The sequence below is a fragment of the Cupressus sempervirens genome, chromosome 7 (genome assembly GCF_028749045.1).
Source record: "Cupressus sempervirens isolate cs-2001-9-10 chromosome 7, ASM2874904v1, whole genome shotgun sequence".
Classification (NCBI taxonomy): Eukaryota; Viridiplantae; Streptophyta; class Pinopsida; order Cupressales; family Cupressaceae; genus Cupressus; species Cupressus sempervirens.
This window is the reverse complement of record NC_143124.1, coordinates 421,571,878-421,716,056: the sequence shown is the minus strand read 5'-3', so window position 1 is coordinate 421,716,056 and position 144,179 is coordinate 421,571,878.

Genomic DNA, 144,179 nt, shown 5'->3' with positions numbered 1-144,179 from the left:
ATACCCAACATGGTCTTTTTGTTTAGTCTTCTCAGGGGTAGGATGCAACTGAACAATATCTTCCTTCGTTTCTTTTTCATCTGTTTATAGCACAATAGGAGAAGATGTTAGCTCTCTTAAAATAACATTTCTTCTATATAGCACCTTACTAGTCACAATGTCCCACAGCTTGTATCCTTTCATACCAACTCTGTATGTGATGAAAATACATTTGACAGCTTTGCTTTCCAACTTAGATCTTTTCTCCTTTGGAACATGTGCACAAGCTTCATAACCAAAAATAAAAAAATGTCTAATTGAAGGTTTCTTACTAGACCATACCTCCATGGGTGTCTTACCAACAAGAGCTAATGTAGGAGATTTGTAAACTAGATAGCAAGCAGTGGCCATAGCTTCAACCCAAAACTTTTGTTCAAGGCCAACTCCACTAAGCATACTCCTAGCCTTCTGCATCAGTGTCTTGTTCATTCTTTCTACAACTCCATTTTGATGTGGGTTATAAGGAGTTGTCTTATGCATCTTGATACCTCATTCTTTACAAAATTGTTCAAATTCTACTAAGTAAAACTCAACACCATTGTTAGTTCTCACACACTTAATCTTCATACTAGTTTGATTCTCTACAAGGACTTTAAATTTCTTGAACCGACTAAAGACTTGTGTCTTACTTTTCAGGAAATAAATCTATGTCCTTCTACTGTAATCATCTATGAAAGATATAAAAAGCATATACTTGAAGATTGAAGGAATTTTTATAGGACCAAATACATCAGAATGACTAAGATCCAAAACATTAAAAGATTTGAGAGAACTAGACTAAAATTGAACACAATTTTGTTTACCATAAACACAATGTTCGTAGAAGTCAAACTCAAGATTGCAATCATTTAACCCCTCATTAAAGTTCTTGTTTTTCAAGGTTTTGAGACCCTTCTCACCAATGTAACCAAATCTCATATGCCACAACATTGTATTTTCTATAGGAAGTTTTCCTTCCAATGTGTTTGCACCCTTAGGTACACATGTTGCACTACCATCAGAACCAATAACCATAGTCTTCTTTACTACTCATTCAAATGGTGGGGATGAAGTGATAGTTGCCCTCTTCTTTGAAATAAAAGAACTATTGCTCTGAGAAATGCATGCATCAAGCTGAAATAGAGTACCTCTCCTAGTACCCTTAGCAAGCACCATAGCTCCTCTCATCGTCTTCCACCCATCTTTAGAAAAAACAACTTGCACACCTACATCATTCAACATACTTATAGATAATAAGTTTTGTGCCAAACTAGGGATGTACATTACCCTATTGATCTTTTTACTCATCCATCATGAAATTTGATAGTGACCCATCCTTGTGCAACTACCTTTAGGTGACAATTATCACCCAAGTACACCTTTCCACCATCAAAAACTTCATACTTTGAGAACCAACTTTGATGAGAGGTCATGTGGAATGAAGCACTCGAATCTATCAACCACACATCATTAGATGCATGCAATGCCAAGGCTATAATAAAAGCATCACCATCTTCTTGAGATATTTTTGAACCTAAATCTAAGGCCTTCTTTTTCTTCTTTTTTGAACATGGGACCCATGACCATCTTTGCCAATTTTTTGGGGTTTTTTGGCAGGTTGCTATGTCGCTAGTTGGAAAACCTAGGATTTTTTGGCTAGCGAGGTAGCAACTAGCCAAATTTTGTTGACTTTTCTGACACATCTAATCACACTAACGTCAACTCTTTGGTCTGTGTGTTAGTTTAAAATTTTACTTGTTTCTGGCTGACCATGGGCCCACCACACATGGACATTGCCTTTACAAGGCTATAGTCTTGAAGACAACATGCCTACTGATTCTTGTTGTATTTAAGAAGGTAAAATGTTTCCCATGGCGTCAATGTGGGATATTGGTCTTTCACTACTCTTACCTCATTAACTACCTCTGTGGCTCCATGCTTGGATGTGGCTTTCTTCTTTGCATTAAAAAACTTTCTCTTGAATTAGCGACTTCTCCTTCAACTACCGTGAGCCTTCACTGGCTGGCTCCCACAAAAAATGTGAGGCTATGTTAATGCATAGGGTCTTTCAATTTCCAAACCTTTGACTACATCAAACTCCTTCAAACCACAGCTCCTGCCCCTTTCTAATTTTCATGCCTTGCCAAACATGGGTTGTCTTTACTTCTGTGTTGGGTCTCCCTTTAATTTCCATAGAGTGCCTTCAAAATAGGGCATCTTCTTTTTTAATGGCATGTTTGATGCTTTGGATTGGCGTGAACTTTTTTAGCTTTGCCTTGCGTTGCTCTTTAATCTTTTGTGCTCCCTCATTCTTGTCTGTGGTTTTGACTTCTAGTTCAAAGGTGTGGACTTTTCTATTAAAATTGACTCCCCTATTCCTTTATTTCCTTCATGCGTGGGTTCCCTCTTTATCATATACCAAGGCTGCTCACTTATTACATGGAGAGTTCATTGTCAAAGTGTTGGCATCTCTATTCCTTTCAACTATGTGTCTTAGATGCTATGAATTCTTTTAAAGAAGAGATCCCTTATGCTGAAATACATTTGATTTGCTTCAAACCATGTATGCCTTCTTCTTTGCATAGGAGTCTCCTTCTATATGCTAAGTGTGAGTGTCTTTTAAAACAAATTCAAATTCTTAACAAGTGACCTTGCACGTATTGATGTTGCCTTCGGTACATGGTGTTGCCTCTACTTGGTCACTCCTTTTTCTATCATGAGTTGCTTCATCCTCTACATTTGCAACTACTTGATTGCAATCAGATTTTCTTTACAATAAACAGAGCATCCATCAATTCCTTTTCATTGTACTCAAACTGATCACCTGAACCTTTCTCAAAAGCAAGAGATTGTGCTCTCTATTTCTTGAAATTTGGCCTATGTAGATTCCTTACGCACACAAGATATTTCTACAATTCTCAATATGGTCATAAATCTGATGAATTTAGCCGGGCCCAAAAGTGGGTCCAACTAAAAAAAAAATTGTTTCTAGACAATTGAAAAGAAAAATTGATTAATTGATCATTTCACATTGATTAAAATCAAACTTGACCAATGAATCAACATTTGAAACTAAGTTTATCCTTTTTTGCAGCCTATCACTTTTGCTCCAGGAGGTCCTTTGATTGGCCTTAAAAACTTATGCAAACCTCTAATTGCGCTCTGAAAATCGGCACTCTAATTCTCTATTCTGCATACTTCTACCCCATTAAATCTCATCTCATGATGAATTCAGGGTTAAAAGATATTCGATGTCAAAGTTACCTTCTCAAAATTACCTACAAGAAAACATGTCAGAAAGCAGTAAACTGGATTTGGAATTGGCCTTGAAAATTAGGCAAATGGACACTGGGAAAACAAAAATAGGGGCATTGATTCTCTGTCATGAGGACATTATAGATCTATGATTTGGGCTCATGATGAATAATAGTGCACAAATGGAAAGCGTTCAAAGTAGGCTACCTTGATTTGTTGACTGGAAACAATGGTAGGAAATCGACTTTTACAAATGGAATGGACCTGGAAAAGTGTGCATATGGATTCATCATGACTTAAAAACTGACACACTTGGAGAATTTTTAGTGGACAACACAGTGGTACAATCCATTTGATCTGACCTATAATAGATTTTAAGATATAACATCATGAACAGAGGTACCAAACAATCTGCATTTGTTGACACTAGTAAAAAGATAGAAATTGCATTTGGAATTGCATTTGAAAACTAATCAAATGGATTCATGATAAGCTAAAAATTGAAACATAACAAGTCTCTGACATCTACAATGCAACACAAAAGGAATGTCATCATTTGGGTCAATTGGTCAAAAGCTATAACTCGTCAAACAGGGCTTCCCAGAATTATGTGTAATGTCCATTAACATGAAAAGAGTAAACTACCAACTTTGAGAGATTCAAAACCTAGTCAAATGGACTCGAAATGACTCAAAATCTAAAACTTGGGTTCTTAGGTATAGACACTAGACACTCCCAAAGCAGAAAATCATGAAATATTTTTGGGTGCAAGATATTTAGATGCAAACAAGGCCTCCTATTATTGTTTGACACTTAGGTGAAAATACAAATCTGACAAATGCTCAAAATGAGACTTCACAAAATGGCTCAGAATGATAGTTTATCTTCATGGAACACTTAGATGCACTGAATGGAAGGTGTTAGAAATATTAAACACCTATTAGGCCTCATAGGTATAGCTGAGTACATGTTCACTTCAAAGCATTTATAGGGCTCAATTTTCTCAATGGCACTCAAAATTGACCATGCAATTTTAAGTCCCAACAGTGGCTTTGTCTGGGGATGCATGTCCCTTGTGGCCATGGCAAGGATTCATATCTCTAGGAGAAGTAGACCATACACCTGGCTTCAAAAACTCTCTCGAATAGCTTTATTGAAAACAAGGAAACTACTTCTATTATTTACAAACAATAATCTTGGGCCACCAAACTTAGGAAAAACTTTTACCTTTGTCATATACTTGATTTTCATTTACATCTTCATGAGGTAAACTGTGATTCTCATTCTCCTTTGTTTTACTAGTCAGATCATCATATTGAAACAAATTACTTGGCAAAATGAAACAACTTCCTTCATTCTCATAATGCATACATACATCAGCATTAACATCTACTTTATGATCACTATGAGAAAAAAATCAACATGCTCATAATTACACAAACTGAACTAAGAATTAAAATCCAACAATGATTCGTGCATGCTAATCGAAAACACAAAAACTTCATATTCTACACCATTCATCAAGTTGGATGTACCAAAAACTTGCAACTCACCTTGTGTCTCTGATTGTGAAGAATATGTGAAATCTGATTGTTTCCTACTTGCAGTCATGTCATTCACTAAATTAGATTTATCTTTCACTAAAATATCTTCACATTCATCAAAAAAATGATTAGTTACCAAGCATGAAAACTCATTCTGAAAGTGATGATCTAAAGAATGCTAATTACAATCAATTTCTTCATCTAACTGAATGTCAGAATAACCTTGAACTTATCTTTACAAGACTTATTAGTACATTAAAAAAATCCATATTCAAATTGACAACATTCACCGTTTTCCTTTTCATCACATGAAACATCAAAATATATTGCAGCATAACCAATATGAGAAGAATCTGAGATAGTATTAAACTTCCCTTCACTAACATCCTCCACATCCAGTAAATTGTCATGTTCAAATACATTTGAGGTACTGTCATCTACACCTCCAAAATTTGATAAGGATTGTTCAGATAACACATCTCTTTTTAGATCAAACTTTGGGGAAGTAACTTGACTAAATGAAGAAACATTATGACAAAAAATATGAAGATCCTTAGAAACACTTGCTTTTCAAAATCACGAGCCAACAAAAAAAAGTTTTAATTAGGGCTCAAGAAGACTACCTCACAAATCTTCTCCCAGCTATGATTGTCATCTGAATAACATGAATAACTTACAACAACAAGATCATTAGTATAACAATTTGGAAAATCAAAATTGTTACAACATTCATTCTTATCATAGCAATCACTACCTTTACTGATGTTACATAATTTCTCAACTTCATATTTATTGTGACCAAGTTTATTTTCACTTTCATACCCATCTTCTTTATGCTGATTGTAATTACCTGATTCACTTCCATTTGAATCCTTCTTTTCACATTTGAAAGACAGATCATCTTTATATATAGATTCATTATATTCATTGCTATCTTGGCTTTTAGCAAACTCGTTATCATTAGAAGATATGTCATGAAATCTATAATCACCATTTTCCATATCTTCAATGAATCTTTCAATTTGCAAAATTCTTTGTAATCTTATAGGTGCTGGCCAATTGACTAAATCAGGCACTAGAATATCAAGGAAAACACTAGGAAAGGAAGATTCCTTAGGTCTATAATGAAAAGGCATCTTTCTGATTACTGATGTAAGCCTTAAATAACATTGTTTAGCACTTGAACCTTGGGTACTTCCTACCTCAATTCTTATAAGATTGACAATCCTTTTGTAGATCATTGTATTCAACATAGCAATGTTATTATTCACAGTTTCTAAAAACTTAGAATCTGGCAAACTAATCTCAGATCTGAGATCTAACTCCATTATAGAACAAAATTTTTACCTCTTCCCTCTAGTGTTAAAAATCACTGAATAGAGGCACTGATTCTAACATTTGACTTCCATGAAAAGAAAACATGAAAAGAAAAATACCTCAAGTGCTAATGCTAAACTTTGATCTATTGATTTGGCATAGGTGCAAGATTGAAATTCCTTCACACCACTAATCAAACTTTGTAGAGTCACCACCTCCTTTCAAGAGGATAAAGAGATCACTACTATGATTCACTTTTTACACTTCAATTTCTTATAACAGAAAATTTCAAATAACACTTCAAAACTTATCAAGAATTTAAAACTTTCTTTCCAAGATCTATCAATAGTTTCAGATATTCCCATACAACTGAAAATCCTTCAAAATTTTGCAATGAAATCAACTAGGAACAAACTAGTACAGAGATTTGAGAGTCGCCACTCACACTTTGTGAGAAATAAAACATAATTTATCATTTGAAAAATCTGAACCAGACCTTCAATGTATGAGAAACTTGTAGATCGTTACTATCTTGAAAAGAAACTGCACTTTATAAATCAATTCTTGACTCTGAAATTTCTCAACAACACTTGCAAATTGAATTGATTCAAGATAGACCTATAACAATCATAGAACACAATTTCCATTTAGTTTTACAACTTACTATTGTACATGAATAAAGCTTCACTGGGGACAATAAAACATCAACAGAGAAATGGTAAACACCTCACACAACCCTGCTGTTGTAGCATATCCTTCCTTCTAGATTGAATCTTCTTCAAATTCTCAAGGTTTGTCTACCATTTAGATTCAATACAATCCCTAGTAGAGTCACCATTTTGTTGGTGACTTAGATGGGCAAAACCCAACTGAGAGTAGGACTGAAATTTTCAATGAACACCAAAGACTCTTGTCCTTTTAACAAAATGGATTGCCATCTTATCTCCCTAGCAGAGTCACCATTTTGTTGGTGTTTGAAAACACTGGAGGGTTTTCAATTACCTCGATGAGAATGTGATGCATCTAGGGGCAGCTAACTCCTATCTTCAACACATCATTTTAGACACTAGGCCAAGTCTTGACCCTTCTTCTACTTCAGGCTTTGCAAGACCTAGGCAGGTAGACATCAGATTCAATTGATATCATACCAATACAAAACATATGCCTGAATCTATTTACTGCAGATGAAAACCCCTTATATCTCCTAATAACTCATGAAATGACACAGATCTATAGTAGCTAAATGAAAATCTATGAATCTCATAAGTTGAGTGAGGGTTAATCCTTTTTAGCCCACTACAAAACATGAAAAATTGAACTAATTTGACTAAATAATTTTGAATTCAACAAAACCCCTAATATGCAGCAGCATGAACAAGTGATCTTGTAAACAATTAGTGCCTTATCTATTGGGAAATTCCATGAATTAATCACATACATATAGATATCTAAGACATATTTGTATCGTTAGATATACGATCTATCCATTCACCTTGTAACTAGACATCCATGTTCAATCTGAATCTCATTCTTACATGATATCCTTCTCAATAAACTTGCAACCCTATTGTTTCCCTGAAGCATTTACATAACTCCTTGAGTCATAAGCAATAATAAAACAACATACAGCCTTAAGGGACTGCAACTATGACCTAAGTTCTTTGTTCAAAGATCATAAAACATTGAAAATTCACTAAGACTGGAGATGAGAATTAGAATGAAACTAATGAAATTCTTGCTCCTTTGTATTTATTTCCTTGAAACAATATAATCAAATACATGCAATCAAAACATGAAGACACCTAACAGATCTAAACTATCTATATTATCCTTCCTAATGTTGTTCATACAAGAGAATTATGTTGAAGAAAATGGTTTCACAGTAAAACACTGGAACCCTGCTAGTATTATCCAGAGCAAACTACCAACCCCTACAATGAAAGAAAGAAAGAAAGATATAGCAAGAAGTGAATTCCTAGATCTAATCGATGACTGACATGTGTCCACTTGGAATTCAATCTTCTGCAACTAGATAACCTCTTTCTTCCTTCTCCCATTTTTATCTGATTTGGTTTCATCATTTTTCTGTTACTAATTTGCAAATATCTTTGTTGAAATGATGAAAACTTGTTAAGTCATCAAAATATCTGAAAGTTCATGAAATACTTGGTAAAATTCAAGTTTTACTGAGTGAATGTGAGCAAAATGAACTCCAACTGCATTCTTACCAAGTTTTATTGATCCTCTAACTCGATTTTAAATTTTTACCAATTCCATTGAGAAGGCCCCAAATTTTACGTTTCTAGTTATAAATCAAACCAGTGAGCACCTATGCTAAAATGAATTCCATAATCAAAAAATTTGTCTTCTCATGATTCTAGCGATATATAACATCACTACATTTTCCTTATAGAAACCCATTAAATCTTAATTTGAAAAATGCCCCCCTCTGCTAAAAAACTCAGTTGAGTCTACAACATCTTTGATTTTAAATTTTGAAAAATTTTAAAATCTCTAATGTTAAAACTTTAGATAGAACCTCTCTTTGATTTAAAAATCATGCACGTACATACCCTTTGAAAACAAAAATAAAATGAAAATTTAAAATCACTTTATTTATTTGTTTAACCCCATGAATTTGGGTCAAAGCTCCATTGATTGGCTTGGTGACATGTGTCATGATCTGATTGGTCTTTTGTTCTACCACCTCACTATGCCATGTCACTACATTATTGGTCCTTCTCACTACCATGTCAGTACGCCACATCATGGTCACTATGTCGCTATGCTAACTAGCGTGCAACTTCGCTTTAGCGACATAGAAAAATTCATCAAATCTGCCACATGGTACAATCTAGTGCATCAAGAGATCCAAACTACCATAGAGCCACTTGTCCTCCACTAGTTCACTGTCAAACTACCACATCACATAGACATGGGACCCACAACCATCTTTGCCAAATTTTTTATGTTTTTCAGCAGGTCGATATGTCGCTAGCTGAAAAACCTATGATTTTTCAACTAGCAAAGTAGCGACTAGCCAAAAAAATTTTACTTTTTTGATGCATCTAATCATGCTAACATCACCTCTTTGGTCTGTGTGTTAGTTTAAAATTTTACTTGTTTCTAGCTAACCATAGGCCAACCACGCATGGGCACTACCTTTACAAGGCCACAGTCTTGAAGACAACATGCCTATTGAGTCTTATTGTATTTAAAAAGGTAAAATGTTTCCCACGGCGTCAATGTGGGATATTGGTCTTTCACTGCTCCTGCCTTATTGACTGCCTCTGTAGCTCCATGCTTGGATGTGGCATTCTTCTTTGCATTAAAAAACTTTCTCTTGAATTAGTGACTTCTCCTTCAACTGTTGTGAGCCTTCACTGGCTGGCTCCCACAAAAAATGTGAGGCTATGTTAATGTGCAGGGTCTTTCAATTTCCAAACCTTCGACTACAAAAAACTCCTTCAAACCATAGCTCCTGCCCCTTTCTAACTACCATGCCCTGCCAAACATGGGTTGTCTTTACTTCTACATTGGGTCTCCCTTTAACTGTCGTAGATTGCCTTCAAAATAGGGTGTCTTCTTTTTTCATGGTGTGTTTGATACTTTGGATTTGTGCGGGCCTTTTTAGCTTTTCCCTATGTTACTCTTTCATCTATTGTGCTCCCTCATTCTTGTTTGTGGTTTTGACTTCTAGTTCAAAGGTGTGGACTTTTCTATTAAAATTGAGTCCCCTATTCCTTTATTTCCTTCATGTGTGGGTTCCTTCTTTATCATATACCAAGGTTGCTCACTTATTACGTGGAGAGTTCACTGTCAAAGTGTTGGCATCTATGTTGCTTTCAACTATGTGTCTTAGATTATATGAATTCTTTTAAAGAAGAGCTCCCGTGTGCTGAAATACATTTGATCTGCTTCAAACCATGTATGCCTTCTTCTTTGCGTAGGAGTCTCCTTCTATATTCTAAGTGTGAGTGTCTTTTAAAATAGCTTCAAATTCTTAACAAGCGACCTTGCACATATTGATGTTGCCTTTGGTGCTTGGTGTTGCCTCTACTTGGTCACTCCTTTTACTATCATGAGTTGCTTCATCCTCGACATTAGCAACTACTTGATTGCAATCAAATTTTCTTTACAACCAGTAGAGCATCCATCAATTCCTTTTTATTGTACTCAAACTAATCACTTGAACCTTTCTCAAAAGCAAGAGATTGTGCTCTTTGTTTCTTGAAATTTGGCCTGTGTAGATTCTTTATGCACACAAGATATTTCTACAATCCTCAATATGGTCATAAATCTAATGAATATAGCTAGGCCTGAAAGTGGGTCTGGCTAAAAAATATTTTGTTTTAGGAAAACTGAAAAGCAAAACTAATTAATTGATCATTTCATACTGATTGAAATCAAACTCAACCAATGAATCAACATTTGAAACTCATTTTATCCTTTTTTGCAACCTGTCACTTTTGCGCCAGGAGGTCCTTTGACTGGCCTTAAAAATTGACCCAAACCTCTAATCAGGCTCTAAAAATTGGCATATTGACTCTCTATTCCACATACTTGTACCCTGTTGAATCTCATCTCATGAAAAATTCAAGGTCAAAAGATATTCGCTGCCAAAGTTGCCTTCTCAAAATTACCTATAAGAAAACATGTCAGAAAGCAATAAAATGGGTTTGGAATTCACCTTGAAAACTAGGCAAATGGACACTTGGGAAAGCAAAAACTGGGGTGTTGATTCTTTGTCATGGGGATATTATGGATCTATGATTTGGGCTCATGATGAATAACAGGGTGCAAATGGAAAGTGTTCAAAGTAGGCTACCTGGATTTGCTGACTGGAAACAATGGTAGGAAATCAACTTTTACAAATGGAATGGACTTGGAAAAGTGTGCATATGGATTCATCATGACTTACAAACTAACACACTTGGATTATTTTCAGTGGACAACACAGTGGTTTAATCCATTTGATCTAACCTATAATGGATTTTAAGATATAACATCATGAACAAGGGTACCAAACAATCTGTATTTGTTGACACCAGTAAAAAGATAGAAATTGCGTTTGGAATTGCATTTGAAAACTAATCAAATGGATTTATCATAAGCTAAAACTTGAAACATAACAATTCTCTGACAGCTACAATGCAACACAAAAGGAATTTCATCATTTGGGTCAACTAGTCAAAAGTTATAACTCGTCGAACAGGGCTTCCCAGAATTATGTGCAATGTGCATCAACATGAAAACATTAAACTACCAACTTTGAGAGATTCAAAACCTAGTCAAACGGACTCAAAATGACTCAAAATCTTAAACATAGGTTCTTAGGTAGAGAAACTAGACACTCCCAAAGTGGAAAATCATGAAATATTTTTGGGTGCAAGATATTCAGATGCAAACAAGGCCTCCTATCACTATTTTACACTTTGGTGAAAATGCAGATCTGACAAATGCTCAAAATGAGACTTCACGAAATGGCTCAGAATGATAGTTGATCTTCATGGAACACTTAGACGCACTAAATAGAAGGTTTTAGAAACATTAAGCACCTCTTAGGCCTCATAGGTATAGCTGAGTACATGTGCACTTAAAAGCGTTTATAGGACTCAATTTTCTTAATGGCACTCAAAATTGACCATGCAATTTTTAGTCCCAATAGATTTTCCATAGGATTTGAATCTACCCTTTCCAAACTTCTTGTCATTTTGCTTCCCTCTATCATTGGATCTCCCCTGAGTAGGAAGATCTTCCTTAGCCAAATCTGATGACTTTCTCCTTATCTCCTCAAATAATAGTGAAGACACCACATCATCCATTCTAAAAGTGACTAAATTACTTCCAAGAGCCATCACAAGATGGTCCTGTGAATCTAACAAGGAACATAACATGGTCATACATCGATCCTCCTCCTCTATCTTGACACCAAATGATGTCAACTATGCAATAAGTAAATTAAAAGCATTTACATGATCTACAAAAGATCCTCCTTCCTCTATTCTTAGAGAATACAACTTCTTCCTTAGGAATAATTTGTTCAAAAAAGATTTTTCCTAATACACACACCCAAGCCATGTCCACAAACTGTTTATGATCTTCTCATCAAGAACATTTAGGAAAACTGAATCAACTAGATAGAGTCTAATGAGACCCTTAGCTTTCCAAGCCTTGAAATCTTAATCTTCTTGAGATATTGTTGTTAGTCTCATGTGATCACATCAAGTGAATTCACCTCCCATAGATCATGATCTTCAAGCAAATCTTCCATCTTGAGTTTCCACAACTCAAAATTACTGCCATTAAATTTCTCCACCTCCATTTTTTCGTATGATGAACTTGCCATGTCAATCTACAAATAATATTTAGAATGCTCTACACAAAACTCCCACTCAACTTGAGATTAGCTCAAAAAACCCTACCCAAAAACTAGAATTTAAAGTTGATCAATATTTGATACCACTTGTAAGGAAACTCAGGTGCAAAAATAGCTTCCTACACTAATCCCTTAAAGAAAGTATTGTGCAAATTCCTATTAAATCCTTATAATTATAGATTCAATATTATGTAAATAATAATATTATGGTCAACCATGAATACAAAAATAGATAGATAAAGAAAATACATAAACACAAAGATATGTCACTGGGGAAAAACCTTTCGATAAAACAACCCCACCCCTCCAAAACCTACACAATGTATTATCTTCAACTCAAATGTTACAACACACTTGCAATGCAAGCTCTTTTTAGACATAGAAGATTTATCCAGTACCTACCAAGAATACACTATTCACATACCCTTTTATCTAAAACCCTAAAATTTCTTATATAATGCGCTTTCCATTTTTAGGGAAATCTTCCAAAAATAGCTCTTACGTGTCACAAGAATCTATGATAACCATTTTAGTCATGATCTCCTTAAACATAATTAAATCTTCCAAAGATAGCTCTTATGCATCATAAGAATCTATCATAACCATTTCAGTCATGATTTCCTTACACACAATTCAAGATGCCAACACATGCAAGTAGAGTTACACATCAACATGCCAACTAGACATTTACACTCACACTTAATTACATTATTTACAAAAAATAAATTTACAAAAAAAATAATAAGAATATGAATTATCCAAGGTTGAGACACCTTATTCCTAAAAAACAAGGAATAAAATGCAATTAGTCTAGTGAAAGATTAAGATCAGATCAGAAGTTAGTGAAAGGTTCTACTATCTCTTAACATAGCAAGTGACCTATTCAAACCAATGAGAGAGAAGAGAATTTTTATCAAATCAAAATAGAGGATCGGTTAGCCTAAAGAAGACTCAAAATCAGCTTACTAAGCATACTAAGAGTCAATTACTAAATCAATTCTAACTAACTTGAATTAGGGTAAATCTCCTAATAGAGTTTTCTTAACATATCTTTCTAAATATCCTAACACATTTGTTACTTTATTGTAAGTGTGAAATCCTCTAACAAGGTGTGACCTAGCAGTCTCAAATGCTTTTAACAAGGAAGAGCCTTCATAGGGTAGATCATATATTATGATCAAACATTATAACCCTAATAGGTTAATTGTATTACTATGGTAGTGAAGATTTGTGGGTGTCATTCCCACCCCAATTTTACCTTCACCTTGAAGATTTTTTGGGTAAAAAATATTGTGTTGTATTTATTTTCATGCAAGTGATAGATCAAATTTACATGTTGTAGCAAGTTTATTATTACAATTTTTACATGTATAAGACAATTGATGAATGTGAATAAATTCTTGAAAAGTAAAATTGCTTAAGATTCTTTTTCACCCACCCCTGCCCCCGCCCCCCCCCCCCCCCCCCCCCCCTAGTATCTCATTATCATGTTTATACTTCCATCAATCAACAATTGGTATCAAAGCATTGATTCTCTGAGAGCATCTTAATTACTTAGAGATTAGATCTTGGAGATGGAGGCTTTTAAATTGAACAAGGTCATTGACAATTAGGTGATTGATATCCAACTCATACTGCAAAAACTTGAGAAAGCAAGAAAAGATTTCAATAAATCCTTATAGAGAATAAAGGAATTTGTTATCTATGAGGCCTCGCCCTGACCCATCTTAGCATAGTTGATACATTATTATTTTGATACCCATGACTCGATATGTCAAGACACTATCGGATACACTGAACATTATTATGATATTTTATATTGTGTGATGTTTTACTTTCAGATGTTTAATTATGTTATTTAATGTTTTATGAACATGCAAACTGATGTAGTGTAGAAAGTGAATGCAAAATTAACACTTTGATTATGCAATTTTAGAGCTTAAGTATATGAGCAGATGAGAGATAAATAGTTAATTAATTGAAACAGTTTTTTCTGAGTTATGTGATTTATCCTGAGAAGTTTATATATATGCATGTGATTTTTTTGAGCTACTGATGTGTGCAATGAGTGTGCAGGATATTTTATCTAGAAAATCTAAAGGAGAAATGGAATTGAACCCTATGTACCAATTGTGGAAACTAGGGTTGAGTCTAACAAAAGACACAAACCTCATTGTTCATATTTTATTTGTGTTGTGGATTGAATGAATGTATCATTCTATAATTAGTAAGTGTTAATGTTTTGTAATAGTGATTTTTCAATGTCGTTTGACACTCATGAATTGTACATGCATTCTAACATGTTAGTTAGGGTTAACCAAGTACCCTATAGATCTAAGTTAGACTAGGTTAGTGACATTTTTGCTAATCAGTTAGTAATCAAGATTAAGTATCCTAATTAAGATTAGTAATTACTCTACTTTTTTGAAGGTTGTTAGAAATTCCTAAGATTTTTAAGCTTTTATTAGGTCCCTAATTAGTCCTAAAGGCCAAAAATTATGAAATATAAGTACCTAAGGGGCATGGGTATGGGTTGGGGGCATTTTCCACCCCCTAACCCCTTTTGTTGACTTTTATGGTCACCCAAAAACTCTATTTTTGCTTTATTGCAAAAATTGAATGTTTTCGTCATGAGTTGGATAACTTTAACTCCACCTTGAGGTTAGCCTTATGTCTAGTTGAGTTAGAAGCCTCTAGAAATTTAGGCAAGTGGGGGAGTTATTACTTTTTTGAAGGTGTTTGAGTTTAGGATCTTATTTAGAGGCAATTTTGAGAGTGTTTGAGTGTTCACCCAACCTCTAGTTTTAGAGTACAATTCAGGATTGAAGGAGAAGGAGAGGAAAGAAAGATTATCTCAAATTTGTTCAATTTCCATAACCCTATTTGGAAGGTAGGAATACTTCACCTCATTTTGTTCATGTTGTGTTTCATGTTTCAGTTTTATTGCATATGTATGTTGGTGTGTGTGTTGAGTATGTTTGAGAGGGATTGAAATAGGTTCTTTCTTAAATATTTTTACTTTGTAGTTTTCTTTGAATTTTGAATAGATTGTATGGGTTGTATTGGCATTACTCACATTTGGATAGGGCAGAAGTGGCCATGTATGGGAGGAGGTCTTTAGTTGGACTCTGATAGTGTAGAGTCTCTTCTTAGGATGAGAAGAGGGAGAGAGGGTAGGGTGTTATGGGCCCCTTCTCATTGGCACATACCACATTTTGAGTTTTGGAATGTAAGAATGGAAGAACAAAAGTTCTTGAGTTTTATCCCCAAAAGGGCATCTGTTATAGTGATGTGGTCAATGTCTCCTATTGGAAAAATCCACCTTCTCCCTAGTTTGGTTCAATCTCAAACCTATTGTGCAAACTGGGATAGGAGTGAATGACTTATTTTGTCTTCATGTTATGATTGGTTGTCTCCTGATCATATTTTGTTCTCTCCATGATCACCGTGATGTATTGCAGACTTCATAATGGATCCCTTGCTAAGGAGCCAAGGAGGAAATTCAAAATTGTTAATGGATTTCAAATATGTTGGGAGTTTTTCCCTTGGGATAATAATCCTATGTAAAATGTTATTTTTAAACTTATTGTTGAAATAGCAATGATGTCGAGTTTTCTTCTTGGTTCTTTCCCAACAGAGCCTTTGAATCAGGTAGTTTAATAAAAAAAGAGTAGTATTCTTTCATATGAGTTTTTCCTTGAAATTTAGTTATATGTATGTGTGTATAAAAAATGAGATAAAATGATGTTTCACTCTTCCTATGGTAATCTTATTTTTTTGAAATTTTACTCATTTGATTAAGGTTTATTAGATAAAAATGATGATATATAATTTTGCATTTTAAAATCAAAATATATTAAAGATGACTTATTGTTTGATTTGTATCTCATTTAGTTATTTTCATGAGTATTAGGAAGTTAAAATATTCAACTCGAATACTCATGTATTACATTTAATCCTAAAATAAACTTGAGGAAAAAAATATAGACCAAAAAGAAAAAATATATTCCTCTTGACAAATTATAGAAGTTAGAAAAATTCCAACACTTAGAAAAAAATTTGCCCCTAAGAGGAAAAACTCTCTGGAGTTTGTATGGGGAAAAATAATAATCCCCTTGTGATGACAAGGAATATTCCTTGATTTATACTCTTTTTAAATATAACATCAAAAATTAAATTAATTAAAGAAGAAAATATATTTATATAATTTCAAAATATCCTAAATATCTATGCCCTAACTACTTAACTTTATAACATAACTATTGTTCTCTATCGTAACTTACCAAAAAAAACTTCAAACCATAAATACATACCCACTCTCCCTTGCTAGGCATTGGTAAAGGCTCAAAAGATTTGCATTAAATTACCCCACATGCTCAAGTTGACATGACAATTGTGTTGAACAATGGGATTGAGGGAACTTTGGAGTGGACAGGTTGTTTAAAGTTTCAAACTCATTCTCCCCTTACCTTTTTGCTTACACCTTCATCTGGGTGTACCTTTTTCCTAAGAAACCTTCATGTCTACATTTTGTGCAGCCCTTGGTATGTGTGGGGAGCCCTTGGAGAGTACTTATGTCAGTTTGACCTGACATATGAGAATGCAATAAAGTTTGGATTAAACATATAATGCAGTTTGTCTAGTAAAACAATCCCTTATTCATCCTTCCTAGCACCCAGTGAATTTTTTCAATTTTTGGGAAGAGTGGGGTGGCTTGAGGAAACACATGGCCTAGGGAGTAGGGTAGGACATGTGGCCAAGTGGCTAGGGTGGGTAGGTGGGGTTAGGTAGTTAAGGGAGATAGTTAGATGTTAGTTTAGTTTAGGTTAGTAAGAAATTTAAATGAAGTTTTAAAGTTTAATTAGTTTATGATTATGTATTTAATATTTCAAATATTAGTTAATAAGTATTTATAGATAATTAGTTTTAGTTAAGATACTTTGTTAGGATATATTGTTAATAGAAATTATTTTATTATTAATTAAGGGTAGTTAGTATTTTGTTAAATTAGATTTTTGTATTTTTTTTAATTAAATAATATTATTAGAGCTAGATGCTTAATTTGTTATAACAATTAAATTAGTGTTATTTTATTTTTATTAAATTATTTTTAGATTAGTAAAAGATTTTGAGTTAGAAATAGTTTGTAGTAAATGTTAGATTAGTATGCAATGTTATTATGTTTTTTTTCTTGTCGTATTTAATTTAAGTTATATTGTTATTATTAGGAATGTTTTATTTCTAATAGATTATAGATTTAAATAAAAAATTTACTAGAATAAATTTTAAATAAAGTTTAATTATTAATGTGATGTTATATTAACTAGTGAGTTCTTTTTATTTCAAATGTTTCCAAATAATTAGATTTGTAATTATTCAAATTGTTATCCGAATGAAATAAATATTTTAAAAGGTAAATAAAAGTGATAATGAGTTAAATCTTGTAATTAATTGAAATTGGATTGTTTAATTCAATTATTCAATTTAATAATGATAGTTTAATTAAATGATTCTTTTCTACATGTTGTTTTTAAAACAGAGATGTAGTTCTTAGGGTTTTGATATGGGAACATTTATTCTATATTGCAACATCCCTATGCTTTAACTTGTGAAAACCCTTTATCAAACTTAGTGGTGTTATTAATTGAGTAAATTTTAAAAAAAAATTACGTGTATTTTTGCCCCGTATTTTGGGCATGACATTATCTAGGATAAGAAATTTTCCTATGAATAAGTTGAGACTGAAGGATTATTTGAATCAATCAATCCAAATGAAAAAGCATCTACGTAGCTACTTGAAAAGGAAAAAAGTCCTAAATGAATAAATAAGAGGTTTGAAAAGAGAGAATGAAATCCAATCAGTAAGATTATGGGAAGTGACTAAACAAAAGAAGAAAGTTGAATAAGATAGGACTATAGATAAAGAAGACACAAGTATAATGACTACAAGACTTGAAGAAAGGATATGAAATGTGAATAAACTCACAAACTCTCAACTAGACACGATGAATCAACTAATGCTTGCAAATCAAGAATTGAATCAAAGGATGTGGAAATTACAAATCTCAAATCACAGAAGGACTTACTAAAGAATGAAGTAAAAACTTAGGAAGAGTCTATGGAGAGATTCAATTAACCAAAAGAATTAATGAAATACTTTGAAGAACTTATGAAGTCATCAAGCACCACATATGGCCTAGGACATTCATACTCCAAGCAAGGAGAATCATCGAGGAATGGAGAGTTGAGAAAGCAAAGTCAAGAGACAAACCAACATGCTACCATTGTGGAAAAGTTGGTCATACTAAAAATATTTGTCAAATAAAACATGGTATGAAAAATCATAAATCTAATTTTATTAGTTACTACTTTTACAACAAGAAATAGGGACATCAAATACATGAGTGTAGGTCAAGAATGAATAATGCATCTACTACAACAATATTTGAAGGATATTTCTATAATTGTCAAAAGTATGGATATAGAGCATATAAATGTAGATCTTAGAAAAAAATTCATTGGACAAGTTAGAGGAATAATTATGCACCTAACAATGCATGTTCCAAATATCACAAATCTAGACATATAAACAAGAATTGTAGGACTCAAGTACATTCAACAAATCAAGAAAAAGAAAAAGGTATAGGTAAAGTAGACATTGAACAAATAAAGAAGGAGATGAATCAATATTGGAAAGATAAAGAAGAAGATGGAAGTAGTGAAGAAAATCAAGTTGAGGTCACCCAATCCAATGGAGAAGGTGATCATATCATCTCAAACTAAGAAAGAAAGATATGTATGTGTTGGAGGTATATATAATAGGCTAAGTTATTAAGAAGGGAGGGGTGAATCAGTAACTTAGAAAACCTAATCCTTATTTACCAATTAATCCTTCATTTTTATTCTCATCTAATTGAATGCATGAGAAACTAAAAACATTAAACATTCATAACACTTTGACACACAATTTGGTGACCCAAAAACCTTCCAAATAGAGAGTAAAACTGAGGTGGGGATGATACCCACAAGCTTTAGTACTTTAGTATAAAGTTGGCCTATTAAGGTTTACAATGATCACTTTTGATGATCCACCCTATTAGGAGCTATAAGAACTGCTAGGTCCACCTTGCAAAAGGATTAATAAACATACAATAAAGTATGCACTCAGTAAAGAGATTTACAAAAGACTATAAAGTCTACCTTGTGAAAGGATTTAACTGATCCACCTGTTAGGATAAAATAGTAGTTGATCTTTAATCTACAATTTGGTTTGCTGAATGAGATTCCTTTGAGTGTAATTATCATCTTACTATGATAGATAAATCTTTGTTGCTCCTTATACTACTTGTAGCCTTGTATTTCACACTTCTACTCTTCTCTGTTTGTTTCATTACTTCCATACTATATTTTGGATGTGATACAATACGTTACATATTATACCAATCCAATTTAAAAATCAACAAAGTTGGCTACATTACAAGTTTACACAAAATACACAAAGTTGTCCCAAATTGTAGGAACTCGGGTTCTGAAGACTAGCTCAGTGAGGTTCTAATACTTGATATCTATAGTCAATGCTAGGCATTGTCATGCATTCAGTAGACCTAGAAGCTCATTCCACATTGATCACTTCTAGGTAGCTTGAATTTAGTCTACGCTAGTGACTTAGTGAATATTGTGAAACTTTGCATATAAACTGAATCACTTGATTCATACTGCATGGCTTAGTAAATGCTATCACTATGAACTCAGTATAAACTGAATCACTTGGTTAACACTAAATGGCTCAATCAATAGATTCACATTGTTGTAACTGTGAACTCAGTAAGTATTACATAATTCAGTTTGCATTGAGGAACTTGGTAAACCTTATGAAGCTTGGTTTACACTATTGATCACCATTATGGTAGAAACTACTCAGTGCAAACTGAGTACTATCCTTTGGATTCAGTAGCAACTGTAGAACTTGGTATAGACTGAAATGCTTGGTTAATTGTACAATATGCTTGGTAGATACTTATAATTTGAATAAGTGTATATCACTAATAACAAACATAACTGCAATGTCAATAATATCCCCCTATGGCATTAGTGACAAAAACACTTATTAGTCAAAATTGAATATCAAGAACACTATTTATTCATTACCTTGTGTCTCCAACTTGGTAGAGTTCTCTATTTATTTTTCAAAATTGTTTTTGTAGAAGATGTATCTTTGAGTATCTATACATATAAATCTCCCCCATACATATATAAAATATAATTTACATCTTTTCTCATCTAATATATACATTTTCTCCCCCTATATGTATACTTCCTTTATAATTAACATCTTCTCTGCAATATACATCTTTTCTACAATATACATCTTCTCGCCCTTTTTGACATTAATGCCAAAGATGTATACTATATACTATACAACAATTCCACAATGTGACAACAAATTTGAATGTACCTTTCAAATTAGTGCCATTGCTTTGTCCTGATTTTCTTGCAACACATTGCATGTATGCAATGCAACCTGAACTTTTGTAGAAAGTTCTATCATGTAATCTATAATAGAGAAGTTGTTATCATGGATGAGTGTTTTGGAATGTGTAATATGTTTTTGCAATACATCCATGATTGGAAGAATCATGCCCTAAATATCTACCAATGTAGCTCTTATTCTAGCTTCTTCTCTTAGTAATTATGCTTGCATATTAGTTAGGAAACTGATCTTTGAATAGTGGGTAGAGCTATAGCTCAAGTCAAGTTGCAATTTTTGTGCCCTTGCCTACAAATATTCATTAATCTTTGACAATTTGTCTCTTTTTTCCTTGGCAAAAGTTGATGTATCATAGAGTTTACCAAATAAAGAAGTTACATTGTCACACGAGGTCTCCAACGAGCCTAGAATAGTGGATAGATCTACCTTAAAAATAGCAATATTTTGAGAAATAAGTTCCAAAAGTTTATTCTCAAATTTCTTCTCAGCTCTTTGCAAAAAAATTTCCTATCCATTCAAATCTTCATTGAATTTATGGATTGCCTCTTCTAACTGAATCAAAATTGGCTGAGAAGTGTCAACCTCTATATTTAGTACCTCTATTAAAATATTATTTGCATCCTCAATTATTTGAAACTCTTTATTCCTTTCTACTCTAAGCCTTTATTTCTTAGCTTTCTTATGAAGAAGTTCTCCAAATGTATGCATTTGATTAGGGTTAAGGTTGGAGATGTCCCAATTTGAGATAACAAACTCCTCATCAAGATCAATTTCTTCTTTCTCTTTACCTTTACTCAAAAAAATTGTACTTGGTTGAGGCTTGGTCTCAACTATCCTTTTACTTATTGTTTGCATGCTAGGAATGGAAACAATGGTAGAGATAGTAGGACTAGCTGAAAAAATAGATACTACACTTATTGTTAAAATACCAATTGAACTACCTGGTGTAACCAAAATTGATGTAGAGGGAAGTGTTGACTACTTGGTAGATGAAGTGCTTGACACTCCTGTCAATGAAGCACTAAGTTGAATAGGTGCAAAAATTGATTGAGTGTTTATACTTACAATGTTCGACACAATCAATTCTGTAGTAGCTTTCTCTAGGCTTGATGTTTTCAATGTTTCACTTGGAGGATGAGGAAGTGAGGCTATGACCACTGCTACAATTTTCTTGGAGTTGGTCTCCTCTATGTTTTGAACACTAGGTAAATCTTCCTCAGTAGCTTCATGTTCCTCTTCCTCTTCCTCATCGTCAACATTTTCATAATGTTTCACTTCTCCATTATCAATTTCCTCATTTTTTCATGTTCATCATCATCTTCATCCTTGTCACTGGCATGAACTAAGAAATAACTTTTCTTGTGAAGATTTAAAATGTTTTTCTAGGTGTTGGTGGCATTCCTTACCACATGTTCAATGTCATTTATCAATACAAGACAAGTGTTGAGTCTTAAGGTAAGCTTTTCTTCATTCTTCTTTAATGATTCTTTTGCTTCCTTATAATTCAAACTTGACATGAGTTGCCTTAGGGTCTACACATATATTTCTTTAGTATTTTTCATAGCATTCTCCCATCTTGGCTTAATATTCTCCATTAGAGCACTTAGAATCTATTGAACAAGATAGTTTGGGGAATATTTCCACTTACCCATTTTAGACATTATCATGTCTTATATTTGCTTTTGTTCCTTTGTAGTCCTAGTCTAATACCTTAGTCATTTAAAATTTGTTATGTTAGCTCCTGAATCCATTTCCATAAACCTTTCCTAAAAGGTGGGTGGAGGTCTTCTAAATATTGCATCTCCTCCTTCTTTTTCAAGTTTCTTTCTATATGATCTCCTTGTGAATACAATAGTAGATGGTTTGGTAGGCTTTGTTATTATCACCTTACCTTTCTTCTTTATTGGATCTTTTTCCTCTCATTTTTATTCACCTTCTACTTTGCCTTCCTTAATGTTTTCTCCTTTTCCTTCAATCAATAGAAGAGTGGAGCTCATTTTCAATTTTTCATTTCTCTTCTTCCCTTTGTTGATTGCTTGAGGGAGTTTTATCTCAAGTTCTATCCTAGCCTTTGCTTCATCATAGGTGTCAAAATATGTAGCTTTAGGTTCAACAAGCTCATTAATCAATGCTTCAAGAATGTCCTTTTTTTCATCAATGTTAACCCCATAACCTAGAGGATTAACCCATGCAATTCTTAGTCTAAGTACCTAAATATATATTTTCTCACTATCAACCATTAAATAAACATCATCTTTGTAATCATCAACAAGTTTCTTGGGTATCCTAAATCTATTATTCATTTTATCTTTGAATGCATCAAAGTAATTTTCCATAATACTCACATAGTTTTCTCCCATTTCAGTTATATATTCATTAATCTAATAAAGAACAAGTACATCCTTCCTCCATACAATTGTACCTTTAGATGGGAAGAAATTTTGCACATAGAAAAATAAAAAAGTCAAGAGTGAACTGAACTTACAAGGATTGTTCTTTGAATTTCATATACTCTCCATGTTTTTATTGAACTGGTTCAACATCAACTCGACAGGGTCAAGTGACATGTTATTCTTGACCACTTTGTATGCAATATCCACTACTTCGCATGATACACTATTAAGTCTACTTGATCTGTATATCTTATGTGAATTACATGAATTCTAAACATTAGTTTCATATTTGTAACATAGCTAATCTTCATTACCCTTCCATCCCACTCGGCAAGAGTTTTCTTTTCAAGTTTGACCTGACTTAGGGTTTTGGTCATTTTAGCTTTTGCCAACATAGCAAGACCAATGATCCTATGGATCATCTTCTTAGTTATCAAAATAGTTTTTTCTAACCATAATTGACCATTATACACATAATTGAGAATTAATCTTATCCATTTAATCTAGAAATCTCATGGCATATGTGGAATGTGAGCTAAACCTTTTGCTTCAAGGTGTTGATGCTCAGGTTTTAATATATCATTCACACACAACATTTCTAGGGTTTCATCCATTTCAAATTTTCTAATATCTTGAATTTCACAATGAAAATGTGAATGAATGTCATTGATCAATAGTACCTTTGGTGGTATTTGTGACTGAGCTCCACTTAGATCTAAGGCTTTCCCAACAGCAGGACACAACTTAGAGTCTGGTACCTTCCATTCCATGCCTCAAACTAATATATCATATCCTTTCTTTGATTTTTTGTTGGTGGATACCATTTCACTCAATAAGGTTTTGAGAAAACACAAGAATCTCCAGTAATGATTCTCTCAAATTACTCAAATGTTTAGAAATCACTTTGGACATGTCATGCCTAACTTTTACTTCAATTTTACTGCTTATTAGGACTTTGTGATTATAATTTCTTTCAGATGTTATGTTCTTTTTATCTACTAAACTTGGTGTTAATGTCCTTGGAACATGTGTTTATGTCAAAAAATTCAGCTTGTCTCAGGATTATTATGTTTGGATTTTCTAATTTTTACGATATTGTGGTGTATGTCTAATAATTTTATTAGGAATAATATTTGAAGTTTTACTTCAAATTGTTATGGTAAAACTTATTTGCAAGCATTGCAAGGTTATTCATTTGCCTAAGTCAAATCCATGTTATGCTAAAAGAATTTTATTTGCTTGGATATATTGTTTATAAAATAGTTTGATTTGAATTAATCAGCTTAAGGAAATATATTCAACTGTCAGTTTTTGTTTCATTTATGCATAGATGTTAAAATATTTTCTTATTTAATATATATATATATATATATATATATATATATATATATATATATATATCTACACTTATATAGTTTTCCCTTTTATTGTAGAGCATTCATTCATCTGAATTGTTCATGGGGATTATAATTTTGGGTTTAAAATTACTTTTGACCTATGCGATAAGTAGGGTTTTTCATCTTAGTATGTTTGTAATTTTATATCAATAGATTACCTTGCATATATATTCTTTTGTTTAATTTGGGTTAAATACTTAATGGCATTAGTATGTATGTTAGTTGTGTTTGGAAAGGGTTTAACACTCATTGTTGTTATAACTCATGAGGCAATAGTTTAATTCTTATGTTATATTTAGAATGAGATTATATTTTCCTAAAACCCTAATGGGTTTCGAATGCAAAATAAACTTGGGGATAGTACATTGTACTTGCCAAAACATGGCGGTGGTAGTGGAACTGTCATATACACGACTCAATGCAAAGTTCAAGTTTATTAAATGCCATTTTTAATGAGGCCTTAATGGCACTAAAGTGCTTAGTCACCATACCTTAGCAAGTTTGGCTTTGTGGAAGCAATGCCGATAACTTGGCCTTATTGTTCTGCATTTGCATAACACTTGTGTTTGGTTGTTGAAGGGTCAGCAATATGCAAGGTTTTGGTTGGAAGGAGATACTGTCTTATGGGGATGAACAAGGTTATATTGCTCACAGCAAGAATTACTATTGTTTTTTTTTTTTTGCTATACTTCTTTGTCTCTGTTGCGTGCTTGTTGGTCCATGTTCATTTGGGAAGTGTGGTTTGGAGTTTTGCATTTGGGGCTTCGACATCGAGCTATAGTGCAGAGCTTGTGTTGAGCATTCTTCATTTCATGTATATCACGTAGGGGCATTCTCTGTCCCTACTCTCTCTTACTATTGTTTTCTTGGTTAGTAATAAAAATGTTAGTTGATGTTTAAATACTATACCGCATTTTGACCCCCGAGTCTAGAAGTGGATGGGGCTTAATACGGGTTGTTGAGTGTTGTCGATTCCCATGCTCAAGTGTGGATTTGTAGTTTTTGTTTGGAAATTTAGAATATATTTGGGTTTGGTTGATGTTTTAAAATGAGATTTAGAATACTGTGCTTAGTTTGGGAATGTAGATTATATTTGAGCATGTTGTTTGTAATTTAGGTTTTGCTATATATTTTGGCATTGTGTAATAGTGTTTAAATTATGGCTAATAAGCTGAGCTCTATATAGATTTACCTCTGTGAGTATGGTTGTTAGATTTTTTGTATGAAGACGGCTTTCTTTTTAGGGCTCAGTTATTATATGATGTATGTTCATAAGCTTAGGTTTGGTTATTTTAGTCAAACAGTATGTGTACTATCATCTATGCTAGGGTAGACTGTGCTATCAATTGGTTATCCATAGGCAAGATCTTCAGTAGTTATTGTATCACAAACTAAGGCTCAGCTATTATATAGACTGACGGCTTTAGTAAATTTGGGAAATTTTAGGCTCGACATTTTGGTAATTAGTTAGTATGAGTTTGCGAATTCATGTATTTTGTATGAATAGTCATATGTTAAAAGATTTGTGATGTTATTTAATGTTGTTGTAGCTTAAACAGGGAATATTTCTATAACGAGGAAACACATTGTGGGTAGAACTGAAATCACAGTGACTTAGATGTATAGTTAAACACGAATGACAACATTGTAATTGATCCTCTGCTCAAACATATATTGAATTTGTTTATGGAGAAAAACTGTCTGTGGTGTTAAATTTTGTCATGGAGTATTTCATTACATTTTATGATGTTCGAAATGAAATAGAATTCTACAGATGCAATCTGTTATTTATTTGGATTTTGAAAAGTTTGCAGTTTATGATTAAATTGGAATGTTGATTTCAAATAATGAAATGGTAATGATATTTGTCAATGGCATTTATTTTAAAACAAGAATATAATTTTTACTTAGATCTATTTATTTTGCAATTTCAAAGGTTAATAAAGGTTGTTATAACAGCAGGGTAAAATAGTATAGTACTAAGATCAGTAAATATCATTGAATTAATGTGTCAGTTTAATTGTATTTACGAGTTCTTATTATTATAGTATTTGTTTCTATTGTTATAGTAATCTAAATTTACCTTGGAAATAGGTAGAAAAAGATGTGTTCAAATAGATTAAAGGATGTAGTATCATGTTGAATACTGATTTATATCTGTTGCATGTACATTCTTAGAATATCTGTTTGATGTGTATTTTAAGGATAGCTGTGATGAACATATATCGGGGTGGCTGAATTTGGTTTATCCTATTCAGTTAATTAATTCAGTGATAACTTTAAAATGAATTCGGTGGGTTAATTTCATATAAAAGATAATTGGCCTTACCTATGACTTTAACCTATAAGGTTAAGTACGGAGAACAAGGCAAGTCTCTATTCTGTCATTGACAAGTATAATAGAGTATTCTGTTATGTGTTGACTATGAGCATACCATACATGGATGCAGAATCTTAGTGCCATAAAAATGACACCTTAGTATATATATGATTTATTTATGGGTTATTATTAGTGCGAGTTTAATTTTGCATTGTTAAGTAAATGTTTACTTCTTGCATATTAATTTTGAAATTGCACAATTTTCAGTGTATTAGATATCTACATTATGGTTATGTATATGTTTATTCTAACATGTATGCAAGTGGATTATGCTTTTCAACTCAGTGTGTACTGAGCCCCCTTTTTGTGTTGTGTTGCATTTCTGTGTGTTTTTCAGGTGCTTCAAGTTGATTAACAAGTAGTTAACGATGTCTGTTGAAGTTCCATCTAGAATCAAAATTCATTATTTATAGGGTCCATATGTTGGACATTAGTGATTAAGAAATATCTTGTACTTGGGTGAACCCAAAAAGTGGGTTACACCTTTTTTTCTAAACTAACCATGAACTATGAATTTTCAAGAAAACTTTCACTTTCAGATGCAAATTGTCATTTAACGGTTAGGAATTTGAAGATGAACTAAACTAGAGCCTTTTAGGATTTTCTATGTAGAATCTAAATATATATTATTAAAAAAAAATTGACTTGATTTGATTGAATTGTTTTTTCTCCCATGAAAGCTAGTATGTTATCAAAAACCTGGTTTTTAAAAAGTGACATTGTTTTTTACACACATAATTTTTTTTCTACAATAGATATCAATGTGATTCTTTCAAATTTAGTTTGTTAACATCCATACCAAAACCATAGAGGTGATCTAATGTTTTTATCCTTAGTATTTCATATTTTATTAGCATTTAAAGTTTACCTAACATGAATTTGGACATACATGGCTTTTGACACATGTAACTTATTATATATTTACCTGATTTCAAAATTTCTTTTTTTGATTGATAGAGGACTTGAATACAAAGACTGTAGTTATTTTTCAAATTTTTTTTTTCTCTTAGTTACTATTTTTCCATGAGCATTCAATATAGAGATTTATTTTTTAGAACGAACCTCTATTCAATTCACATGCAAAAACATATACCTAAAAAATTCAAAATGTATGAAATTCATAGTCATTAGAAAGCCTGTTCAGAGTACTTCTATCATGAAAAATGACATGATTTCAGTGCTCCATCTAGACCTAGTAATTGAGCCTAGAAGCCATGAAAACAATTGAAACTATTATAAAATTTGCAAAAGACATCTAGTTTTCTAGTTTCGATAGAAACTATATGGGTACTTTCTATCGAAATTTTTTAGGCAAAAAAATCATCCTTTATGATTTTGGAGGAATTTCTTCCTCCAAAAAAGTGTAACCCACTATTGTGGGTTCACCCACTTCATTATTGTACTAAAATTGATATGTATTCACATTATAATGAATATGTACTTGGATGATATCATCTTTCATTTTGAGGTTTTCAGATTGAGAGTGGTTCAATCTATGTATTTGTACTTGTATTAAGTTGGAATAATAATAATAATAATTGTTGCATTCGTTGTTCTTGTTCTTTGTTTCTAATCTTTTAGTTTATGCTTAGTGTAGCATTACATTTGGTATCAGAGCCTAGTTAAAATAACTAGGACTCTTGGGTTATAGGGTTTAACCCGTTATCGATGTGTATTAACATTTTTTTGTTTTTAGGTAGCTATCATGCCTCCTATCACTAGAGGAACTTGAGGATGCGACATTCCTAAGGATAACCTTGCTGGTATAGGTAGAGGCAGAGGCAGGGGTGGGGGCCATGGTAGAGGTCCTAGGCACAAGAATGATGCTGGGGTTGGTCAATTTGATTAGAATGCTGGGGTTGGAGACAACTAGGATAACTAGGTAGACCAGGCTTTGGTACTTCAGAGGATACTAGAATGTCTCGATAATATTGAGGCTAACAACCAGATTCCTGGTGGGGTAGCGAATGATAGGAGACCTCTTGTGCAGGGTATTAATCTTCCTGTAGAGGATGATCCAGTGGCAAGAGCTCAGCTCAAGGATCTTTCCAAGATGAAAGGGCTATTATTTTTTGGTACAAAATAGGGTACAGTGGTAGAAGCTTGGCTACTGAATATTGAGTGATGCTTTGTCTTACACTGTTACTTGAGTAACGTAAAGGTAAGATGGACAGTTATGAATTTGAGGGGTTTTAGTTCCTTGTGGTGGGAACAAGAATTGGAGAAACTGGGCATTGATATCTCTCTTGTTACTTGGGAGCTCATTATAGAGCGATTCATGGAGAGGTTTATGTCTGAATATTAGTGTCAGGCCCGTGCAGAGGAGTTCTTTTAGATTATGCAATCTCGCTCTATAGTGGAAGCTTATGAACATAGGTTCTATGAGCTTAAAAAAAAATTTGGGCGGGCTAAAAATGATAAGGCCATGATACAACACTTCATCAGAGGGCTTATGCCCAAGATTGGGGAGGAAGTGAGAACTTTTTGACTTTGGACTATGCAGGAAGCTTCAGAGTGAGCAAAGCTGATTGAGATGAAGTTTGGTTATCATGGGGCTTCATATAAAACTAGCATGAATCCACCTACCCCGAATGTCAGTATGAATCAAAAGCCTCCATTGAGTAGTTCAAAGTCAGGATTTTCAGGTGGAAAATTCAAGAAGATGAAGTTTGATAAGTACTCCAAGGGTTCTAAATAGCCTAAGCCATCTCAACCACCTCAAAGTGTGCAGAGTAATAAACCATCTCCTAATTCTTCTGGTTAGAACATGGGATTCAGGAAATCAATTGAGTGTTTTCATTGTGGATAGTTAAGTCATTACCAGTCTCAGTGCCCTAACTAGGACAAGCCAAAGGTTGGACCTAAGCCAGCTAGGTCTAAAGTGATAGTTGGTGATTTTTCCAAGAACCATCGTGTTTTTTCTACCCTAGATCAAAAGCAGGCCGAACACCAGAACATGATTACTGAAGCTTAGGGTAATACTCAAGGTATGAAAGTATCTATTATATTTGACTCTGGAGCTACAAACTCATTTATTTCTTTTGATTTAGTTGCAAATAGTGGAATTCTTGTGGTTAGGGCAAGGAACGGATGAGAAGTGGAGTTAGCATTAGGTTCTAAGGTGAACATTGATATTGTTTCTCCTAACTGTAAGATTCATATGAAATCTTTCATTACTTCAGCGAACCTTAGGGTTATACCTTTAGGATCGTATGACATAGTTTTGGGGATGGATTGGTTATAATAGCATCAAGCTATTTTGAATTCCAAGGATAATACAATATATTATGTTGATGATTTTGGATCAACTAGGGTTATTGTTGGAATTAAGAGACCTATCTCTTTGTGGACAATCTCTGCCAATCAATTGGTAAGGTGTGCTCAAAAAGGCTATAGTTTGTTTGCCATTTCGGTAAATGACTTAGAAGATTTTGTAGTTATAGGTTCTTCTCTCAATCATCTAGTCTTGCAAAGGTTTTTAGATTTTTTTGTTGAGGAGATGCCTGGAATACCTCCGAGAAGAGAAATTGATTTAGTGCTGGGAATGATACTATTTTCCAAGACTCCATATCGAATAACAGCTCAAGAGCTGGTTGAACTTAAATTTTAGTTGGAAGAGCTTTTGGAGAAAGGTTTGATTCATCCTAGTGTATCATCTTGGGGTGCTCCAATAATCTTTGTCAAGAAGAAAGATGGCTCCTTAAGACTTTGTATCGATTATAAATAGTTAAACAAGGTCACTATTAAGAACAGGTATCCTTTTCCTAGAATTGATGACTTATTTGACCAAGTCAAGGGTGCTCGAGTCTTTTCAAAGATTGATCTAAAATTTGGGTATCATCAGCTTAGAATCCAAGAAGCTAATATTCATAAGATAGCTTTTTACACCAGATATGGGCACTACGAATTCACAATGGTACCTTTTGGGTTAACAAATGCACCTTCTATCTTCATGAGCTTAATGAATGGTGTGTTTAGAACTTACCTAGACAAGTTCATAGTGGTTTTTTTGGATGATATTTTGGTGTATTCTAACACTCTTGAGGAGCACGAGTAGCATTTAGAACAGGTTCTAGAATTCCTTCGTAGGAACAGACTGTATGCCAATCCTAAGAAGTGTGAATTCTTCAAATTGGAGATTTGCTACTTAGAGCATATCATTTCAGGGGATGGAATTTTTGTAGATCCATCCAAAATTTGGGCTATTATTGATTGGCCAGCACCTATGAATGTGTTCAAAGTTCAAAGTTTCATGGGCTTAGCTAGCTATTACCATAGGTTTGTGTCAAACTTTTCTAGAATAGTGCATCCTATCACATCTCTTCAGAGAAAAGGGAAGAAATTTGTGTGGACAGATGAGTGTGAGGTAGCATTTCAAAAACTCAAGGAATGTTTGACCAGTGCACCAATTCTAGCAGTCCTTGATTCAACTAAGGAGTTTATGGTTTGCAATGATGCATCTTTGGATGGCATAGGGGTAGTGTTGATGCAGGATGGATGTGTTATAGCTTATGAGTCCAGAAAGCTTAAGAGTCATGAGATGAATTACCCTACTCATGATCTTGAACTTGCTGGGATTATGCATGCTTTGATCAAGTGGTGGCATTTTCTTCTGGGTCAACAATTTCAGTTACATTCTAATCATTGAAGCCTTCAATATCTTTTCACACAACCAGACCTCAATGCCAAACAGTGAAGATGGATGGAGTTCCTGTGTGAATATGACATTGAGATTAAGTATGTGCAAGGGAAGGAGAACGTGGTTGCTGATGCTCTTAGCAGAAGGTGACATGAATTATCTTCTTTAATCCTAACAGCGAATCTTAAGGATAAGATTTCACAGAACCTTTCCACAAATCATTGGTTCCAGGATGTTAAGGCTGTTATTGATAGTGGCAGCATCTTGGAAGGGCATTTTGAGGGATATTCAATGAATTCTGGTGGTTTACTGCTGTAGACACCTAAAAACCTTTAGAAAATAAAGTATTTTTACTTTCTAAAAAATTCCTGATGACATCATCATTTATTAATTAATTATTTATTGAATTAATTTATTTATTTTTATGCCATTAAATCCCTTTATCTTAATTTAAAATATTTAATTAAGGAATCCCTCCCAAAAATGTTTAAATCTTATTTAAACATTATTTCCTTATTTATTAATTATTTAATTAATAAATTGACCAAAAAACCCAAAATAAATAAAAAAATTATTTTTTGCCCAAAACTTGGCCAATTTCCTTAAGACCACTAACCTCTTCCAAAATCTTCTAATCCTTCTTTAATTTTGATTAAAGGCTAATCCCATCATTTCCTACCCCTAATCCCAACTCAAAATATTTAATTAAGATTAAATATTAATCCTCATGTTTATTAAAATAGTTTTAATAAATATCTCCTCAACCCAAACCCTTGAAATAAATAAAACTTTATTTATTTCCTAAAAATCTAATTTATCCTCATCCTAAGAAGTTCTAGACTCTTCTAAAAAGTCTTCATCCTCATCCTAGGAAATTCTAGACTATTCTAGAAAGTCTTTATCCTCATCCAAAGTCTAGACTCTTCTAGAAGATGTCTTTAAACCTAATCCTAATCCCCTCCTAACCTTGTCACATTCCCTAAACATGGGTTAAAACTTACTAAGCCAAGCCAAAGTTAACAAATATCTCCTCCTTCACCCACCCTCATTAAATGCCATCCACTTGCCTATCCCTAAGCTAATCCTAAACCATCCTAATCCATCCTCTAATCATTTGCACAAGCCTAAGCAAGCTTAAAACCCTCCTAATCAAGCCCAAGTCGAAATTTCTCTCATCTCCCTCAAAATATCTCAACCATAAAACTTTATGAAGTCCACTAGGCCATAAATGACTCTTCCAAGCCCTTTTATTGCTCTTACAAGCCATTATGAGGGTCTTTAAGAAGATTTTATCCCTTGAGCCTCCTTTGTTGACTCATCCTTCCCCTTTCCTCCATCCTCTCACCCTATGACATGTGTCACTCCCTGATTGGCTATAAGGAAGCACAATCCATGTGCTCTCTTCTCATGCAATCTGAGCCCTCCATTAGCTTTTTCCCATCCTTTCATCTTAGCCCTCAATCCCTCAAGCCTCTTGCCTATAAATTGGATCCTTCCCCTTTGCAAAATAACACAATCCATGAAGTAAAGTCATAATGCCATTTTGAGAAGCCATTTTACATCAAAACTATACACTCACACCCAAATTCCAACTCCATCTGAAGCCCTTTTTGAAGCATAAAGCTTGAGCATACATCCTATCTATTTAGACAAAGCTACTCAACAAGAGAGCTTCTCATTGAGAGAGCCCATTAATGGCTCATATTCTCAATTGAGAGCTCATCTTAGTCTATCTTGAAGTTTAAAAATTTTGTTTAGTTTGTAGAAGCTTTATTTAAATTTGGTTTCTATTAGCATACTAACATTGTTCATATACAACTGTTGTATAGGTGGGGGGTGTACGTCCCTGAGTTGGGTGATTTAAGAAATTTGATTATGGTTGAGGCACACAAATCACCATATTCAGCTCATCTGGGTGTCAAGAAAATGCACACTGACCTTAAGCAACATTATTATTGGCCTGGAATGAAGAGAGACATAGCAGATTTTGTGGCTAGATGCTTGGAATGTCAGTGAGTTAAGGTTGAACATCAACACCCTAGAGGTTTATTGCAGCCACATAGTATTCCAAAATGGAAATGGGACACCATTTCGATATATTTTATTACTGGATTGTCTATTTCAGCTCGTAGGCATGATGCTATTATGGTGGTAGTGGATCATTTTTCTAAGGTTGCCCACTTTATTCCAATTAGATCGTCCTATAATGCAGCAACGGTTGCCAAGATATATATGGAACAAATAGTTAAGTTACACAAAATTCCTAAAAAGATTATTTCTGATAGGGATCCTGTGTTTACGTCTTCTCTTTGGAAATCCATGCAGAAAGAATTAGGTACTCAGCTAAATTTCAGTTCAGCCTATCACTCAGAGACAGACGGACAAACTGAACATGTCAACCAGATTCTGGAAGACACGCTTAGGATGTATGTAATGGATAGAAAAAATAAATGGGAGGAGTATCTACATTTGGTAGAATTTTCTTATAACAATGGATATCACAGTTCCATAGGTATGGCACCATTTTAGGCATTGTATGGTAGACCTTGTAGAACACCGCTTAGTTGGGATTATTTGGAGGACAGGACTCTTTTAAGACCTAATATGTTGCAAGATTTGGAGCAGCAAGTTATGAGGATCAGAGAGCACCTTATTACTGCTCAAGATAGATAGAAGAAATATGCTGATAAGCATAGAATTGACCATCAATTATTGGTGGGTGATAAAGTATTTCTCCGGTAAGGCCGCGTAGGAGTCCAATTCATTATGGAAAGGGATCCAAGTTAGCAGCATGATTTGTAGGTCCGTTTGAAATTCTAGAACGGACTGGACCTATTGCCTACAAACTTGCCTTGCCACTGAGTCTTTCATGCATTCATAATGTATTTCAAGTTTCATTTTTGCATAAGTATATACTTGATATTGTTCGCATACTTGATTGGAAAAATTTGCAAATTTTGGATGGTCGGATCATGCTGGAACCAGTGCAGATCATGCAAAGTAGAACTATGAGTCTAAGAGGAAGAGAAATAAGTCAGGTAAAGGTCCTATGGGACCCTAATGATGAAACATCTGCTACCTGGGAGGACACTGATATCATGAGAGCAGCTCATCCACACTTGTTTGTTGACTTCTAGGAGAAAGTCAAATCCTAGTGGGGGAGGATGTCATGCCTGACTTTTACTTCGATTTTACTACTTATTAGGACTTTGTGATTATAAGTTCTTTCAGATGTTATGTTCTTTTTATCTATTGAACTTGGTGTTAATGTCCTTGGGACATGTGTTTATGTCAGAACATTCAACTTGTCTTAGGATTACAATGTTTGGATTTTTTGATTTTTACGATATTGTGGTGTATGTCTAATAATTTTATTAGGAATAATATTTGAAGTTTTACTTCAAATTTTTATGGTGAAACTTATTTGCAACCATTGCAAGGGTATTCATTTGCCTAAGTCAAATCCATGTTATTCTGAAAGAATTTTTTTTGCTTGGATATATTATTTATAAAATAGTTTGATTTGAATTAATTAGCTTATGGAAATATATTCAACTGTTAGTTTCTGTTTCATTTATGCATGGATGTTAAAATATTTTCTTGTTTAAATATATATATATAGTTTTCCCTTTTATTGCAGAGCATTCATTCATCTGAATTGTTCATGAGGATTATAATTTTGGGTTTAAAATTACTTTTGACCTATGCGATAAGTGGGGTTTTTCATCTTAGTATGTTTGTAATTTTATATTGGTAGATTACCTTGCATATATATTCTTTTGTTTAATTTGGGTTAAATGCTTAATGGCATTAGTATGTATGTTAGTTGTGTTTGGAAAGGGTTTAACACCCGCAGCTATTATAACTCATGAGGCAATGGTTTAATTCTTATGTTATATTTGGAATGAGATTATATTTTCCTAAAACCCTAATGGGTTTTGAATGCAAAATAAACTTGGGGATAGTGCATTGTACTCGCCCAACCATGGCAATGGTAGTGGAACTACCGTATACATGACTCATTATAGAGTTCAAGTTTATTGAATGCCATTTTTAATGAGGCCTTAATGGCATTGAAGTGCTTGGTCACCATACCTTAGCAAGTTTGGCTCTATGGAATCAATGCCAATAACTTTGCCTTATTGTTCTGCATTTGCATAACACTTGTGTTTGGTTACTGAAGGGTCGGCAATATGTAGGGTTTTGGTTGGAAGGAGATACTATCTTATGGGGATGAATAGGTTTATATTTCTCATAGCAAGAATTACTATTGTTTTTTTTTTTTCTATACTTCTTTGTCTCTGTTGCGTGCTTGTTGGTATGTGTTCATTTGGGAAGTGTGGTTTGGAGTTTTGCATTTGGGGCTTCGACATCGAGTTGTAGTGCAAAGCTTGTGTTGAGCATTCTTCATTTCATGTATATCACGTAGAGGCATTCTCTATCCTTACTCTCTCTTACTGTTGATTTCTTGGTTAGTAATAAAAATGTTATTTGATGTTTAAATACTATACTACATTTCGACCCCCGAGTCTGGAAGTGGGCAGGGCTCGATATAGGTTGTTGAGTGTTGTCGATTCCCATGCTCAAGTGTGGATTTGTAGCTTTTGTTTGGAAATTTAGAATATATTTGGGTTTGGTTGATGTTTTAAAATGAGATTTAGAATACTGTACTCAGTTTGGGAATGTAGATTATATTTGAGCATGTTGTTTGTAATTCGGGTTTTGTTGTATATTTTGGCATTGTGTAATAGTGTTTAAATTATGGCTAATAAGCCAAGCTCTGTATGGTTTTACACTTGTGAGTATGGTTGTTAGATTTTATGTATGAAGATGGCTTTCATTTTAGGGCTCAGTTATTATATGATGTACGTTCATAAGCTTAGGTTTGGTTATTTTAGTCAAATAGTATGTGTACTATCATCTATGCTAGGGTAGACTATGGTATCGATTGGTTATCTATAGGCAAGATCTTTAGTAGTTATTGTATCACAAACTAAGGCTCCACTATTATATAGACTATCAGCTTTAGCAGATTTGGGAAATTTTAGGCTCGAAATTTTGGTAATTAGTTAGTATAAGTTTGTGAATTCATGGATTTTGTATGAATAGTCATATGTTAAAAGATTTGTGATGTTATATAATGTTGTTGTAGCTTAAATAGGGAATATTTCTATAACAAGGAAACATATTGTGGATAGAACTGAAATCACAGTGACTTAGATGTATAGTTAAACATGAATGACAACATTGTAATTGATCCTCTGCTCAAACATATATTGAATTTGTTTCTGGGGAAAAACTATCTGTGGTGTTAAATTTTGTCATGGAGTATTTCATTATATTTTATGATGTTCGAAATGAAATAGAATTCTACAGATGTAATCTGTTATTTATTTGGATTCTAAAATGTTTGCAATTTATGATTAAATTGGAATGTTGATTTCAAATAATGAAACGGTAATGATATTTGTTGATTGCATTTATTTTAAAACAAGAATATTATTTGTACTTAGATCTATTTATTTTTCTATTTTGAAGGTTAATAAAGGTTGTTATAACAGCAGGGTTAAATAGTAAAGTACTAAGATCAGTAAATATCATTGAATTAATGTGTCAGTTTAATTGTATTTATGAGTTCTTATTATTATAGTATTTTTTTCTATTGTTATAGTAATCTAAATTTACCTTGAAATAGGTAGAAAAAGATGTCTTCAAATAGATTAAAGGATGTAGTATCATGTTGAATATTGATTTATATTTGTTGCATGTACATTCTTAGAATATTTGTTTGATGTGTATTTTAAGGATAGCTGTGATGAACATATATCGAGGTGGCTGAATTTGGTTTATCCTATTCAGTTAATTAATTCAGTGATAACTTTAAAATGAATTCGGTGGGTTAATTTCATATAAAAGATAATTGGCCTTACTTATGACTTTAACCTATAAGGTTAAGTACAAAAAACAAGGCAAATCTCTATTCTGTCATTGACAAGTATAATAGAGTATTTTGTTATGTGTTGACTATGAGCATACCATACATGGATGCAAAATCTTAGTACCATAACGATGACACCTTAGTATATATATGATTTATTTATAGGTTATTCTTAGTGCAAGTTTAATTTTGCATTGTTAAGTAAATGTTTACTTCTTGCATATTAATTTTGGAACTGCACAATGTTCAGTGTACCAAATATCTGCATTATGGTTATGTATATGTTTATTCTAACATGTATGCAGGTGGATTGCACTTTTCAACTCAGTGTGTACTGAGCCCCCTTTTTGTGTTGTGTTGCATTTCTGTGTGTTTTTTAGGCGCTTCAAGTTGATTAACAAGTAGCTAAGGATGTTTGTTGAAGTTCCATCTGAATCAAAATTTGTTATTTGTAGGGTCCATATGTTGGACATTATTGATTAAGAAAGATGTTGTACTTCATTATTTTACTGAAATTGATATGTATTCGCATTATAATGAATATGTACTTGGATGATATCATCTTTCATTTTGAGGTTTTCAGATTGAGAGTGGTTCAATCTATGTATTTGTACTTGTATTAAGTTGGAATAATAATAAAAAAATTGTTGCATTTGTTGTTCTTGTTCTTTGTTTCTAATCTTTCGGTTTATGCTTAGTGTAGCATTATAGCACAAATAGATCTATAACATTTGGAATGAAAAATAACTTGGATTTCACCCTTTTATCAAAATTTCACCTTTTTATTGCCATAAATGTCTAGTACAATTATTCACTCAAGTGAAAGACTATCATCCATTTTTCTTGTATTGAATGCTCAGAAGAGTCATCCATGACTTGGTTTCCATACAAAAATTAGTTGCTCCTGACCTTGCTTGGAAGGGTCTTGCAATCTAACTTCACTCGATAAGGACTGATACCTAACCTTATTCAGTAATGACTGGCATCTTTGAATACTCAGTGATCCTTTTGCATCTTGAATTTTGGTATGGACCTTTGATTCTGATGACTGGAACTAATATGAGATTTATTCTTCAGAATCCTAGTTCTAGTTCTCCTTGAGAGATCAAGTGGAAGTACTTGAGTCACGCAGTTCTTGAGTGACATGTTTATCATTTCTTAGACTTGCGTTTTATAAGGATTTTGGAATCCACTGTTATCTTATCTACTTTATGATTCTATCATCTTTTTCCTTCCTTTCATCTTCAATTCTTCCAGTATTCATACAGTTCTTAGCAAGATGACCAAGTTTTGTACAGATAAAGCATCTTTTGGTGGTGTCTCTTGTTCTCATGTGATGTTTTACACAATTCATTATAATGTGTCCAAATTCTCCACAATAATGATATCTACACCAAGTGTTATAGCCCCAACCAAATATAGCTTTTACAATTTGTTCTACTGGGTTTAGTATCTTAGTTTTGCATTCTGAGGATTTGTGCCCATGTTTCTTGCATTTGTGACATTTTTCTTCAATTTTAGGTTTCTCTTTGCATTCATTACCTCTATGACCATGTTGATTGCAATTGTAGCATTTTCTATTGAATTTAGCTTTCCCATTACTCCAACATTTTTTTGATGTATGTCCAATTCTACAATAGTGACTGCAAGTAGGTCTTTGATTCTTTTGAGCTCCTTGCTTGGATGATTCATCTTCTTTTGTATATCCAATTCTTGCTTTACCTTGTTGCCTAAAATGACTTTTCTCATTCAATTGATTTATGTCTACTTGATATTTCATTATCCTCTCATTAATTTGTTTTTTCAGTATTTAGATCATTCAACAATCTTTCATTTTATGATCTTATATTCATGATTTCTTCAATTGCATTGGTGAGCTAATTAAGGAAGTCTACTTGCTGAAGGGGTAAATTTTGTATTTAATTATTCTTTCCTTCTATTTCTTATTTTATTTTGTTTTTCTCTTCTATGACTTCACAGTCTTACTAACTGAATTTCTTTCTCTCTTCTTCGTGTAGACACCTAAATCTAATTATATCACTAGGTAATCTTATTTATTCATCTCCTAGGACATTATTGATAAAATATTTATTATTTAATTAATTAATAATCATCCCTTGGTTTATTTATTTATTTAATTAAATATAGTCCAATTGATAAAATCAAATGATAACCCAAAATCAATTTATCAATTAAATCCCTATTCCTCTATTAAATTAAATAAATCCTCAAATTTATTTAATTTGATACCATATCCCTTATTTATTAAATAAACTATTTAATAAATCATCCAAGCCACTAAGGCATTCTTGAACCCTTTCATTACCCCTAATCCAACCCATTCACCCATACTAACCTCACTTAGCCACCTAACTAACCCATCCCATAAAAGCTAAGCCACTTGCCCTCTAACCCCCTTTCTAAACTAAGTCTAATCCCCCTCATAAACATGTGCACAACTTTAAGTAAGAGTTAAGACTTCCTAACCCAAGACAAAGTCAACATGTCTCCCTTATCCTCTTCCATCCCTATCCAAGAGCATTAATGGCTCTTACATGCCATTAATGCCTCTTGCATCCCTCTTTATGTCTCTTACATCTCTGTTACACACTCTTCCTCCCTCATTACTCCCTTTGACCAACCCTTATCCTATCCTCTCACACTCATCCTCCTTGTGACAAGTGTCACTCCCCTATTGGCTCCAAACAAGCACAATCCATGTGCTCCCTCATATTTCTTCCATCCTTGCATCCTAACCCTCCATTTCACTACCCCTTGGCCTATAAATTAAACCCTTCCCTCTCACAATCCATTAATCCACTTTTATGCAAACTTATAATGCTATTTTGAGAGCCTAAAAACTACCAAAATACCATCATAATGCTAAAATCCATCCATACTCCCATTGTTAAAACCCTCATCCATATAAACACTTATAAACCCACCCACCCGCACCTATTGGAAGCTTGAACACACCATGAGCATACATCCTTATCTATCAAGGACATAGCTTTGTCATCATAGGTTATACCCAAGGAGCTTACCATTCTTCGTTTTCCTTCCTTCTTAGTGATAACCTCATCCTATCATAAGTGTTAGCTTATTTAGTTTTGTGAATTATTTTGTTAGTATTAGTAGTCAATATTAAACTACTAGATTAGGTGATACACTTAGTTTTCTTACTTCTTCTTGAAGTGAATCATTATTTTCTAATAGTTCTTTGATCACTTCATTGGCTTAATCTAAATTACTTGTTGAATGGATGTCTTCAATTCTTTCTTCAACATAGAGATGGTCTTTCATTTGGATTTCAAGATCTTTTCTTCTTTTCAAAGATTGAGAGAGTTTCTCCTTTTCTTTCTTGAGTTATACAAAAGTCATTTCCAAATCTAGCTTCGCATTGTCAATAACCTTGTCAAGTTTGAATACCTCCATAGCCTTTGATCTTTTTTCAAGCTATTAAACTTTTCTTAGAGAACCACAAAGCTCTGATAGAAATTTTTAGAAATATATATAATAGGCTAAGTTATTGAGAGGGGAGGGGTGACTCAATAACTAAGAAAAATTAACCCTTATTTACCAATTAACCCTTCGTGTATATTTGAATCTAATTGCATGCTTGAGAAACTAAAAACATTAAATATTCATAACACTTTGACGCACAATTTTGTGACCCAAAAACCTTCCGAATAGAAAGTAAAACTAGGGTGGAGATGATACCCACAAGCTTTAATTATACAGTATAAAGTTGACCTATTAAGGCTTACAATAATCACTTCTGATGATCTTCCCTATTAAGAGCTATAAGGACTACTAGATCCACCTCAAAAGGATTAACTAACATACAATAAAGTATGCATTTAATATAGAGATTTACAAAAGACTATTAAGTATACCTTGTGAAAAGATTTAACTGATCTCCACCTATTTGATGAAAGATTCATTGATCTCTGATCTACAACTTGGTTTGTTGAATGAGATTCCTTTGAGTGTAATAATCACCTTATTTTGATAGATAAATATTTATTGCTTCTTATAATACTTGTAGCCTTTTATTTCACACTTCTACTCTTCTCTATTGTTTCATTACTTCCATACTATATTTTGGATGTGATAAAATACATTACATATGTACCAATCCAATTTAGAACTCAACAAAGTTGGCTACATTACAAGTTTACACAAAATACACAAAGTAAGACCAAACTATAGGAACTTGGGTTATAAAGACTAGCTTGGTGAGATTTTGATACTCAACATCTACACTCAATGCTCAACATTGTCATGCATTCAGTAGACATAGAAGCTCTGTCCATATTGATCACTTCCAAGTAGTCTGAACTCGGTTGGCACTAGTGACTCGGTGAATACTGTGAAACTCAGTTAATAAACTAAATCACTTTATTCATATTGCATGGCTCAATAAATGCTATCACTATGAGCTCAAAAAAAACTAAATCACTTAGTTTGCACTGAGTGGCTTGGTCAACACTGGATTCACATTGTTGTAACTACAAACTTGGTAGAGACTAAAATTGGTTAACTATACAATATGCTTAGTAGATACTTACAATCTAAATAAGTGTGTGTCACTTGTTGGAGTTCTTTCTTGTAAAGAATATATTAGATAGATTTAAACCTAATACCAAGAAACAAAGACTAGGGACAAGCCTAAGGATGAGCTATATCCTATATTTAGCAAGGCTAAATCTTAGTTCTAGACCAATTAACAGAGTCAACGAGACTCACTTCACTTTAGGCTCTGCTAAGCCAAGGCAGGAAAACCTAAGGGATACATCTCAATGTCTTGATTTTCTTCTCTAAAATATTGTCCCCTACAATAGAAATGGTAAATATTCTTCTATGATTTGTTGATAAACTTCCTTGGTTAAGTAGCTAATTGTAACCAAAAGAAAGTAATCAGCAAACGAGCCATGATCGACACTATTACCTCTTCAACATAAAGAAAAAGGGTAAAATGATATTGATTGTTACATAAATGTCCTACAGTTATATGAATATTCCAATATGCCTTCAAACCTCTAGATGGGTCAGTGTCCTATCCATTGAGCTATAAAGTGAATAGTTAGCAATTTAAACCCTTTTAATCAACTTATGATTAAGAAAGTTAATATCAAACTCTTAGTTTCATTTTGATTCTCATCCTTCTCATAAACCCTAAACCTTGTGAATTATAGAAAGAAATTACCTAATTTTTTAAATCAGTAGCAATTAGTCAAAGATATACAATCATTTAAATTGAATTTAACTAAAAAGATAATTTGTCTACTTAGTCTCAAGGCTATGGATATATGAAAAATAGACAAAACTTTAAGGATAATGATGATTGAGGATAAATCCTCCTATTTCGTTTCAATATTTTTGATAAAACTCAAACTATAACACATAGAGAGACAACCATCTTTCAAAATGTACTCCTTTTGTATTCAAATATGCACAATTTTGGAAATCATTCAAGTAACTACAACACACTTTGGATGGACTAAAAAATAATAATATTGTATATCAAAAATTCTAGAGACAACCGACCTCTACTTATCATCTTGGGAATCCATAAATAGGATTGCAACAAGCTACAAATGAGAGGAGGACACATGTCAAAATTTGAAAGGAACACTTAAACTATAGGAAGGTGAACACAATAAATACAAAAGATTAATCTTCCACAGCAATCGATCAAAAAGTAAGTAGCTGAGGAAGAAGAAAAACATTAATATTGAAACCTTTGATCTTTTCTTTCCTCTATACTTTTGCTGTAAATATATAGAATATCTTAGCTACTTCTAGTCAGCAGGTCCTTTATTTCACCCACTGCTTCCCAAACATAAATTTCTCTCTTGGTGGGCCAATCAATGTCCTTTACCCCTAGTAAATCTTAAGTGGCCTTGGTCCACCTAGCATCCATTATTGCCTTAGACTTAGTAATGAATTTATTTAAATTTATCTCGGCCTTAAAGAGAGAATAAAACAAAAAATGGAAAGGGGAATTTGAAGTATCTTCAAAAATTTTTGATGTAGACTCTCGAGTCAAAATGTCATCAAAAGAAGTTGACCACTCCTGCCAGTCTCTTACTACATTAGTAGTAGCCATAATTGATGGTATGCAAGGTTCCATTCCATCTAAAAATGTCCTCAACTTTCCTTGTATAATGTATAACTTACCAGAAAAGAATCCACTCAGTTCTTTTACCATTTCTAGGCTTTCCTTAACTGTAAAAATTTTATCTGGTAAGTTTGGCTTCTTAGCCATCAGCATTATCAATCTATCCAAAAAGTGCATGTAAGGTCCCCAAAGGTTTAAAGTTGGAGTTAACCATGAAAGTTCTTCATTTCAAACTTTCTCAGCACTCTACAAAGAAACAAAAGAGCTATGAGCTTGTTGAGATAGGTTCTTTAGAGTATCAATCCTGTGGCTCATCATGGATCTAACGATCCCAATCCTTACATCTCCTCCCTACTAAACTGACTAAATGTTGGTGGTCATCCTCCTAAGCTATGAAGATTGCTCCTCTTCTGTGTCCTTAGTCTATACCAAAGCTTCAGTAGTATCCTTGGCTAGCACCGAAGTCCCTTGTCCCTCTTCTCCCTAAACTAGAGCCATTCTTTGTTCTGTTTGTACTAACTATTCTTTAAGGGATGCAACTTCATCCTCAAGTGCCCTAACCCTAGCTTCTAGTTCAACAATTCTTTCTCTATATACATGACTAGTTTTGATCTCATTTTCATAGAGCTTCTAACATCAATGTAGTCATCTATAGCCTGGGATAATTTATCCTCTATCTCTTCCACCTTGGCCTCATTCATGAATGAGAAATGTTTCAGTGCCTTGGAGATTTCTTCGCTAGAGCTACCCTGTAGAGTCCAAATTATCATGTTTCCCTACTCTGTGCTCTGCACATCCATCAATTTTGGTTTATTAGGAGTAGGGGCCATGCTCCAAACTGCCAAGGACTTGGTATCAATATTAAAACTAGTTCCCCTATTGAAACCACCAGCACCAATTGCCTCATAAGAGATGGCACTCTCTTGTCTTCTGATTTGATCAAGCATAAATTTTTTCTCCAAGTCCCAACTAGGTACTAGCAACATACCACTCCTTTGAACAAGATCTCTAGCCTCCTCCAAGGTCATTACCTCACTTTTATGGTCATAGGAGTGTAGCTTTTCAATCAACTCCATCCTCTGTTCATCTGATTCATCAGGTTTCATTTGGAGGATAAGTTCACTCTGTTTTATCTTATATAAGAAACTTTTAAATTCATTGGATTTGATGAATTCATCTTCTTCCAATAATTGTTGAGCCTGGATGATCCTATCATCCAATCTTGCTACTCCTAACTCCAGGTCTATTAGACTGCCTTCTGCTACATTAGCCCTAGTCTGGAGATAATTTTGCCTCATGTCAGCAAAATACTGACTGCTCCCTGGCAAAATTTGCAATGTTCTTTGTCTAACCTAAGGTGAGATCTACACAATCTTCTTTCTTTTATACCCCTTTGCCATCCAAGATGCTTGGGGTGCATCCTCTTCTTCTACCTCAAGGGCCACATCAAGTTTAGGGCTATCTGGGCACACCCTTTCTTCCTCTCCAATTGGACCTTCTTGTATCTTAGCCATTATTTCAGCATGGTCTATGGCCATCTTCCTAATTCTATGAGGGTAAGGGATATCCATATAAAAACTTGGGAATTGGGGGTCAATTCTTTCCAATTCTCTCTCTACCATCAGTACATCATCCAACTTTGCAAGTTTATCAGTTGCCTCCCCCTCTACTACTATATTTGGAATAATGTCTTCATGTGGTAATTCTTTGGAATTGGGCAGCACATAGTTTCTCATTTCTTTTAAAGTGGCCCTCATCCATCCCTTGGGGTCATACATTCTGTAAGGGCTAGTGCATAAGTTAAAATGATGCAGAAAGGCATAGATAGGCTCTAGGGATTCTTTATCAATGGTGAAATCAATTTTAAAGCATCTACATAAAAAGATTCCCCTATGTACCTCAGGGCCTAGGTATTCTCTATTAACCATGAACAACTACCAAATAAATTCAATTATTCCCAATCTAGGAGGGATGAACTTTGGTAAAATGTGGGATAGCTGAGGACAACCATACACTCTCATCAAAGAAAAAGTAGGAAACAAAAATATATCCCCCCAATTATGATCTAGCTTCTTCCTATTAGGCAACAGGGATGGTCTTAAGAGATATTTCAAAATTTTAGGGGCCCTAAAGTACCTCGGGTATAACATCTTCATTATAATAGCACTAAAATTATTGAAAAATGGCATAGAGTCAGAAAAGTGGTAAGAGCTATCCCATACCTATGTCCATAGTTGTACTAGCAAGGCTCCTTCTAGATCAAAGGTTTGATCAATAAAGTCAGAGTTGATGTATCCCACATTCCTGTAGAGGATCAAATGCATCAGCAGAGAGTAATCTGGGAAAGTGAATTCCCTCATTTCTCTAGACCTTGCCTTGACAATATTCTCCTTCATGATATCTAATATATGACTAACATAGTCATATTCATAGGCATGGAAAGCATCTTGTACATCTCTAGCAATTTTATATTCAGCTCCCTAGACTTCATCAAACCCATCCTTTCCAATAACCTTATGGACACCATATATGGTCTTGAAAAAATAATTTTTGAACTTGTCCATGGGCATCTTCTCCTATATTTTCTTTGCAAAATCACCCACCCTTTTCAATTGTCTAGGAATATGCTGTAGCAATGAATTTCTAGTGAAAGCATTGGGATTTTCTTCAAATATTCTTTGTAGGTCCTTCAAATCTAGAGGCTGACCCATTGCCCCAATCAACCCAAAAGCCTCAATGAAAGATTCTCTATCTAATAGTCCCATCCTTCCCATGGAAATATTTGGTGGCAGGATTATAACATCTAAACAAATATTTCATCAAATCTACATCCATGAATACCTTTGGGAAAATTGGCTTAGCAAGGTTCTTCTTCCAGGGATTGCAAATAGGAATCTTCTTCTCTCGATTGCAGTAGAAAAAGCAGAAAAGATCAACACCATTGGTACCAGGGCACCTAGCATCTCTATATTTGGCATATGGATCAAATAAAGCATGATCATCAGCAAAGTTGGCATTTGTGAATCTAGGGAACAATTTTACCCATTCCTTAGGAAATCAACTAGGTTTCTTCTATCTAGTTTTACCTCCCTTCGAGGTCGATGTCTCTGATACTACTATTTCCTTAGCTAAAATTTCTTCCACTTCCTGGTCTGACATTTTGAATTTGCAATTGTAAACCTTGTAACTATAGAAAACTATCCCTTATAAACCTCTGAAACAATGATATAGCTCACATAAAGAACATAAGATGAACTCAGAATCTAACTATGTAGACGATGAATAGTGAATGAGAATGGAAAAACTTATAAGTTGACAGGCTTAAATGGATGTTTAAATCACATTGATTTCAACATGCTTGAGAATGATCATAATCCTTTCTATCGGCCTTAGAAGGTTCCAAATTGATTTCCAACTATGCACTTTTTGTACTACATTCAAAACTGATTGGCTAAGAAGCTCAAACCTCTTTTCTTGTCATTATTTCCTTTGAAGAGATTAGATTCTATGATATTATGACAAGGTAATTGAAAAGACCTTCCGTAATATTGCAACATTATATTAATGGCTCTTCGATCCCACGATATCCTTTTAAAACTTTATATCAAGAAATTGGCAAGAGTGACAAAATCTTTCACAATCCTATGATAAACCTTCTATCACAGCATCAGCAACTTACTCATTGTGTTCTACGATCCCACGAAAAACATTTTTGGGGCATCGTACATCATCTTCATAAATCCTAAGATCACACAATCATAGTTGAGCTTACTACCTCATAGCATCACAACCCTTCATGTTTCCTTCTACGATGTTACGGTTAAGTTGAAAACATTGCATTGTTACATCATGGTTTCACAAATTTATCCATGCGATGCTACGAAAAACCCCAATCGTAGCATCAGGAAACCCTTCCTTAGATTTTTGAGATCTTACGATGAAAGAACTTATTGTAAGATTGGAGATTGTTATCCATTGGCCATCTCACTACCCTTGGTCCCACAAATGTTAACTATGAACACACCTAGCACATGCATGCTAGCTTGATTTCAATAAGAAACTAACATCTATCATGTCAGCAAGTGACATGTTTGCCTTCATGAATTCCACAATCCTACAACAACAGGGTGTCACACCATTATAACATACCTTTATCCATCATATGATCACATGACAAGGCCTTTATCATAATGTCCTAACCCTTTTAATTTCATTCCTCGATCATGTGACACACATCGTAAAATCGTCAGGCCCCATCCATCTACTTTATGACCTGACTAAAAAAGCTTTATCATAGGATCGTGACCCTCTTTGTGTTCTGCTTTCGATGCATGAGCAAACACTGATCATAAAATCATAAAAGACCCTTTCATAGGAAAAACACAACGCGACATGATCTTATGATATAAAGGTCACCATAGGATCAAGAAAGAAAGGAAACTTTCCTATGACGACATGATACAAGGACTATTGTGAGATTGCAAAAGATTACAACACATGCTCACGATATTACACCAATCCCTTTGTTGTAAGATCAAAAAAGATTAAAGAATAAGGTATTTTAAAATATGAAACCCACTCATACATATGGCCTAGGGTTAGGGAAAGATAATGATTATGAAAATCACTAGGGTTTACCAAAAATTCAAAAATGATCCCAACCCTACCAAAACAAATTTTGAAAATTCCACCATAAAATGAAAATGTTTCCCATTCTCAAAAAGGAGCTATCATCACTAAAAAAAAACATGACTATAATTTGAACAATATGGAACTATATATTTAATTGATATATCATACATCAGTTCCCTACATGAAATGTGTCAAAGTTCATATTTGCATATATGAAGATGCATAAGAACACATTTATGAAGGATTGTCAAACATCAGTAAAAAAATTCTATGTTGACTAAGTATTGCAACAAGGACCAAGCATTCTAGAAGTGAAATGATAGAGACTACATAATATGGAAGAGACTAAGATGAAAAGTTAAGACTTGGCTTAAAGACACCAATATTGGCTGAGACAACTAGCTTCCACCTAGTTGAGTACATAGAATTAATGGAGAACCTAAATTGATCAAAAGAAGGTATATATCAAATTTTGAAGACATTATATCACACCTTGCACACAAATTTCAAGAGAACAAAGAAATTTGGCAATTTGAGTGACTAGAAAAAATTTTCAAGAGAAATTTGGATGAGAAGCATGAACAAGTGAAGATCTAAACTATGTTGATAGATTTAGAGAAGATAAAAAAGAGACTTCAAACCCTAACAAAGGATATGGTAGCTTTATCTACTACTAGAATGAGCCAAGAGGTTAGTAAAATCCAACTACTCAAGAGTAATGATTGTCCTCCACTAAAGTTTCATATTATTCTAGAAATTTCAATGAAAGGAGATTCAATGGGTGTGCTATCTGTATGCATGAATATGCGGCCTTTGCTAACACAGACACTTCAACACGGTCTTTATTTGCGGATTCATCCCTGAATGAACATTGGATTGTTAATCCAAAAATTAGCTGGAAAGGTGACATGTTGCCTTCTATCTAAAGGGAATTGCTTGTTAGATATCCTCAAATTTGAGGTGTTTAAGAACCAAACCCTCTAAGAACAAAGGATTTGAAAGAAAATGTGACTAATCTATATGAGAATGCAGATTAATCTAGAATGGAGTATGTATGTTTAATCTAAGAAAATGTAAAAGAAAGCTATGCTAAAATGTATGCATATTATGCTAAATGAGATTAAACTAGAAAATGAATATCTTATGAGAGTAAGGAGCTCAAATGAATGCACAATCTAGCAATAATTCGATGCAAATTCTCATTCAACCTCTCCAAAATGAAGAGATGAGGGTCTTTTAAATAGACTTTCCTGGAATCCATCAATGGTTGAGATCAATTTCAATCAACGGTCAGGATTAAAGGTGAAGTTCAGTCATAAAGGAAGATTCCCAAATTAAAGGGAGTTAACTGATTTAATTTGAGTAGAATAAGGAGTTAATTGATTTAATTCCTTTTTTATCAACAGTGAACTGGGAATTTCCCTTTTTTGAATTGAAGAGAGATTTTGGTGAGATATTTAATTTAATAAAATGAGATATGCTCTCATAATTACCTTTTCTATTTAATTAAATAATTATATTTAATTAGTTAGAGACATTTTTCTTATTTAATTAAATAACTTCATTTAATTAATTAGGAATGGCTTCCCATTTAATTAAATAATTTCATTTAATTAATTAAAATAGGCGCATTTATTAAATTAAATAAATTTAATTCCATAGTACATTAGTCTTAGGAGATAATTTAATTTAATAAAGTATAAATAGTTTTAAATTAAATTATAATTAAATCAAGTAGGTTTAATGCGACTAATATGAGTACGTACTATAGGAATTAAATAAGAAATGTGATGAATGCAGATTAAGGTCTTCTACATTTGACAATTAAGTTAAGTAGTGAGTTAGATCAAGAATTTTCCTAATGGAATAGGACTTTAGGATTGATCAAAAATATACCAGAATTGGTTGAGATGGCAATGAGCCAATTTTGGGGTATTACATTTTGCCCCTCTTTGAATGAATGTGTGAGCAGCATGTTCAATTCAAAGATAATCAGAAAGCATGATGTGAACATGAGATTGGTTCCAAAGTTGATTACACAGAGACCAATTGATAATCTTTTAAGGATTATCTCTAGAACAGAGCTTAATCCCAAGGAATCCAAGTAGAGCACTTAGATACCTAAGATCGATAGCATTTAAAAGACTATCTCCAGAATAGAGCATAATCTTTAAGGATCCAAACAGAATGTCTAGATACCTGAAATTGACAAGAATTTAAAAGGTTTCTTCAGAATGAAGTTTAACCTTTAAATATCTAGATAGAACACCTAGATACCCGAGAGTAATAGCATTTAGAAGGCTATCTCCAAAATAGAGTGTAATCTTTAAGGATCCAGATAGAACACCTAGATACCTGAGATTGAAAGCATTTAGAAGATTATCTCCAGAACGGAGCTTAACCTTCAAGGATCTAAGTAGAACACCTAGATACCCGAGAGTAATAGCATTTAGAAGACTATCTCCAAAATAGAGTGTAATCTTCAAGGAACCAGATAGAACACCTAGATACCTGAGATTGATAAAAGATAACAAGGTCCAATCATAAGTCATAGAATCATCCCTAGAATGAGGCTTGATCCTCAAGAGAAGGGGTTTAGACTATCCCAATACCTGTCCATTGAACTCTGAGAAGAGTTTTTATAAGGTTGATCAATTGATGAAAAGATAAGATAGGTAGAAAAGATGCTAGATAGAAGGGAACAAGATGCCTTGAGTGATGAGATGCCCCAAGTGATAATGACATAAGATGAGAACCAGATGCCCCAAGCAATAAGTATTCAATGATGAAATCATCCTGCCCCCTCGAGAGTGAAATCGAAAGATGACACACCAAAAATATGATGTGAAGCAGTATATCAAATTTGAGATTCAACAAAATGTAGAAGAGATCATAACGATCTAAAGAAAAGATGAAAAGATCAGAATGATCAAAAGAAATATGAAGAGATCAGAACGATCTGAGGAAATATAATGAGGTTAGAATGATCTGAAGAAATATGAAGAGATCATAACAATTTGAGGAGATATAAAGAGATCATAATGATTTGAAGAAATATGAAGAGATTAGAACGATCTAAGGAAATATGAAGAGATCAAAATTATCTGAGGAAATTTGGAAGTTGAACTAAAGTGATTTTGAGGTCCAAAAGTCCAAGTTTGAGTTGAAAAGATTCCAAGAATTGCAAAGTATAAAAAGAATTTGGATTGCACAAAAAATTTAAAATGCATTCTTGAGCCACTTAAGTGTGTTAGATTTCAAATTTGTTCCCAAAAATGGGTTCTAAGCAGCCAAAGTATCCAAGAGGGTGATTAATCAATCATTTGTGCAGTTCATGAAAGAACATGATTCTTTGAAGAGATCATCAATCCCTCATCAGAGAAGGTGAAAGTAAATTTTCAATTGAATCGCATGCTTATGCAAGTGAAGTATGCAATGCAAGAGTATGTTAAATGCAACCCTAGGTTTGGTTACCAACCCTCGATATTTAATCATCATCGGATATAGCACAAAGCTTGTAGGTCACACAATTCCCACTGACATTGCACTCATGGAAATATGAATATAACATACATTATTGGTTTGTTGAGATTGAATGTACGCATTCAAGGCACAAGAAGCTAGAATGATTAGAATATTTGTCCCTTTTAATGTAGCAAGTTAACATAAGCATCAAAGCATAGATGCTAGGATGACCTGAATGTTGCTTTCATAACAGGCACACCAAACACACAAGAGATCCATCTTATGCTAAGTACTCAGTATTTATATTGTCTACAATGACCCTTATGTTCGTAACCTGAGACAAAAGTGTTCTAGATATACTCACAGTGACCCGTATGTTCACTTAATAAGGCAAGTATTAGTATCTACTATAGCATGAAGAGTTCACTCCAACAAACAAGGAGAAGAACCAATGTCATTGACATATCTATATAAAAGGATTTGAGGTACACACAGCCATCCAATACAAGATGGAGACTCTTATAGTGGACACCCCTTTTATAGGAACATATCAACTTGTTGGAGCTAAACCACAAACAAAAAGCCAAGAAAATATCATGGCCCCAGTCATTACTTCTCTAGTCAAAGATGACATCATCGAGTTGCTCAAGGAGATATGATGAAGCAAAAACAAAGAAAACAAAGAAAAAGCTCAGCATATCCAAACAAGTATATCATGTTTGAGTTCAATGTTTTGGGATTGATGTCAAGTGTCAATGTCCAGAATATATTTGAAATAAATCTCTTCAGTAGGGTGACAACAGTAGGTAGATGCAATCAAAACAACTGGTGACTGAGGTCAAAGAGGAATCTTCATGATGAAAAACCTAAGAAGGATTGAGCAACAATAGGTAGACATAGCCAAGACGACTAGTGATTGACACAAGAGAGATCTTTCATAAAGGAATCTGGAGACATAGCTTGAGCAATAGTAGGCAAACACAGCTGAAACAACTGGTGATCATTGTGAAAAATATTCTATGAGGAGAATCTCAAAAAAGTGACACTGGCGACTGTAGGCAGACACAGTGAGGACCGCTAGTGACTATCACAAAGGAGATTCTATGAGGAGAATCTCAAAAAGAGTGACACTAGTGACAGTAGGCAGACATAGTGAGGACCACTGGTGACTGTCATGAAGGAGAATCTCATAAATAGTGACACTAAAGGGGTAATTCCCTTGAGCTATGACAAGACTCAATCCATGGATACATGAGTAGAAAGTAGGAAAGCAGGAAAGCAAAAGCGACTGTACAGAAAGCCTAAAAGTACACTGCAAGATGAGGCATTGGGAACAAGAGGTGCCTGTTTACCAAATTTTCACCTTCTTGGCAAGATTTTTCTTTTTTTTTTTTGCTACCACGATGCTTTTTTCCATGTTTTCATCAATGGCACTTTTCTATTTTTCAATTTTTTTGCATTTTTCTCTTTTTGATTTTTTTGTATTTTTGAGATTTTTCACTTTTTTTTGTGATACCAAGGTGCCTATTGCTAGATTTCCACCAGGGTAACAATTTTTTTAGGAATTTTTTTTATTTTTAGATTTTTTTCAAGACATATAGATATGTACAAAGAGCTTGCTGAGATTAAATCAACCATAAAACTGCTTCAGGTGAAGAGTGTTGACAGGCTCTTTAAGCACTTCTCCTTCAGTTTTGGAAAGCTTATAAGTGCCAGATCCATATACTGCAATAATGATGTAAGGACCTAGCCAACTTGGTTCAAACTTTCCCTTTTGCATTCATTGTTGTTGATTCTTAGGGTTCTCTCTTAGGTTGAGGTCACCCAGTTGGAAGTCACGTGGCCTAATTCTCAAGGTAAGAATCTCGACCTCTATTAGAAGCACAGCATCTGCCCCATACACCAATGCAAAAGGAGTCATGCCTATTGGAGTTCTAATGCTTTTCCTATATGCCCACAGGGCTGGGTTAATCTGGAGATGCCAATCTCTCCCTAACTTACTGACTGTGTGATGAATAATTTTGAGGATCACCTTATTGGATGCCTCAGCTTGGCCATTACCCTGGGGGTAATAAATGCAAGACTAATGTTGTGTGATCTTGAATTTCTTGCACAGTTCCTTGAGGTATTTATTCTTGAACTGTCCTCCATTGTTAGTAATGATTGAGGATGGTACACCATATCTACTAATGATGTAGTTTGTGATGAAAAGCACTACAGTTTTTCCATTAGCAACTGTGAGAGGGACTGTCTCTACCCATTTCATGAAATAATCTATAGCTGTGATAGTGAACTTATGTCCATTGGAAGAGGTTGGGTGTATCTGCCCCACCAAGTCAAAGAACCATTGTTGAAATGGCCATGTTGTAGTAGAGGGAATCAGATCTCTGGCTGGAGCATGAATGAGATTCTCATGTAGCCAACACTGCTTGCAGGAACTAGCATACTTAACAGCTTCTTGCTCCATTTTAGGCCACTAGTAACCAACACGAAGGAGTTTGCAAGCTAGTGTCAGGCCATTATAATGAGATCTGAAAAGTCCTTCGTGAACATCAATTAATGTGCATTTGGATTCGTTGGGTTCTAAACACCTAAGGAGTGTTCCATCGAGATCTCTCCTATATAGATCATCAACAATAAGAACATAATGTAAAGCATTATGAATTAGGTAACGTTTCTCATTCTGAGTCAGACCTTCTGGAATGGTTTGATTATGAAGGTAGGAATAGATGTGATGGTAGCAGGATGATTCTTGTCCTATAATAGAATAGATCATCTTGGAATCAAGTGTGTCATAGGCTAGGTAGTGTAACGCTTCCACCAAGAACTCATGTCGAAGATTATTTTTTGGCATTTGTAGTAGGGAGGCCAGAGTGGCCATGGCATCAGTCACTTTATTATCTGCACGTGGAACTTGTTGGAAGGTGATGTGTGCAAAATACTTCATCAAGTCATCAACCATGCATTTGTAAGGAATTAGTTTCTCATCCTTTTTTTGATACACATTATTTACTTGGTTGATAACAAGCTGAGAGTCACTGAAGATATCCAACTGATCTACTCTCCATTCAGCTACAATTTTCATACCATTGATCAAAGCTTCATATTCAGTAATGTTATTTATACAAGAAAATAGAATCTTGTATGCTTTGGGCAATGAGTATCTCTGTGGTGTAATGAAGAGTAATCTAGCACCTGATCCTTGTTGTGTGAAGGACCCATCGAAGAACATAACCCATGTATGGTGTGTGAGTGTCAGAATTGACTCATCTGGGAAATCAATTTTCATTGGTAGAAGACTTTGTATGGGTGCCTCAGCTAGCTGGTCTGCAATTTCTTGTCCCTTTATAGCTTTGTGTTCCACATATTAGATGTCAAACTCACTTAGTATCATGACCCATTTAGCCAATCTTCCCACAAGAGCTTCCTTACTAAGCAAGTACTTTAGTGGATCTATTTTAGCCACAAGCTGTATAGTGTGAGCAAGCATGTAGTGTCTCAACTTCTAAGAAGCAAAGACAATTGCCAAGAAAGCTTTCTCAATAATGTTTTAGTTCTTCTCATAAGAGACCAATGTTTGGCTCAAGTAATAAATAGCTCTTTCTTTGTTGTCATTGTCTTCTTGAGCCAACAAGATTCTCAAAGATGTTTCAGTGCCTGAACTGTATAAAAGCAAAGGCTTCCCATGCATAGGAGGCATCAAGATTGGTGGATTGACAAGATATTGTTTTATCTATGTTAAGCTTTGCTAATAATCTTGGCTCTAATTGAATTTCACACCCTTATGTAAGGTCTTTGTGAAGGGTTGTGTTCTATCCACCAATTATGAAATAAACCTGCGAATAGATTGAAGCCTTCCCTATAGTTCTCTCATCTGATTGATGTTCCGAGGTGGCGGCATGTCCATTATTGCTTGCACTTTTTCTGGATCTACTTCAATTCCCTTTGCAAAAACAATATATCCCAACAATTTCCTCGATGTAACACCAAATGCACATTTCTTAGGATTGAGCCAAAGACTAAATTTTTCCATATGATCTAGGATGGGACCCAAATCTTGTAGATGAGTATTATGTTTAGCACTTTTGACCAAGGTATCATCAACGTAGTCCTCCATGGTTCTATGCATCATGTCATGGAAAATTGTAGTAACAGCCTGTTGATATGTAGCACCAGCATTCTTTAAACCAAATGGCATCACATTCCAAAAAAAGGTTCCCCATGCACATGTGAAAGCCATTTTCTCCTGGTCTTCTGGTGTAATTTTTATCTGATTGTATCCAGAAAAACCATCCATAAGTGAGTACATCTCATATCCAGCTATCATGTCTATGATCATATCAATATTAGGGAGCAAAAAGTCATCTTTAGGACATGCCAAGTTAAGATCATGAAAGTCTATACAAACTCTGATAGATTTATCATGCTTGGAAATAGGAATAATATTGGATATCCATTTAGCATAATCAATTGCATAGATGAAACCAGCCTTTAGAAGTTTCTCCAATTCGGCTTTGACAACCAATGCAACGTAACGGTGCATTTTTTGAAGCTTTTGTTTAACCGGTTTGATGCCTACTGCTATGGACAAGTGATGCATGATAAGATCAGGATCCAATCCTGGCATGTAAGAATATGTCCAGGAAAAATTTATTTTCTTTTCCTTGAAAAAGGAAATGAATTGTTCCTTCTCTTCATGTGACAATGACTGTGCCAGATGCATCACATTAGGATGTTGTTTTGAGCCAAAGTTAATTGGCTGCATCATCTCTATTAACACTGATGATCTCTCCTAAAAGTGACTGGGAAGGACATCAAATATCTTATCTACAGGCACCTCAGAGAGGTTTTCACCCTTGGATATGTCTTTTTTTTTTTAATTTTTTGAGATCCGACACTACCACAATGTGGTTTTCACCATCGAACCTCTTGCACTTTTTCTTTTTAATTATGTGACTAAGATATTTGATGTCAGCCTCAGTCATTTTGATACTCTGCTCATTGGTGGAAGACATTACAGGTTCAATAGCATTTAGGTAACAGGTGAGAGTATAGTCATTCAGGAATGTGGGGACTTCGTTAGATGCATTGGGGTTCCAATCTATAAGCTCGAGATGTGCGAGTGAGAGAGTAGTGGCTGGTTCAATTGCGTTCACAGTATAGTCATTAAGTGCATGGACCAGCAATTTGAGACCTATGGTGACTTCATCCATAGGTGTATTCAAATGCCTCGAAATACTAGCATTAGGAATTGACAACTCTAGGACACTAGTTGGATCAGACCCCCGTGACCTAACCCTAGACATTTCACCCACTTTGATTCAATTTTCATAGACATGTACTTGGTCAATGTCTTTATCAGTAGTCATATCTAAAAGATTGTCAAACTCATATTCATGAGAATCAGTACTACATGGTGAGAGACTATAGAACTCCCCAATAATGATAGGGACATACTCTCCTTCAGCCTTTGGATTCTTACACAAATACTCAATATGGTATGACTAACTAGATTCTCCCTTTTCTGAATGATATTTGAGTTGCTCAGTATTGTCCTTAGAAGAATCACTAGAATCATCCATAGTGCTAACACGTGGCACAAAGTCATCTGGCTCAGCAAAGAATTTAGCAAGACTATAAGGAATAGAATGAGGGTAAGAATCCTCATCATCCAATTCTTCCTCTTGAGTATCTGACTCAGCTTGTGACTCATTTTCAGATGAACTTTCAAGTTTGGGGATGAATTGATAGTATCAATTAGGCCATTTTTATTGCACCCAATAGGGTCAGTTCCCTTGTAACCAAAATGCTTCATAAGCTTAAGACCAGGTCCATATTTCTTAGGAGTAATTTCTCAAGCTTGTTCTATTAGGTCCACTGGAGCCTCTTCTTTGTAAAGCCATGTAGCAATGGCTTTGTTTTCACTTTCATCTTCTAAGGGAACTATAGCCTTGACAAATGAGCCATTAAACTTGGTCTGAGGTGTCAGCACGAATGGCTTCTATGCTTTTGAGGGCCTCCCATAATGTCGAGGGGACTCTGGAAGAGATTTTAATGATAGCACTATTTCCATGTGGTACTCTCCCATACCAGTTTCTTTCAATTTAAATGATTGCTCAATTTTTTCTAGCTTATTGTTGTGACAATCAGTAGACTCATGGTTAGCAGGGACAAAAGAATCAGCAGCTTTGAGCATATTACAGATGTAGCTAGTAGTGGCAAGAATAGTAACTTCAGAGCCATGAAATGGGAATTTTATAATTGGTGGTATGTGGATGGAATAGCACACATCTCATGTATCTATGGCCATCCCAATAGAATGTTGTAGGCTAAGGGAATGTCAAGCACCTGACAGGTGACATCCCTTTTGACAGGACTGATGTGAATTGGTAAAATCACAAGACCTAATGACTTTCATTCCACTTCATCATATGCTTTAATAGTGACCATTCGTTGAGGATCAATAGAGTCCTCAGAATAATCCAATTGTCTAAGTAGAGCAGTAGAGACAACATTTAGGCCAGCGCCATTGTTAATGAGTACCCAAAAAATACGTATCTGGTGGATCATAACCTCAATGTGTAGAGGCTGATTGTGTGGGTGATTCAGCGAGTTATCATCCTCCTCGAAGAAGGTCATAAGATAAGGTGAGGTCAAGTGACCTACCATGGACTAAAATTGCTCAAGATCAAGATCTTAAGGAACATTTGCCTCAATGAGGGCTTTGTCTAGAATTTTCCTATGAGCAGGCAAGATTTTAAGCAGCTCAAAGATGGAAATCTAAGCATTAGTTCATTTCAACTAATCAAGAACACTATGACTAGTTGTAGTCAAGTTTGTTGTGTGTTTTGCACTTTTACTAGATGGACTAGCAAGGGCTTTGTCTGTGTTGTTCAAGATTTGAAGTAGGAGGTGCAGAGCCTTTGCGCACCAACTTCGCATGAGAGTGAGTAACAATGTTAGCACAGTGTTACGAAGATGAATTATCCATCTTATTGGAAGTAGGGCCTCTCAAGATAAATGGTGTCTTGGATTTGTCATTATCTTGCTTGCCCTTTATGGTAATAACATCGCAGTATTCAAAATCTATAGGTTCAACCATGTGAACGACATTGTCATCATTGGAATATGTATAGTTGACCTTAGTGTAAGGTTCTAGTTTCAAAGTATCTCCTTTTTCATAAGCTGGGAAAGGCTCTTTGAACGCCTTGTGCTCCGAGGTTTATTTATGTCCATCTACCACAAGATCACTAGCATTAATCATGTCCTAGACTTTATGAAGCAAGTTTATATAGTTGTTGTTTTTGTGTCCCTTATTTTGGTGATACTCACAAAATGAGGTCTTATTCCACCATGGTGGATGTGGTTGTGGATCAGAGGGATGAGGGTTATCCATTGGTGAGATAAGCTTGTGTTGTAGCAATGTTTTTTAAACCACATCCAAAGGTTCTCCCAAAGGTGTATACTCTCACTTGGGTCGTGTTGTCCACGAGTTTCTCAATTTGTTCCCAAATGCCTTATTGTCAGGGGGAGGCTTCTCAGCATTTTTGGCTGCTTTGAGGTAGTCTGTGAGATTAAATGCCATTTTAGCAGGTTTGGGTGTGACATTGTCAACAACCCCATCATGTACAATTTCTTGGTTCTTGTTGACATGTTTGGTTTTATCCCTGTTGGAAGTGGAACCTTGTTTTGTGTCTCTTTGAAGAGTGAGCTCACCTTTCTTGACCATAAATTCTTCGATACAGATAGCCTGTGTAATCATGTCTTCAAAGGTACGTGGACCTTGTAGTTGGACTCTATACCTAAAATCAGGTAAGAGGTTATTAGTGAAAATGTCAAGCTTCTCCATTTCTAGAATTTTACGAGAATACATAGTGTATAGTTGTCTCCACCATTGGAGGAAACTAAGAAAAGGCTCACCAACCTTCTATTTAAGGTTGCATAGATCTTGAATATTGACAAGGTGTTGAATGTTATGAGAATATTGTTGAACAAATGAATTGGCAATTTTGTCAAACGTCTTGATACCAGGAGGTAAATGTGAGAACCACTCCAAATCCTGACCACCTAGGCTTCTAGGGAATAAATACATGAGGTATGTTTGATTGTGTATAAACTCCATAGACAAAGCACCAAATTCCTACAAGTGATCTTGGGGATCAGTAGTACCAAAGTACTTGTCATATTTGGGTAGTTCTACGCCTCATGGGAAAGGTAGCATATTTATGCTTTTGTCAAATAGAAATGAACAAAGAGCGTCCAATGTGTATGTCTTTGTGGGTTTCTCTTTCTCATGCATCATCTGAGCCAATTGGTCTTGCATAATTTTCAATTGTTTTTGGAGTTTGGAAGTCTCAGTTTCTTTTTCAATTTTGACAATGGTTTCTACATTGAAATGAGAAGGTAACTTTTCTCCCTCTTGGGCAAGTTTGAGAAAGTATTTTTCTTTCTCTTTGTTGATTAGGATTCCCATGACCTTCTAAAATTTTCTGTCTCTCCAACATTTTGCTATGTGTTCAGGGAGGATTTCCACCTCTTCCTATTCCTCATCAGTGTCATAGTCTTTCTATTTCTCTTTGTCATCCCTAGGTGGTTCTTGATATCGACTATGATTACCATGTTCAAGTTCACGATTAGTCATTATAGGAACATGTTCAGTTTTAGTGTTTTGTGTTTCAAAAGGGTCTCTGGAGAAAGGATCATACATCATGTTTGGGAATGCAGGACCTCTACCTATCTCAGTATCCTCTTGGTAAAAAGGATTCCTAATTTGTTTCAAATTGGAAAATAGTTGTTGAACTCGAGATGACCTGGCAGGTGAGGGAGATCATGAAGATGCCTCACTAGCCAAACTGGATATAGATTGTTTAATGAAAGGTAAGAGACCTATGCCATGATTATGACCCCTAGCACAACCACGTCTAAGGTTATCAAGATAAAACACATTGCCACTTTTGGTTGTGACAGTCATAGACAAGGACAAGAAGCTAGAACCTGGATAAAGACTACACTAAGACTTAGTCTCAAAAAGGACAAGATAATAGTAAGAATGTTGTTCACTAAGGCACAAATGGTCTGATTTAGAGGCTAGAACAGCCAGAGATTATGACCAATGTGACACAAAGTATGACAAGCCTTAAGACAAAGACCAAAAAAATTACTTATGAGATGAGACTAGTCAAGGTGTAAGACAGAAGTCTTCAGCTAAGCGAAGTGTCACTGTTTAAGGACTATTTGCAAATAGAGAGTGATAAACAAATGTAGAAAAGGATAGCATGTAGGTCGCAGATAGCTAAAACAGACCCAAATTGGCAATGCTAACACTAGATCTCATGCAAAAAACCTTTACGGGTCACGCGAAGAAGTTTTACAGGCCACGCAAAGAAGTTTTCCATCTCACATGAAGGTCAGTGATAGTAGTTTAATTTTGCGTGAAGAAGCTCACAAGGCTGCATGAAGACTCATAACAAAAATTTAATTTTGCGTGAGAACAAAATGATTTCGTGTGAGGACCAGATGATTTCGCGCGAGACCAAAATGATTTCGCGTGAGAAGGCAGACCAGTTTTACAACAACAACTGATTTTGAAAAATTTTGATCATTTCAATAACCAGGTAGATAAATAGGCACATAGAATAGCAAGCAGGTGATTTCAAGCACATCTAAAAATAATGAGTAAGGGAAAAAGAAACCTTGGGCATGAACAATCAAGTGACTTAGTTTGTGCTAATCCCTAGGAGAGCTATTTGTGTATGTTTTCAAAGAGTTTTGTAATCATTGCACACATTCCTAGAAAATGAAAAGTTTGGCCTCTCTAAGATTTTTAGTAATGTTTTGACTCTACAATTTTTATGACTCACGGGGGTGACCTCCAATCCCTGCGCACCGAGGTTTTAACACAGTTTGAGAACTTAATCTTCAAGAGCTACTGGCAAGATCTAACAACCCACAATGAACCACACCTGTGGATATTTCTTCCACAAGGACATTTATAGAGCAGTTGTCACTACCACATCAAAAATGGCTATTACTGCTCGAGGTTTTGTCAACACAATTTTCCTTGTAGAGGGATTGTCTGTTATTGTTAACCCTCTCTAAAGGTGACTGACTCACAATAGTGTACCACAAGGGAACTTAGCTTCCAGATTCAAGGTTTTGGCACCTTTTCACTTTTAGCCCAATCAAAGCAAATAGATTAATCTGACATGCTAAACTAAGAGTATCTCTTAAAGATCTATGATATCAACTCCTAGTGATCTATCAACCTCTCCGGAGAAATGATGTCTCAATCAACAAGTTGAAGATTCATCTATCTGCGAGATGCTCAAAGTATCCTCCCCACCTACAAGGAATCCATCGTAGAGAGGAGTTTCACTAGGAACCCACTCTCTCAAGATTCACGAATAGTGTTCATGGGGGTCTAATTACTATGTGTGTATAGATGTTAATTCTTGAAAGTAAATCTATCCAAAAGAAATCAAAGAGCACAAGGTGGTACACTTAACACTTTAACTAATGCGAGGTGAGTCCAAAGATGTGGAACACTTAACCCCTCACACAAGCCAAAATGAGTCCACAACTCAAAAACTAGTGAGTTCTAGAAAGCACAAAAGGGCTGCCTTGTGGAGCATTTAATGCTTCTTTCCTGTAGGCCCCTCCCCTTTAATGTGGTGATCTTGCAACCAAAGGGTGAAACAAGGGGCCAGTGGATTTAGCGAGTCCAATAACCAAAGATAGCTCATTAGATCTATCACTAATAACTAAGCCTGCTAGATGAAACTAATAGAGATCACAACCTAGTATCAAATTATGCATGTGTTGTAAAATGAGAACATGGAAGGAAATACACACAAGCTTGACACAAGAGATGTTCATTTAGCTCCAAATGAAGGGTTATCAGTCAAAGAGAATTACCTAGTAATCCTTGCAACGCGCTTAGTAGATGTTTTACCTATTTTTAGCAACCTTATCACGCTTTTCCAATTGTCTCGTAAATCACTGTTATGCTATTCCAAAAAATTAGAAAACACAGAAAAACTAGAAACCATGAGCAGTTAGCAAAAAAACTAGAAAACACAAAAATTAATGCAAAAATAGCCTCTATCAGTAGAGTCTTGCGCAAAATTCTTGACAGCTTGCGCAAAGAAGTTTTACAACCTACAAGAAATTATATTCAGCCCGCGCAAAGAAACAGGTGTCGCGCAAAGTTTTGCGCACTCAGGTGATTTCTCGCATGATATAGAAAGAATCTTCACATGAAGATTCTAGATCCTTGTGTGAAAATGAATAGTCTCATGCGAAGATTCTTGAATCTTTACAGAACAGTACAGATAGAGAACAAAAAAATGATTTTAAAAATCTAGAAAGAGGCCAAAAAAATTGATTTTCTCGGCCCCACGGTAGGTGCCAGAAATGTATGCATGAATATGCGGCCTCTGCTAACACATACACTTCAACATAGTCTTTATTTGCAGATTCACCCCAAAATGAACTTCGGATTGTTCATCCGAAAATCAGCCAGCAAGGTGACCTATTGCCTTTTATCTAAAGGGAATTGCTTGTTAGATATCCTCAGATTTGAGGTGTTTAAGAAACTAGACCCTCTAAGAATGAAGGATTTGAAAGAAAATGCAACTAATCTATATGAGAATGTAGATTAATCTAGAATGGAGTATGCATGTTTAATCTAAGAACATGTAAAAGAAAGCTATGCTAAAATGTATGCATATTATGCTAAATGAGATTAAACTAGAAAATGAATATCTTATGAAAGTAAGGAGCTCTAATGAATGCACAATCCAGCAGTAATTCGATGCAAATTCTCATTCAACCTCTCCAAAATGAAGAGATGAGGGTCTCTTAAATGGACTTTCCTGGAATCCATCAATGGTTGAGATCGATTTCAATCAATGGTCAAGATTAAAGGTGAAGTTCAATCATAAAGGAAGATTCCCAAATTAAAGGGAGTTAACTGATTTAATTTGAGTAGAATAAGGAGTTAACTAATTTAATTTGAGTAGAATAAGGAGTTAACTAATTTAATTCCTTTTTTATCAACAGTGAACTGAGAATTTCCCTTTTTTGAATTGAATAGAGATTTTGGTGAGATATTTAATTTAATAAAATGAGATATGCTCTCATAATTACATTTTCTATTTAATTAGTTAGAGACACTTTTCTTATTTAATTAAATAACTTCATTTAATTATTTAAGATTTGTAAAATATGATACACTGTGATAGAAATAAAGTTGAGGAGGCTCTGATAGATATGATTGAAAATCAGAAGCTATCTCCAAGTGAGATTGAGAAGAAGATACCCAAGGACATATATGATAGATTGGAAAGAAGATGGCTACAAGTAGAGGAAGAAGAGAAAAAGATAAGGACTAAAACCTTAGTCAAAGTTATGCCTGATCTATCCTAGGATCAACAAGAAACATTTTTGGCAAAGTAAAGGAACAAATTTGTTCCTCAATATAGAATATTTTTTATTTTATAGAATAAAATGGAAGTCAGAGCATAGTGGGATGGATTTCTTTGGAAAAGAATTTTTGGGCTATTAACCAAGGAAGTAGGGACAGAGAAAGTAACTAAGACTATGATCATAGAAGATTATCATACTAGTGGAGAAAGTTTAGGTGTGTTGAGTCTACAAGGAAGAATGTCACCAATATATGGTGATACCCCTAGCACTCCAGAGGCCAAGAAATCAAGGCTCACAAATATAGAGGTAGAAACTAAGGCAAAAGATAGAATTTTATATGGTCTAACTATTTTAGTGCCTCACATTGAGGAAAATAAAGAGATAAGTAGAATTGAATTGAGTGCAACCATTGTTGTCTCAAGCACTCAAGTATCAACATGACTAAGTGGTGAAAATCCCTCACCAACTCCTAAAGTAGTTCAAAGTAGTAGCACACCTTCACTGAGTAGAAAAGAAAAAGAAATAAAGGACACTTCATCAGATGTTGAAGGCAGTCTAGATGAAATAAGTAAGATGCCACAATTAGATTTGGAAAATCTCACCTTCAAACAAACAATTTTGTTACAAGAGATTTTAGCTAAAAAGAAATGACAAGAAGAGATAAGAAGAATGTATAAACAAAAGAAGTTACTTTATGATGTGAAAAAAAATGTGTCAATGCTTTTGATATTCAAAATTTTGATAAAAAACTCTAATTATTACCTAGCTTGTAAATATTTTTGAACAAGTAAATGTTGGTAATATAGACTCCAATGAAAAATTGATGAATTAGTCAACCAAAAGATTCAAGAATAAGGTTGTGGATGAAGTTTCCATAACAATTTCTAAGAAGAAAGTTCAATTATGAGAACATGTATAGGTTATGATAGAACTTATATAAAAATTAAAGTATTTGTACAATATATTTTTAGATGTGCCAAGATTCACAAATGACATTTAGGAACAAGTACACCAAATTCAAGCTAAGATGAAGAGATCTAACGATATTATTTCATAGTCAGCAAGATCTATCATTGATCATTAAAATAAATTATTGAATGCTCAAGGAATAGTGGTCGAGCTTAACATAGCTAACAACAACATGAGATCTAAAATTATCTCTATTCAAGAAATCTTAATACATCACTTAGAGGTCATGCAAAGGGAGATGCAATCAGCCCATGATCTTATCAATGAAGATCATAATGTTTTTGTGGTTGACAACTTAATTGATTTAGTTGTAATATTATAGTTGCATAATCACATTTTGGAGGCAAAAAGAACCACATGGGATCATGCACTATCCATGATCACCTGAGTTCATCACACATTCATTGATCAATATGGTTTTCTTCCACCTATTCAACCCCAGTAGTCATAACATACATGTTAAAAAAAAGGGGAAAATGAATTTTTTGAAGGGGGAAATGAATTTGTTGACATAAAGTTTAGTATGTAGATAAGTATTCATTTTACATTGTTTATTAATTATTAATTATTGCCATAAGTCGCAAGACCTAGGGGGGAAGCTTATATAAAAGTATATTTGTAACAACATAAATATGACAAAATGCTTTTTCCACTAATGTCAAAGGGGGAGATTGTTGGTATCTCTAACTATTAGTGTTAAACACTTAGTCATTTACAAGGTAGAGTAAGATGGTCATTACTATGATCGAGCTACTCTATATGGGTCAAGTCATGTAAATAAGTATGTACCAATATCTATAAGAGTTGAGTAAGTGTATGGTCACTAAATATTTTCTACATGAATTGAGCTCAATACCTATCAAGTAGTTCAAAGAATACAAGTGTTGAGTTACATAGTACCTGTCGAGAATAATACAGACTAAGCAACAACGATGTCGAGCATCAGAAAAATAGTAAAGGTTGAGCAATGTAGAGTATACATAAAAGTCAAGAATGATACAAATTTTGAGATAAGTTATTTTCAATATGACTTGGAAGGAACATTTAATATATGTAGAGGTTGTTATAGAGATTTTTATGCATTTATGACATGGATCATAGATCCCTAGGTTTTGTGATAAATGATTCAGATGAAGAGGCAAAGTATGGAAGTATCTATAAAACTCAAGTTATAGAACTCTTTAAATAGAAAAGATATTAACCTAGAGCATGTGATGATGAGATGAGATGAGAAGAAGGTGTATGCAAACAAGGATTAAAATGAAATTAGTGAAGTGAAAGATTGAGATAAGATCAAAAGTTAGTAGAAGTGTTATGTTATCTCTTAATAGAGTAAGTGACCTATTCAAAGTAGTGAGAGGGAAGGATTTTTTTTATCAAATTAGAAGAGTGGATCAGCTAGCAAGGAGAAGACTCAAAATCATCTTACAGAGCATATCAAGAATTAGGTACTAAGTCAATTCTAACCAACATGAATCTAGATAAATCTCTTAACACGGTGGTCTTAACAAATCTTTTTAAATCTCCTAATAGATTCCTCACTTTTTTTAAAGTGTTAAATCCACTAATAAGGTGAGACCTAGTAGTCTCAAATGTTTTTAATGGGGAAGACCCCTCATAGAGTAGATCATATTTTATGATCAAACATAGTAACCCTAACAAGTTAACTTTACTACTATAGTGGTGAAGATTTGTGGGTGTCATCCACACCCTAGTTTGTCCTTCACCTTGGAGGGCTCCTGGGTAACAAATATTGTGCTATGTTTTTATTTTCTACATGTGATAGATCAAATTTACATGTTATAGTAAGTATTATTACAAGTTTTACATGCACAAGGCAATTGATGAATGTGAATAAATTTTTGAAAAGTAAAAGTGCTTAAGATTATGATTCACCCCCCCACCCCCACCCCCCCTCCACACTCAATCATGTTTATACTTCCATCAATAAACATAATACAAGGTTGTTTGAGCCAGTTGGGGATGAGCCCTATGTTCTTCCAAGCCAATGTAAGAAGGTATTTTACTCAGAGTTTCCACATAAAATGGGTTGGTCATTTTTTGTTAGACATGATCCAAGGGAAAGGCCAATAAAGTATAATGTAATGGAAGAAGAAGATATTGAGGAAGAGGAAGAAGTGGATCATGATCAAGAGTTAGTTAATGATGCTTTTGATGCAAATGATGATGTTGTTGTTTTTGATGATGATGAGGATGATGATGATGATGATGATGATGATGACGGTGATGATGATGACTAATAAAAACCATGATAGTGGTGGTGATGATGTTTATTGTCCTGATGATGAGATGGATGAAGAATAATATCAATGAAGCGGGGTTTGATTATCAATGACATGAATGAAATGTATAGCTATGTAATCAAATCCTATGCTATTCAATATTGAGTTCTTGATAGATCAATGATTAATCTGATTAACTTGTCATGTACCATTTAATGTTTATAGTTTATATGTGATGCTAATATTTGATGTAATTTTGAGTATATGTGTCATGAAATTTTTAGCTAATAGGAGACAATTGATTTACATATGTAGAAATCAAAAGCCCTTTCATGAGCATCCCACATAGTCTCATGGATAATTAGGTATAAGTTAGTACACCCATAGAGATTAATGTCTTTCACCATTTGTAAAATATCTCTCTCATTGCCAACTAGCTCTCTCATTTCATGGAGTGTAGGCACTAGTGAATAGGTATTTGTTAGATTTTCCTTTCTTAAGAAAGGAAAATGTAGGAATGGGAGAAGAAAGTGAGACATTTAGTATGTCTAAATCAAGGAGATTGACTTGAGGTCAAAAAATCATAAAGAAATTCAATAAGCACGTGAAATTTTTACTTTCTTAAGGGGGCTCATTTTCTTATGATGATTAGTGTGAAGAAAAATTTGATGTCCTTTTTAGGTACAAACATCTACAAAAATAATGGGTCCATGATGAACATCCTCCAATAAACACTAATTTTTGTGTTAGAGAGAACCATCCTCATTACATGGTTTGGGCATATTTTCCATGGATGGCATAAAGGTCTCTTACAACAAAGCTTTTGATTTGGTGGAGTGTGTTGGACCTTGATATGATTACAGTCATTGGATGCAAATTATTAGATATAACAAAAAGTATGTGTAGGTATGCACTCGTGGAAAATTATATACAACAAAAAGTCAATGAATAAGGTAAAATAGTAGCTATATACATTGATGGAAGGCCAAAAGCATCAAGGAATATTGCAGGTTTATAATTAGTGTATGACCTACATCAACTAAGAAGCAACCCAATTGCATATTTGAAGCATGCAAGGCAAATCACATATTTATATGTGTGATAAAATCAAAACATGGAGACAAAGAGCTTCTTATTGATTAAAATCTGAATTACATAGATACAAGCAAAGCCACTATCATGAGTGAGGTGGTATGTATTGTGCACATTTTAAATCAACTCTAGTCAATGAATCCAAGACATCATTGAATTTTTGGTTTTTTTGCTAACTTAGAATAATAACACATAATTTTATGTCTCGATGAATTTTTTTTTTTAAATATAGGGCTATAGTATGGATCAACAACCACACGATACACATGGTGATGATAGTTCTCATGGGACTTCTTCTTCCCAACAAGTAAAACTCATTTTTGTTATACAAATTAGATACAAGAACTATGTTAATGCTTATTTTTAATTATGTTTTATTCTTCACTACTATTTTGGATTTTTTTTAAATATAGAGCTAATAATATTATTCTCACAAATGATTGTTGATCAAAAAAAGGGAAAGGAACAAGTAGTCCATGATGAGCCATAGGATGAGAAGGATCCATTCATTATTGAGTTTGCATTAGTTGATGATTTTGTGGCTACACTACAAAAGGTCCTTTGTGCACTATCAAAAGCATTAACCTAATTGGCATCAATTCAACCTCATACTCCTCAAATACAAATGAGAGAGGATGAGTTGATGCACTTCATTCAAAATTATATAGTAAGTACTAATTTAGTTTTTAATTATAAGAAAAATTCAATAATGGTTTTTCTAGTATATTCTTTTATTTATGTCATTAAATAAAATTTATGTGTTATTCTTACAAAGTAAGTAGAATATTTTAAAGCACCATTCCCTAGATGTAAATACTTTAGGTTGTTCAAGTACATCACATGTTCTATCCTACACTTGTATTTTTCGTAGACAATTTTTTTTAATAGCTCTAACAATCTTGTCCATGGTTGCCCATATTTTTTTATGCTCTAACAATCTTATTTTTTAGCACCTAGCATTGATTCTATATTCAGTATGTTGCCCACTATGAGGAACATAACCATAAAGGTAAGGCTGACTAAAATATTGGCAACACATAGCATGGCCACAGATGTGATGGAACACCTATTAGTAAGTAGGTTCCTCTTTTTATCTCTCATTTTTCATATGGTTATTTCAATTGAACTATTATTTCTTCAAGGAAATTTTTTAATATTGGATTCATTTTATGCAGGAGGTAATGAGGACATTCTTGGACATACCTATGTTTCATGTATGAGAACAATAAATAATTGTGATCAATTTCTCATGAGTAGTGAAGATGGACTTCCCCTGAGAGTAGCCGAACTTCTAGGTACTTTAAAGATTTATCCTTTCTTTTACTATACAATCTTATACTCATAATCAAATGTACTAACCTCTTGTGCAATCCCTTGCAATAACTACTAATCTCATTATTATTTTGCAAGGAATAATCTATTTTATTGAAAACTTAATGATGAATGTTTGTGCATATTTGGGCCAACCATATGCACAAGGTATCATATTTGTATTTTGTTGCTAGATCATATTTCCTTTGATCCATTTCTTCAAGTATATTAAAAGGTAGCTTGAATTCATTTATGAATCTAATAAAAAAAAATCTTAAAAGGTGGAATTTAGGTAAAGAGTTAAAGGATAAACTCATTGATGCTATGACAACACTTTTTGGACCCAATGTATTTCAAAAACTTAGGCTCCTTGAGAAAGCAGACCAAGATTTAGACCAAGATTTGAAGTATATTAGGTACAACTATAGGACCTAGATGGAATGCAACCCTTGTTTTGAGCAGCCCCCCTATATTCCTATTATTGAGTGGGGGAATCTTAAAAAGGATGTCACTGAGAAAAGTGCAAGATATGATGGAGAAATAGTATAACAAAAGGTATGTCATAATATTAAGAATGAAATTATATACTAATTACTCTTAATACATATGTGATCTAACATATTTTAAAATTCACATAGAATTTATAAAACATCAAAGGAAACCAAAGCAAGAAAATAGAAGCACGAGCAGCACAAGCTTGACTTGGGTAAATATTCAAAACTTGTTGCATGAATTGTAAGTATTAGTAAATGAAAAATATATGAAAATATTTATAAATTTTAATCAATTTGGTCTTGATAAAATTCACTAAAAAAAAATTCATGATACCCAGCAAAAATGTAGGCCTTAGAGTTTACAAAAAATAATTTATAAAGAGGACAAGAAAATAGCCTACAAACAAGGCTATATAGTTGTGGCTCAACAACTCCAAGAAATGAGTGTGCAAGGTTATTCTATTGGATCTTTTGATCAAATAAATAAGATAATTGGTTTTTATTTCAAATTGAATACATTACCAATTACTATATTTGATATTAAGTTCCAACATAAAGTGATTATATTTGTTGTAAGGAACCAATGATTATATATTTGTTTAAAACTTTAAAGTAAATATATTTATATGTATTAAAATGAATGATTAACATTTCTTAATATTTTTTTGTATTTATATGTATATATTATTGATAAATGCACTAATTATTTATATTGGAGTGTATCCTACCAATTCTAATACACCATCTAAGCACCATGCAAGCGTCGATTTGAATGTGCATTGTAGTACTCAAGGTATATATTTTCTATTAAAATTTTGATTTTTGAATTATTAATACAAGTAAACATTTTAAATTTAATTTTTTGTACTAATACAAATTTAACTATAGTGTGTTTTGGGATTAAGAAAACGTCTTGTATTATAGTTACAGGGGATGTAGAGGTTGTTCTTGATGAGCATGTTGAGTTTCAATTAGTCAGGCAAGATGATGTGGTTGGACAAGGTAAAGAGTGCTATCATGTTTATGTTTAAATTCTTCAAAATCTTGATTTTTTAAAATTTAACCCTTTTATTTTTTATTGTAGAGGACATTCCTTTGCAAAGTACAGTGAGATCATGTTCACGAGTGAGAAGAAATATCAATGACAACATGAATATGCCTCTACAAAAATATAGGGAAGGACAAAAAAAGAAATGATTCTCATTTATGTAACTTATTTGATAATGGCTAATGTTTATGACACAATGTTTTAATTATGTGCTATTGAATGTCTATGTGAATGTTCTAATGAATCTTATGTTTTAATGTTCATTTGAATGTTCTAATGAATATTATGCATTAATGAAAGTTATCATGTGATAATTTATGAATATTAAATTTAATTAATAGATGAATAAATTAATAAATTTTAGGTGTTAATGTTAGGGAGGGGGGAAAATGATCTTCCACCTTTATATGGTTGGCCCTAATTAGTAGATAATATTAAACTATTCTCGAAACCAAGTGAACCTCAACATTAACCTATGATTGCATAACAACTAATTATTTTAGGACACCTAATTTTTCATAAATCATATAAACCTAATGTGTTTCCTATACAAGTGTATTCTATAAAATAGTTCACATGTCTTGCTTATGTGATTTCAATAGGAATGTAGTAGTAAATAAATTGAGAACATTGAATTTTTAATGGTAAATATTTAGAGTAGGGTAAATTAAAGGTTTCTTTTTTACTTGTATTTCAATAGTAATGTAGTAGCAAATATGGTGCTATTTTTAGATGTTAATTGTGTTAAACTCTTGGTTTCAAGCAATGCAAAAGGAGGCCATGGTTCAATATGCAATCTCAATTCATATGCATAGGACATCAAGTGGAGCCAAAAAATGTAATAGGTTTGTATTTTTGTTAGAGGTATTTAAATAGGTATTTTAAGTTATAGACCATCACAAACATTGTGAATTTCAAATCAAGACTTTTTATTTGTTGCCTTGCTAAGGACATTCTCTCGGCCATAGCAGCTAGAGTTCTAACATTCATGATGGTTTATAATTTTAAAAACTTAATAGACCTATTAAATAAATGTAAATGTGGTGCATTTTTTTAGATACACCTATTGTCCATGCATATAGAATGCAGTTGCACATGCATTATGAATTCAAAGTGGAAGAATCTTATTTTGGATGCGACAGGAAAATGACATACACTAGAAGATGGGAAAATGATGTCACTTTGTAGGTTTGGAACCTTTCTTTATATTTTGTCACACATATCCATATGAATATGAATATTTTTTCATATATACCATTTCAAAACATTGTTTCCTTCATATTGTGGGTTGAAATAGGTGTATTTATTTCCATTGATCATCTAGTGGTCCCTAGATAGCTAAGATGGCCCACTTCACCAAAGGAAATGTGTTACAAGGTACATGTTCTAGAGTTTTTTTTTTTTAGGGATATATTTTTTTAATATTTTTTTATTAATGGCATTAATTTCATAAAATTAGGGATATCCAACCTAGATTTCATATGCTTCACAATTGATACTTGTACTAATAAGGATGAGATGTCCTTCACTCACATGCTAGGTGAAAAATTAGAGGTGTTTATCGATTATCACCTTAAAAGTTTCCAAAATATAGACACCTATAAAAAGCTTTGGAATAGTACATGGTTGACCTTTATTCTTTGTTGGGTGGGAGTAGTCACATTTTTAATAGAGTGAGATCAGCCATTGTTAATATTTCCTTCAAGATCCATTTGATTTCCACATGTCCTTATAGAATCCCTTATTTGAATTGGGTACAATGATACATCATAGATAGCTTCACAAATAATATCTCTCTAGATAGCTATTCACTTTCCAATGCTCATATTTTCCTTTGAAATCATGGCAACTATATATATATATATATATATATATATATATATATATATATATATATATATATATATATATATATATATATATATATATATATATATATATATATATATATATAATCGTTCGTAGGAAATCTTGACAAAAGGTTGCTTTATAAATCCCCAATGACTAGTATTCAAAAAAGAAGTTGGAAATATTAGATTTCTATTCAATAGGTGAATAAATATATTAGATTATTTGTAGATTTATATTTTTTCTTAGAACGAGATATTATGGGCTATAGTCTAGGGGTAATTTGTTGATAAATTATGGGGATTTTGTACTTGATACATTTTCCTTATATCATGTCAATTATTTATGTGTTGAATCATCATAGGTGTGTTCTAGTTGATCTCTATGGATGCATTGATTTGATGTTATACTAGTTTAGAATGGATGACAACCTACATTGTTTACAATTTGGTCTTCTAGGATGTGAGTCTTAAGAAATGAGGTCTTTTATTATGACCCTTAGCTAAGTTATTTTTTTATCTTTCTTAGAATGGTATTAGATGCCATATTTTCCTTCGCTTGGAAGATCTACACTTACTTTAGGAATAAATGATCTTAATTTGAACCCTTGCGAATGCTTCCCGTAACATGATATGTGCCTTTTAGGTGCATGTTTTTCTTTTAAAAATATTCAGTGAATAGGTTCCTTTTAGTAAGACAAAGGCATAAGAGGATTATTTTATTTTTAAGAAAAAATTGAATGATTTGAAAAAATAAAGCTTCATTAATTTCTTGTTGACAAATTTCTTACAATAACAAGAGATCATATTAGACTAAGACATTGTAAACTGAAGTTTAATATATGCTAAAATCACATGTGGAAAAATAGAGGAATATGGAGGAGGCACAATAATAGATAAGGCATTAGCTTCAAATAACTAATGAATTGTATTAAAATCTATATCTATAGTAGAGAGAAAGGATGTGTTCCCTCAATGAATTAAAGTCAAACAAATCACTCCTTATACAATATTAGAGAAAACAAATTAATATAATATTAGAGAAAATAAATTAGAATGTATATTTTATAGACTTCCTTTTATAGGAATCTTAGATTCAATGTCACATATCTCTATCCTCATGATTTCCATAGAGAATATGCTCAAGATGAGAGTGTACAAATTGTCATGAATAGCTACATATAGATTTGTTAGTGAATTGTGAATATCAAGAGGTCGTTAATGCCACCGCTTGAGCTTTTTCATTTTAGAATATCTTGAATGAGTTTGACATTCTATGTGACAACCAAATCTTAAATAATTTGGGTCATTATTAGAAAGGAAACTATATTGAGATCCACTTTCATTGAATTAGAGAGTTAATTTAAAGGAGTGGTATGCAATCAAGATTCCATTCTTCTCTTTCTTAAAAAATTGACCTCCCACTAAATAGATGACTAAAAACATAAAGAAATATGTCTTTTTTAATAGTTCATGATAAAAAAATTCCAAATATGATTCAACTAAAATAAAAAATAAAAAAAATTGAGCATGGAGCTTGAACTAGATTATGTACAAATTTCTTTCCTTTCAAGTTTGTGAGTAATTGGGTGTGTGTTTTATTTCAAGAAATTATCATTCTAATGTTGACAGACATTATAGAATCCTTGAGATGACCTCGATGTAAAATCCAATTACAAGATTTGGGAACATTTATTGCTCCCACCAAGAACCATTATGAAATTCTCTATCTCTATTTTGCCTTGACAATTGCACCATATTGAATATTCCATAGAAAAAGATTCACTAATAACAGCATACAAACTTTGAGTGTACCTTAGAAGATTTCACTAGGTGGAAAGAATTTTCCTTTCATTATTCATACTTTGACAATTTCTTTTAGCAAGGGTTAGAATTATTTAATAACGTGAGATAATTTTTATTTGTTGTGTTTAATTATTTACTGGGGTATGCAAGAAATTAGTTATGGTTTGTAGCAATCACAAGCCTAGCTACAAATATGATTATTTGTTTGATTATCAAGTTTAACATAAAATGAATTGAAGCAACATGTATCATCAATATCTCTGATGGAGGGAATGATCTTTCTCCATTGGTTGGGGCATTTCTTGTAGATGCTTATCATGGCCACTTTTGAACTATCTCCATTGGTTCATTACTCTCATTTTCAATAATTAGTCTTTTATTATAATTACATGGTCATGAGCTCTTATTTGTTGCAATATGATCTATAATTTTCCATGTACATATTTAATATTTTATCTCTACTACTTTTGAGAAGCATCAATTTCTTTAATTATACCACCTATAAGTTTTTTAGGGTTTATATCTAATTCAAATGATTGTTTTGTTTCTCAATTCATGTATACAATTTTACTTTGACATTTCAAAATACCCACAATTTGTATTAAAACAAACTTCCAAATATCATTCAACTGTAATACAACAATTTTTTTCACTACTACAATAGGCATATATCTCTTGTTAGATTGGTCGCACCTTACCATAATGAACAAGCATGAAGAAAAACTATAAAGTGTCTCTAAACCTTTACATGTTGATCATGTGGTGTTTAAAGCTCTAACTAATTTTCAGTCCAAAGAAGGACATCTTGAGGAGCGTCTTCAAGATGAGGATATTTCTATGTGAGGAAACAAATGAGGCACTTTAAAAAGACTATGTTAAGGATAGTAAATTCTTAGACTACCATTTCACTAGTCTTGAAACCTATCTAATATATAAAGAAGATCAATCTAATTCCTATGGGACCAAAGATAATGTAGTTGAATCTAAGGAGATGAAAAAAAAATCTACTCCTTAGACTTTATACTTTGATGGTGAAAGATGCAAGAAAGGTTCTATTGTGGTCGTTTACCTAATTTCTCCTAGTGGCAAAAGAACATTGAGTTCTTTCACTTCCAATTTACCTTATTAAACAATGAAGTATAAAATGAATAACTTGTCCATGGGATGAACATTGAAAAGTAAATGGAAATCAAATAATTGAAAATTTCTTAGAGACTCTAAGTTGGTGGTTCACTAGGTACAAAATATGGTTTCTACTAAACATGTATATGTGTACTTTTATCGCCATTGAGTATGAGATCTTATGGAAGGATTTGATTATTTTTAATCCAATTCATTCCTAAAAGGATGAATTCTATTGTGGATAGCCTAGCCATTGTTGGCTCTCATTTCAGTCTTATTTCTAACTTGCTAGAGAGTAAAATTATAATTTCCATTATCATAAGGACCATCATGCCTAATAATGATCAAAACTGGTAGATTTTCAAAAGAGATCAACAAATGACTTCCTTTTTTTAGTATCTTGGGAAATTTATCGATTAATTAGAACCAAGAATCATAGAATCTTATAAAGATCAAGTAATTTAGTTGAGAAAATTTAAGCTTCCTAAAGGATTGATCACTCAAGAGAATATATTTGAGTGTAATTATGACATTGCCAATAGAATAAAGTTCATAGCTAATAAATGCAACTATAATGACTTAAATTTTGAAGAAGGGAAAGTTCTCAAGGCGTCAAGAAGATGGTAGTAAGACATGCTCGATGATCATTGTAATTTTTAGGCCTTAAAAATGTTCTTTCTTAAATTTTGTATGGAATTTATTGATGTCTTTCCATTCAGAGAAAGTATAAACTAAATGTTTCCCTCACCCTCATAACTTCATCAGCACAGAGCAAATAAATATAAAATCCATGTCTGGCATTAGCATGTCTTTAATCTATTAAAGATGAGGGGTTTAGTAATAATAAAAATATTTCATCACTTTAGAAGATGATCTCTATCATGGCATAACTATTTTGTCTCAACTTGTAAACCATCTTTTAAAGTGTTGATGCACATATTGAAACAACAACTAAAAAAACACATAAAAGGAAATAGCATTAACACAAGAGATTACCTTCAAGAAACATACTTTGTAAAAACTAAGAGTAAGGACTTGCCTTATATTTCCCTTATATCTTTATGAAGTTATGAGTTTATTGTAATTCCTAAGCTTGAGGGATTTTGATCAACAATAACATTATCCTAACACTTTAAAACAACTTTTCAACATGTTGAATTCATGCTCTCTACTAAATTGGAAACATCAAAAGTCACTAAGAGAGGGAGTCAATTCCAATATGGGTGTAGATATACACAAAACTCAAAAAGGGAAAAGTACAAAAATCCTAAATTCTAATGACCTTCAAGAATGCACAATTTCAATCTTTTGATCTCCCTAGACTCTTTCTAAATTTACAAGTTTTTATTGAGTTTGTAAAAATAAAAAATTAATAATTCAGCTAACCATCACAATTCTGATGCAAGTCCATTGTAAGCAATAGTTAGTTCTAATAGCTACCGATGGATTACTATCAAAATATTCTAACATATATCCTTTGGTTGTACATCATAGTTGTCATAGGGGTCTCACAATTGTGATAGTAGATTAATAGCTCTAACCATTGTAATTATGACAGGCATTTTTCTCAGAATAATCTAGTAGATATATGTGGCTTTTCAACACTACCATCGCAATTGTGACATCCACAATATGAACTCTTTCCCTTCCCATCCTCCAAGTTGTGGTATTTTATATCATCTCCATTATGATGGATTCCTTTTCCATCATAATTTGCAATATAAAATGTATGATGAGAGCCCATGGGAGAGTGTGTCTCTTTTGCAATGGGTAGATGTCACAAAATGGCTCCAAATGTTGTAGTGCACAAAGATTACTTTAGTGGTGAATATTCACCTTTTGGAAATATCGTCTCATGGGTCGATTGTCATTTGGAAAATAGCACATGCAACGTAGGCCAATTGCATTGCCAAATATTTATTAGATTTGCGTTCAACACTCATGGTAGTGGCCCATTAGTTATCACATGATTGGTCAAAAATATCTGTCCAATCGCCAATACAATATACATTTTGGTTACATTTATTTTAAACATTTCACCAACCTTTTCATGTTTATTTCTTATTGGCCCACATTATTTTTCCATTACTATAATTAAATAATTTTCCCTTTGGTTGGGTGTCGCCTACCATTTTCCCAACATGTGTTGACCACCAGCCCCATTTAGCCAATTGTTTCCTACTGTGGGCTTGCATAGGAAGGTTTGCTTCACCTACATTTGACATTCCCACTTGTTAATCCCACATAATTCATCAACCTAGAGTTGGACTATAAGATATTATTATTCTACACAATTCGCTCTTTTTTGGTCTCGAGACTAGAATTTCTTATTGTCGTTGAAGTTTCAAAGTGTTGGGTGCATTGCCCATTGACTCGTGGACCTTGGTTTTCATAAAAGGCAAGTGATTTTTAATTTTTTTTTATATCGACAGTGGTACTACCATACTTGTATAGTGGTACTAGTTATTTTTTAGTTTTACTATCTATTGTCCACTGGTGACTAGACATCTCACATGTTAAGATAGCCTATAGGTTTGTCAATTATATTGGGTAGTACTATAGACAATAGTACCATAGCAATAACACCTAGAGGAAAGGTTGAGTTATGATTATGTAATGAAGTACAAGGATTAGATAAGACAATGATGACATGATGTATTAATAATCTACTTAAAGTTACAAAATACTAGCTACACTTCGAAAGTTTAAAAGAACAAGTTAAACGAAGTTTGTCTATGAAGCTTGACTAAGTGGATAGTAGGTGCTGAGAAAAGTTAGTGCAAGCTTACAGAAAAGTTAGCTGGAGCCAAGCAAAAGAAAACTCTAGTGGAGCCCGAGCAAGATAGTTGATGCTAAGTAAAGTTTAGTTGATGTCAAGCATCAATAAACTTTAGCTGATGCTGAGTAATTTTATAGTTGATACTGACCAATGTAGTATCTATCAAGTATTAGAAGGTTGATAATGTCAAGCTAGTGCATTATGTTAAAGATCAAAGATTTTTTGAATCCAAGCTGACAAGTTTGTTTTCTTGAAACTTGTGAACCAAGAGGAAGATAAGGTTGATAAGCTAGTGGCACAGAATTTGATGTAAACCATTTTTAGGCAAATTCTAATGGATTCTAGGAGATGTTTCTAGAAAATGAAAGCTATGGGGTAGATATATTGTATCCTACCTAATCCATCCAAAACCCTAAATTAGATGATGGAAAATGAGCAGGAAAATGTCCTAATTTCCTATTTATAGGAATGTCTAGTCATGAACCAAGAGAGTCATGTGTGAGAACCTAAGGAGGAGAAGGAGTTGAGAATTTTGCTTCATCAAGTGATCCAAGATGAGAATCTAAAATGGCATGTTAAGAATGAAGTCTTAAGGAGATATATGCTTGAAGGGTGAACAAGCTATCAGAGCTACAAATTATGAAAGTGAAGCAAAATTGAGGACTCAATAGAGATCTAAAATCTATAAGAGAAGTTGTAAGTTGTATTAGATCAAAGCTCTACTATTACTCTCTAACAATTATATCATTCTAGGGTAAATCCTTTGGATTAAGGTTGACCTAACATTCATTTGCAAATCCTTTAACTAGGTGGCATTCCAAGTGAATGGCTTAAAGTCCCCTAATAAGGCTCACTTCTAATAGGGTGATTGAAATCTTTTAACTGAGTCGCATTTAATACTATGTATTGTAACCTTTAATAGGGTTGGCCTTTCATAAGGCATCACTTCATAAGATTGAAAAGGAGTAGCATGTTACTGGTAGTTTTTCCCAAATTGGATTTCTACATAAATCATTGTGTCAAGTGTGTTGATGAATCTGTTGTGTTTCATGCTTTACATTTCTGCAAGTTGATTTGACAGTAACATACAAGTTTTAGTGATTGCATAATCTAGTAAGTGACATGCATGGATATGAATGTTTATGGGTTCACTAAGTTGTGAAATTTTTTATTTATACATCTAGACCTTGGATAACTAATTCACCCCCCCTATATGTTATTCTAAAGTATTCCAACATGCCATTACAACTAGTGTTTGAGGTATGCCCCTTTAAAAAGTGTGGGTTGGATTTCAATTGTCCAATAAACCCACCATCGTCAATTGGAAATACTTTTATTCTTACAACTACCAATTATTGTATGCACTAGTCAAAACAATAAACTTTTAGAATTTGCATTTCTAAGATAGTCATCAATTTCTTGGAAGAACATATTGTTACTAGATTTGGGATTCCATTCTTCCTTGTTTGCAATAATGGTTCAGCCTTTGCCTCAATATTCTTTATGCAATGGGTATTGGAAAATCAAGTTATCTTAGAATTATTACCCTCAAGGGAATGGTGTAGCGAAAACCATGAATAAAAACTTGATCATGACAATAAGACTTTTTTTTAAGGAAAATCCCAAAGATTGGCATACTCATCTCAAATATGTCTTATGGACTAACCAAGTTAGGGTCAAAAATTATTTGGGGATGTCCCCATATCTTCTTGTCTATGGACAGGAGTCAATATTTACACTTAGCTTCAAGATTCTAGTTTTGAAATTCATGAGTGGATACACTAAAGATGTCAAAAGGTTTCAGATTAGATTAATGAATCTCTTAGAAATGGATGAAAAATAGATAACTACTTTAGAGCATATGGTGAAACATTAGGCTATCATAAAGAGGTGGTTTGACAAGAGGGACATGATTAAATCATTCAAAATATATGACCTTTTTCTTCTATGGGACAAGGAAAAAGAAAATCTAGGTAGCCACACTAAGTTTCAATGCTTGTGGATCAGTCCTTATCAAATTGTAGAAATTTTGGGAGAAAATACTTTTCGACTAAGTTCTTTACAAGGGGAATTAGTTCCATTACTAGTCAATGGGTAGTTCCTGAAACATTACTTTGAGGCCTTAAAAAAAAGTTAAATTAAATTAAAAAAATTATTTTGGTTGTGTATTTATTTTTTGTAAGTGTGTTTCCCTTTTAGTCATGTGTTTATTTCTTGCAAGTTTGTTTCCTTTTTAGTTTTGTGTTTCCTCTTTTAGTTGTGCATTTTCTTTATGAGTTGTTTCTTTCTTTTTGTGTTAGTCCAAGGGTTAGGTGCAATCAAGGTTCTACCTTGATGCATTTCACAAATCACTCCTTGTGGTTTCAACTTCAAGGAAGAGGTATTTCTTTGCCAAAACATTTAGATGATATGTATCTTTTAACAACTAAACAAGGATGCTACTTACAATCATAAAGGACTTAGAGTCTTGAAATCAAGATCATGGATTGATAGTTCTCAATGCTTTGCAAATTTAATGAATTGACTATCTCAGTGCTTTTGGACCAAGGTTGATAGTAGCATGGGATAGTCTAAAACTTATTGATTCAAACAAAAGGTATTTTCAAAGAATTTCTAAGGTCACTATTTTGGTGTGAGATTCTTCATAAAAAATTTCATAAAAGAGGAATGCAACTAGTTATCATAATTAAAGAAGAATTTGAGAAATGACACAAATGATTTTTCCACACAGTCTAAGCATGGTCAGGGTATAGAAAGAAAACAAAAATAAAGTTGGTGTTAAGAATGAAAGATTCCAGAAAAAGGTCTGACAATAGAGATATGCACTCAAAATGGCTATCTAATATTTAACCAATCACTTCATGGAAGAATCAAGTGGAGAAATGTGACTCTCTAAATTCAAACTTAAAATATTGTTCAGAATCTAAAATGCAATAATAATAACCTATTAAGAGCCCTTGTGAAGATTATGGATGTAAGGATCGATGGAACAAAAGATTATTTCCAAGTTACTAAAGATTGATGATAAGTTTGTACCTTGATATGTCAAAGGAAATGAATACACTGAGCACACATTGATCTTGAAGATTTGGGATTCTAAAGTTTTGACTATCAAGGAACTTGAAAGCTACTTGAAGTTTTCAAACTTATTTGTTAATTGATACATTTTAAGAGGAAGTTTGCTGGTGAAGAAATGCCTTTGTCATTTCTTCCTTTTTGTTAGGGCTATTTGTTATGGTTTTCACAATGCATGCCTAATTTATCCTTACAAATGGGGACCCCCTAGCAATTTTTTTCTTTTCTAGACCCGTAGTCTAGAATTTGAGTCTTTTTCAGGGCTCTACCTAGTGTCTATGACTATTTTGGCCCTCTACCTTAAAAACCCAATTGTCAAAAATTGGAGATTTTGAGATAAAAGTGAACTTTAGTAGTAAAGGTTTTCACTAGCACACCTGGAGCACCCTTCAAGGTGCAATAGTGTGCTAAGTGCATTAATCAAGGAGCACTTCCCTTTAGAAGTGCACACCCATGCATATGTGTAGGTGCACACCTCCAAAGGTGCACTCCATCCTAAGCCTATAAAAGCTCAAGACTCCTTTTGTTCCTTACCACATTTTCCCTCTACATCTTTGGTGAGTGCACCTCCACAATTTGTGAGGTTCACCAATATTTTGCACCTACACACATATAACACACTAAGAAAAAAAACTAAGGAAAAATATGTGCACCTATCCAAGGTGTGCAAGGTGTGCACTTCTTTTTTCACAAAACTTAAAAAGAACACAAATACCTTATTGAAAGGTGTGCATGTGTGTAGCTATCCAAGGTGTGCACATGTGCACCTTTCAAAGAAAAAACTTTCTCCTAAGCACCATAAGGGTTCATACATAGTGCACACCATAAGGTGTGCTATGTGTGTACCCTTTTTAACACTTAAAGGAATTCTTTACACCATAGGGGTGTGCACCTAGCACACCCCTCAATGTACGCTATGTATACACCCTTAGTGATAGAAGTTTTTCCAAAGGAAAAAGGCACACCTAGAAAAACCTCAAGGTGCACAAGGTATGCCAAATTTTTAGTCTAACAAAGTAAAATGGTAGATTTTTAGGTGTTTTTGATGGGTTTTAAGGTTCTGGGTTCTTTTTCTTTTCCTAACTAGGGTTTGTTTAAATTGATTTTTTCCACCTTATGGACTAATGTATTTCTATTCTATGTAGATAAAATAAAATCTTCCTCATCCTCCCTCACTGTTAGGATTTCTTCAAAACTAGTGGTCTTCAAATTTCAAGGTGTTCCATCAAAATCACACTTCCAAGATGCCCATTTAGATATTTAGGACATTGAGATGAGTCATATTGACTATAATACATTCTTGGTTCTATGAAACAGACCAAATGAGAGGCCCTCAATGGTGTTTGGACTTATAAGATTAGGGTTAGTAAATACAACTTTACACCTAGTTTCAGTAAAATCATCTAAATTGATCATGGTCCTGGCTAAGAATTATGTTTTAGAAGAGAGTGTGGTAAAAAACATAACTAGAGAGATTGTTCTTAATTTAAGACCCAAGAATATAGAGAAAGTATTTCATCTTCCAAAGGAAGGTTAGTATGTAATATCATCAAGTAGAAAGGTGGTATAGAGATCATGAATAAGAAACCACATAAATTATTCAATCTTCATATTTCATTGATAGAACACCTTTGGGAAGAAAAGATGGAAAAGTAGATATGACAAGAGGTTATATGAAGAATGATATCGGACATTCCATAGTGCTCCTAAGAAGAATCATGGGATTACCAATAGCAAGACACTTAAACATATGGATGGTATACTTCATTGAAACCATAAGAATGGCCAAGATGCCAATTGATTGGGCTACAATTCTTAGTGAGAATTTAGATGAATAGCTACTAATGGTAAAAAAGGATCTAAGGTTTTATATGACATCTTATTTGGTGTATTTGTTAGCACCAAGAACTATAGATTACTCCAGATTGTTTAAGAGGGGAAACCTGCAAGATGCTAATGCATGGCCTTATGTGGTATAGCCCCAACTAGTGAAGAAAAATATTGTGGATCACTAGTAAAGAATACAAAATAATGAATGATGCCTTCATTTTTGTAATTATCTAGTTCATTGAGGGAGACTATGCAAAAAGGATGTCAAAAGAGGTAGCAGCAAAAATTACTTTAATAGGCACCTACTACATCCAATTCAAGACATTCACCTACTTATGGGTAGTAGGTACAACTATAAATCCAAAGAAGCTCCCTAGGTATCCATGTGATAGACTCATTTTGCTAGAGATTGCATGACAACTCTCACCTGCATATGATAGAGTATGAAAGCAACATAAGAAGATATGGGTCTGGCCCATCAACATAGGTCTGTTCAATTTCAAGAAGAAGTAAGATATCACAAATTTTGAGTCAAAATGGGATTAGTATCAATTGGAGGATTATAACTCCCCTCATCCATATTTTGATAACATTGGCAAAGTCCAATTCTTGGTAGGAAAACAATTCAAACATGAAGATCTCATAGAGGATCATTGGATGAATGTAGTAGATGACTATGAGATATAAATATAGGATTATTGTAGGATGATTCTTTATTTGGTAGGCAATGCCTTGAAAATAAACATCCCATTGAAAGTTGTTCAGCAAGACACTTCAAATTTTTTGGATCCCCTATATAATCATGATAAGATATGTGATCAGCTAATCATATAAGTCAAAATTAATAGAGAAGAAAATGCAAATATCAATCATAGGGCAAGGCATATCATCTAGTTGACCAAGGAATGGATTAAAAAACCATTAAAGCTAGATCTAGTCCCACAAATAGTAGTTATTGAAGCTACAACCCACCAAGTGAAAGGTAGAGAAGCAAAGGTTACAGTACCAACATTTATGGCTCAATCTCCAATTAGGCCAAAGATAATGTATCAAAATGATAGGGAAGTTGGGTATTTCAAGGCACAAAGGGGAAAGAATAAAAGAAAAAGAGTTTCTCTATAGCAAGTTGAGCTCAAGGTTGAAGGGACTCAAGCCGAAGAAGCCTCTCAAGCTCAAAATAATCAACAATTAGTACCACCAAAACAAGGATAGGTATCTAAAGATCAAGCACAAGAGGTGTCTCCATAGGTTCAAGAAGAAGAAGCCTCTTTGTAAACTCCCAAGAAGAAAAGGATGAAAACTCCAATTAAAAGGACAATGAGACAAAATGTGTTAAGAAAGATTATTCCTTTTGTTTTATTCCTAGAAGTTATTCCAAAAGAAGCTAAAGAGGATGAAAAATATGAAGAGGATAACCTTCCCTTGAGTCTGAGTACTCATCTAGCCAAGGCTACTGAGGTAGGGTGAAGGAGTTCAACTATAGTGCCACCATCCATTCCTACACAACTTATTCAAGTCACAACTTAGGAGGATGATGAGCAAGATGACTAAGGGGTTGATGTATTTAACATGTCAAATTTTGATTTCATGCCTATAGGCACTAAATTGGTCAGTGATGACATAAGAGATACACTAACAAATCAACCTCCACAAGAGGAATTGAGTCAATTACCATCTTCTCCACAAGGATCTTTAGGTGCCCTACCATCACCAGCTCAAGATGTATCTTTAGTGGATAAAGGTTTAGCCACTCCTCTCCCTCTAGTCAATGAAGAATAGGTGCAACTAGTATAAGAAGAAGAGCCACAACAAATACCCACCAATGAAGTATCAGAGGAGGGACAAATCTATGAAGAACCCCAAAAAACTTTGCAAGATACAGAGATTAGGATAGTAGGCTCAATGTGTATAGGGATGCTTGATATAAATACATCATAGAAAGAAAGGACTTTAGAGAGGAGCGATAAGGGAAGGGGTCTAGTAGAGAAAACACCCACTTCATCTAAATATAAGTCTCCAATTGAAACTACTCCAAGGTGGTTGAGATTATTAGGCATAAAAGGCAACTGTATTGTATTGAGGAGGAGGGAATGAGAGAATTAGTTGAATCTCTCAAGAAATCTAAATTACTTAAGGATGATATGTGTTCATTGGCCTTTATTATGAAGGATCAAAATCAAGACTTTTTCCCTCACATTTATATTCCTCCTCTACATGTAGATACTAAATATCTAACCATGAATGATTATCAGATCAAAGAAGTCTTGTTGGGAAAGCTAACTGTGGACACAGTTAAATTAATGGTCACTACAAGAATTAAAGAAGTATTTAATCTTTTAGATAAAGACGAGACTAAATTGGTTAAGTTGAGAAAGTAGAATGAAATCATGAGGGAATTTCTACATGAGTTAGTTGGTCCTATTGACCTAGCTAATTAGGAGGTGACTCTTGAAACAACTTTAGAGAGAAAAGATAAAGAAAAGGTACTTATATAGGTGGATCCATTTTTGAAGGCTTGTTAGCTATGGTGAGAAATTTTTGATGAAAAAGGTGTCCAAATAATACAAGGGAAGCTCAAGTTATTGTGCCATATGAAGAATAATATGGAGAAATTGCTTGCTATTTAAATTAGGATTTTGGATTGATGGATGAAGTACATACCTGGGGAAATGACCTTTGAGTGTTCCAATAAATAAAAGGTCAGAGGTATTGTATGTTGATGGATGTATATATGGGGGATGAGTTAGATAAAATAGATGACTAGATTGAGAAGATTGCAGATGGTAATAAAGTAATGGAAACATTACATGTGGATATTTATAGGCTTAACAACCAAACCCAACAGAAAATTTTGGAAGTAGAGAAATATTATAGTGATGTGTGCCTTAACATTTTTGAAGATGATTCAAGAGATAAGCTCCTTCCAGTACAAATAGTTGTCAAATAGTTTTGAAATATATTTGAAGAATTTTTGACTAATGAAGACATTAGACAAGCATTTAAGATGGAGGAGGCATTGCTATATTTTGATGTAACGCTCGAAGATTTTATAGAGACTTGTATAGAATTGGGTAATTATCAAAAAGTAGTAAAAGATAAGAATGATGCTTTGGATTTTCCAGATGCAACCCAAGTGATAGATATTATAGAGAAATTCAAGAGCAAACATCCAAACATAGCTCTGGTATGAAGGAGAACAAAACCTAGAAGATAGAATTTCATTTTTTGAAACATGGAAAAAAATTTCATTTTTTGGACCTATCTTCCACTTGTCCCAAGGTGTGCAAGGTGTGTAAGGTGCACCAAAAGTTTTGAAGAAGTTAGAGGTGCACTGATAGTTAACTGCCAATTCAAGTTTAGAGGTTTCCATGCATCAAAAATGCATTATAATGGTAGTTTAACTCCTACAAACCTTCAAAGAAGGTTGAGCTTCTATTTTTGGCATCTCTAGAGACTCTTACATCATCTAATGGATTTCTTCTTCTTATTTTCTCATGTTTACTTTCTTTTAAGAAATGTAAAGGCTCATGCACCCATCAAATGATATAAATAAGGGTGGATTCCTACTTAGCACCAAGTAGAGAGTCAGTTTTTATATAAATAGATTTGTTTTATTAGTTTATAAGCATATGTTTGCATAAAGAGATCTCTCACTCTCAACACAAATTGAGGAGATCATTTCTTATAAATTTAGGAATGTAACATGTATTCCAGGAGGTTATTTTGATGCAATAATATATTCTATTGGTGCTCTTGTTCAAAGTATAGTTATTCTTTCCTAAGTGTGTTACATTTTGCGAATGTATGTTCATGGAGAGTAATGGAGCTAATAGTTTTTTTGTGTTATTTTGATTGAATGATCTTTTAATTCTAGTGTTTGTCACATGTTTACGATTTCCATTACTGTACTTAGTTGGAGAAGAGATAACCCAATTGTTCCTACATAGCTTCTCATTTCACATGAGCACACTTTTTCTGGCCTTGTGATCTGATGAAAAGTAAAACATCTTACACTTACTAAATTGCCATCTACGATTGCATCAGTGGAATTTAAGAAGTGTTGCTCTTATTTTTATTTGTTATCTAGTGATCTTTCCAAAGGCTTAATTCATGGACATGTTGTTTGTGTATCTTATGTCCATTAGGGATTTACTTTTCAAGTCATTTTCTTAAACTTCTTATTACCCAACCTTTTAATATTTGCTTTTACAAACACTTGGTTAATTTAGGAATTCATATAGTTGCATAATTAATACTACATTCATTATAAATAGAAAAATACAAAAATATATTTCTTTGTTGTGTGGTTACATTTTTTGAGACAAGTAGATTCAACACCTTATCCAAAATTGGTTAGAACCAGTAAAGGTCTCCTCATGAACACTCAAATTTATCTTATGCTAAGTGGATTCTAGTAGGTTGAAAGATCACCCAGAACCTTGAAGTTGATCCCAAATCATCTTTTCAAGAGAGGAGTTTGAAACGATTCATGTCATTAAGCATTGTGCAAAATTATAGCTCAACACATTCTAATGAATGTTCTAAAGTCCTCTAATAAGGCCACACCTAATAGAGTGATTAAATCCTTTAACAAGGTCACATTTAACCATGTATTATGTAACCTTTAATAGGGTTTTCTCCTAATAGAGCTTACTTTAGAAGAATGAAAATATTGCTAACATGTTACTAGTGATTTTTCTCAAATTGGGTTTCCACATTAAATCCTAGTGTCAAACTTGTGTGGATGTTATTTATGATATTGTACTATTAATGTTTACATTTTTCAAGTCTATTATATTAATGATAGTAAACTGGTAGTGTATGCTACAAGATTTTACTATAGATATTGAGCTAATGATTGTTAAGATGTGAAGTATTTTAAGTGTTTTTTTGTTCAATCAGTACATTTGGACCTTGGATAACTAATTCACCACCCCATGTCTTAGTTATTCTAAACATTCAAACAATATCAAAAACTAATTTTACTTTCCCTTTATGTCACACAATATTTTTTCATAATTAAATTAAAAGACATTCTCATCGACATCTTCACAACTACTCAATAAAAATTCTATGGTATGTTCTCTATGGTGTTCCCCCTTTCACATACTATTAGAGGTTTCATATGGAACATAATAGAATCAAAAAATGAACAATTGGTCAGTAATAGGAATCATTGAGAATAGTCTCCATAAAACATAAGGGGAAATCCCAAATAGGGGAATTGTAGGTTCCAATAGTAAATCCCAAAATTGTGCACATTTCAAAAATGAATCAATGTGACAAGTATCACAAAAATATAGATAGAGAATATTTGGTGACTAGTCCAAGCAAGGAAATTACCAAAATGATGTTATCCCACACAACACATGGAAAGATCCACTAAGAAAATAAATAAAGAACCAATCATAAATTACATTCATATATCATTATAAATAAAATGAGTCACAACAAAGGGAGTAATCTCCATATAGCACTATGTGATACATTATCCCTACAAAGTTAGAGAACATGACCATGTTCATCAAATAGTGAATCATAGATAGTCTCAATCATATGCATAATTATAATATTTATAAATGCAACAATATTATTTCCTAAAATAATTTTTTATCCATTTCCATTTATTTTGTGGTTTCACAATAAATGCCCCATTTTTCACTCAAAAATGTGGACCCCCTTTTTTCTTTTGAGTCATAGGGACCCCCTCTCCGAAACATGACATCTTTTGAAACATCTTGGGAAGTAGACCTATTGTGAGCATGAGCTGAGGGTCAAGTAATTTCACTTTGTTTTAAAATATGGTAGCTAAAATGGAAATTTTTGCACTAAGTCACCTAGTGCACACCTAACGCACTAGTGCACCTCCACATATGTGATAAGTGTGTTGTCTCAATCCAATAATTAGCACTGATATGTCAATGTGTGAAAAAAATGTATGTATCTCTGTGAGGTGTGTGATGTATACCTCCTCCATAGTCTATAAATATAGAAACCCCCTTAACATTACTCATAATGTCCATCAAGATCTCAATCAGTACACCATCAGACCCCTAAGACTACCACACCTCTGCATCTCTAACTTGAAGGTAAAAATCTCAATGCATGTACATTCTTGGCGCACCCTCATAGGTGAGTAAGTGATCTACATGTGCACCTTTGATATAATCACATTTAAAATTAACTCCCAACACCCAAACAAGTGGTGTGCAGTTGCGCACATAGCACACCTACAAGGGTGCACAATTGTACAACATGTAGTGAAGGCCCAAAACTAGACCCCATAGGCCCATTATATGTGCTTAGTGCATATACACAAGGTGCACTAGGTAAGCTAGTATGTACCTTGAATTTTCTCAATCTTTTGTCCTAATCTATTAGTTTTTTCCAATTTTTCCTCCTCATTTGAAATTGTTAGGGCTTTCGAGCTATAGTATTCTGATATGTAACCTTTTGTGTAGGATATAATACCATCCTAATCTTCTATAGCTACAAAGATCACAGCTAAACTAGTGAAATTCAAGTTTTATGGCATCCTAAAGTAGTCAATATTTATAGACTTACATTCTAAGATTAGGGATACAAAGCTTGAACACATAGATTGGAACTAGTTCTTAGTGTTGTGGAGAAAACTGCATCAGAGATCAAAGATGATATCATCACTTATTCTGAGTAGTTTGGTGAAAGAGGTATCACACCCAGTATTAATGTAGTCCTTGGAGTTGATTGTGGCATTGGATTGGCACTACATGCCTGAGGAAAATGTGGTCAAAAGTGTAATCAAGGAGATTATCTTGGACATCTAGCCAGACAATATTTAGAAGGTATTCCACCTACCTAATTTTGGATTAGTATCAAAATATTACATATGCCATAGTAGACATATAGTATAGAGAGAATGGAAGAGGGGAAAAAGACTTGGTACAAGGAAAATACTTAATCACCAGAACCCCAGGAAACAAGAAAGTAGATAAGGTAGATATGATTTGAGGGTACATGATTGATGATATTGGATACAACATTGTTCTTTTGAGTAGACTAATGGGACTTTTGGTGTAAATTCATTTGGAGACTTGGATGGTATACTTCATAGATACCATCAAGAGGATGGATCTCAAGATTGACTAGGGCACTATCATCAGTTTTTCTCTAGATGAGAAAATAACTTCAAGACATGCAAATCCATGATTTTATGTGATAACATATGTGGTCTACTTAATGGCAGCCAAGGAAATGAATTATCTTGGTCTAGTGAGAAGGGGAAACATACAAGACCATAATGCATGGTCATACAATGTGTGCCCATAGCTCATAGAAAAGAAGATCTTGAATAAGATCCTAGAATACATATTAGTAATTGATTCCTTTCTCTTTTTCATAACCCAAATCATTGAAGGGGATTACATGAAGAGGCTATTTGTTAGATATATTTTTAGTGGTGAATATTATCCAATTGGTGATTTTGTCTCTTTGGGAAATCCTAATTTGGTGAATAATTTGGGTCCAAATCCTAGGCTAATCACTCATTATTTTACACAAAATTGGTCCCAAATCCTAGTCTAATCGCTAATGTAATCTACATTTAGAACACAATTATTTTAAAAACATTATCAACCTTTCTCTTCTTTTTTTGTATTGGACAATGTTATTTCACCTGTAGAATAAAATAAAATTCTCCCTAGGGTTGACCATTGCCTACCATTTTACTAACATGTGTCTCCAACTACCCTCATTTAGCTAACTATTTCATATTTTGAGCTTTGGGACATGTGTTCTGATTTCAGGAAGATTTAGACTTTATGTTTTATTGTTTAAAATTAGGCCTAAAATGGAGCTAAATTCATTGATTTATATTACATTGATAGTCCAAATTAATTCCTTTCACCATCAAAATGATAACATGAAAAGTGATGACAACCAAGTTGGCAATTAAAAAAGACACATTATTAATTGAATCTTAATGGATGCCATACTACAAGTATATTGTATAGTGTACACTTGGCATGTGGGTCATGGACCACTTGTGACTCTGTAAACTCACCAAAAAATTAAATAATCTCTCTTTAGAAACTGACATATTAGCCAACTATATTAATATTTTTTGTTATATGAAACAATTAATTTGCCTCTCACATTACAAAAATGTTTATGATAAACAAAAAAAATTGTCTACATTTATTTGCATACCAAAAAAAATGAATCCAATTATTATTAAATTTGGATTTGGAAAGGAAAATTTTTCCAATAGAAAATAGTTTTCTCCATTGACTTGAACAAAAAAATTTCCCTTGATTATAAATTTTTCCATATTTAATGTTGAATTTGCCAACATTTTACATATTTTTCTTAGGAAGGGTTTCTTAATGTTATCCCTACTATTTGTAGAGGTTGTAGCTAGAGTGACACAAGTGGGTGGAAACTTTATCCAATACCACACATTCACATGTGTCTAATTAGTTGGAACTCTCATATGTGCAAAGAAGCTACCATGCTATCCATCAGATAGACTTATACTTTTGGAGATTTCCATGCAATTAGCCTCTATATATGAGATATTTTGGATGATGCACAAGAAGACATGGGTATAGTTGATCACCATTGGGCCTTATGAAGTGAAGTAGAAGAAAGAAATATCCACCTATGAGGTCAAATTGGAGAAGTATCCTCTAGAGGACTACCTAGTGCCTCACCCAAATTTTGATAATGTTGGAATGATCCACACGTTATATTAAAGGAGTTCATCCTAGATGATAACAATGAAGATGATTGGCTAAACTATGTAGATGACTATGAATTTCTAATAAGCAACTATTGTAGGATGAGCCTATCACTAGAAGAGAAGTATTGGACCTATAGATACCCCTCAAGGTATGGAACAAGGATAGCCCAAATGTCCTAGATCTCCTCTATAATATATAAAAGATCTTTGAGTATCCCATAATGAATATAGAGGTGAGTAGAGTGGAGAGTGATGATATATAGCATTGAGCTAGGCATGTCATTGATATGACAAAGGAATAGGTAAAGAAGCCTTGCAGCATAGATGCAATACCTAATCTTCCAACTTTGAAGTTGATTGATAGACCAAAAAAGGGATAAGGGGCTAAAGTTATTGTCCCTACCTACCAAGAAGAGTCCCCACTCAAACCTGAGTCCATGTATAGGCATGAAATGGATGTGGAATACATATGAAGGGATGGTAAGGTCAAGGGGAAAAAATAGGAAGTCTAATGAGATAGAAAAATAGTAGTGTGAAGAGCCTCAAGGCTAGACTAAAGCCTCCCCATCAATCCCAAAATAGGGTAGAACAAAAATGATGGTAGTAGGGGTAAAGAGGAGGAAATTGAAGAGGAAAAGTATAACTTCACCTCATATTCCTAACACCTTTCCAAAGGTTGACAAAGAACAAAAGGAAGAGGATGAGATTGATAATTTCCCTCTTAATAGTGCATGCTCAAAATGGTCTGATAAAGAAGAGAGAAGGGGAAGCACAACACAAATGCCCTTGGAAACTCAAGACAACCCATCCAAATTGAATAAGATTCTATGGAATAATAGCATGAGGGATGGACAAAGTCAACATTAGGAGAGATGTTTTATGTGTTATATCTCTCAAATTTGAGTGGATACCTGTTGGGACACATCCAAAGGAAGGAGAGATAAGATATAAATAAAGACAAGATTCACTAGGTGATGATAGGAATAAAATAACTCATCATCCATAGGGTCCAATTAGAATACCTCCTCCACCTCCTATAAATATAAAAACACCTCCACTAGAGTAGAAAATAGTGTTGGTGCTCCCTCCCATGTTAGAAGAGAAAATTCATAATATTGAAAATGGGGAGACACTTATTTCTCATATAGAGGAATCTCTAGTAAAAGGTCATAAGTTGGAATAGAAGAATAGGATCCCTTGAAAATTAAAAAAACTTCTATTATTCCTACTATAATAATTTTCACCTTAATTTTGGAGCAACCAAGCATAGAGAAGACCCTGAAGAGAATAGATAGGGGAAAAGGATTAGAAGCTACAATGATTTCATTGTCTAGTCGATATGTGTCTTTAATAGATACTACTCCAACATGGTTGACACAAGTATTGGAGACCCAATAAAGAAGATATATGTAAACCCCAAAGGAACGGTTATCAATTTTGACACAAGTCATGTGGAATATAATGTCCTCTTTGGAGTAGTTGCCTCAAATGATCTTTGCCTCAAAGAATAGTCTGGATAAAATGGTTGCACATATAGACATTCCTCCACTCCATACTAATTTGGAAGTCATTACACTCCAAGATTATTAGATACAAGAGACTATATTGTGGAAGCATGTTGAAGATACCATCAAGCATTGACAACTTTGGGTCTCAGGTAGGTGTTACACCAAGTGGACCAAGGAGAGGAAGAGATCAAATTTTTGAGAAGATAGAATGATGTCTTACAAGAATTTATGAAAGTGTTGGTAGGTCCCATTGACCTAGATCATCTATGATTTCTCTATTGGTTGCACTCAAAAAATAAGCTCCACCCTTAGAATCTAGTTAGTAAGTTACTCATTTTTCAATGTATGCAAGATATGGGGCCACAATTTTGAAGAAAAAGGAGTAGAGATCATAGAGAAAAATATGCATCTTCAACATAGTATACAGAGAAATGTAGAGAAATAAGAGACTTTGGTCAACCAATATTTTGGCTTGATGGATGAAGTATCCACGTTGAGGAATGGCCTAGAAGCATCATAAACAATAAAAAGGTCAAAACTACCAAATGTTGTTTAATGTTTATATGGGAGAAGAGTTAGATAAGATAAAAAACTAGATTGAGTAGATGCAATCAAGGAATAAAGTATCCAAGAGATGCAAGCCAAAACTCACTCCCAAATTTTGGACACAGATAAGTATTATAGTGTGGCTAGTCTAGAGATTTTTTATGATGACTCTTGGACACAATTATGCTTAATAAAAATGGTAGTACAATAATTTTGGCCATCTTTTGAAGAAATTTTCTTTGAGGATGATGTGTGAGATATGTTTAAAGTTGAGGATACATTGAAAGAGTTAGACTCCAAAGTGGATGAATTTTCAAAAGTGATACAAGAGATATGATATTTTGATAGAGAAGTAAGAGGCTAGTATCAAGCCCTAGATTTACCAGAGCCCCAAGAAATCACCATGACCATATAGAAGTTTAAGATAGCATATCCAAGCATCATTTTGATGGAGGGTCAATAAGACCTAGATGCTTGAAATTGAAATTTTAGGAGCTAAAAAAATACTACTAATTTTGACCCTAATACCTAAAGGTGTATAGGTGCACAGGTGCACAGATGAACAATTTTTCAAGGTGAAAAATTTCACTAATATTTTTTATCACTTGAAATGGCACTGATAATTAACTACCAATTCCATTTTTTTGTGTTTTCATGCACCAAAAATGTATTTTGGTGGATGCTTAGTTCAACTGGTAGGGACATGTAGAGAAGATCGAGTTTGTATTTCTAGAAGTCCTAAAGAATCCCAGATAATCTAAAGTGTTTTTTATCCATATCTCTTTCTTATTTGATTATTTTGAAGTCATGTAAAGGCCAATGCACCATGTAATTAATAAAATAAAGATTGAAGACCCACCTAACACCTAAATAGGAACTTGTTTGTACATAATTTTCTTAAAATTAATGTTTTTAGCATACTTTTTGCAAGGAAAATGTCCTAGATCCAAAAATTTCATGAAGGATGGGGGTTGCTATAAATACAATAATGTAATATGTATTAAAGGCCAATATTTTGATGCAATAAATTATGCTATTGGTGCTCTCATTCTATGTGTAGTGTTTCTTACTAGAATGTGCATTTTCTTTATAAATTTTATGCTCATAATAGAAATGGAACCAATAGTTTTATTATTTTTGAATTCTTGTGCAATAAATTAGTTTTTTTTTCTCATATTTTTTAAATATTTCCTCTATTAAGATAAAATTGAAAAAATATTTTTCTATAGTTTTGCATAGCGACTTGTCTCGTGTGTTTGCACTTTTTGTGGTTGCATGATTGTATGAATCATAAAACATCATAAGGTATTTACTAGTTCCTTTGATAAGTGTATTGGTGGAGTTAAGGATATGTTTCTCCTAATTCCACTAGATTCCTTCTTGATCCTTTTGAAATTTTAATTTGTAGACACTTTCTTTCTATAACTTCTTTTCAAAGACATTAACACATTAGAGAAAGTCTTCAAAGAGGTGGTTACCTTCACAAAACAAACTAACCCTAAAGGTGGAGGAAGAATGGTGATTCCCACTAGCACCACCACAATGTCCAATCTTATCCTGTAGGGGAACATGTAGTGCATATTCAAATTCCCCCACTAAACAATGTGCTAGTGCATAGGTTCCTACTATCTCATCCCTTGCCAAAACTTATCCAGGATATGAGCCCCCAAAAGAAGCATTTTTTGATAAAAAAGTTACACCACCTGATGAGATAGAAAACAAAGTGACAGTTGAATTGGATCAAACAAATAAAACTATGTCCTAGATAATTCATCTATGGTTATCACAAGGATAACACAATAATTTTCAGCAATTCAATGTAGCCTCAAAAAAAAAATATGGGATAAACCATACAAAGAACTTCAATTTGTATAGGAATAACACCCTAGGAAATAATTTCAATGTATCATATCACACCAATAGGCTTCCTAGGAAAAACTAGTAATGGAATACTCACCCAAACAATGGAAGCATCTTGGATGACAATAACATCAATGTTTAGTTTGCTGAAATCAATCAAATATTCACAAACCAAAGTATCCCCAATGAAAACAACATGTTCTTTGGGGGAAACCAAGATTAGGTTATAAATTCAAATGATGTTAATGACCTACCTCCCTTTAAATTCAACACTATTTTATTAGTATGCTACAAAACTCCACTACATACTGAGGTGGAAGATTTAGCAAAAAAAGAATTCATGTTCCCATTCCACCAAGAAGTAGAGCCTAAGCTAGTCAAAATGTTTTACTTCCACAATGATAATTAGAACATGTACAACTTGGGAAACCAAAAGTAACCTTTAAATGACATAATTCTTATAGGATTACAACCTCCTCCTCCTAATCCAAGGGAAAATAATAATCTTGTGTCATTGCATGCACCCATTAGAAAATAGAAAACTTAGATGTTAAGCAATACCCCTGCCCTACTGAATGATCCAGCATGGTCAACAAAAAGTACAATTCTTTAGAAGAGATGAAAAGGACTAAGGAAAAAATCTTGATGTATGGTATGCTAAAAAAATTTCCTAGCCAAAGAGAAGCATTTTTAAAGACACTTGATTACGCTAAGGTAGTAGCCGATGTAATACCCCAAAATTGGCACATTGCTATGATAACCAATTTTGGTCTATTCAATCAATACTAAGTCCTATTTTACTAGGAAATTTTGATTTTGATAATTGCTACTTGACCTAAGTGTCAAATGAAGAAAACCCTAATATGCATTAATCACACTTTTTATTTAATTCCTAAGTATTGACTCAAATTAGCTACATTAAACCTAAATTAAATTTAATTTAATTATAAGTGTCCATACTTCAATTAAATTAAATTACTTCTTTATCTAATAATATAAAGGAATTAAACATATTTAATTTAATAATGTCCACATTTTAATTATTCAATTAATTAAAGTTTATGCATTTATGAGGTTGTATCTCATTTTATTAAATTAAATTATCTCTCCAAATCTTCTCTTCAATTCCGAAAAGGAAATTTTGAGTGAACTATCTCTTGAATTGGAATTAACTTAATTAACTCATTCTCACACTTATGTGAAACTCAGCTAAATCTTCATCACATTTAGATCTGAGATAGTTAACTTTACCTCCATAAGGAAATTTCCATTTCAATTGAATCTCACATTCAATCTCGAGCATCCATCCAAATCGATCTTGACCATTGATCAATTTTACAACTCTATTTAAGAGGGCTTCAATTCCTCATTACAGAGGTTGAATATTTTGTGTATCAAATTTATGTAAAAATATCTACTCATTGCACTCATATTTTCATAGTTTTCTTACTTTCTAGTATCTTAATATCATTTAGCTTAAAATATAATGCATACATATAGACTAAATGCTCTTTATTATTCCTAGATTAATACCTAAACTTCATATAGATTAATTGCATTTCATATAGCTCAAGTGAAATCCTTCATACTAGAGTTCTAGTTGCCTACTTCTCATTCTAAGAGAAAAGGGAAAATCCTTCTAGTTAGAAGGCAAAAAGTCAAACTGTTGAGTCACTTAGATGGATAACTCATATTCATTCCAAGATGATCTCTCAGGTAACGACCATGTTGAAGTGTGTGTGGGGATCAAAGGCCTATATTTCACATATACATTTCTACCACCCACCATGGGGCCAAGAAATCAAATTTTTTGGCCTCGTCTATTCTTTTCTCTACATTTTTTTAAATACTCTATCACCGTCATTCGTACTATTTTCTATATTTTCACACAAGAAATCTCATTTTTTCACAAAGAACTGAGGATTTTGCCTCTTTCATAGTACTTCCTCATATAAGGGCGATCGCAAGAAGTTGGGTCGCAATTCCACGAAAGTCAAATTTGCAAAATTGTACTTCTCAAAAATGGGTACCCGATTTTTCTAAAATTGGGTACCCATTTCTAAAATCAAGCTTCAGGCACTCGAGCCAAAATTCAAAAATTGGGTACCCAATATTTAAAAGCAAATTGGGTGCCTGAGCCACTCAAATATTGGGCGCCCGATTGCTTTTAGAATCGAGTGCCCGATCTCTTAAAAATTGGGTACACGATTTGAAAGACTTTATTAAACCCCTTTTTTTGGCATTTTTGAAGTCATTTTCATGACCTCAAAAATGGGAGTCTGATTAGAGATGCATATGGGAGCCTAATTTTCAGCCCTACCGACTACCCCCTTGCTGCTAGTTTTTGATATACCAGGTATTTTAATATGTTTTGTACTATTTTACTTTATTTCTTTCAATTTTACAATTTATATGTATGTTAATTTATTATTTTTTTCCAGTTTTAATATACGTAAAATTGTAAATTTACATTGTTAATGAGTAGATGTTTAAATTTTTGTATCTGTTAATTAAAATATAGTTTCGTAAATGTTTATTTAAAAATTATTATTTTAGATGTTTTGAAATGTATTTAATTTATGTATTTATTACAATGTTGAATGATTAGATTAGATGTAAATTCATTGTTAAACATGTAATTACAAATAAATATAACCTCGACCTTGTTTAAACTATAACCTTGACCTAAATTCATTGTTTAAACTATAATCTCGACCTAACCATATAGTTATGTACAATAAAACCCTAAACATATATAACTAAGTACTTAATCATAGAACAACCCACCAAAGGATCCAAAAAAAAAACTTAGTATTTAAAATGATTTTACTTAAATGGTATTGTACTTCATTTCATGGATCGAAATGGGATGATGTTAATTATTTTATAAATGTATATTCTTTCAGCATTTCATACCCTATGACATGTATAGTGGATGATTGTGCATTCCGAATTAATTTTCCAAGTGGCATTCGGAACAAATGTATATATTATTTAAAAGGATTGAACTAAAGTAGTTAATATTCTTTCATGTGGATGTGTTATTTATTTTACTTTTAGTACTTATAATTATTTTAAAATAAAATGTAAATGTGCTCACTAAGGAATGCAATCTCTTATGTTTTTTATAAATATAAATTATTGTATGCATGTTATTGCTTGCTTAGTAAAACTTTTGATTAGTTCTTTAGATCCCTTGGCTGGGCGTCATTTAGGATTAACTATAATGTCAATTTGTATTGAATTTAACTCTAATCATAACCCTTACTATCATCTTAACCTTAATCTTAATTTGCTAAAACCTACATCAGGTAATATTTAAATAATTAAATAACTTTCCTATCTTACCTTGAGTACTAATTTTATAAATGTCAAACCCTAAAATTGTAACCTTATTTATGATAAACTAAATTATCCTAGAGGAACATCATATCTACATCTACATGTCATTTACATGTGAATCTAAAAACATTTGTACATATCTAATTACATCATTTATTGCATAGGAAGGATTTAAAATTTTCATTATATATATTATCCATGCATATCATATCAAAAGAATCATATAGAGATATGTCATTTATGACATGTCCATAGTAGATAATCAATAAGGGTACTAAGGTAAATTTATATATATAACACTATATATTATAAGAAAATAAAAACACCATATATAGGAGCATCTCATGTACATAAACTAAAAAAAATTACCATGACACATGTAATGAGATCAAATAATATTTGTAAGATTCATCGCATATAAGTTATCAATGTATAGGGGTGATATAATCAAAATGTCAAAAAATGAGTGATATCAAAGCATTATATCTTAATATTTAACACTAAAATAAACTAACCCCTGGGTAACCCTAAACCAAATTGAATATATCAAACTAGATTGAAAGGTAACCCTGGCCCTTAACTAATTAATATTATACTTATAAACCAAATTGAATTAAACCATGATCATAAACCTAATTATATATCCCAACTTAATAGTACAAACCTCAAATTTAACCTTGAATCCTTTCCCCAACCATTAACCAAATTGAACCATTACCCTAAGATTGAACCAAGTTAAATGTTGACCTTAAGACTAAACCAAATCACCCTAAACTAGAACTCAGTAATAAATTCAACACTTTAAAAAAAAATTCAAATGTAACTTTTTTGAATTAATGTTGGTTTTTAATCTAAAATCTCTAACTATAATTCTATATCTAAAACCAAATTTAGCAATTTAAAACTTAATTCAATATATTAACTACTGTCCTAATTGAAATCTAAGCATGTAAACCTAATCAAACAGTACAAACCAAATTGAACCCTAATCCTAAAACTAATTAAACATTGATATCAAGGTCTCAAAAAGATCCATCAAAAAAAAATTAGAAGAGACTTGAATGAATCAAGCATCTAATTAAGTAACCCTCCCTCACCATTAAGAGGTGGAGGTGTCCACATCAGTGCAAGTAGGAGCTCGGACTACACCCTTGGATGCCTAAGAATATATCTAAAGAAGTGAATATCATGTCTTTCCACTGGATGCCTAAACCTTTATATCCTAAGTGAGTATTCATCATGTAATATCTAATTAGGAGGGTATTGAAGCACTCTAACACCCCAATACCTAACAAGATAATTATGTTAGGGTGGACTAATTTCTATTTATCTTGGGTTGGAAGTGCCTAAAAGTTTTTTTTTGGAGATTGAAGATTCCCCTATTTGTTTCCTATTTTCCTATATGGGTAGCCTAAATGTTTATTGCCTTTGCAGAATGGAAGGCCACATAACAAAATATTGCCTTATTCTATAAAAAGAAATACCCACCCTCTTAGTGATATATAGTAAGATCTTTTTCCTAATTTTACTATCAATTTTTTTGGTTAGAAGATGATGATAGTTCAAAATGATTTAGAAGATAGGGATAAAATGAGAACCATCATTCCTAATGAAGATGCATTATTCCTTGATAAACCCATTTCTATCATAAATCAGTCCTCCATCCAAAAAATTAGTAATGAGAAATCCCTAGGTCAAGTAATCAATGGAGGGCTCATAAAATCCCTAGGTCAAGTAATAAATGGAGGGCTCATAAAATTGATCCCCAAGGGGAGATAAGAATCTCATTAGAAATTAGAGACAGGACACTCCTAAATACATATCATACAAAATTCTTGCCAAGGTCTTAGCCTCTAGACTAGAAGATATCCTACCCAAGATCATTAACCCTACACAAAAGTGTTTTTTTAACGATATTTATACATATTAGAGAACTTGATAACCTATTGGAAGACTTTGGATTGGGAAACATTTCTAGGATAGAGTGTAGGCATGCTCAAGCAATTGATTATGAAAATGTCTACAAAAGGATGGAATGGAGTTTCACTATGATGATGTTGCAAGCCCAGGATTCCATCTGATATTATGTCAATTGGTGTCCTCTCTTATGATTGGTGTTAGGTTTTTAGTAAAGAAATTAATGGGGTTAGATCATAATTTTTAGGACTCTCTAGATCAATTATGAAAGGGTGTCCTCTTGCATCCTCTTTATTTTTTATTATTGTTGACTCTTTACATTATCTCCTTAGAGATAACCAATTGTCTCTAAAAGTTAGAGGATCTACTCTCCAAATAATTAATAAGTATATAATGTATAGTTTTTTCATAATATTTTTATTCTTTTTAAGCTAGAAGAGTGCAACACGAGTCATTTAATGATCAAATTTGACCTTTGTTCTTTGTATCAGGTAGTAAGATTTATGTCTCTACATCTATCTTATTGGGGCTAAATATTGAGTCATGTAGCTTGTGTAGTAAATATGGTATTGGATGGAGATGTCATAATTAAGTGGTTAGGTACCTAGGGATTCCATTTTTAGTAAACCCTAACATATAAATGAAATGTGTCTTTATATCAACAAGAAAATCTTTGGAAAACTCAACAACTGGAACTCTAATTATCTCACTTTGGTTAGTAGAATTCAAGTATGTTAAAAGATTCTCTCCTCATATTGGGTGTCCTTATCTTCTTCCTACTTATTTTATTTAAATCAGTTTGGTCTTCTATATAAATCTATTAGGAACATTTTGTGGTCACATGGAAAAGAAAATATGAAGAATTGTGCTACCAGGAGTAGTTCACATAAAGAAAGGAGATTAGTAAGTTGGAATGAAAACTTTAAGAAAGTTCAAGGGATTACTCTGGCAATAAAATGGATATCCAAAGCTTCATAAGGTAATGGATTATGGATTATGATTAGAATTAGGATTATTATATGGTTAGGGATAGGGTTCACATGTATTAGTTCATTACCTGACATGATCTACACTTATAGTTTTCATTAAAAAGCGGATAATATTTAGGATTCAAACTACAATCATAAATAATTTTTAATCAAATCATAATTCTATCTCTAAGCTTTCATTCTAATTGTAATCTTAACTCTCATCCTAACGCCATCTATTATGTATCCTATAAACAATAGGACCATAATAAATATCTGAAACCTAAATATAATTCTAACTAAAACCATAATCCTAGGTAAGTTCCCTAACATTAAAGGACCATAATCATTATAATAATCTTAAGCTTAGCCATCATGAAAACCGTTAACATAACAAAATTGTAAACCATAACCTTGCCATAATCTTAACTTTCTTTCATCCTGAGATGAACATAAAATCCATAATGAGTTCATACAATCCCCCAATGTCACAAAATAAGTGTACATGAAAGCAAAATTATCTTGGTGGCTCCTATTTTAAGAAAAGAAACCTTGAACTAACCTAGATATAGTTTTTTGGAGTGTTATTTTATGATTAGACTTAAAAAATTGGTATTTAATGTTTAATTTGACTTAAGCGTTTAACTTTATTTATTTAATTGATATGATTTTAATAAAGATATGCACATTTATATAGATCTAGTTGATAAATTTTAGATTTAAATTTTATTAAATAGTAATTTTGTCATGTTTTATGTTTTATGTTGTTTAAACATATATGTAGATTATATTTGATGGACCCACCACCACCCCCTCCCCCTCCCATACCCCTGCCTCCGCCCCCTCCATCTCCACCTCCACCTCCACCTCCACCCACACCTCCACCACCCACCACAGATGAGCTTCGCGAGACCATGAGGCATAACCTCAATGACCTCATGCATGATATAGAGGCTATCTGACGTGAGAGGCACACCCCCCCCCTCCCCCCCTCCTACTACATCTTGCAGATAGCATGCAAGGCATGATTGACTTCATCCATCATTTTGATTCAGACATGAATTCATTTAGATAGTGGAGGGAAATAATGTGTGCTTCTACTCTGACGACTTATAATACGGACACGTTTATAACCTGCATATAGGTAAAGGGAATTTTAAACATTATTTTGTAAACCCTAAGACGGATGAATAAATTAATGATAAGAAGCCTCACATTTCCATTAGGTGTTGTACACATCCACATATAGCAACACATTTTTGGGAGCGGTGGTAGATGGTATTTGAACATCCACCACATGCTAACCATGAGGTGCCCATGTACTTCCTTAGGAATTTATGGGCTGAGTTTGAGTTGGGTTTGAAACCCAACTATTTTGATATGAAAGCATTTTAGGGGGTTGGTAGAGGGATGCCTCAGGATAGGCCTAGGGAAAAGCTAAGTGATAGAACAAGAAATCACAGGTGAGCTGAGCCCCTTGTACCTCTTCTTACACCTATTGTGCCTGCTCCTCACCATCATCGAGAAGTTTCATTTTATTTTACCCATTTGAGTGCCCTTTCAAGAAATTTAGTACAGTAATGGATGTAGGCAGTACCATCTCCTCCACTTGGACATGTTTGTACTAGCTGTGGAGGCATATGCACAAGCCCCCAGAGTGATCCTGATGCAACACATGGTAGCCATTATGTTGAGGGTGCAGATTTTGATGATGATATATACATTTCCCATGGTGATGGTAGTGACAAGATAGATGTGTCATCATTTCTTGACCTCATGCAGCAAGGAGAGCCTGGAAAGAGTCAAGAGCAGCAGGTAAAATTTTAATTTTAATATAAATATAAAGTACACATAATTATTTACTTTCTACATACATGTGTAATTGTATTAACCATATTAATTTGTACCTTTGAAATAAAAAAGGATGGATGATATTGTTCCTCCTAAGAGGTAGTATACTCTGTTGGTGTTTTAAAATGTACTAAAACTACTAAGCGACAAAATGCTTAATACCATAATGACAGTACATACACAATCTAAAGACTAGCCTATTCTTATTAACAATTGCATATGTAAGGTATTTGGACCCAACTTAAACAAAACCATAGATGGTTTTCTACTCTTTTGGCTCTGCAAAACCAGGGTGGGTGTACCCAGGGATGGTTCAAAACTAAAACAACTGTATGAGGATTATTCTTAGTTTAATTCTGATTCTCATTTCAAGATCCTCAAACATATACATAATTCTTACTAACTTGGTAAACACATCCCATAAAATAGATATGGCAAAGAATTCTTCTCTAGATCTGTAGATGTTTTTTAACAACAATGGCTAATTGAAGCTAAAACATTTCATGCGGACAAGTGTTGCCCAACTTTGAAGATCTACAGGAGATAAAAGTAAAATTTGATTTGATGATGCATTTGAAAAACCATTTGTAATATATTTCTCCTTCAGCTGAAATAACTTGATCAGTGCCTAATCCATGGGATTCAGAGTCTTTAGCAAATTCTTAGATCTAATTTGTTGCTTTACAACAAATTCTATCAGCAATTCTTATCAGAATTTATCATTCAAAATCCTTTTCAATACTTAAGAAATCTCATCACATTAATCAAAGCCTTTATTTAATCCATTGAATTAACAGCAATGATAAATGGATATACAACCCAACTAGATTGCATTCAATTGCACAAGCTTTTACTCATACGACATCAAGGTAGCTAAGTATTTAAAAGGATAAAAAATTCAGAAAGAAATGATATGGGGACAACTCATAATTTGTATTCATTTCCTTTGAAAATGGTATATCCTTTACAGTAGACTCAGAATGGCCTTCAGAAAGAAACACAGCTCATTCTATATTCATGTATTCTTAGAGAATTGATAGAAAAATACATTAATCACTTACTTTCAAAATTTGGACCAAAAACCAAACTAAGCACAATACTTAGAAGAAATAGAATTCGGACCCTTCTTTAGCCTTGGGATCTCACTTAAATAGTGTGAGATGCAACAAGCTTCAGGCTAAAGATAAATGATAGGTGTCCTTTTAAAAAGGCACTCACCTACAATTCTGTCAAAAAGACAAGAACAAAATAACAGAAAGACTTATTACAACAAACAATTCTTTGGTGGGTCCCTTCCTGTTATGCTTCTCAGTTGTTGAGACAAGAAAATATGATCTGATCTTCCAATCATTCTTCATCTTTGGAGTACATAGCCATAAGGTTTGAAAGTGATGTATCATCTTCAGTTACCTGCAAACTCACTTTAACCTGGGGATCTTCCATGTCTTCATTACTAATTACAAGGGTAACTGTTACTTTTGCATCTTCCTCCTCATCGTCTCCTAACATTTGTTCCATAAACTAATTTTTCCATTTATTAAAAGCATCATCATCTAGCCAATCAAAACTTAGAGCTTCTCTTTGTATCTTTATTAAAGAATTTGCACTTTCTTCTAAATCATCAAATTCTTTTCTCATAGCAGTATAAAATAACTGTATTTTTACTAGCTCTTCATTTGTCTTTGCCCATAAGCAGTGGCCAGTCTCACTCATGATGTTTATTATTCTTTCATTAAATAATTGGTCCAACTCCCTTTTCCATTTTTCTTTTTCCTTTATTGTATCAACAAATTCTAAAGCACAAGGAAATAAAGTGAATTTTTCAGCCATATATTGGGAAAAACAGAGTGTTAATCTTCTCTATAAAGAATATCTTTCATCATCAAAATTCTCTAGCTTATTTGATAAATCAAAAATCTTCTCAACTTGATGATAAGGCATTTGGACTGCAGATATACATATGATTTTAATATCATTATTTCTCTCCCTCCATTTCTGTGCAAGAAGAGTCAGTCTATCCTTTTTTCTATTCAACTCATCCATGAGGGTTACAATTCTTGTCAACTGATCATAAAAACTTGACCATTGTATTTTATCCCTCAAATATACCACACCCTGCTTCAATTTTTCTTCCTGTTGATTTCTAAATTCTATCTGCAACTCATGTAATTTGGTTTTTTCTGCTTCAAAGTCCTCTACAGTATAGAATTGGGGCCTTTTAGGGGTGTCAGGTATTTCAATGATAGGGGTTGATCCAACAAATGACTGTGAAGGGAATGCAATTCTAAGTGTACTAGATTCTCCCACCTTTCTTTTCCCAAGTATCTTCTCCAATTGAGATACCATGTTTTCCAACTCAATTCTCTTTTTTACTTCTTGATTATAGGCATCCACCACTATTTCATACTTACTCTGCAAATTAGTCATTTCCTTTTCTTCTCTTTCTACAGTGGCCAAGGAAAATTTAGAATAGTCCACATTCATGTGGGTTGCCTGTACATGTGAAGTATTAGCGACCCTCCTCACAATGATACTCCCTGTTAGTCCTGAATCATCACGCTATAATGGAGTAGTCCTGAATCCTCTTCTTAATGACCACATAACAAGGGCAGCTTGATCATTACTGAATGTTGCTCCCAAGAATTCCTCTTTATCTGGATCCTGTAATCCTAAATTATTTGACACAAAATTAAAAATTAAGACATCAGCAATATCCCAATAGGGCAATAATAAAATATTTGCATTTTTCACCATCTGTCTACCCTCGTCAGGAGTTATATTTTGGAACTCTTGTATCATTTGTTCCTTTATTTGATTCTAAATGGAGGCTTCATCCATTTTTGGATGCTCTATTTTCATATTCCTACATCTTTGTTCAAAAATGTGCATGTTTGCCCTCCATGCAAACTGATGGAAAGCCCTAGATTTTACAAAACTGTTATCAGACAAAAATTGTTGACTAGCTTGTTCCAAAACAGGGTCTAATTCCCTTCCTCTGAAATCTGCTACAGTTAATTCAAAACTTGGCACAGGAGGCTCCTAGGGGTTCCCTTCATCAATTTCTGCTTGAGTAACAAAAACTCCTCCTTGTGACCCCATTTGTTCAATTTTCTCATTGGTGAGCTCCTCTTCCTCAATTCTCATTGGAGTTTGGGAAGGTGAGAAACCTTCATCATGGGATTCATCTTCCCTTATTATTTTTCTTCTTTTGGGAGACAGTTCAGGGGGTCTTTCTTCAAGGACAATACTAGTAGATTCAATTATCTTTTTTTCTTTGTTTACAATGGGCATCTAATCCCGAATAACAGTATATCCTATCCTCTTTCGCACAACGAGTGGACCTACTCTTATGTTAGGGGTGAAACCCAATTTTCTCATAACTTCTCTGGCTTTATCTAGAAAAGAATCAATAAAATGTTGTTTCTTCTCATTCATTACCTCCATTATTTCTGAGAATGTACTCATGAGCTTATTTATTCTATCTGCATTAGTTGTAGCATTACTAAGAGGACTGTAATCTTTGTCAAAAAAATTAATAAACTCTAAAACTTTTTAATAGACTCTCCAGTTTTCTTTCTTTGTTTCTTGCTCCTAGAGAGAATATTTATTCCTTATTATATCTTCAGGGAAATAGAATTCATGCTAACTTGGAGGAAGCTTCATCTTATGTCTAAGAACAGAATTAAAGAAACCTTCTGTGTCACAAAAATGAGCATGAGATACTGCCATCTTATACTGATCCAAGAATTTGTAGAGGAGGATCCACCCTTCTTTAGTTATTAAAAATTGGTGGGGTACAGTTCAAGTAGGAAAAATTGATCCTGTTCCCCTTTTGTGCAAAAAAGTCTCCTCCACTCCTCCCAACTACCATAAAAATTTAGCTACTCCTACCTTTAAAGGCACCTGATAAGGTAGTACACGGGGTGTCCCTTTGAATCCATAAACCCTAATGACAGTTGAGACTGGATATGGGATGATATCTCCCCAATTATGTGAAACTTTTAGACTATGGGGTCTGTCCATAGGCCTAACAAGGTCCATTAGTGCCTTGGGAATTCTGGGATTGTCACTCAACATAAGGCATCTTAGTTTAGAAGCAAAGTGCCTATCAAATCTAACAAAACTAGCATTTTTTGGTTCCCCAGTCATGTCTGCACTCCATAATTGAACTGGTAGTGCTTCCCCCTCTTGTTCCCTATTTAAAACCATTTCTTTACCGAAATATGTACCCCCTTTAAAAAGAAACATATGCATCAATAGGGAGTACTGACCCCAAACCTTTTCTACCTTGCCCTTTGCAATCCCCACCAATGCATTGTGAATCTCATTAGCCAGGTAAGATGCAAAATTAAAAATTATTTCGACACCGAAAGAGGAGATTTGGGTGATCATATACGTGAAGCTCACAGGAATAAAATCTTCTTCACCCTCTACGAAGACTCTGCACAGGGTCCTATATATCTCTATTGCCCTGGCATTAAAGCATGATTTCTTAAAAGGTTCTATAGAAGATGATGTTATTGCTGGTAGATTTCCAATTTTGCCCATGTGGGCGTTCAGTGCACCTTGTCTAACTACATCCCTTTTGGACATATATTCTTTTTCTAACTCTATCAAATCAATGGGCACATGATACCTAGTGAGAGGTCCCAAACTGAAAACTTCCCTAGTTTCTTCTAGACTGATGGTAATTAAAACCTCACCATACATTCTTCTTATGACCTTAGTGGCTTGATCATAACTTTTTGCTATAGCTTCAAGCAGGTCATAATCCATAAACACACTGGGAACAACTAGCCTTCCAAGATCAAAATTCCATATATTGGCATGAGGGGCATATAATTTTCTCTCTACAAACCACTTTTTGGACAAACTCAAACCAGTTTGAGAAGTTTGAGCATCATGGACCCAATTACCCTTATCATACAATCCATCAGCTATCCTTAGCCTAGGGTTCAAAGAGGTTAACCTTTTAACTTGCACTATCTGTATAGTAGACTCAGGGAGCAACTCAAGCAAATCATCATGCACATTCCTATCCAAATAGTTTATTTGACCTGAAAATCCCTTCTTCGGAGGCATCTTGGACTATTTTTTATAGAACTGAAAAGCCTACAAAGATTATGGTAGTACTACTTACTTGAATTATGTCTTTGTTTTCCTCTGTATTTCTACAAACTTTTTGCGAACAGACAACTTCACAATTTCTACCAAACTTCGGTACACTTTCCTTCATTAATTGCTTCTACACAAGAATGGCTCCAAATCTTTGCCCGCGTAAGATGAAATTGATGAAATCTCTCTGTATTATACTCTATTTTTTCTCACAGACAATTCTTTCATGTCTAATTAATACAGAGAGTGGCACTACATTTTGTGTTTAAAACTGCGTCGTCGATTTTCAAAGATCCTACGATCATGTGATACGGAGAGAACAACTAGGAGTTGCATTTGACATGTCGGTCAATTCACCCAATGAGAACTTACCACGTATATAGTTCTTTCCTTGATGGCGCTTATATTCAGACCCACTGACAACTGAGGACACGTGTCAGCATGTCGCTACTTCGTTATCCATAAAGAACGAGTACCTTGCCATAGTGAAGCAGCGACAACCGTCAATCTAATCCAGAATCGATCAAATGATATGTTACTGGGCTTGCTCAGAAAGAAGGCGGTGGGACCTATTCGCTATGTCGCTATAAGTATCTCCCTCACAACTCTTCATAGCAAGAAGACGACGGCTGTTGATCATATACTCAATCAAGGGTGAGGACACTACATAGAGTCTTTTGATTCATATTCTCTATGTCACATATCTTAAAAAGCATGCAACTTTTCAAAGCAAGGTAGCGAGGACTGTTGATATCATTCCAATCTGATGCTCAGGATCTCTTTGTACATTTGATCAGAAGGGCATTGATGAAATATAGAATTATGCATAGTTGGTGCCTGTCAAGATTTTACTACAATCCTAATTATCATCCCATGTCACCACAGGTTCCACTGACTTTTCAATTTCACGGGGCCTCACTACTTCGCTAACGGCGAAGTGTTTAATTTTTCTGATAGCGAGGTAGCGAGCTCTGGCACTTTAATGAATTTCATACCATGAAGTGCAAGGGGGCATCAGATAATTATTTTTGTTATTTAAACTGCTTTTGACAACGGCATTTATTACTTGTCACGCCACCTGGTGTAGTCACGGTACCGGCAAAATGCAATGTCACTAGCTCTTGATTTCACGGGGCCTCGCTACTTCGCTAACGGTGAAGTGGACAATTTTTTTGATAGCGAGATGGTGAAGTGTCAGAAAAATCATCATTCTGGCTCTGATTTCAAACATTCTACTGGGTCCCCTTTCCTATTTTGATGGTAATTGCAATGTGTACCTGCATAATAAATCAGTCATAAAATAAAGCTCCAACCGTCGTATCTTCACTTTGCGATTTCATTTTGCAAAATATTCAACACTCGCTACCTCACCATACATAAAAAGTGTCCATTTTGGCATAGTGAGGTAACGACAATGGTAGATCTACTTAGATCAGACAGTTGGGGAAAAATGAGAGGAAAGGTATCTCAAGGGCACAGAAGATAAAAGGCGACAGAATATTCGTCTCATTTGAAAATTCAAAAATTCATGCCTGACAATTTTACGAATAGGAAGAATGTAGGGTTTTCATAAAGTTTTTTTCAAAGGCTAGCCAATGGATGGATTATCCAAAAACCCTATGTTTCAAAATAAAAGTCTGACTTTTCGACAATTGGACAAAAAACTTTTGTTACACAAAAAGTCAGACCAACAGTGGCTCTGTCTGGGGATGATAGACTACTTGAGTCTATGCAAGAATTCAGAATCTATAGGAGAGTAGACCACATGGTGCAAAAATGACAACTTCTTCAGAGAGCACAAAGCAACAAACAAAAACAAGGAACCAGACTACACAAGGATACTTACAAGGATTTACAAACAAAACAACAGGAAACCCTAAAACTACTACTCATGGAAGAAAATAAGTATTTTTCAAGAAAAATACCTCTTCAAGAACTGTCCATGAACTGGAAATTCAAGAATATTGTCAAATATATCTTTGAGTATATAAGAATCTTCACCCCAAGTATTTTAAATGAGATATGGGCCCAACCAAATAGGATCAAACTTGCCATGTTTTCCTTTATCTTCAATTCTGGCATTCCACATTAAGACTAAATCTCCATTTTCAAATTTTTTGCTTGCAGTTCTTTTATCATAGAGTGTCTTGACTTGCAATTGCAACTTTTGGTTCCTTAAAGATGCTTCTTTTCTAGTTTCGATCAGTCCTACCAAGTCATCCATTCTTTCTTGCATTTCATCTATAGTATCTTCATCATATAACTGGATGTAATTATATAGTCCCATCAAGTTGTTCTAAGGCATTCTGGCTTGAATCTTGTTCACGAAATCAAATGGAGCTACACCAATTGCTTTCTTTACAGTTACTCTGTCAGCCCATATTGCCAACTGTAACTTGGAATCTCATGCCTTTTTATTATCATCCAAGGTTCTCTTAATGACCTTCAATAGGCTCTTATTAGTGGACTCAGCTTGTCCATTCCCTTGTGGATGATATGGAGTAGATGATGACCTTGTCATTCCATATTTATCACAAAACTTGATGAACTCCTCAGATCTGAAGCACATAGCATTATCTGTGACAATTCTCTGTGGACATCCAAATCTAGAAATAATATTATTCAACAAGAAATTATTTACCACTTTACTTGTCGCATTTCTTGTGGGGATAGCCTCTACCCATTTTGTAAAGTAGTTAGTAGCAACCAGAATCCAAGAATAGCCAATGCTAGACTTGGGGAAAATCTCTCCTATGAAGTCTAGACCCCATTGTTGAAAAGGTGCTTGAATCTCAACTGGATTCAATGGAGTATTTCCTGAGAATTTCAGCTTTCCAGCAAACCTCTGACAAGGATCACATTTCCTAACCATAACTTGAGCATCCTTGAATAGAGAAAGCCACTAGAATCTAGCCCTCATTATCTTATGTGTAGTAGTTTTGGTCATGTAGTGTCCTCCACATACTCCAGCATGCATTTCTTTCAAAACCTCTTTTGCCTTTTCTTTATCAACACACTTCAACAGAATTCCCTCAAAATTTCTCCACCATAGGTTATTTTGGACAATTATATGCCTGATGGCTTGTAATTTAGTATTCCTCTTTTCATTGTCAGACAGATGGGGAGGAACTTCCATATGTTGCAAGTAATATATGACATTGGTGTACCAATCACATTGGTCCATGTCACATAAGTCAGCTCTGAGATCATCATTTACCAGATTTATCTGATTAGCCTCTAGATTAGTTTCAGCCATGAGTTTGGCCAAACCTTGACCTCTTACTAACTTTGTTATTTGTATATCAATGTTAAATTCTTGGATTCTATTGATCCATCTACACCTCCTGCCTGATACTTCCTATTGAGAGAATATATCCTTGACTGCAGCACTAGGTACAAAAGCGATAACAATAGCACATACCAAGTAGCTTCTGAAAGCTTTTACAGCCTTTACCAAAGCATATGCTTGTTTTCATTTATTTCATATTTTAGTTCAGCAGGTTGCAGTGACTTGCTGAAAAAGGCAATAGGCTGCTCATATCCTTCTTGATTTTTTTGTAATAAGACTGCAGCTACAGTATGGAATGATGCAAAAGAGAAAATATGCATGGGTTTTGCATAATCTGAGGTCCTTAGCACTGGAGCATTCTTTATTGCATTTTTTATATCCTGGAATGCTTGTGAAAGTTCACCATTCCAATCTATAACGGCTCCCTTCATGAGCATCTTTGAGATGGGTCTACTGATTTCAGCAAAATTGGGAACAAATCTCCTCAGGAAATTGACTTGGCCAAAAAATGACTGAATTCCTTTCACATTCTTTAGTTTGGGGACTTTGTCAATAGCTGCCACCCTTTCAGGATCTATTTTTACCCCATCCTTAGACACAATGTGTCCTAATAATTTTCCTTTCGTGACCCCGAATGTGCATTTCTTTGGGTTTAAAGATACTCCATATTCCAGGGCTTTTATAAAGATTTTTTCCAAATGTTTGCAGTGATCTTTAGCCTTATTAGAATACGCTATAAGATCATCCTGGTACACAACCATAAATTTGTCAATATACTCATGAAATGCTACATCCATGGCTCTTTGGAAAGTAGCTCCTGCATTAATCAAGCCAAAAGGCATCCTCACATACACATATGTTCCCCAGGGGGTTGTGAAAGTTGTCTTGAACTATTCACTTTCTTTTACTAGAACTTGATTATACCCAGAGAAACCATCCATCATTGACATCAATTCAAAGCCAGTCACTTGCTATAACATGGCCTCCATATTAGGTAAGCCATAATTGTCTTTTAGAGATGCAATGTTTAAATTTCTAAAATCAACACAAAGCTTAATATCTCCATTCTTCTTCCTGACAGGAACCAAGTTTGAAACCTAGGTGGAATGCCTGATTGGTTTGATTATCCCACCATCTCTCAATTTTGTCAGTTCTTGAATTTTTGGGGCAAGGGTAGGATTGATTGGTCTCTGTTTTTTCCTAAAAGGTCTTACATTTTCCTTCAATGGTATGACATGTTGAAAAGGATCCTCCCTATAAGCCTTAAGGTTATCATATGACCAAGCAAAAACATGTCTGTATTTTCTAAGTAGGTCAATCAACGTTTTCTTGATTTCAATAGGCAGATTTTGGCCAATATAGACCCTTTTAGGAATTTCATTAGTACCCAATTTTAATTCTTCTAACTCCTGGGGTTTGGGGTCGTTTACTCCTAATTTTACTCTGTCTTGGCTATCAAAAATATTTTCCAAGACTACCAACCCCTTCGGCATCTTATTTGTTTTTAATTGCATTATTTCTTGACCAAAAATGGTTTCCTTCCCATTTATGGTTTCAATCAATCCACTGCAATCCATCTCCTGACCGTGGTACTTGTCTTCATTTAACAAAAAATTTTTAATATCTTTGTCATCTTCAAAAACCTGCCAATTTTCAATTTTTCAGGTATGGAAGGTTTGTTTTGCACCTCAATCTAGGAGATTCCTACAAATGATATTTCTTTTGGCTTGATGGCTACATTTGCCAACAGATCAGCCATCTTATTTTGGGTCCTATCTCTCCATGAGATCCCAAATGCATCAAAGAATTCTATCTGATCCTAGACTGCATTTCTATATTGTTTCAATCTCCTATTCTTGGATGAGTAGGTTCCTTTGATCTGAGAGATAATTAGTTCAGAATCCCCTATGACACATAATTTCTTAATTTTATGATGTATGGCAACTTTGAGTCCTAGCAGCAATGCTTCATACTCTGCAATATTATTAGTGCAGGCAAACTTCAAGGTGAATGAATATCTAAAAGTTTTATTTTTAGGGGACACAAAGACTACACCTGCCCCTGCACCCTCTTTAGAACTAGCCCCATCAAAGAACATTGTCCATAATTTTGGTGAATTCATGCAATATTCAACTTCATTTTCGATGATAGCAAGTAAATTTTCAACTTCCTGAATAATTAATTCAGACCTGAAAGCATTAATCCCAGTATCTAGGAAACAAGTGGTATCTTTGTCAATTTCTTCACCTAATATGTGGTTAACCCTTGGTTCCCTATTTACCCTGAAAGCTTTGTCCCCTATATGAAAAGTGGCATAAGTAAGATCACATTGTAGGCTTCCCCCCATGGTAGCACTCCATTTTTTGGAGAGTAACATTCCGTAGTGTGGAGGTATATCTACCACAAGCACAGACATGGTTAATTCTACTTCAAGATATGCAGCCAGTTTGAATGGTAAGGCATTTATAGTACCTATGACTGGGACTTCCCTAGCATCTAGCCCTCTGCATCTACCCTACTTGGTATCCACCTTCAATCCTAAGGCTTCCATTACTTTGAAAGGCATTATAGTGTTGGAAGCTCTTGATTCTATCATGCAATTTTTTAAGGTCTTCCCCTTTATGACTAGACTGAGGAAAAAAGGATCAATATCTTCTATGAATGCCACTGAGGAATCATCTAGAAACATTTGAGGAATTTGGGATATGATACTGCTGTCCTCTATTACTAATGGGGTCTATTGGGACATAGTTTGATCTACAATAACATTATTATTTTCTATTCCACCCAACCATGACAAAGCCTTATTCTTATGCTCTTCAATTCTAAAAAGTTTAGACAAGGGCACTTTTACAGTAATTTGAGATAACATGGATATCATATCAACAGGTTCAACCACAGTAGGTTTTACAATAGTATCTAGAATCGGAGTCTTTTGAGTATTAGGCACCACCTTTTTCTTGATAACATCCAGTTTTGACTTCTTTGGTTCCCATTTCTTACCCTTATTCTCCTTGATTTTAGGCACATCTACATTGACTTTGTTGTCTTGATCATTCATCTTATGAGTAATGTCTTTGATGAATACACTAGATGGCCTTCCTGCATCATTATTTATTGCTCTATTTCTCAAATTATAATTACTATAGACTTGTGAAATCATTTTGGCTGTAATTCTATCAATTTCCTCCTTGGAGGGCATTCTTAAACTTGTGAGACCTACATCAGAAAATGTACTACATACCTTATATGTATCATACCCTTTATCATCTGAAAGCACTTGCTGATGATGTAGCTGGTAAGCAATTCTCTGGCTAGTAATATCATTTTTAAGCTCTTCTGAATCAGAATCTATCAAATCATCACACATACTCACCATATTGTAGCTTATATCATCATGGTTTTTTTCTTTAGTTTCTTCTTCATCTTGTACTCCTTGAGCTTGGGCGAATGACTGAGCAATAGCACAATAATCAGCAGAATGAGGTGATTGGCATATAATGCACCATGGTACATCATCATTCATATTTATAGTGTTCCTTTGCAGGGGGTCTAGAGTACCCTTATCCTTCACATTTTGGGTCTAGTTGGGAACTGGTTTACCATCTTTCCACTGAGTGGTGTAAGGGTAATTCTGCATCCTAGGCTACCTATTGAAATTGTTGTTATTCACAGGGGGTCTTTCAGCAACATTTGGCTAATTGAAACTAGTGGAATTCATCTTCTTGAGCATTTCTAAAACTTGGCCTATAGTAGGTTCTTCAGGCTTTTTTCCTATAGGAGTTTTGTCACCCTCCCTTTTATTATTGTTTTTAGGATTAAAAAGCTTAGGATCATCCCTCCTACCTAGTTTTCCAGATGCCTTTCTATTATTCTCTATATTCACTGCAACTCTATAGGCATCTCTTAAAGTTTTAGGATCTTTATCCCTCAATTGATAAGCCATTTTGCTATCAAAAGCATTGAAATAGGTTGTGAGATAGACGTCTTCATTTAACCTCATAAATTGAAAAAATTTGTACATACCTTTTTGGAATCTCACATTGAAATCAAATGTGGACTCATTTGGATTCTTCTTGATATTGTTGAACTCGTTCAACATGAATCTTGCATTACTATTGTCCCCATATTTCTCTTTGAACAACTTCTCCAAATCACTCCATGAGGTAATACTGTCATTAGGCAACCTCCTGAACCAATCCCTTGCATCCTCTGTTAGTGAATGCACAAACAATTTCATTACCATGTCTTTGTGTTCAACTTCATAATCATTCAACATGTCAATGAAAATCCTCAAATGTTCTTCACCAGTAACAACATTATTTCCAGAAAACTTAACCAATTTATCTCTTAAATCAAATGATATGGGATGGGGGGCACCAAGAATACCAGCAAATGATATCTTTCTATACTTTTCCAGGTATATAGGTTTCTTCTGGAAACCAGGAACATTTGAGGTACTAGCTATATTAGCTTGACTCAAGGGAGCATCTTGGGACTATTGTGGTGGGACAAATGGGACTTGGGTACCAATAGTGGAAGATGGGGTAGGAGCAAATTGGGGTATTCCCTGAGTTGAAATTGTGGGAGCACTAACTGGTGCAGGATTTGTAGGTGGGATAGACAAATTGGGCCATGAAGCCAATGAAGAATTAGACTTTATGAATTGGATTTTCCTTCTAGTTTATGCAGCTTGAACTTCATTCTCAACCTTCTCATGTTCTTTTGCAAGATCTTCCCTCTCTTTTCGAGCCTTCTCAAGATCTAGATCTAATTTAGACATGGAGGTTTGTATAGGTTTGCTTGGTATAGCTTGAGGCTCATTTATTTGGATTCCTACAGCCTTGCCTTTCCCTTTATCTGGAGCTTTTGCAGCAGGCTCTACAGAATCAACTTGAATAGTTTTATAGGCTTGAACTTGAGCAATAACTGGTTCTTGCCTTTGATTTAGGCATTTCTCCTATTCTTGAACTTTAGCTCTCAGATTATCAACATCTCCAAAAACATCCTTATGGAGAGTTGTGGTATTCTCTTCTAATTTTTTATTTTTCTCTTTCAAAGTAGCCATTCTTCTTAGCAGAGCATCTCTTTCTATTATGCCATCTAAGGTGGCTTGCTCCTTCTCTTTTTCAAGACAAATGTGTTTAGCTTCTTCCTTAGCAATCCATTTCTTCAAAAATTCTATTTCAGAGTGCACTTCTTTAGGATCTGCAGAAGTTCCTTTGGAATCAGTAAGGTCATCCAGATTTATAAGGTTTGGTTCTACATATGGGGCTACTCTGGGATTAAAAGGATTGTCAGATGAACTCCTAAAACCTAGCCTATAATTCATATTTGCTACAGGATCTAGTCTTAATGAAGAAATTCCCATAGTAGATACATCCTTGTCTTGAAAAACTCTCTCATCTGGTAATGGGGTGCTGAAAATGCCTCCTAAGAGTCTTGTAGTTTTGGATTCAGAGCTAAGTGAAGAAGACTCTCTTCCTATTACTGGTTGATAATGGGAATTGATGGATGCATTACCTTTGGGTTTCTAAGTAGGATTTGGATCTATCTTTTTCTTATTTTGGTTCTTCCTACCACCTTGGGGTAAATCAGTATACATTGATACATCGAGATTGGCTCTCATGTGAGCTCTTGTGTTTTTTCTCTTGTCAGCCATATTCACCTTTTGTTACAATAAGCACTAGCTTCAAAACCTTGACTGAGTCGCCACCCTATTTCGGGAAAATATATAATGACACTTTTTCTGATTGAAGGAAAACAAAACACAAGTAGGAACAAAAATATCTAGCCCAGACAGACCAATCGCTGATGTCATAAGACTGCAACTCTTGCTTTTTAGATAAGACACTTGGATAGGTTGGGTACATCAGTGTGTAGCAATGGTACTTGGCCTCTATCTTCTTTAAATTCTCAAGGTTCAACACTAAAAGATTCCCTTATAACCATGGGCAAAAAATAGATCACATGACACACATGAACATAGCAGGACCAAAGAAACTGCAGTACTTTTCACAGATGTGTTGGACAACTCCCCAGCAGAGTCGCCATTTTGTTGGTGTTTTAAAATGTACTAAAACTACTAAGTGACAAAATGATTAATACCAGAATGATAGTACATACACAATCTAAAGACTAGCCTATTCTTATTAACAATTGCATATGTAAGGTATTTGGACCCAACTTCAACAAAACCACAGATGGTTTTCTATTCTTTTGGCTCTGCAAAACCAGGGTGGGTGTACCCAAGGATGGTTCAAAACTGAAACAAATGTATGAAGATTATTCTTAGTTTCATTCTAATTCTCATTTCAAGATCCTAAAACATATACATAATTCTTACTAACTTGGTAAACACATCCCATAAAATCGATATGGCCAAGAATTCTTCTCTAGATCTGCAGATGTTTTTTAACAACAATGGCTAATTGAAGCTAAAACATTTCATGCGGACAAGTATTGCCCAACTTTGAAGATCTACAGAAGATAAAAGTAAAATTTGATTTGATGATGCATTTGAAAAACCATTTGTAATATATTTCTCCTTCAGCTGAAATAACTTGATCAGTGCCTAATCCATGGGATTCAGAGTCTTTAGCAAATTCTTAGATCTAATTTTTTGCTTTACAACAAATTCTATCAGCAATTCTTATCAGAATTTATCATTCAAAATCCTTTTCAATACTTAAGAAATCTCATCACATTCATCAAAGCCTTTATTTAATCCATTGAATTAAGAGCAATGATAAATGGATATACAACCCAACTAGATTGCATTCAATTGCACAAGCTTTTACTCATACGACATCAAGGTAGCTAAGTATTTAAAAGGATAAAAAATTTAGAAAGAAATGATATGGGGACAACTCATAATTTGTATTCATTTCCTTTGAAAATGGTATATCCTTTACAGTAGACTCAGAATGGCCTTTAGAAAGAAACACAGCTCATTCTATATTCATGTATTCTCAGAGAATTGACAGAAAAATACATTACAAACTTACTTTCAAAATTTGGACCAAAAACCAAACTAAGCACAACACTTAGAAGAAATAGAATTCAGACCCTTCTTTAGCCTTGGGATCTCACTTAAATAGTGTAAGATGCAACAAGCTTCAAGCTAAAGATAAATGATAGGTGTCCTTTTAAAAAGGCACTCACCTACAATTCTGTCAAAAAGACAAGAACAAAATAATAGAAAGACTTATTACAACAAACAATTCTTTGGTGGGTCCCTTCCTGTTATGCTTCTCAGTTGTTGAGACAAGAAAATATGATCTGATCTTCCAATCATTCTTCATCTTCGGATTACATAGCCATAAGGTTTGAAAGTGATGTATCATCTTCAGTTACCTACAAACTCACTTTAGCCTGGGGATCTTCCATGTCTTCATTACTAATTACAAGGGTAACTGTTACTTTTGCATCTTCCTCCTCATCGTCTCCTAACATCTGTTCCATAAACTAATTTTTCCATTTATTAAAAGCATCATCATTTGGCCAATCAAAACTTAGAGCTTCTCTTTGTATCTTTATTAAAGAATTTGCACTTTCTTCTAAATCATCAAATTCTTTTCTCATAGCAGTATAAAATAACTGTATTTTTACTAGCTCTTCATTTGTCTTTGCTCAGAACCAGTGGCCAGTCTCACTCATGATGTTTATTATTCTTTCATTAAATAATTCATCCAACTCCCTTTTCCATTTTTCTTTTTCCTTTATTGTATCAAAAAATTCTAAAGCATAAGGAAATAAAGTGAATTTTTTAGCCATATATTAGGAAAAACAGAGTGTTAATCTTCTCTATAAAGAATCTCTTTCATCATCAAAATTCTCTAGCTTATTTAATAAATCAAAAATCTTCTCAACTTGATGATAAGGCATTTGGACTGCAGATATACATATGATTGTAATATCATTATTTCTCTCCCTCCATTTCTGTGCAAGAAGAGTCAGTCTATCCTTTTTTCTATTCAACTCATCCATGAGGGTTACAATTCTTGTCAACTGATCATAAAAACTTGACCATTGTATTTTATCCCTCAAATATACCACAACCTACTTCAATTTTTCTTCCTGTTGATTTCTAAATTCTATCTGCAACTCATGTAATTTGGTTTTTTCTGCTTCAAAGTCCACTGCAGTATAGAATTGGGGCCTTTTAGGGGTGTCAGGTATTTCAATGATAGGGGTTGATCCAAAAAATGACTGTGAAGGTTATGCAATTCTAAGTGTACTGGATTCTCCCACCTTTCTTTTCCCAAGTATCTTCTCCAATTGAGATACCCTATTTTCCAACTCAATTCTCTTTTTTACTTCTTGATTGTAGGCATCCACCACTATTTCATACTTACTCTGCAAATTAGTCATTTCCTTTTCTTCTCTTTCTACAGTGGCCAAGGAAAATTTAGAATAGTCCACATTCATGTGGGCTGCCTGTACATGTGAAGTATCAATGACCCTCCTCACAATGATACTCCATGTTAGTCCTGAATCATCAGGCTGTAATGGAGTAGTCCTGGATCCTCTTCTCAATGACCACATAACAAGGGCAACTTGATCATTACTGAATGTTGTTCCCAATAATTCCTCTTTGTCTGGATCCTGTAATCCTAAATTATTTGACACAGAATTAAAAATTAAGGCATCAGCAATATCCCAATTGGGCAATAATAAAATATTTGCATTTTTCACCATCTGTCTACCCTCATCAAGAGTTATATTTTGGAACTCTTGTATCATTTGTTCCTTTATTTGATTCTGAATGGAGGCTTCATCCATTTTTGGATGCTCTGTTTTCATATTCCTACATCTTTGTTCAAAAATGTGCATGTTTGCCCTCCATGCAAACTGATGGAAAGCCCTAGATTTTACAAAACTGTTATCAAACAAAAATTGTTGACTGGCTTGTTCCAAAATAGGGTCTAATTCCCTTCCTCTGAAATCTGCTACAGTTAATTCAAAACTTGGCACAGGAGGCTCCTAGGGGTTCCCTTCATCAATTTCTGCTTGAGTAACAAAAACTCCTCCTTGTGACCCCATTTGTTCAATTTTCTCATTGGTGAGCTGCTCTTCCTCAATTCTCATTGGAGTTTGGGAAGGTGAGTAACCTTCATCATGGGATTCCTCTTCCCTTATTATTTTTATTCTTTTGGGAGATGGTTCAGGGGGTCTTTCTTCAAGGATAGTACTAGTAGATTCAATTATCTATTTTTCTTTGTTTACAATGGGCATCTGATCCCGAATAACAATATATCTTGTCCTCTTTCGCACAACCAGTGGACCTACTCCTATGTTAGGGGTGAAACCCAATTTTCGCATAGCTTCTTTGGCTTTATCTAGAAAATAATCAATAAAATGTTGTTTCTTCTCATTCATTACCTCCATTATTTCTGAGAATGTACTCATGAGGTTATTTATTCTATCTGCATTAGTTGCAGCATTACTATGAGGACTGTAATCTTTGTCAAAACAATTAATAAACTCCAAAACTTTTGAATAAACTCTCAATTTTTCTTTCTTTGTTTCTTTCTCCTAGAGAGAATATTCATTCCTTATTATATCTTCAGGGAAATAGAATTCATGCTGACTTGGACGAAGCTTGATCCTATGTCTAAGAGCAGAATTAAAGAAACCTTCTATGTCACTAAAATGAGCGTGAGATACTGCCATCTGATACTGATCCAAAAATTTGTAGAGGAAAATCCACCCTTCTTTAGTTATTACAAACTGGTGGGCTATAGTGCAAGTAGGAAAAATTGGTCATGTTCCCCCTTTTGTTCAAAAAGGTCTCCTCCACTCCTCCCAACTGCCATAAAAATTCAACTACTCCTACCTTTAAAGGCACCTGATATGGTAGTACATGGGGTGTCCCTTTGAATCCATAAACCCTAATGATAGTTGAGACTGGATATGGGATGATATCTCCCCAATTATGTGAAACTTTTAGACTATGGGGTCTATCCATAGGCCTAACAAGGTGCATTAGTGCCTTGGGAATTCTGTGATTGTCACTCAACATGAGGCATCTTAGTTTAGAAGCAAAGTGCCTATCAAATCTAACAAAACTAGCATTTTCTGCTTCCCCAATCATGTCTGCACTCCATAATTGAACTGGTAGTACTTCCCCCTCCTATTCCCTATTGAAAACTATTTCTTTACTGAAATATGTAACCCCTTTAAAAAGAAACATATGCATCAATAGGGAGTATTGACCCCAAACCTTTTCCACCTTGCCCTTTGCAATCCCCACCAATCCATTGTGAATCTCATTAGCCAGGTAAGATGCAAAATCAAAAATTATTTCTACACCGAAAGAGGAGATTTGGGTGATCATATACATGAAGCTCACGGGAATAAAATCATCTTCACCCTCTCCGAAGACTCTGCACATGGTCTTGTATATCTCTATTGCCCTGGCATTAAAGCATGATTTCTTAAAAGGTTCTATAGAAGATGATGTTATTGCTTGTAGGTTTCCAATTCTACCCATGTGGGCCTTCAGTGCACCTTGTCTAACTACATCCCTTTTGGACATATATTCTTTTTCTAACTCTATCAAATCAATGGGCACACGATACCTAGTGAGAGGTCCCAAACTGAAAACTTCCCTAATTTCTTCTGGACTAATGGTAATTAAAACCTCACCATCCATTCTTCTTATGACCTTAGTGGCTTGATCATAACTTTTTGCTATAGCTTCAAGCAAGTCATAATCCATAAACACATTGGGAACAACTAGCCTTCCAAGATCAAAATTCTATATATTGGCATGAGGGGCATATAATTTTCTCTCTACAAACCACTTTTTGAGCAAACTCAAACCAGTTTGAGAAGTTTGAGCATCATGGACCCAATTACCCTTATCATACAATCCATCAGCTATCCTTAGCCTAGGGTTCAAAGAGGTTAACCTTTTAACTTGCACTATCTGTACAGTAGACTCAGGGAGCAACTCAAGCAAATCATCATGCACATTCCAATCCAAATAGTTTATTTGACCTGAAAATCCCTTCTTCGGAGGCATCTTGGACTATTTTTTATAGAACTGAAAAGCCTACGAAGATTATGGTAGTACTACTTACTTGAATTATGTCTTTATTTTCCTCTGTATTTCTGCAAACTTTTCACGAACAGACAACTTCACAATTTCTACCAGACTTCGACACACTTTCCTTCAGTAATTGCTTCTACACAAGAATGGCTTCAAATCTTTTCCCGTGTAAGATGAAACTGATGAAATCTCTCTGTATTATACTCTATTTTTTCTCACAGATGATGCTTTCATGTCTAATTAATACAGAGAGTGGCACTACATTCTATGTTTAAAACTGCGTCGTCAATTTTCAAAGATCCTACGATCATGAGATATGGAGAGAACAACTAGGAGTTGCATTTGACATGTCAGTCAATTCACCCAATGAGAACTTACCATGTATATAATTCTTTCCTTGATGGCACTTATATCCGGAACCAATGACAACTGAGGACACGTGTCAGCATGTTGCTACTTCATTATGCATGAAGAACGAGCACCTTGCCACAGTGAAGTAGCGACAACCATCAATCTGATCCAGAATCGATCAAATGATATGTTACTAGGCTTGCTCAGAAAGAAGGTGGTGGGCCCTATTTTCTATGTCGCTATAAGTATGTCCCTCGCAACTCTTCATAGCGAGAAGACAACGGATGTTGATCATATACTCAATCAAGGGTGAGGAAACTACATGGAGTCTTTTGATTCATATTCGCTATGTCGCATAGCTTATAAAGCATGCAACTTTTCAAAGTGAGGTAGCAAGGACTGTTGATTCTATTCCAATTTGATGCTCAGGATCTGTTTGTACATTTGATCAGAAGGGCATTGATGAAATACAGAATTTTGCATAGTTGGCACCTGTCAAGATGTTACTGCAGTCCTAATTATCATCCCACATCACCAAAGGTCCCACCAACTTTTCAATTTCACAGGGCCTCGCTACTTCGCTAACGGCGAAGTGTCTGATTTTTCTGATAGCAAGGTAGCAAGGTACGACACTTTAATGAATTCTATACTTGGAAATGCAAGGAGGCATCAGATAATTATTTATGTTATTTAAACTGCTTCTGACAACAGCATTTATTACTTGTCACGCCACTTGGTGTAGTCACGGTACCGGCAAAATGCAATGTCAACGGCTCTTAATTTCACGGGGCCTCGCTACTTCGCTAATGGTGAAGTGGACAATTTTTTCAATAGTGAGATGGTAAAGCGTCGAAAAAATCATCATTCCGACTCTGATTTCAAACATTCTGCTAGGTCCCCTTTCCTTTTTTGATGGTAATTGCAACGTGTACCTGCATAATAAATCAATCAGAAAATAAAGCTCCAACCATCATATCTTCACTTTGCGGTCCCGTTTTGTAAAATATTCAGCACTTGCTACCTCGCCATACATAAAAAGTGTCCATTTTGGCATAGCGAGGTAATGACAATGGTAGATCTACTTAGATCAGACAGCTGGGGAAAAATGAGAGGAAAGGTATCTCGGGGGCACTGAAGATAAAAGGCGATAGAATATTAGTCTCATTTGAAAATTCAAAAATTTGCACCCGATAATTTTACGAATAGGAAGAACGTAGGGTTTTCATAAAGTTTTCTTCAAAGGCTAGCCAATGGATGGATTATCCAGAAACCCTATGTTTCAAAATAAAAGTCTGACTTTTCTACAATTGGACAAAAAACTTCTGTTACACAAAAAGTCAGACCAACATACTCTTTTTTTGAGACCTACAGATGTTGGTGTCCCTTATATGGTATGAACTTTGACTTACACTATAAAAATGTTTATTAAAACTCCAATTTAATAACATGTGCTCATATGTTCTTTTTATCTAATTTTGTAGAGATTGTTTGCATCCACACACATTGATGTTAGTATAGGTCCTACTCCAGTTACCACTGAGGCATAGCCTCAAATACATGCAGTATGAACTTTTGACTGAAGAAAAAGAATTTGTATTATTTTTATGTATGTAAATTATTATTAACTTATAATCTGAACAATTTTGACTCATATATATTTTATGTTTTTTGATTTTAAAAATAGGAGCCATATCATACTCATCCATACAGGCCTCGGTATAGTCTATTTTTGACTACATCTTATGATTATCATGCTAGCATACCTGTAGACACATCTGGGACATTGGCTACCACTCAGGTATGATATATATATATATATATATATATATATATATATATATATATATATATATATACATGTTAAATTTATAGTGTATTAAAAATGTAGTGTACAAATTATGTACTTTGTAATTATTCATGTATATTTAATTTTGACTAAACATTTATGTATCCATAATTTTAGGACTATGTCACTATGAGTGTTGCTAAGAGCATAGGACTTAGCTAGATGGAGGTACCTACATTGTCATTTGAAGTCAGTATTGTGATTTATGTATATAATGTATAGTTCATTATGCTCTAAAATCAAATTTTAAAAATGTCTGTATTGTAAATTACAGGACCTCACCACTACTGCATTTGGTAGTTTTGACAGTTCACCTCCTCCCATTACTGAGGGACACCCATCTCATGTGGTATTTATTTTATTATGTAGTGAATATTTAATTTATTTGCAAGGTAGATTTTGAGACCCATTTCAATTAAGCATGTACATGATGAGACATGCCTCATGTTACACAAGGTGATCCATCTACCTCATAGGGCATCTGACATGATGAGACAGCTCATATTACACATGATGATCCATCTGAGTCCTCTTCACATGGAGTATACACTTTGTGTTAGGACAGTTAAAACTGTATGTTAGACCATGTATTTTTTCACTTCATAGATCATGTTATGATGTATGTTAGACCATGTACTATTTTTTTATGACTTCTTATCATGCTTGTGTATGTAGTATATATTATTATGTTTCATCATGTTTTAAGTATATTCAAACCATTTTCTTTATTTTGACATATTTTATTCATGAACATATATCTTATTTAAACATTATTTTCTTATTTATTAATTATTTAATTAATAAATTGACCAAAAATTCCAAAATAAATTATTTATTTATTTTTTGCCCAAAACTTGGCCAATTTTCTTAAGACCACTAACCTCTTCCAAAATCTTCTAATTCTTCTTTAATTTCGATTAAAGGCTAATCCCATCATTTCCTACCCCTAATCCCAACTCAAAATATTTAATTTAGATTAAATATTAATCCTCATTTTTATTAAAAATACTTTAATAAATATCTCCTCAACCCAAACCTTTGAAATAAATAAAACTTTATTTATTTCCTAAAAATCTTATTTATCCTCATCCTAGGAAGTTCTAGACTCTTCTAGAAAGTCTTCATCCTCATCCAAAGCCTAGACTCTTCTAAAAAATGCCAATCCTTATCTTTGAGCCTAATCTTAATCCCCCCTTAACCTTGTCACATTCCCTAAACATGGGTACAGACATGCTAACCCAAGCCAAAGCCAACAAATATCTCCTCCTTCACCCACCCTCATTAAATGCCATCCACTTGCCCATCTCTAACAAGCCTAATCTAATCTTAACCCAAGCCTAATCCAAGCCTTAATCATTTGCACATTCCTAAGTCAAGCTTAAGACTTTCTTAATCCAACCCAAGTCAAAATATCTCAACTCTCTCACAAATATCTCAACCATAAAACTTTATGAAGCCCACAAAGCCATAAATGACTCTTACAAGCCATTATGAGGGTCTTTATGAGCTTTGAGCTTCCTTTGTTGACCCCTCAACCCCTCTTGCTCTAACCAATGACCCTGTGACATGTGTCACTCTCTGATTGGTTGTAAGGAAGCATAATCCATGTGCTCTCATCTCATTCAATCTAAACCTTTCATAAGATTTCTCCCATCCTTGCATCCTAGCCTTTGATCCCTTAAGACCTTTGTCTCTTTAAGGAATCCTCTCCCAAGCCATTTTAACACAATCACCCATAGTAACAAAGTAATGCCATTTTGATCATGAAGTGAAGCCATAATGCCATTTTTGAGAAGCCATTTTACATCAAATCCATTCACCCAATCCAAAATCCATCAAGAATACCATTGAAACCTTTGGAGAATTGAGCATACATCCTATCTAATTAGACAAAGCTACTCAACAAGACAGCTTCTCATTGAAAGAGCCCATTAATGGCTCATATTCTCAATTGAGAGCTCATCTTAGTCTATCTTGAAGTTACATTTATTTAGTTTTGTGAATACTTTATATTTGGTATTTAGTGTCCTTTGCATTACTAATCCTCATATACATTCTAGCACGCTCGATGGGACCCCCCATGGGTCATGCTTGTTATCATTTGTAGTCAAAATTGCATGTTTTGTACTAAATTTGGCTAATTTTCATGTTTTGGTGATTGGTAGGGGCATTTAATTAGGTTTTGCAGGTCCAAGGATACAATAAAAAGATAAAGCAAGAGTTCTTTTCAAACATTCTAATGGGATTTAGAGTGTTTTCAGATTTTTCAAGCTTATAGGTGGACGGAGCACTTGGAATTCTTCTTCCTCTTCTTGTCTATATTCTTCTTCTATTCTGTCTACTTCTTCTTCTTCTTCTTGTGGGATCTTGGCCAATTTTTTTTTAAGGGAGCAAAATCATATACACCTTATTTTAGTGCTTAAAATGAACTCCCAAATCATACTTAAATCCATTAAAAAATTAAAAATTTGCAAAAAAATCTTTTAACAAACAAAACTAAATCAATCCAATCATTTGCATCCTTGCAACATCAAGGTTTTAGATGCATTCATGCAAAGTTAGGAACACTTCATTTTTGGAAACTTAAAAAGAACTTCAAATTTCCATTTGAAAAGGTTCAAAATCAACACTAAGTGCACACAAAATTCTAAATCAAACTCAAAGCATCAATCAGGGATAAAATGAACTTCATTTGCAAATATTTTAAAGTTCTTTTAAAATCTCATGAAAACTAAGAGTCCTAAATGGTTGCCAAAATTTTCCTAAAAGCTTTGTTATTTTTTCCAAACAAATGTCTTTTTGCAAAATCTTGAATGTTTCCTAGGTTTTTCATGCATCAAAACAATCTAGGAATATCATTTTTGGGCTTAAAACATGCAAGCTAGAACACAAAATCTTGAATGAAAACCAAAGTCCAAAGAGTCATTTTTTTTGAGTCAAAAACAATCTTGAATGATGTAAATTGGAAAGAAAAGCATCCCTATTCCTTCCTCTTTGAATTTTAGTTCAAACAAAGTCAATCTTGAATGATCTAAGGTTTAAAAAAAGCACTTCAAAGTTCTTAAAACAACACGCAAAATCTCAATCTTGAATGCTCGAAGGAAAGAACTTGAATGTTTAAACACTCGTCTTTGAATGTATGTTGCTAACATCAATCTTGAGTGCCATGGATTAAAATCAAGTTTTTTTTTTTTCATTGGAATGCATAACAAATCCAATCTTGAATTCCACAGATCAAATAATCATTATCATACATCATACTTCATCTTTTGGGGCATAAAAAGAATCCACATTTTAGAAACTTTCTAAGTTATAAAAACAAATAAAGACACTTTGATTGAGTTTGTTGTTGGACTCGCCCTCTTTAATCACCCATCATTCTAACCATTGGTTGCAATATCAGTGCCATATATGGAGATGGGTCTACCTAAGAAGGTGTTAAATGCTCCACAAAAATCAAACTCCACTCACTTGAGTTTTTATTGATTTTTTTTAAATAGAAAATTTTTTGAATGCACATTAGTCTCACTAACACTTCATTTGGGCATAAAAATTCAAAAAATCTTGACGTGGAGGACCTCTAGGTGCACGCTTGAAATCAAACTTTACACACATCTTTGTTTTGGCTTTAAAACAAACAATCACCAACGCTTGAATGCCTTAAAGGAAATTAATCAATACTTGACGTGGAGGGCCTCCGAGCACGTGAGTTTACTTTCTTGTTGACCCTAACTCTCCTTTGTGTATTCATTCTTCGATCACTTCTCTTTTTTTGGTGCATTTCAAATTGGACTTGAACCTTTGCATCTTTATCACATGTGTTTTTAAAAAGTCTCAATTAGAAAACTTAAGCGTTAGTTAGAAAAGAACTCTGTCTTTTAGCCCAAGATCATCCAAGGCTTCTCTCCCCTTGTCATCTTTTGAGGCCATCTTGGGTGCATAAGATTAGGATCCAAAATCTTGTTTAAGTTTTAGGAGGCCTACTTGGGGATTTCATCACCCCATGAGACGACCTCAACTCCAGCATTCCAGCGAAGTATAAAGATCGAGAGGTGAATCCAAAGACACCTCTCTTTGGATCAAAATTCTGTCACTCGAGCTAAGCCTCAAGGAAATTTATACCCTTGACAAGTGAAAGAGGAGAAGTGGGTTACTGCTCCTCTCTTCTATGTGACATCTTTTTGGTTTCATCTGTGGATTTGGGCCTCACGTACCTTGCATGTATCAAGGACTCCCTAGCTAAACCAAATTTCATCCTTTTAGAAAGCTTCCTAGGATGTTGGTGTGTTTGACGTGCTTGCTCCAAAATTTTGTCTACTTGTTTGTTCATAGCTTTTGAATGAATGTTTTCCAACTTTGGTCAAAATCCTAGAAAAGTATAAATCTCCTAGCTCAAGGCATACTTAGCGTAGTCACTACCTCATCAGAAAATCATCCAAGCTCCCCTGCCACAACTGAATCTATCTAGTTCTTTTCTTTAGAAAAATCCCAAATCCAAAGTCCATCCAAATCATCCCCCCAGCTAGCCAGCAACCCAATCCAAAATCACCCAAGCCTTTAAGGAATTGTTGTTACTCTGCCAGATTTTTCTATCCAATGAATCTATCCAAATCCCTCAATCTCCCCAAGGTTATCCCTTTGACAGAGCTTTGTCTAGGGTAATCTAGCCTTGCCACTTGTCATCCCTCATCACCTTAAGCTAAAGGTTGGGATCCACAAGTGGTCAATCTCATGTCATGCCCATAGGATCATTTGTCTATCCTCAAGTTGACACCAAAAGCCACCAATCCTACACATAGGAAATAAAAACTCTCACTTTTTGACAGCATACCCTTGAAGTCTTCCATCCATAGGAAAGCCAAAAATCTCCAGCCAATCCTCCTTAGGTCTATCATGCAGCTTTGACTCTCCCTAGGAAATCTTTCATCAGCCAATCCAAAATTTGCGCTTAATCCAAATCCAACCATGAGCTTTCATGTTCATCCATATGCAAGACCCCATCCCCATCCAACTCATCATCAAAAAATGAAATCCCAACCCTATCATGATGAGGTTGGTCATATTGTCCTTTCTCCCACTACATCCTATTCCAATAATGATGAAAATCTTGTTGACTATGATGGGTATCTTGAGAGCCTTAGATGCCTTCCGCCAACCATCCCCCAAAATCCAAGCATTCCTCCAAACTATCTAGTCATGCCATCTCATATCCCAGCTTCTCCTCCATCACCCAATCAACCAAGCTTCCAATCTTCCACCCCATCACACTAGCTATTCCTGTCAATCCACCACCTCCACCTCTGACACACGAGTCTCCCAAGAATCTCCTAGAGGAAATACAAGAAAAGCTGCCTCCAATAGTCAATAAGCCATGTCATCTAATTCAACCATGTGAAGTAGTCAGTGATGAAGCTTCCCCATCTATAATATCACCTCCATCTCCCATAGCTATCATCCCCATATCATCCATCAAATTGCTTAAAATCCTTCCACTTCCTGCAAGCATCAAAATCCCACCACCTGTCAAATCCCTCCAAATTCTATCGACATCACCTCCAAGAATTTCCCAAATTTCCCATAATGACCCTTATGCATCCATCTTCTACTCACCCATCTCCACTACCGAATCTCCCATCTATCCATTCGCTGCCTTTGAAGAATCCATCCCTTCACCTCCTATCGCACCATCCACTCCAATCCAATCCTATCAAGATCTTGCCCAAAAGCAAGTTGACATCCCTCAAAGAATAAACAAAGATATCATCATACCATGTCTTCCATCCATAGTGCAGTCACCATTCCCTCCATCTCCAAAACCTCAAGCCATACCTCCTCTACTGTAAGATATATTTTTATCCCATTAGCTAAATCAAGATCCTATCATACCATCTCCTTCGCTCCATGCTTCCATCTTACCACCCATCCAAGCTATTCCATCATCTATAATCTACCCTCTTGGTTGACTTACATTCATCCATGGTGGCCCCCTCTCAGCAGAAGAATTAAGAATAGTATCTCCCCATTGCAGTACATCTAATAAAGCACTTCTACCATTTTCTACAAGCAAAAAGTTTCCTCAACTCATTCAAATGCTCAATCGATGGCATTATCAAGGTCAAGGTTTAAGACCACAAGAGCAAGGAATAAGAAAGCCTATTATTACACAAAAGAATCTAGGATTTCATGGTCTTGGATATGTATCCAAAGGCTCACCATCTAAAAGTGTTGGTATACACCATCCCTAAACCAAGCCTATCTCCAGGCCCACCATGCCAGCCTCCCATCACTCCTTCAAGAAATCTTATGTCATCCCCCCTACACCATCTTTGTAACCCAAAACAACCTACCATATCCCCCCTTCATTTGCTAAATCCATTTTGGGTCCTCATGTCTCAAAATCTACCATCCTCCATCCTCCTATCAACCATCATAAAAATCCTATTCCCTCCATTCCTACGCAAGATCAACAAAGGAACATATTAGGGTACATCATCCATCATCATCCCCCTACATGCTCTTCCATATCCTCTCCATCTCACAAAGCTTCTCCTAACCATCTTCCCAAAGCTTACCACAGCAATGTGAATGCCAACTTCAAAATGCATAAAGCTAAAAATCCACATCCTAGGCAATCATATGTCTATTCTAAAAGACATACTCCAAAAAGGAAAAATCAAATCAAAGAATGCAAAACAATGAAAAAGCCTATGAAAATAAAATCCAAAACCATGTGGATCCCAAAGAAAAAAGTTGAAACCCAATGCATAATGGCATCCACCATTGCTAATCCCCCATCTAGTGATTTGTGTCCCCCATCTCCTAACTCCATCTTGACTGCCTATATCCCCAAGCGCGCTTCCACAAATCCTCCATCAAGCCCGCATCTACCATCTATCCCCCATATGCTCTTTTCACACCCATCCCAACATGTGCCAATGTTGATCCTGCAAGCATCCCCATCTCATGCTCCTTTCCAGCATTTTCATCCCTCCATCTCCTACCATCAATGCCATCTATTCCAATCTATTGCATAAATCACACATCCAGTGTACCAATAGCTAGCAAAAAAATTGAACATTCCAACAGCCAGTGAAAAATTCCAAACAAGCCAAAAATAGCTAAAGAAAGCCAAAATCATTCCAGCTAAGTCCAAAGTCAAAAATTCAAAAAAATAAAGAAAAATAAAGCATCCACTGGTGAAAACTTGGAAATTCAAGCACCTTGGACAAGTACCATGATGAAAACTTGGAAAACAAGTGTCATGCATAATCCAGCCATCCCCAACTTAGCCTATCATCCTCATGCTTTTGGTCACATCTTTCCATCCAGCTCCATCTTCCAATTTATCCACCTATCTTTCATCCTCCAACTTTTATCTATCACTATCCACTTATCTTTTGTAACCTCACCCCATCATCCTAGCTATCATCCATCTCCCTAGCACCTTCAACTTTTCCATCCTAGCTTCAATCCAATCACATCCATCATAAGACCTCCTTCTGCATGTCATCTTTTGATTGGGGGCACTATATTCCTTGGAGATCTTGTCTTGTCCATCCTCCCTTGTCATTGGTATCTCACTCTAGGCTATCCTCATGCAAATCCAATATCATCCTCTCATTAGCCATTCACTCTAGCACCATCTATCAGCTCAACTACCACCAACCTTAGCATTGTCCCCATCCTTGGTCGCACATCTATCATCATCATTGGATGCATCCTGCCAAATCCATATCTTCTGCTATCACCTCATCCTTAGCTTCTGCATCTTGCACCAACTTGAGCCATCCCGCTATCTTATCATCGGGAGCTCCTGTATAGCTTGTAAATAATCTTGTATCCTAGTTTTTACCCTATCACGTGCACACAAAAATCCTACTTCACTTAAGCTTTTCACAAAACCCTACATTTTCCAACTATCCATCTATCACACATTGCAAACATCCAAGACAGTTTGAAACATTTCCATCTCACAAAACCAACACATGAACAACCTTGTACATTTGTAACATATCTTGGTCTGTCAGCTTGTACATTCTCTTTAGCTTAGTACCATTGTATCTATCTAGCTTTCGTGTTAGTTCATCCTTGATCAGCATCTTGCACACATCACACAAATCGTGGTTAGCTATTCCAATGCATGGATAAGCTAGATCTCCAGTCATCAAAGTGTTATCCTTCTCAGTTTAGCTTGCCTAGTGCATCACTCATCCAAATCCACCAACTTAGGTGCTCTCTAATAGATCCTTGTAGGATATAGCTTTCCTCATGTCTGATCTTGGTCTGTTAGTACCTTGTCCTACCCATCTCATTGGCAAACGGTTCTCTTTTGGATTTTCACTTTCTTTTGATTTGGAATCTTCCCTTTTGGGTCTTGAAGTATCTTTTCCAAGCAATCTTTTTGTTCCCTCCTCAAGATTGCCACAATCTTCCATATCATGGTTTGATGTGAATGGGGCACTCTGAGCGTACGATTTTGATCAAGTCTTTTGTTTGTTTCTTTTTTTCTTGTGGGTTACCCAGTGTTAGTTTTACGCTATTTCCTCCAGGTTTCATGTGTGATGTTGAGGCAATCCTTGTGTATTTGTTTTGAGTCAATCTGTCAGTCCTATGGATGGTTGGTGACATGGCCTTGATGTTCTTGGTAACCTTGGAAATTAACCAACAGTCCTATAGAAAATCTAGTGCTCAACTACATGGTGGTACTTCTCTTTGAAGTTTCCCCCTGCTCAAAAAGCTTCAATGGAATCCCTTCATCTCCATTATCCCCCATCCATATCCAGCATCTGTCTCTCCTACCCCAGCTTATGCATCAGTATCTCTTTAAATCAATCTTCACTTTTAGCTTTAGGGATCCATAATCCTAGTCTTAGGGATCCACTAATCCAATCAATCCACCAAGCCTCATCTTTCGAGATCCATAATCCTAGTCCTAGGGATCTCCGAAACCCATCTTTCACCAATCTGACTCTTTGAAATCCTGTTGCATCAACTTTATAATCCCCTCATCCTTCTCCCTATCCTAGATTCCTTTTTGTAGCACTCTACTCCTTCATCCTCCACCTTCGCTAAAGTCTCAACTCTCTCACAAATATCCCAACCATAAAATTTTATGAAGCCCACAAAACCATAAATGACTCTTACAAGCCCATTCATTGCTCTTACAAGCCATTATGAGGGTCTTTATGAGCTTTGAGCCTCTTTTTTTGACCCCTCAACCCCTCTTTCTCTAACCAATGATCCGATGACATGTGTCACTCCTTGATTGATTGTAAGGAAGCACAATCCATGTACTCTCCTCTCATTCAATCTAAACCTTCCATAAGCTTTCTCCCATATTTGCATCCTAGCCCTTGATCCCTCAAGCCCTTTGCCTATTTAAGGAATCCTCTCCCAAGCCATTTTAACACAATCACTGATAGTAACAAAGTAATGCCATTTTGATCATGAAGTGAAGCCATAATGCCATTTTTGAGAAGACATTTTACATCAAATCCATTCACCCAAGCCAAAATCCATCAAGAACACCATTGAAGCCTTTGGAGAATCGAGCATACATCTATCTAATTAGACAAAGCTACTCAACAAGAGAGCTTCTCATTGAAAGAGCTCATTAATGGCTCATATTCTCAATTGAGAGCTCATCTTAGTCTATCTTGAAGTTATGTTTATTTAGTTTTGTGAATACTTTTGATTTGATATTTAGTGTTCTTTGCATTACTAATCCTCGTATACACATATGACACATTTTTTAAGTATATATGCAAGATGAACAATAATTTTAACTATCTATAGAGCATTATTGGATAAATATCACATCAAATTTATGAATTGAGATTCATACAAATAAAATTGACCTACTAGATTAAAAAATGTATTGATAATGTACCTAACAATGTATCATACGTGATCTTAATGTGTTGTTTTGTAATGTAAAACTCATTATCATCTAACAATACCTATTATATGTTGGTCAACATATGAATACCTATCATAAATTATAACATACATAATGACCTATTAGGACTCCTATGTCCCCTTGAGACACACATGTATGGATAACGTACCTAACAATATATCATAAGTGATATTAATGTGTTTTTTAGTAATGTAAGTCATTATTACCTAATAAGACCCATTATGTGGTAGTAAACATATGAATACCTATCATAACTTATAACAGACATAATGACCTATTAGGACTCCTATTTTCCCTTAAGATACACATGTATGGATAATGTACCTAACAATCTATCATAAGTGATCTTAATGTGTTGTGTGGTAATGTAAGACTCCTTATCACCTAATAAGACCTATTATGTGCTAGTAAACATATGAATACCTATCATAACTTATAACAGAATTAATGACCTATTAGGAATCCTATGTCCCCTTAAGACACACATGTATGGATAGCGTACCTAACAATGTATCATAAGTGATCTTAATGTGTTTTTTGGTAATGTAAGACTCATTATCACCTAATAAGACCTATTATGTTCTAGTAAACATATGAATACCTATCATTACGTATAACAGACATAATGACCTATTAGGACTCCTATGTCCCCTTAAGACACACATGTATGGATAACGTACCTAACAATGTATCATAAGTGATCTTAATGTGTTGTTTGGTAATGTAAGATTTATTATCACCTAATAAGACCTATTATGTGCTAGTAAATATATGAATACATATCATAACTTATAATAGACATAATGACCTATTAGGACTCCTATGTTCCCTTAAGACACACATGTATGGATAACGTACCTAACAATGTATCATAAGTGATATTAATGTGTTGTTTGGTAATGTAAGAGTCATTATTACCTAATAATACATATTATGTGGTAGTAAACATATGAATACCTATCATAACCTATAATAGTCATAATGACCTAGTAGGACTCCTATGTCCCCTTAAGACACACATGTATGGATAACGTACCTAACAATGTATCATAAATGATCTTCATGTGTTGTTTGGTAATGTAAGACTCATTATCACCTAATAAGACCTATTATGTTCTAGTAAACATATGAATACCTATCATAACTTATAATAGAATTAATGACCTATTAGGACTCCTATGTCCCCTTAAGACACACATGTATGGATAACGTACCTAACAATGTATCAGAAGTGATATTAATGTGTTTTTTGGTAATGTAAGTGTCATTATTACCTAATAAGACCTATTATGTGCTAGTAAACATATGAATACCTATCATAACTTATAACAGACATAATGACCTATTAGGACTCCTATGTCCCCTTAAGACACACATGTATGGATAATGTACCTAACAATGTATCATAAGTGATATTAATGTGTTATTTGGTAATTTAAGAGTCATTATAACCTAATAAGACCTATTATGTGGTAGTAAACATATGAATACCTATCCTAACCTATAATAGACATAATGACCTATTAGGACTCCAATGTCCCCTTAAGACACTCATGTATGGATAACATACCTAACAATGTATCATAAGTGATCTTAATGTGTTGTTTGGTAATGTAAGACTCATTATCGCCTAATAATACCTATTATGTGCTAGTAAACATATTAAGACTTATTAAAATTTATAGAAATTATTATGACCTATCAGGACTCCCATGTCCCCTTAAGACACATATGTATGGATAATGTACCTAAAAATGTATCATAAGTGATCTTAATGTGTTGTTTGGTAATCTAACATAAAATCAATACAATGAATACAATGAGTAATGATCTAACATATAATCAATACAATGAGTAATGATCTTTAAATTATCATGTACAAGTGACTTAATTTTAATATTACAATCAATAGAAATTTGAAACTTCAAGAAAACATTAATTTAAACATGCTTGAATGTAAAAGTAATGGAACAAAATAGGAGGTCATTACTTAAATTGACAATTAATTTATAATTTATGAAGTGCATACCTTTAACTTTCAAATAGAAGTAAACTCTCATTTTTGAATTAGTTTGTACAACATATTTCACAATATATGTAAGACAATGTCAATGATATATTTATAGTTCGATGAACTCAAAACATAAAATTGGTTCAACACGTCTCTTCAAATGAGGTTCTATAAAACAAAATCGTAAAACAAAAACACATGTTAATAAACACATAAATTAATATTCAATGTATCTGAACTATGTAAATATATGTGTAATTTGTATGTACTTACTATGTGAAATTGCACAAGATGTTGATGTTCGATCCACTTTAACATTTAAATTTGCATAAATTGTAATTGAGACCTAAATAGGAGGTATATAAATTCTCTAAATTGGTATTGACAACACAAACATACATGTAATTAAATTATATAAGTACATATATATATAAATAATACAATAATGAAAAAACTTACATGTGTTTGATTTAAATGTAGTCATCCCACTGTACCATTTGCATCCTCTCTCTTTTTCAATGCATTTATGATTGTCTTGTGTTTTTCCATTGAAATTGTCCATAATACCTTATTGGCAGGTCTCCCTTTGTATCAGTCTAATTTGATATTTTTTGCCACAACCAAATGAGAATAGTGTAAAATCTTATTTTTGGTTTGGTAGTCTTCAAATGTTGGCAAACCATTTCTTCTTGTTAGGTATCTATGTAGCCAGGTGCTAGCTACAATGATAGACAAAATTGGATACTCAAAACCATCATCGTCTACTTGATAACATGTCAATTTTTTCTTAGGTTCCACACATCTAGCTAGCCAATACTCAGTCTGTTCATCATTAACACTAGGTGCAATAATAGCATAAACATGTCCTATGAGATAAGATAAAGTATAGAAACACTTTAATCACATGATTTTACATATGCAAATTTTATAAATTGAAGCATGAGATCACAAAAAAATCTAATTAAATTGTGCATACCATGTTCTATGAGGTCTGAAATACGATCATAGTCTTCTGATGCAAAAGTAACATTCTGGCCTTCATTTACTATATCATCTTCAAAATGCATGTCAATAGGTGTTATGATCTTTTTTGCCAATCTTCAACCCATTCTATATTCTCACATTCTTCCCATTCACTTGCAAGACAAAATTGACAAAAACAAGCAAGCTCCCTAGTCCATATAGTCCAAGTGTTAGAATCTGAACTCCTAAATGAATGCCATTTAGCTGACCCACTAATTGTATCACGGTCATATCTTGAAGGGATATTATTTTCTTCAACTAGGTAGAAGAGATGTTTGATTGTAGAGTTCTAACTTGATCCCGTGTATAAATATTTGTTACACCATTCAAAAATCTCATGTGCATTTTTGAATTTAGCTTTTTCCTCAAATTTTAATTTCTCTCTACTAAGGGCTCTCTTCACACATGCACCAGCACCATCATGTTCTCCTTTACCATGACCAGCCTCAAAAAAATCCACACATGTTGGATGTTAGTTTACCTATGTGTCCTACTCAACCAATAGAACATTCTAGCATTCTTGAATCATCCTGTATAATTATCTGACCATATCCAATGTTGTGCCATTTGAATTTGTCTCTCTTTTAAATTATCATAAAAGACCTTGAAACAATATTGGACAAACTCATATGAATGGAGTTTATTATCACTTATATAAAAATGGCACTCGCTCAATATTTTTTGATCCTCCTCTATACTATCAAGTGCATGCCTATAAACTATATGAACATAAATTATTACTTGCACTGAATTGTAATAGTGTGGTTGTACCTCTTCTTGTGATGCAAGCGTGTAGTTCTCTGCAAAGTCAACAACTGAAAGTATAGTACCAATTGAAAATGTATTCTTACATATGCAAAATTGTCCATCAAGCCATCTAGAATATTGAGAATGTTTAACATATTTTGGTATGATCACACTCTTAAACTCATCCATAAATGCATGACAACTAACTTTATTTGTAACTAGATCACACCTTCTTCCAATCTTCCCATCCTTTAATGGATATTCAATAGTTTTGAATCTTTTTACCTCAACTAATTGTTGTCCAAAAGTAGTCAAAGCATTTTCATGCAAACATTCATCTAACAAAGAAAGATTGCCACACATATCACATGTATTAGAAAGACATGCATTGAAAAGAAAGTATTGATCATTAGGTGGCTTAAAAAACAAACCTGATATGAAATATTTTATAGTTTGAGGTGGTATTTTTATACCATATTCTTGCAACATTTCTTTACTATGCATGGTACCACGTATAGATCAAAATTCATCATAATGTTAATGAAATTGAATATGAGTTTCACAACAACATGTGATTCTTTCCTTGTTAATCCTTACATACCATGGTTTACACTTTTCAAAAGATCTTTGACTAATGGTAATATTTAATACCTTACCATCTACAAAAATTTTAAACAATTCAATTTGAGTCATGTCCAAAAGGTGTTTAGGATGTGGATCACATATTTTTGACCCAATTCTCAATTTAAGAACATCTCTTGAATTAGGTGATACTCTTGTATTATAATGCCAAAAATTTTCAATCAAACTTTTGACTTCACTAGTAAGTTTCATATCACATCTCGGGAGTCTACCACTAGAAGTCCATAAAATATTTGCTGGATCACATTCAAAGTTAACCCTTCTCTTTACAAATCTTTCTAATTCTCTATCTCCAATTCTTTGTCTTCTCTCTAATTGACGTCGTGCTTCATTCTCTTTATTTGCTACAATCTCCTCATCTGTCAAAACTTTTTCTTTCTTCTTTCTTCATTGTTTTGATCCCATATTTGCACCAATTTTGAATTTGAATCAGGAGCGTGAAAATTGTATAAGAGGACAAGAAAATAGAATAAGCATGACAGAATTCATTGTTGCAGATCAAAACTGTTATTCAATCATTTCAATCATTGATACCCAATTTTTAAGCAATCAGGTACAACAGTTGAAACCAATCAGGCACCCAATTTTTGAATTACAAATCGAGTGCCCGATTCTTGAGACATGAGTGGGAATTTGGTATGGCACCCAACTTTTGCATGGGGTTTTGCCTTGGGGAAAGGTATGGCATAGGCTGTGTCCCACCAAGCCTTGCCTTTATGATCTTTTTTTTTTCTAAGGCATTTAATCGACAATTTTTGGTATTGTCATATTTTTTTATAGTCGTCCCCATTGAATTTTTTGATGAGACAAAAACCCATTATAGGTCTTACTATTCTGATTCCAAAACTTGTAAATTTTATAGTGTTATTAGTTTATTTTCTATTTTTCCATTATTTATTAATCAAAACTATCTCCTAACGTTAAAAACTTTAATAACTTTAATAACTTTAATAACTTTTTTATTTTATAATTTTTCTTAAATTAATTTATATGTCATCAATCTACATACAATTCTTTTGATGTTTTAAAAAAAATTGAAAAAAGTGAGATTTTGATCAAATTATTTGGTTCGTACACGAAAGGTTTTAAAATTTACCTTTACAGCCAATTAATAATTAATAATAAAAAATTAAGAAAAATTATTTTCATCAGTATTAGGTGTATTAGTTAACTCCTTTTAAAAGGATTTACGAAAATTCATTTATTTGTGTCAAATTATGGTGTCTGTACACAAGCATGGTATGGTCCTGAAACAAGCATTTTAAAAAAGTGGTTTTTAAAGATCCATACCAAAAACATAATCTATCATATGGGTACACAAATAAATTACATATTCAAAAACTAGATTTTGAACACTAAAAATTTTATTTTTGGAGTTTTTTTATATTCAATCTCTAAATACCTCAAATTTTGACATCAATTGAAACAAAAAATCAAAAATAAGAAAAACACTTCCACTTTTTGGCCAAAACTGAGACCCAACTTCTTGCACTGACACATAAAAAAGTGTATAAATGTGTGGTTTCTCGTATTGTACACATAATTTTCTCGTGCAAGCCACTACATGATTTTGCACAAAATTTTGCAATAGAAAATGAAAATATAGCTTCTAGAATTCAATTTATCACTATGTTTTGACTAAAAAAATTCTCTAAAGCATTTTTCTTTTTGATTTCTAGTTTCCAAATAGCTTGTTAGTGGTTTTGAGGATGCCCGTCAAAGAAATCTTATCTAAAACACTTGAAACATATATTGATTGTGTGATTGTAGGATGTTTTTCAAAGATACGCATGTTGAAGACTTATTTCAAACCCGCTTAAATGTTGTGTCTTCTTTTATTGTTTTTTGCACATAGTATAAATAGCGCTTATCAACTTTGTAGGGTGAAAGATAGGGGAATAGGGGAGTGTTCTCTTTACTACTTGGAAGTGATACCCAAGAGTAAACCAAAAACCTAGAAGCCTCTAAAAGATGGTACCTGAGGGAGGCAAGCAAGTTAATGGTTCTCCTATAGGAGTCTTTTTTATGTAGAGATGATGTTTTCCTTTTAGGAAATCAAAATCTTGAGAAAGGATGAATTGGGATTGATTAAGCTAACTTGATGATCAACATGCCTTGTGTGTTTGGGCAAGGTGATGAGGTAGAGGATTATGCTCTTTCCCCTTGAGGAAAATTAAAAACTTGGACCCTTAGATCTGAACCACCAGTTTGAGTCAACCTTTAGAGGGCCTAATGAAGTGATCCAACCTCTAAGAATGACCCAAGTGAGTACATTCCTTTTGCTAGAGATTCCAACTCACTATAATAAATAAGCTTTGTAGAGAAAAATACTCCAAATCCATGTTAATCTCTTCCGCTTGATTCTTGATATCACATACCAAGAGGAGGCTTTGTCTATTGCATTGGTCATCATCAACCCCAGTCTTGCTAGTCAAGAGTGTGCACTTTTAGATGCTAGTGTGGCCTACTAGTCTTAACTTCACTTGCAAAGCCACCAAGGATTAATATGAATGGAAGCCAAGTAAAAATTTCTTAGTTAGTTTCTACTTGGTTCACCTCCAAAAGGAGGCATAATCTTTGTGCAAGGAGGGGGAAGAATCTCTCCTATAGATCCTCACCATAGGCATGTACCTAAGCATTAGAAGGTGATATACGCACTTGACCCCTTCCACAAGGGTGTTCATTCAGTGTAAATTTTATTGAGCTCTTGGAATACACCAAAAAAATGGGTTCCCTCTAGTGGGGTGACACAGCTGTGTGAGGTGAATGCATACACATAAGTTGTGAGATAAAGGTTTTTCCCTCTCTACCATTTTTGGTTATAGATATAAAGCATGTTTTTTGTTGAGTCTTCAAACTTGTCCAAATCTATCAAACAAACTAAAGTTCAAGACTCCCTCATCCCTCTAAGTTGCTTTGTCCTCAGTTGGATTGTTTGTGACTACTACTTGCTTCTCGTGTCTATCTAAAAACAACTATCTGTCTAGAAACACAATGCTATCCAAAAACTTGAAAACCATTTTGCTATCTATCTAAAATATGTAAAAATAACCAACCATCTATCCAAAACTATCTAAAACTTGTAAAATCTCTTCAAATCCAGTCTAGAATTGTCATTCTATCCAAATTCTCATGCCCAGTTCTGAGAAATTCTATGTAAGAAAGTACCTTGTTAGCATGTCCTCATGTAGTTTTGGACAATTCTTTATACGGATCCCTACAAATCTTTGCATGAGATTTTTCTAGATAGTGTCCTTTTATACTAAATCTTGTCTTTTTTTTGTACTATCAAGTCCTCATGCAACCTTGTGCAAGTTCTCATGTGAGAAACCTAGTCAAAATTTGTTGTTCTGAAACTTCACATCCTTCTCTGGGTTTCCTCGCACGATTCCTTGTAAATCTTCATATAAGGTCTTGTCCTAAAAATTGTCAAACTATCTCATCAGAGCTATTTACAC